The sequence below is a fragment of the Ranitomeya imitator genome, chromosome 10 (assembly GCF_032444005.1).
Source record: "Ranitomeya imitator isolate aRanImi1 chromosome 10, aRanImi1.pri, whole genome shotgun sequence".
NCBI lineage: Eukaryota > Metazoa > Chordata > Amphibia > Anura > Dendrobatidae > Ranitomeya > Ranitomeya imitator.
Genome location: NC_091291.1, coordinates 82,885,534 through 83,029,712, shown reverse-complemented (window position 1 = coordinate 83,029,712; position 144,179 = coordinate 82,885,534).

Below are 144,179 nucleotides of genomic sequence, written 5' to 3'. Positions count from 1 at the left end.
GTCCCGAAACAACAGAGCAGGAGTGCACGGAGACATCTGCTCCTGGAGTTGTGCAGGGGTGCACAACCCTTCCACCTTTCATTGAAAAATCCCAATTAAACCACCCGGAGCTTCTCTTGCTGCGCTCTTTCATGTTTATTGTCTTAAAAACATTCCCACGGCATGATGCTGCCACCACCATGTTTCAGTGTGGGGATGGTGTTCTTGGGGAGATTAGCTGTGTTGATTTGGCACTGGACAGAGCTTTTACAAATACTCTAGTTTCTGTTTGGAAATTCTGCAGTTCCTTCAGGGTTACTTTTGATCTATGTGCTGCCTCTCTGATTAATGCCCTCCTTGCCTGAGCTGAGAGTTTTGATGGGTTATTTCCATTTGATGATACTGGATTTGATGGTGATCCGGGGGATCATCAGAGATTGAGAATTTTTTGTATAACCCAATCCTGGCTTGTACTTCTCAACAACTTTGCTTCTGACTGTTTTGAGATTTCCTTGGTCTTCATGGTGTTGGGTTAGTGGTGCCTCATTCTTAATGATGTTGCTGGCACTGACAGACCATGTGACACTTGCATTGCACACAGGTGGACTTCCTTTCTCTAAGCATGTGACTTATGAAGGTAATTGCTTGCACTAGAAATGTTTAGGGGATTAATTGCAGAAGGTTGAATGCATATGCACATGCCTAATTTTAGTAGCATAGAAAACTGGGGAGCAAACACAAGCGCAAGAGGGTTTTAACTGGTAAAATCAGTGAGAAACCAATGAAGTGCTAATGGACCTGATAGGGTTGCAAAATAGCAACATGGACAACAACTTAAATAAGCTGCAGCAGAACATGGGTCCGTGAACCAAGGAAGAGCTTCAACCAGTTCACGAAAATACGTGTCAAACCTGCACTGCCAAAAGATCCAGGATGTTGGCTTTATTCTTTAAAACTTTTATTCTAAACAGGTTTTGCAGTCAACGCGTTTCAAGGTCACACAGGACCCCTTCTTCAGGACAAAGGTTAAGGTTTTTGTTCTGAAGAAAAGGTCCTGTGTGACCTTGAAACGCATTGACTGTTAAACCTTTTCAGAATAAACAATTTTAAAGAATAAAGCCGACATCCAGGATCTTTCAGCAGCGCCGGTTTCACATGTATTTTCCTCCACTGGTTGAATCTCATGACTTTTTTAGATATTTTATCCCATAAATCTAATTTATGCCTTTATGTTTCTCACTTTACTTCACCATCTTAGACTATTTAGTGATCATGCTTCACAAACAAATCGTAATACAAAAATACACAGGTTGTAATGTAACAAAATAGGTAAAAAGCCAAGGGGGTGATTACTTTCACAAGCTACTGTTTGTACTGTATAAAGGCTGAGCCTGACCATGCAGGAACGTGGTCTGATCATACCATAGCTCCTGGCCGGGGGGGAGAAAATTCTCACAGTGCTCACTGTGATCTCATTGAGGTAACTGCAGTTCATTGTCCCAGCTCAAAGTGAAGTGCCAGTGGCAACGCAGCCTCAGTGATCTACAGTAACCTCGATAACTTCACCACTAGTCACTGAAGCTGCTTTTGAGCACATCATTCTCCCACGGTTTTAAGCCTGAACGGTCGCATCATGCCACCATTCAGATTGTAAAAAACATGTTGCAAATAAGGATTACGCTTACATTGTGTGGGACAGTATTGCTACACTTCACTTAGGACAAGTGAGGAATATGGGTGTTTATTATTTTTCCTTTTTTACAGGGGACAAGGGCTTCAATGGAATGGGCATAAGGTGAGTATCATAGCTGTTTATTGTTTTCTGTTTTTTAAAGGGGACAAGGGCTTCAATTGAATTGGCTTGAGTATAATTGTGTTTTTTTATTTTTACTTCAAATAAAGGAGATAGTGTTCTTCTGACTGTGTCTAATTTTACAATCTAACTATGGGGTTAGTAATGGATATGTATCTTATAGACGCCTCTCCATTATTAACCTGTAGGCTTGATGTCAGTGGTCAAAAATCGTCTGACATCAACCTCACAAATATTACCCCACTTGCACCACACCAGGAAAAGTGGGTGGGGACAGAAAAGCGCCAGAATTACATCTAATAGAGGTGCCTTTTCTGGGGCAGCTGCGAGCTGATATTTTTAGGCTGGGTACCAATACCCAATATCCATTTGTTAGGGCTAGTGTTCCACACCGAGTGTTCCGCACCGAGTAAATATAGATGTTTTATTGTTATTGGTGCATTTTCAGCCCGGGGTCCACCGCACAGGAGAACCTACTGCTAGCAAACGGCGGAACTATATGGTGGTATGAACTAGCTCTGTTATTTCACAGAGTAGCCGTGAAAGCAAAGCACTGCGCACTTTTAGACTTCACAGAGGCACAGGCTAACTACCCAACTGAGAGCAGTCAGTGGTCATGCATGCACACAAAACTCCTCGCCGGAGGTACAAGCATTCTAGGGGCTTATTTCAGCCAGGTCCCTGAATACACACAAACACAATCTCCTCGCCGGAGGTGCCAGCATTCTAGGGGCTTATTTCAGCCGGGTCCCTGAACACACTCTTACATGACCACACTGGTGCAAAGGATATAACATAGAAAGATACTAGCGCATGGCCGTGCGGCCATGCAAGCCTTAAATAGTTGCAGCACGTACAGGACCTTCCTAGCAGGACCAATGAGAGGCTGCCACAGAGCCTGAGCACCTACAGGACCTTTCTGAAGGACCAATGGCTTTAGCTGCAGTATCTGAACATGTGACCCTCGATCTCCACTGAGAGATCTTACTCTGGGCATGCTCAGAATGAGAAAAGCAGGACTTAGTCCCAGAAGCATCTACTCACCGCTGTCCAGCACTGACTTCAATGGCAGAAGCAGGAAAAGCAGTAGTAACTCTTTGTACAGAGTCAGACTGAGCGAGACGCTGGGACTGACTTCTCCGCTGAGCAGGCTCTACTGCGGCAGGAGAAGAATGGGAGACCGCAGCGGAGATGGCCTGAGATTCCCCCTTTGCAGATGCTGGAACTCGACCCCTAACATTACCCCCCCTCCTAGGGCCCCCTTCCTTGGGTCTCGCTACGTTCGAAGGCAGCAATGAGCTGTGGAGCCTGAATGTACTCAGCAGGCACCCAAGACTTATCCTCAGGACCGTAACCCTTCCAGTCCACCAATTAAAATTTGTTGGCACGTACCTCCTTGCACCCCAAAATAGCGTTCACCTCGTAATCGTCCGTAGACGAACCCGATGACCCTGAAGATGACTCAGAAAACCGGGACATTTATATGGGCTTAAGGAGGGACACATGAAAGGTGTCGGTGATACCTACGCGTAAAGGAAGGGCTAGATGGTAGACCACAGGATTAACCTGTTCGAGGACCTTGAAGGGACCCAAGTAGCGAGGTGCAAACTTAGTGGACTCAAAACGCAGTTGAGAGCCACACTATGTCACCAGGAGCAAAGGTCGGGGCAGGGCGCCAATGTGCATCAGAGGAGTAACTCATTCTCTCCTTGGAGGCCCGGATGGCATCCTGAGTGCGGTCCCAAATGTCCAGTGCCTCCACTGCCCAGTCTGCCACCCTGGAGTCAGCAGAGGACACGGGCATAGGCACAGGAACCTGCAGATGCTGGCTGTAATTAAGAAGGAAATGAGTCTGACCGGTGGAGTCGGCTACAGCATTGTTAAGGGCAAACTCTGCCCACGGTAACAAGGATGCCCAGTCATCCTGCCTGGCAGAAACAAAATGTCGTAAATATGTGACGAGAGTCTGGCCCTCTCAACCAACCCATTCGTCTCGGGATGATAAGCCGAGGAAAGATTCAACTCAATACTGAGTAGATGACAAAGCTCTCTCCAGAATCGAGAGGCAAACTGGGGACCCCGGTCACTGACAATCTTGTCCGGCATACCATGTAAGTGAAAGATATGCTTGATGAACAATGCTGCCAAAGCCCGTGCAGAAGGTAGCCGTGGAAGAGGCAACAAATGAACCATTTTGTAAAAATGGTCAGTGATCACCCAGATAATGGTGCAGCTATGAGACTTGGGTAAGCCCACCACAAAGTCCATCCCGACCATCTCCCAGGGACTGTCCACCACCGGCAAGGGGTAAAGCAACCCAGCTGGCCGTTGCTGAGGAGACTTGTTCTTGGCACAAGATACACACGCCCGAACATAGTCTGCGACATCACGAGCCATATGCGGCCACCAGTATGTCCTGGCCAGTAACGCAGATGTCCTTTTGGAACCAAAATGTCCACCCACCCTGGATGAGTGAGCCCAAGAGAGAACCTCCAGTCACAAACTGGATGGTACAAAAGTCCTTTGCCCGGAGGCACAGACTCAAGCAAAACCGGGGCCACAGCTCTCAGGCTCTTGGTGGGGACAATAAGCCGAGGCTCCTCTTCCTCCTCCACAGATGATACAACGGAGTGAGAGAGAACGTCGGCATGAATGTTCTTTTCCCCTGAAAGAAAATGGAGGGTAAAATGAAAGCGGGAGAAGAACAAGGACCATCTGGCCTGGTGAGAATTTAACCGCTGGGCTGTCTGCAGGTATACCAAATTCTTGTGATCTGTGAAGACTTGGAAGGGAAAACGAGCTCCCTCCAAGAGATGTCTCCACTCCGAGAAAGCCAAATTCATAGCTAGCAACTCCCTGTCCCCGATGGAATAATTCCTCTCTGCTGGTGTGAAGGTCTTGGAGAAGAAGAAGCAAGGATGCTTCCGACCTTGAGCATCCTTTTGGAAAAGGACTGCTCCAGCACCAACAGATGAGGCATCCACCTCCATAATAAATGGCTTATCTACATCGGGGCGATGTAGGATGGGAGCTCTAGCAAAATGTGACTTAATGGAATTAAAGGCCTTGGAGACCTCCTCAGACCACAATTTGGGATTTGCTCCCTTCTTGGTGAGGGCAACCAAGGGAGCTACCAAAGTTGAGAAGTGTGGAATGAACTGGCGATAGTAGTTAATGAGCCCCATAAAGCGCTGCACCAATTTAAGAGAATGGGGTTCCTGCCAGTCCATCACAGCCTGTAGTTTGGCAGGATCCATAGCCAATCCCTGGGCGGAGATGATATAGCCCAGAAAAGGTAAGGTCTCCTGCTCGAACACACACTTTTCCAACTTGGCATAGAGGGAGTTTGCCCGTAGGAGGTCAAAGACTTTGCAAACATCTCTCCGGTGGGAGTCAATATCTGGAGAATAGATGAAAATGTCATCCAGATAGACTACGACCGAGGTGGAGAGCATATCCCAGAAGATGTCATTCACAAAGTCTTGGAAAACAGCTGGGGCATTACAGAGCCTGAAGGGCATCGCCAGAAATTCATAGCGCCCATCCCTGGTGTTAAAAGCCGTCTTCCATTCGTCCCCCTCATGGATGTGAATCAGGTTGTAAGTGTGACGCCCAGGAGACCGGGATACCCAGCACCGGACCAATGGAGTCTGTCTCTTGAGGGGGATGTCACGGGTGGCTTGACCCGGTGCCGTGGCCTCAGGCAATGCACAGTGTAAGGGGTATCATGAGGGGACAGGCACTTACTTGATCAGCAGCAGGTGACGATCCCGATCCTGGATAGATGGCTATTGTCCAAATGAAAGACTGAGGCACTGAAACGTTTAACCAGTTTACTTTAACATAAAAGGATTTACAACCAGTCCTGTCACCGAAGTCTGTATGGGAACTCTGAGTTACTTTGACCCTGCCGGGGTCTTCGCCTCTTATTGTGCGCAATTTCTGTGTGGCCCTGCTGCTGTATGTGAACTGGCTGCCGGCCCAATCTGTCCCCTCCGGGTCCTGGTTCGACGGGCAACCCGAGTCCTTTTATCGGTTTACCCACTCTGGGAGTACCGCTGAACTCTGTGTCTGTTGCTGCGTCCGGCCCTAGTGAAGCTGATATCACCTCACGTTTTTCCGGTTGCTGTATTATATATAATGAATACAGCCACGGATCCGGTATCCGTCTTTGCGCCTGTTCTGGGTAGTGATTAATGCTACCCGGTTCTCACAATGTCCTTTTTCTCTATCCCTCTTCTCCTCAGGCCGGTGATTTAGGCCTGGTAACAGTCACAGGGCTGTTAGAGATTCAACTGTATGACCTCTCACTTTCAGCTCCTTAGCCCAACTGCCATTTCTTCTCTCAGACCAGAATGGATCAAGGGGAGTCTCTGGAGCTCCCCCTTCTGGCAGGAGGTGGTAGTGCAGTCTTGCTATTTTAGTATTTGTACTTACTGTCAGTAACTATTTTTGTGGCAAATACCCCTAGGGGTGCCACATTCCCCCTTAGTTAAGAACAGTACTCCGGGACTGTGGGACAATAACATTTTGAAATAACAATATGTACAGAGTCTTAAAAATGAAAAGTTACAAAAACCACTCAAGGAAACAAAAATAGAGTTCTGTAAAAAGTCACTTCAAATAGCGTCCATTAATACAGTTCTATCCTTGAAGGTATTAGGAAAGGCACTGTACTTAGTGTCCAGGAATTTAGTTCCATTTTTCCAACGGAGTTATCAATATAAAGTCTAAAGAAAGTTCAAAAAGAGCAAAAAGCAAAGTTCAAAAAGCAGTCTTTCCGGAGCTTTGATTTAGTGCCTCCGGGCTGATAAAAAGTTCAAGAATATGCAATAAGTTCATACAGACAAGTCTCTGTAGGCACTGGGCTTAAACGTTGCAGACTGATAACAATGACTATACTACATTTTCTGTTTAACTATATATGGCATAACATACAGTATATACAATTCACATTATGAGCTTTATAGTTGGTAATCTGCATACCTGGCCGGTAATTGGCCCTGGGTACTACGCTGTGATCTACGTAATAGCGGTATCTCTTCATGTGGTGTACTACTGTCTACTGCGGATGTAGTATCTGCCCGCTCTGCTAAAGATAATTCCATGACTATGGAGTTGGCAAGTCCACCGTGAATGAGATTACTCTGATCAGGAATCTGTTCTTCCTGGCCTGGAACCTCCTGTAGTACGGGGTCAGCCTCTTCCTGTCTTGGGACTTCTGGTATTGGGTTCGGTGTTGGGTAAAAGGCCACCATGGGAACCACTACTGCACCATGGTATGTTAGTAGGGTTTTGGGAAAGTCTCCTATACAGGTGTGATACATTTCCTCTTCTTTTTCCTTTACTGGTTGAACCTGTATGGGTTGAATAACTTCTGGTTCTGGCTGGACAACTTCTGGCTCTTTCAATGCTTCCGGACACAATTTAAGATTGTCTCTTGACACTAGTACAGATGTTAAGCCTCCGTTTTTGCTAATGAGACACATTTTAGGATTATCCATTCTTGTTGGTAAAACTGTGTAGGGTACGGCTTCCCACTGATTGTCTAGTTTATTGGTTCGACGATTTCTCTTGAGCACTTGGTCACCCGGTCTTAATGGGGTCGCTAGAGCATTCTGGTTGAAAGTTCGCTCTTGTCTTTCTCTAGTTTGCTGAAGGCTTCTTTCCACACTCTCTTGCACTTGGCGATACTGCTTTTGCCGTATGATATCCCAATTGGAGTCTTGAACTTCTGCATCTGGTTTCAGAATTCCCATTTCTAGATCGATTGGTAATTGGCCGGGTCTTGCACGCATAAGGTAAGCTGGGGTGCAGTTGGTGGAGCTCACCGGGACATGATTATACAGATCCACCAAGTCAGGCAATTTCTCTGGCCATTGATTCCTATCTGTCTCAGGTAAAGTCTTTAGTAGGTCTATTACAATATGGTTCATCTTCTCGCATAAGCCGTTTGTTTGTGGATGATAGGCCGTCGTCCGGATCTTTTTGCAACCATACATATTACAGAATTCTCTGAAGATCTCTGATTCAAAGGCTGTACCTTGGTCGGTGAGAACCTGTTCCGGATATCCATGGGGTCTACAAAAGTACGTTTGGAACGCTTTGGCTGCTGTTTTTGCTGTCAGATCTTTTACGGGTACTACTACCAAGAAACGTGAATAATGGTCCACGATGGTCAAGGCATAGACATAGCCGGACCGGCTTGGTGTCAACTTCACGTGGTCCATGGCTACAAGTTCAAGTGGTTGTTTGGTGATTATGGGCTGCAGTGGTGCTCTTTGGTTCTTTTGATTGTTTCTTCTGAGGTTGCACGGGCCACAATTTCTGCACCACTGTTCGATTGATTTTCTCATCCCGACCCAATAAAATCTTTCTCTTAGAAGTACTTCTAACTTTTTCCAACCGAAGTGACCAGCACCATTATGGTAAGCTTCGAGGACCATCTTCACATCTTGTTTAGGCACAATAATCTGCCAAACCAATTCATGTGTTTTCGGATTGGTGTATCTTCTACAGAGCTTCCCTTGATACAGGAACATTTTGCCTCTCTCTTTCCAGAGTTGATGCGTCTCTTCTGGGGCATCCTCATCGGGATATGCACTTTGCTCAGTCAACAGTTCCTTCACCAACTTCACAGCCGGATTGCTGTCTTGGGTGTCAGCCCATCTATGGTGTGCTAACGGATTAAAATTCACCTCTTGTTGTTTCTGATAGGTACTTGACTGATGATGTTTTCCCTTGGGACGATGGAAGGCTGGTAGTTCAATTTCTTCAAGCTCCCCCGTTTCCTCTTCTACATCTCTCAAGTGTGGCATCCGGGATAGGGCATCGGCATTTCCATTCTTGCGACCTGCTCGATACTTGATTATGAAGTTGTAATTAGATAACCGGGCTATCCATCGCTGTTCTAACGCACCTAATTTGGCTGTGTCCAGGTGGGTCAACGGATTGTTGTCAGTATAGACAATAAATTCTGCAGCGGCCAGATAGTGCTTGAAACGCTCCGTCACAGCCCAAACTACTGCCAGTAGTTCCAATTTGAAGGAGCTGTAATTTTCTGAATTTCTTTCAGTAGGCCGGAGCTTTCTACTTGCAAAGGCGATGACTTTCTCCCGACCTTCTTGCTTTTGTGACAGCACCGCTCCTAGCCCCACATTACTGGCATCGGTGTAGAGGATGAAAGGTTGATGGTAATCTCGGTATGCCAGAACCTCTTCTCCGGTTAGTGCCTTCTTTAGTTGTTCAAAGGAGTCTTCCCTTTCGTCGTTCCACTGAAAAGGAGGGTTTCGGTTTGAAGGTTTCTTCGTCTGCCCTACCAAGGTGTCTTGCAAGGGTGCTGCCAACTTGGTAAATCCTTTTATAAATCTGCGATAGTAACCCACCAATCCCAGGAATTGTCTCACTTCTTTTGCGCTGGTAGGTCTTGGCCAATCCCTTATGGCGCTTATTTTCTCGGGATCTGGTGCTACTCCCTCCGAACTCACGATGTGTCCCAGGTACTGTACCTTTGGCTTGAGAAGGTGACATTTGGATGGCTTGACTTTCATGCCATACCTGGATAAGGCTTCGAACACTTCTGCCAGGTCTATTAAGTGTTGTTCGTAAGTCTTCGAGTAGACGATCACATCATCTAGGTACAGGAGGACGGTCTCGAAGTTCTTGTGTCCGAGGCAGCATTCCATCAGCCGCTGGAAGGTACCGGATGCGTTGCAGAGTCCGAACGGCATGCGATTAAATTCACATAGACCCATTGGTGTGGTGAATGCCGTCTTTACCTTATCTCTCTCAGCCACAGGGACTTGCCAATACCCGCTTGTTAAGTCTAAGGTGGAAAAATAATTAGCAGATTTCAAAGCAGTTAAATACTCTTCTATCCTAGGCAAGGGGTAGGCGTCTTTATGGGTGATGTTATTAATCTTCCGGTAGTCTACGCACATTCTCATGGTTCCGTCCTTTTTTTTGACAATCACTAGAGGGGCCGCCCAGGGGCTACAGCTGTCTCTTATTACCCCAGCCTGTTTCATTTCCCTCAGCATATCTTTTGCACATTGATAGTGAGCGGGCGGTATGGGTCTATATCTTTCTTTTATTGGGGGATGGTCACCTGTGGGGATTGTGTGTTCTACCCCTTCTATCCGTCCGAAGTCCAATGGGTGTTTACTGAAGACTTGTTCATATTCCGTCGCTAGCCTATACACCCCTTGTTTTTGATGGGTAGGTGTTGAATTTATGCCCACGTGTAGCTGTTGGCACCAATCCTCCATTTCTCCATCTGAGCCATTGCCTTCCACCTGACAGGTTGGTTCTAAGGGCTCAATGGTTGTGATGGCATTGTTGTCAACAGTATATAGCTTTGCCATTGTAGCATACCTTGGCAAAGTGACCTCTTCCTCTCCACAGTTCAAAAGTCGTACCGGCACTCGTCCCCGGTGTACCTCGACTATCCCTCGTGCTGTGAGTATAGTGGGCCTGCTGTCGGTGTACACTGGTTCTATTAAGGCTTGATAATCTCGTCCCTTAGTACCAATGGCTGCTCTACACCATACCAGCATTTCTGTTTTTGGTGGGATTACAATAGACGTTGGATCACTTACCCTCACACTGCCGATTTCTCCACCTGCAACTTCTACCTGTTGCCTTAACATCAATACTTTTATTTCCCTCCGGAGAACTCTCTGCTGGCAGGATTGGGCAGTTTCAGCAATTTGCTGTAAGACAGAAATGACTTCGGAAAAGCAGTTCTCTAACACATTCATTCCTATCAATACAGTTGGTTCACAGTTCCGCCGGTCAACATCAACAACAATTATACCCTGTTTCTTCAGTTCTACTTTACCAATCTTTATGGTCATCTCCCTGAATCCTAGTTTCGGTACCAACTTACCATTACTGGCCCATATATCTAGTTCAACATCAGAGGGCCCTTTATCAATATCTGCATCAGCCCAGTACCTCTTATAAAGGATATACGGTATAGATGAAATCTGGGAACCTGTGTCCAGCAAAGCGTTGAGGGGAATTCCGTCCAGCACGATAGGGATAATGGGTCGTCCTCCGATGTACCTGTCGTGCCAGGGTGTTGGGCCTTGAAAGTTCATTCCTGCGAAGCGGCCCGCATTCCCAGGGGATTCCCGTTTAAATCACAATCTCGTGCAAAGTGGCCCGGCTGCTGGCAACGGCGGCAAATGGGCTGTCCATCCGGTTGGTAGCGGTCGCGGGGTCGTCCTCTCCATGTCGGGTATCTCCGGGGTCTCATCCATGGAACATCCTCTCTACAGTTTGCCAACTCCATCTTGTGTCCTCTCATCTCCTGCATGGTTTTAGCCATTGAAGCAACAACATCAGCTAAAGAGTCAAGCTTTTGTTGAAGAGCCTCATTAGTACTGGGCCCCAGGGGCTTAGCAATGGCCCCAGACATAGCTGATGTCACTGGCACTCCCTGTTGTTGAGGTGCCTCTGCCATGGGTTGCGCAGGATCCTGATCCCGAGGTGCCTCTGCCAGCTGGAGACGTATAGCACTCTCCTTTAATTGGGCAAATGTCAATTCAGGGTTCTTAAAAACAAGCATGCTCACATGCCCCCGGTGAGAAGGGGTTTAGAGTCCCTCAATAAATTGATCTCTTAGTAGTTTATCCGCTCCGGTGTTAAAAATGGGTTCAGCCAGTGTAAGTGATTTAAGGGCTTCCTGCAGGTTTAAGGCAAAGTCTCTCACGCCCTCATTAGCTTTTTGTTTGCAATTAAAGAATCGTATTTTAGCTTTGCTGCTGGCCGTGGTTTCAAATGTAGCTTTTAATCCAGCAAATATGCGTTCAACAGTGCCTTTTAGATCAGCTGCCCATGCTGTGACTTCTCGCTTAGCATGGCCACTTAACTGCATCATCAGGAGACTAACACGCTGAACTTCACCCACAGGGAACATGTCAAAATGGGCCAGCATCTTTTCTCTGAAATCGTCAAGGGTATTAGGCTCACCTTCATACATTGGAAGCCATGGGCCACCCGGGGTATATGGCATCAGCACCGGCATGATGGGCGCCACTCCTTGCACCGCTGTGCTATCGGACTCTCTATTGACACTCTGTCTTTCAGCTGCATTAGCGTTGCCGGATGCTGCGGCGTCTCCGTGCTGCGACATACTGTGCCCCCTTAGTTAATCCGGACCCTTCCGGTCCTCCGTTTCCGTCGGGATAGTGTAGATTCGTTCCGCTGTGCAGCAGGATCGATTTTCCCCTTGCTCTGATGTCAGAGCGCTCAGCTTGGTGCTGCCCACAATGACACGCCCCCTGCTGCTCCCGCCCGCCGCGCGCTCAGTAATGGCGGATTCTGAAGTTTTTCATTTAGACTGGGGCTCAGGTAATGGCGTAGCTCAATTAACAGTCTCGTGCCTAACGGTTATGAAGTGATTACCTCAGGGGATGGCGGCCATCTTTACTCCATTATAATCAATGGGGAAAAGTCACTTTCAATAGTTTTCAATGGGGAATGGATTTTTCTTTAATAAAGTCAATTTTCAAGATTTTTCATCCCAGTTTTCACAGTTTTGGGCTCCAATCACGGCACACAATACCCGGTATACGGGCTGGCTAGATCCTGTTCGTGACGCCAATTGTGACGCCCAGGAGACCGGGATACCCAGCACCGGACCAAATGGAGTCTGTCTCTTGAGGGGGATGTCACGGGTGGCTTGACCCGGTGCCGTGGCCTCAGGCAATGCACAGTGTAAGGGGTATCATGAGGGGACAGGCACTTACTTGATCAGCAGCAGGTGACGATCCCGATCCTGGATAGATGGCTATTGTCCAAATGAAAGACTGAGGCACTGAAACGTTTAACCAGTTTACTTTAGCATAAAAGGATTTACAACCAGTCCTGTCACCGGAGTCTGTATGGGAACTCTGAGTTACTTTGACCCTGCCGGGGTCTTCGCCTCTTATTGTGCACAATTTCTGTGTGGCCCTGCTGCTGTATGTGAACTGGCTGCCGGCCCAATCTGTCCCCTCCGGGTCCTGGTTCGACGGGCAACCCGAGTCCTTTTATCGGTTTACCCACTCTGGGAGTACCGCTGAACTCTGTGTCTGTTGCTGCGTCCGGCCCTAGTGAAGCTGATATCACCTCACGTTTTTCCGGTTGCTGTATTATATATAATGAATACAGCCACGGATCCGGTATCCATCTTTGCGCCTGTTCTGGGTAGTGATTAATGCTACCCGGTTCTCACAATGTCATTTTTCTCTATCCCTCTTCTCCTCAGGCCGGTGATTTAGGCCTGGTAACAGTCACAGGGCTGTTAGAGATTCAACTGTATGACCTCTCACTTTCAGCTCCTTAGCCCAACTGCCATTTCTTCTCTCAGACCAGAATGGATCAAGGGGAGTCTCTGGAGCTCCCCCTTCTGGCCGGAGGTGGTAGTGCAGTCTTGCTATTTTAGTATTTGTACTTACTGTCAGTAACTATTTTTGTGGCAAATACCCCTAGGGGTGCCACATTAGCACCCTGCAGATCTAGTTTAGTAAATACCCTTGCTCCCCGAAGCCTATCGAAGAGCTCAGATATCAAGGGCAAAGGATACTTATTTTTAACGGTGATGGCGTTAAGACCCCTATAATCTTTGCATGGATGTAGTTCCCCATTCTTCTTCTGCACGAAAAAGAACCCTGCCCCAGCAGGTGACACTGACTTCCTGATGAACCCTCTTGCCAGATTCTCTTGAATGTACTGAGACATTGCCTCCGTCTCCGGGAGAGATAATGGATAGACTTGACCCCGGGGAGGCTTAGCACCAGGCAAGAGATCAATAGAACAGTCATAGGGGCGATGGGGCGTAAGGGTCTCCGCCGCTTTTTTGGAGAACATGTCCGCATAGGACCAATATAGCTTGGGGAGAGAAGATAGATCTGCGGGTACCTCTGTAGTAGCAACCTGAACGCACTCCCTCTGACACCTACCCTCACAAGATTCACCCCATCCCAGAATTCTGCCTGAGGACCACTCGATATGAGGAGAGTGGTACCGTAGCCAAGGTATCCCCAACAGGACCTCATCAATTCCCTCAGGAATGACGAGCAGAGATATAATCTCCTGATGGGATAGCGACATGGACAGAGTAAAAGGGATGGTCTGGTGTGTTATCTGTGAGGGCAGTGTCGACCCATTCACCACTCGTACCGTTACTGGTTGAGCTAGCATAACCAGGGGTATTGCGTGACGTTGGGCGAAGGCAGAAGACATAAATTTGCCCTCCGCCCCAGAATCCACGCAGAGCTCTACCGAGTGGGAGGATGAGCCTATAGTAATTGTCCACGTAAATGACAATTTGGAGGCAAACATCGCCATGTCTAGTGCACCTCGACTTACTACCACTAGACGCTGATGTTTCCTCGACCGCTGGGGACATCTGGTGGCAAGATGTCCTGACTGCTGGCAAACATGACAGACCTTGAGTGCACAAGTGGTCCAGGACTTAGATCCCGCTCGTGACACTTCCATGGCCTCATGTGTTTCAGGGAACAGGACCGGAGATTCCAGAGGTTTGGCGAAGGTGGGAGCCAGCCGAAACCTCTGCCTACACTGGGCTCGCTCTAACCTCCGCTCGTTAAAACGGAGGTCAATACGAGTGGAGACAGCTATTAACTCCTCCAGTGTGGCAGGAATCTCCCTAGTGGCCAGAGCATCCTTCACGTGATCAGCCTGCTGTTGTGAATTCTGTGGTCAAGCTCCCTCCTGTGGTCATGAGTGGTACTTCGGCTGGTTCTGTCTATGAGCTTCCTCTGGTGGATGTGAGTGGGGCTGCGGCTTCTGAGTTTCCTTCCTCAGGTGTCGAGGTTAAGTCGTTAGGTGCTGCTCTATTTAACTCCACCTAGTTCTTTGTTCCTGGCCTCCAGTCAATGTTTCAGTATTGGTCTTGCTTTCTCCTGGATCGTTCTTATGGCCTGTCTGCCCTGCATAAGCTAAGTTTTGCTTGTGTTACTTTTGTTTGCTATATTTTCTGTCCAGCTTGCTATATTGGTTTTTCTTGCTTGCTGGAAGCTCTGAGACGCAGAGGGAGCACCTCCGTACCGTTAGTCGGTGCGGAGGGTCTTTTTGCCCCTCTGCGTGGTTGTTTGTAGGTTTTTGTGTTGACCGCAAAGCTATCTTTCCTATCCTCGGTCTATTCAGTAAGTCGGGCCTCGCTTTGCTAAAGTCTATTTCATCTCTGTGTTTGTATTTTCATCTTAACTCACAGTCATTATATGTGGGGGGCTGCCTTTTCCTTTGGGGAATTTCTCTGAGGCAAGGTAGGCTTATTTTTCTATCTTCAGGGCTAGCTAGTTTCTCAGGCTGTGCCGAGTTGCATAGGGAGCTTTAGGCGCAATCCACGGCTACCTCTAGTGTGGTATGATAGGATTAGGGATTGCGGTCAGCAGAGTTCCCTTGTCTCAGAGCTCGTCCTATGTTAGTAACTATCAGGTCACTTTGTGTGCTCTTAACCACTAGGTCCATTGTGGTTCTGAATCACCTGTTCATAACAGTACTGGAGGCCCAAAGTACTAATGCTTCTCAATAATGGGAAAAGAGAAGTTCTGAGACCATTTTTTTTTCTTTGCACTGTGTTTTGTCTCTCTTTTCCCCTAGACATTTGGGTGGTTCAGGACACAGGTGTAGTGATGGACATTAAAGATCTGCCTTCTTGTGTGGATCATCTCACTGCAAGAGTACAAAATATTCAAGACTTTGTGGTTCATAATTCTATGTTAGAGCCAAGAATTCCTATGAAAGTTTCCTCTCCTAAGTTTAAGCCTCGTTTTATTGGTCCGTATAGGATTTCTGAGGTTCTTAATCCTGTGTCTTTTCGTTTGACTCTTCCAGCTTCTTTTTCCATCCATAACGTATTCCATAGGTCATTGTTGCGGAGATACGTGGCACCTGTGGTTCCATCCGTTGATCCCTATGCCCCGGTTTTGGTTGAGGGGGAGTTGGAGTATATAGTGGAGAAGATTTTGGATTCTCGTATTTCGAGACGGAAACTCCAGTACCTGGTTAAGTGGAAGGGTTATGGTCAGGAAGATAATTCCTGGGTCTTTGCCTCTGATGTTCATGCTGCCGATCTGGTTCGTGCCTTTCATTTGGCTCATCCTGGTCGTCCTGGGGGCTCTGGTGAGGGTTCGGTGACCCCTCCTCAAGGGGGAGTACTGTTGTGAATTCTGTGGTCAAGCTCCCTCCTGTGGTCATGAGTGGTACTTCGGCTGGTTCTGTCTATGAGCTTCCTCTGGTGGATGTGAGTGGGGCTGCGGCTTCTGCGTTTCCTTCCTCAGGTGACGAGGTTAAGTCGTTAGGTGCTGCTCTATTTAACTCCACCTAGTTCTTTGTTCCTGGCCTCCAGTCAGTGTTCCAGTATTGGTCTTGCTTTCTCCTGGATCGTTCTTATGGCCTGTCTGCCCTGCATAAGCAAAGTTTTGCTTGTGTTACTTTTGTTTGCTATATTTTCTGTCCAGCTTGCTATATTGGTTTTTCTTGCTTGCTGGAAGCTCTGAGACGCAGAGGGAGCACCTCCGTACCGTTAGTCGGTGCGGAGGGTCTTTTTGCCCCTCTGTGTGGTTGTTTGTAGGTTTTAAGCTATCTTTCCTATCCTCGGTCTATTCAGTAAATCGGGCCTCGCTTTGCTAAAGTCTATTTCATCTCTGTGTTTGTATTTTCATCTTAACTCACAGTCATTATATGTGGGGGGCTGCCTTTTCCTTTGGGGAATTTCTCTGAGGCAAGGTAGGCTTATTTTTCTATCTTCAGGGCTAGCTAGTTTCTCAGGCTGTGCCGAGTTGCATAGGGAGCGTTAGGCGCAATCCACGGCTACCTCTAGTGTGGTATGATAGGATTAGGGATTGCGGTCAGCAGAGTTCCCACGTCTCAGAGCTCGTCCTATGTTAGTAACTATCAGGTCACTTTGTGTGCTCTTAACCACTAGGTCCATTGTGGTTCTGAATCACCTGTTCATAACAGCCAGCCTCCTCCAAAATATGGGGATAAGAGCTTTATCCGACCATTACAGCTCAGATGCTAAGGTATGGAAGTGGACGGCAAAATGGCTGACCAAGGACAAACCCTGAGTTAATGTCAGCAGTTGGAGCGCCGTATCATGGGAGACTCGAGGTCCTAAAAAGACCTGTTTCAGAGTGCTCAGGAACAGCGGAGCACTCTGCACCACATAATCGCCACGCTCCCACAGCGGCGTAGCCCATTCCAGTGCCCTGTCCGACAAGAGAGACACAATAAATCCCACCTTTGCCCGCTCTGTGGGAAAACGTGCAGCCAGGAGCTCGAGGTGAATAGAGCACTGACTCATGAATCCCCTACAAGATTTACTATCTTCAGAAAATTTTTCTGGCAGAGAGAGGCGAGATAATGTCGGAACAAGGGTGGCAGTAGACAAGGTTGCTGCAGCCACGCTAGCAGCCTGTACAGCAACTGCGGTAACATCCACAGCTGAGGTTGTGCTCTCGAGAGCCGCCAACCTACCCTCCAGCTGCTGGATATACCGCAAGAATTGCTGAATGTCCACCATTTACTAGCCAGACCCTGGCACTAGTGTTCTTTTACGGCTAGCGGAAATTTAGATGTTTTATTGTTATTGGTGCGTTCGCAGCCTGGGGTCCACCGTGCAGGAGTACCTGCTGCTAGCAAACAGCGGAATTATATGGCGGTATGAACTAGCTCTGTTATTTCACAGAGTAGCCGTGAAAGCAAAGCACTGCACCCTGTTAGACTTCACAGAGGCACAGGCTAACTACCCGACGTAGATCTGCGGATTTATTATGATGGAATATAGGCTGAACTGGATGGACAAATGTCTTTTTTCAGCCTCACTAACTATGTTACTATGTTACTATGTTACCCAACTGAGAGCAGTCAGTGGTCATGCATGCACACAAAACTCCTCAGCATTCTAGGGGCTTATTTCAGCTAGGTCCCTGAATACACTCTTACATGACCACACTGGCACAAAGCATATAACATAGAAAGATACTAGTGCATGGCCATGTGGTCATGTGAACCTTAAATAGTTGCAGCATGTACAGGACCTTCCTAGCAGGACCAATGAGAGGCTGCCACAGAGCCTGAGCACTTACAGGACAGTCCTGAAGGACCAATGGCTTTAGCTGCCATATCTGAACATATGACCCTCGATCTCCACTGAGGGATCTTACTCTGGGCCTACTCAGAATGAGAAAAGCAGGACTTAGTCCCAGAAGCGTCTGCTCGCCGCTGCCCAGCACTGACTTCAATGGCAGAAGCAGGAAAAGCAGCAGTAACTCTTTGTACAGAGTCAGACTGAGCGGGACGCTGGGATTGACGTCTCCGCTGAGCAGGCTCTACTGCGGCAGGAAAGGAATGGGAGACCGCAGTGGAGATGGCCTGAGATTCCCCCTTTGCAGAGGCGGGAACTCGACCCCTAACACCATTGCCTTTTACCAGCCTGAGAATACCAGCGCCCAGCTGTCTGCTTTAGCTTGGCTGGTTGTCAAAAATGTGGGGGACCCCACACTATGTACTCTTGATAATCAGCCAGATAAAGTTGACAGCTGAGGGTTGCAGCACTGGTTATCAAAAATAGAAGAGACACCATATCTTTTTTTACTTATTTATTTATTTATAACACAGGCACCAGATGATAAATAATCCCATCAGTGGCGACTGCTCTTGCTGTTATCAGAGACAGTGGGCATAGGCTGATGGGAGTAGTTCTCTCTTATCAGCTGATGCCTGTGACAAGTGGTAACCTTTTTACTGCCAGTCACAGCAGCTGGCACACACTGTGATCTGACAGCATGTGAATGGCAGCTCTCTGACTGGCTGTAATACTCTTACCACCAATCAGAACTACTGGAGTTTCTTGTGCTGTGAAACAACCAATGTTTGGGGTGTCGAACCTGTACAATAACACAGACTTCCTGGAGAAGTCAGTGTTTGGGTCCAAAATTTACTGTTCAGGTTCACTCATTTATAGCACTGAAGAAAAAATAATTACAATTTTACCATCAATATTTGTTTTTCTCCAGAATTTACATTTTCACACTGGAAAATGGGTAAAAATGGCACCAACGTTTGTACCAATTTTTTTTGCTGAATGTAGAAATATCCTATACAGTTAGGTCCAGAAATATAGGAGGCTTCCACATTACTAGTAGTACAAAGGGTCTGGAAAAGCTAAATGGCTCCTCACCCCAAAATATTATCAACAAATTCTGACCTCCCAAATCCTAATACCCACCTCACTTCTGAGCTGTAGTGTGTCTAAACCACTGGTCTAAACTGGTAACAACAACGTACTGGGCACTACAATGGCAATTTGCAATTTTCACTCAGCAACATCCACATACAGTTAGGTCCATATATATTTGGACAGAGACAACATTTTTCTAATTTTGGTTATAGACATTCCCACAATGAATTTTAAACAAAACAATTCAGATTCAGTTGAAGTTCAGACTTTCAGCTTTCATTTGATGGTATCCACATTAAAATTGGATGAAGGGTTTAGGAGTTTCAGCTCCTTAACATGTGCCTCCCTGTTTTTAAAGGGACCAAAAGTAATTGGACAATTGAATCCAAGGCTATTTCATGGACAGGTGTGGGCAATCCCTTCGTTCTGTCATTCTCAATTAAGCAGATAAAAGGCCTGGAGTTGATTTGAGGTGTGGTGCTTGCATTTGGAAGGTTTTGCTGTGAAGTAAACATGCGGTCAAAGGAGCTCTCCATGCTGGTGAAACAAGCCATCCTTAAGCTGCGAAAACAGAAAAAACCCATCCGAGAAAGTGCTACAATATTAGGACTGGTAAAATCTACAGTTTGGTACATCCTGAAACAGAAAGAAAGCACTGGTGAACTCATCAATGCAAAAAGACCTGGGCGCCCACGGAAGACAACAGTGGTGGATGATCGCAGGATAATCTCCATGGTGAAGAGAAACCCCTTCACAACAGCCAACCAAGCGGACAACACTCTCCACGAGGTCAGCGTATCAATATCCAAATCTACCATAAAGAAAAGACTGCATGAAAGTAAATACAGAGGGTTCACTGCACGGTGCAAGCCACTCATAAGCATCAAGAATAGAAAGGCTAGACTGGACTTTGCTAAAAAAAAACATCTAAAAAAACCAGCACAGTTCTGGAAGAACATTCTTTGAACAGATGAAACCAAGATCAACCTCTACCATGGCACAGCTCATGATCCAAAGCACTCCACATCATCTGTAAAACACGGCGGAGGCAGTGTGATGGCTTGGGCATGCATGGCTGCCAGTGGCACTGGGTCACTAGTGTTTATTGATGATGTGACACAGGACAGAAGCAGCCGAATGAATTCTGAGGTATTCAGAGACATACTGTGTGCTCAGATCCAGCCAAATGCAGCAAAACTGATTGGTCGCCGTTTCATACTACAGATGGACAATGACCCAAAACATAAAGCCAAAGCCACCCAGGAGTTTATTAAAGCAAAGAAGTGGAATATTCTTGAATGACCAAGTCAGTCACCTGATCTCAACCCAATTGAGCATGCATTATACTTGTTAAAGACTAAACTTCAGACAGAAAGTCCCACAAACAAACATTAACTGAAAACCACCGCAGTGAAGGCCTGGCAGAGCATAAAAAAGGAGGAAACACAGCGTCTGGTGATGTCCATGAGTTCAAGACTTCCAACAAAGGGTTTTCAACCAAGTACTAAAAATGAACATTTTATTTATTTAAAATTATTGAATCTGTCCAATTACTTTTGGTACCTTTAAAAACAAGGTGGCACATGTTAAGGAGCTGAAACTCCTAAACCCTTCATCCAATTTTAATGTGGATACCCTCAAATGAAAGCTGAAAGTCTGAACTTCAACTGCATCTGAACTGTTTTGTTTAAAATTGATTGTGGCAATATCTATAACCAAATTTAGAAAAATATTGTCTCTGTCCAAATATATATGGACCTAACTGTATGTGGATGTTGCTGAGTGAAAATTGCAAATTGCCATTGTAGTGCCCAGTACGTTGTTGTTACCAGTTTAGACCAGTGGTTTAGACACACTACAGCTCAGAAGTGAGGTGGGTATTAGGATTTGGGAGGTCAGAATTTGTTGATAATATTTTGGGGTGAGGAGCCATTTAGCTTTTCCAGACCCTTTGTACTACTAGTAATGTGGAAGCCTCCTATATTTCTGTTGACAGATGATGTACCTGAGAGGGGATGTGCTTCTTTTGTGGATTGAGCTGAAGCTTTTATTGGGAGCATTTTACACACCGTTTGGTATCACATTTATCCAGTGCTCTATTCTGAGCACTTACTTTGGTGTTTTCATCGAAATCTCCAAGTGACGTGATTCAGATGAAACCCCCAAGGAATCCATTCACAATAATGAGGCAAAAAAGTTACTCTGGCCTCTGTTCTGCATTTTCCTTCTTTTAAGAGGTGCACAAAATTGGGCAACCGTGCTTTTATGCACACCTAAAAAGACGGACACAGACGGATCACAGGCCAGATGGCGTGCAGTGTCATCTTCTGCCTCATTATAGGAAATATTCCTACTGGGGTTCCTCCTGATTCCCATATTTCATGCATTTATGTGGAAACCCTGGTGTAAGCGCTCAGCGTAGAGTGAAGGATAAATGTAAGCTGAATCTTACTGCAATCTTTGGGAGACAGAATGAAAAAAATAGTAATCAGTCAAGAATTGGTTTTATTTATGTTTTGTGCAATTCCGTTGTGGTATAAGTGATAAGATGACTTTATTCTTCCGGTTGGTGTGATTACAGCAATGCCAGATATATAACTTTTTTTTATATTTGTCTGCTGATTGAGCTGCATGGTGGCTTGTTTTTTGCTGGACAGGATGACGTTTTCAGCTAAATCATTGTAATTTACATTTGTCTTTTGATCGTGTTTCATTCCACTTCTTGTTCAGCCCTAGGGCTCATACTCACTTGCGTGAGACTCGGATGAGTCTCGGACGGCAATACCCGGCACTGCACCAGGCACAGAGGAGCGGAGCGTGTGGCTCCATGTATTCCTATGTGGCCGCACGCTCTGATCTGAGTGTCGGCAGCAGCGCCGGGTATTAACAAGCGAGACTCATTCGAGTCTCGCGCAAGTGAGTAAGGAGCCCTTATAGTGATCATTTTTTTTTTAATCATGTTTTATTTTTTGATGGCGTTCACTGAAGTGGTTAACTAGTGCTACAGTTTTATAGGTCAAGTCTTTCTGGACCTAGCGATACCAAATATGTGTACTTTTTTTTCATAAAACTTTTTTTTTATGGGTGCAATGTATTTTTATTATTATTTTGTGAATTTTTTTCATATTTTTCTATTTTTTTTTTTACTTTTTAACTTAGTCCCAATATGGTGCTTTCACTTTGACAGCTCTAACCTCTTATAAAGCATAGCAATGCACGAGCATTGCTATGCTTTAGGCCTCTTTCACACATCAGAGTGTCCAGTATGTGTGTTGACAGTTTTCACATGTACCGAAGACACTTACACACATAGACCCATTCACTTGACAACACGTAAAGAATAAGGACAGTGCCTCAGAGATTAGTGAATATAAATCACATATATTCCGCCTTCTGTTAAGAAGTTTTGATCCCAAGCACAGTACACATTGCAATAACACCACTTAAATAGTGTATAACCACCTCTTCATTAACAACCACCAATCAAAAACATGCAAAAACAAATGTATACAGTAACTAAACCACAATAAATGCATTTAAAAGCACCCTAACTGAGTATGAGTGAAAACAGTACCTTGGTACCATCATAATTGTCCCCTCCGATAATTCATCCACCCATTCCACATGAAGATTAATGTTCGAAAGTCCACAGTAAACTAGAATCAAAAACAAAGTTCTAGCCAATCATGGTGTACTGTAGCATTTTCGTTTTCTTGGTTATCCTTAATCTCAGTTTTCATGAGGTGCTGTGTTCTATCAATAATTTGATTCCATTCACTTGACATGTATGTGCATATGTCAGCATGTTTCCACAGACTGTGTGTCCATGGGCAAAGTAGGCTGGCATGTTCGTACAGCAACACAGGTTGCAACATGTCCTGCACATGGATAACATCCATATGTCGTCAGTGTGACACGTACCTGCGTCTGGTAAGCAGCAGTACAGTTAGCGCTGTTCCCTGGTGTCGGGTGCTGAAGACCACTCTCATCATTCTCCCTTGCTCTGCCGACAATCGGCTCGAGCAGGGGAGAATGATAAGAGTTATATTCAACTGTTAAAAGTGAGAGGAGGCGTCGACTGATGGGACTCCAGCTCCATCAGCCTATACCTGCTACTGCTAATAAGAGTGAGAGCAGGCGGCCGCTGATATGCATAATCTTGTGAAAAAAAAAAGCCAGCACATGTAAACTAGTGTGAACAGGCTCTAACCAAAAAAGCACATAAGCAACAAATAGTAAGGTTGCACCATAATATACAAAGAAGGATTACTTTAGGACAGGGGTCCCCAACTCCAGTCCTCAAGGCCCACCAACATGTCATGTTTTCAGGATTTCCTTAGTCTTGCCCAGGTGATAATTGCATCACCTGTGCAATGCAAAGGAAATCCTGAAAACATGACCTGTTGGTGGGCCTTGAGGACTGGAGTTGGGGACCTCTGCTTTAGAACATTGAAACTGTATTGCTGCCACAGGAGATAGAAAAAAATGGAAAAAAGCACTATATATTGTACACATTAAATATTTATCTGCAAAAATTGCTATGAAAAAAAGGAAGGTACTTAGCGCATAGATTGGCCAATATATGTGAGCCCAATTGCCACGTCAAGGCATCCTTTGTAATTAGGTCCCTGTCCTGATATGTCACCTCTCCTGGGTAAAAAAGCCTACAATTTATGGGGCAGGAATGAACCAGATAATCTGCTTAAAATCACCTGTGGCTAATGGGAGTGGGATTGCACATGTCCAAAAGGCTATGATTCAATAGGCAAAAAAAGACCAGCACATCTAAACTAGTGTGAACAGGCGCTAACCAAAAAAGCACATAAGCAACAAATAGTAAGGTTACACCATAATATACAAAGAAGCATTACTCTAGAACATTGAAACTGCATTGCTTCCATAGGAAATAGGAAAAAAAGGAAAAAAGCGCTATATAATGTACACATGAAATATTTATCTGCAAAAATTGCTATGAAAAAAGGAAGGTACTTCCGCATAGATTGGCCAATGTATGTAAGCCTAATTGCCACGTCAAGGCGTCCTTATTATATTGGGTCCCTGTCCTGATATGTCACTTCTCTTGGGCATAAAAGCCTACAATTTATTGGCCAGGAGTGGACCAGCTAACTACTTAAAATCACCTGTGGCTAATTGAAGTAAGAATGAACATGTCCAAAAGGCTATGATTCAATAGGAAAGAAAGCACCAGCACTAGGGTTGAGCGACCTTGACCTTTTTAGAGTCGAGCCGTGTTTCGCGAAACCCGACTATCTTAGAAGTCGAGTCGAGTGGAATCGGCCGATTATCGCGAAAAGTCGGGTATCGCCCGAAACACGAAACCCAATGCAAGTCAATGGGGGAGCATAGTCGGCAGTGAGTGGAGGCCAGGAAAACACTTACACTGCCCCTATTAATGGCAAAAACATCCATTCTTGTTAAAGAAGCTTGTCAATCGTAATTTACCTTATAATAATTGGAAGGCATTTGAAATTGGGGGTCATTTGGCTAAAGTTGTGGGGGGGTAGGGCTGGTTCAAGTAATTAGTGGGCCCAGTAAATCTGGACCACGTCACGGCAGTGGAGCAGGGAGAGGTAAGTATTTCAACTTTGCAAGTGCTGTGATCCTGAGCAAGCAGGGGGGGCCCACTCGTTGGCATTGGCACTGGCACAGGGCCCCTCAAAGTACAGCGGTGTGTTTGCACGGCGGGGGCGCCTCCCACCGGCAGCAACACTTTTGCGTACTATGAGAGGCCCTGTGCCAGTGACGTCGCCAACTAGTATTCCTCCCCCCACCTGATGAAGGAACCTGCACTTTCATCTGCACCTTCCTCTTTGTCCCCGTGTAAGGTGGTATGGTATGCGGGAAGAGGAACCTGACTTTCAGCAGGGTCACAATCTTGCTGTGTAGCGTGCACGGGGAATTTTGCGTTATGGGTCAATGTACCAGCAGACTCATCTATCACTGGCTGGGCAATGGGCAGGATGAGGAGGAAACACAGATATAGGCCCAAAGAATAAAGTGGGCTAAATGCAGTTCAAAATTGGTAACACAGGACTAACCAGGGGGCATTGCAGTGGAGGACAACTGGAATGAGAGGCTGACACAGAGAGTAGGCCCAAATCAGTAAGTAGTCGACATGCAGTTCAAAATTGGCAACCGTAGTAAACAGGCGGCCCAGCTTTGTTCAGTTGAGGAGAACAGCAAGGAGTGGCAGACACCGATAGTAGGTCCCAACCCAACTAGTAGGCCAAATGCAGTCTAACATTAACAACTGCTTAACAAGAGCCTGAAAATGGAATTTCAGGACAGGAAACCAGGAGAACAGCAAGGAGTGGCAGACACCGATAGTAGGCCCCAAACCAACTAGTACGCCAAATGCAGTTGTTCCATTTAACTACAATTTAATGAGAGCCTGAAGATAGAAGTTCAGGAAAGGCAACCTGGAGAACACCTTGGAGTGTAACACACCATCTCTCTACACCCCATACCCAATTTGTAGGCCTAATGCAGTGTAGTTTTCAACAACTACTAAACGAGAGCATGAAGATCGAAGCAATGGAGAGGAAACCTGGGGAACACCTTGGAGTGGAACACACCATCTCTCTACACCCCATACCCAATTTGTAGGCCTAATGCAGCGTAGTTTCCAACAACTACTAAACGAGAGCATGAAGATTGAAGCTCAGGAAAGGCAACCTGGAGAACACCTTGGAGTGGAACACACCATCTCTCTACACCCCATACCCAATTTGTAGGCCTAATGCAGTGTAGTTTTCAACAACTACTAAACGAGAGTCGGAAGATCGAAGCAATGTGGACGAAACCTGGGGAACACCTTGGAGTGTAACACACCATCTCTCTACACCCCATACCCAATTTGTAGGCCTAATGCAGTATAGTTTTCTACAACTACTAAACGAGAGCATGAAGATCGAAGCAATGGAGAGGAAACCTGGGGAACACCTTGGAGTGGAACACACCATCTCTCTACACCCCATACCCAATTTGTAGGCCTAATGCAGCGTAGTTTCCAACAACTACTAAACGAGAGCATGAAGATTGAAGCTCAGGAAAGGCAACCTGGAGAACACCTTGGAGTGGAACACACCATCTCTCTACACCCCATACCCAATTTGTAGGCCTAATGCAGTGTAGTTTTCAACAACTACTAAACGAGAGTCGGAAGATCGAAGCAATGTGGACGAAACCTGGGGAACACCTTGGAGTGTAACACACCATCTCTCTACACCCCATACCCAATTTGTAGGCCTAATGCAGTGTAGTTTATACAACTACTAAACGAGAGCATGAAGATCGAAGCAATGGAGAGGAAACCTGGGGAACACCTTGGAGTGGAACACACCATCTCTCTACACCCCATACCAAATTTGTAGGCCTAATGCAGCATAGTTTCCAACAACTACTAAACGAGAGCATGAAGATTGAAGCTCAGGAAAGGCAACCTGGAGAACACCTTGGAGTGGAACACACCATCTCTCTACACCCCATACCCAATTTGTAGGCCTAATGCAGCGTAGTTTCCAACAACTACTAAACGAGAGCATGAAGATTGAAGCTCAGGAAAGGCAACCTGGAGAACACCTTGGAGTGGAACACACCATCTCTCTACACCCCATACCCAATTTGTAGGCCTAATGCAGTGTAGTTTTCAACAACTACTAAACGAGAGTCGGAAGATCAAAGCAATGTGGACGAAACCTGGGGAACACCTTGGAGTGTAACACACCGTCTCTCTACACCCCATGCCCAATTTGTAGGCCTAATGCAGTGTAGTTTTCTACAACTACTAAACGAGAGTCGGAAGACCGAAGCAATGTGGACGAAACCTGGGGAACACCTTGGAGTGGAACACACCATCTCTCTACACCCTATACCCAATTTGTAGGCCTAATGCAGTGTAGTTTTCTACAACTACTAAACGAGAGTCGGAAGACCGAAGCAATGTGGACGAAACCTGGGGAACACCTTGGAGTGGAACACACCATCTCTCTACACCCCATACCAAATTTGTAGGCCTAATGCAGCGTAGTTTCCAACAACTACTAAACGAGAGCATGAAGATTGAAGCTCAGGAAAGGCAACCTGGAGAACACCTTGGAGTGGAACACACCATCTCTCTACACCCCATACCCAATTTGTAGGCCTAATGCAGCGTAGTTTCCAACAACTACTAACCGAGAGCATGAAGATTGAAGCTCAGGAAAGGCAACCTGGAGAACACCTTGGAGTGGAACACACCATCTCTCTACACCCCATACCCAATTTGTAGGCCTAATGCAGCGTAGTTTCCAACAACTATTAAACGAGAGCATGAAGATTGAAGCTCAGGAAAGGCAACCTGGAGAACACCTTGGAGTGGAACACACCATCTCTCTACACCCCATACCCAATTTGTAGGCCTGATGCAGCGTAGTTTCCAACAACTACTAAACGAGAGCATGAAGATTGAAGCTCAGGAAAGGCAACCTGGAGAACACCTTGGAGTGGAACACACCATCTCTCTACACCCCATACCCAATTTGTAGGCCAAATGCAGCGTAGTTTCCAACAACTACTAAACGAGAGCATGAAGATTGAAGCTCAGGAAAGGCAACCTGGAGAACACCTTGGAGTGGAACACACCATCTCTCTACACCCCATACCCAATTTGTAGGCCTAATGCAGCGTAGTTTCCAACAACTACTAAACGAGAGCATGAAGATTGAAGCTCAGGAAAGGCAACCTGGAGAACACCTTGGAGTGGAACACACCATCTCTCTACACCCCATACCCAATTTGTAGGCCTAATGCAGCGTAGTTTCCAACAACTACTAAACGAGAGTATGAAGATTGAAGCTCAGGAAAGGCAACCTGGAGAACACCATGGAGTGGAACACACCATCTCTCTACACCCCATACCCAATTTGTAGGCCTAATGCAGCGTAGTTTCCAACAACTACTAAACGAGAGCATGAAGATTGAAGCTCAGGAAAGGCAACCTGGAGAACATCTTGGAGTGGAACACACCATCTCTCTACACCCCATACCCAATTTGTAGGCCTAATGCAGTGTAGTTTTCAACAACTACTAAACGAGAGTCGGAAGATCAAAGCAATGTGGACGAAACCTGGGGAACACCTTGGAGTGTAACACACCGTCTCTCTACACCCCATACCCAATTTGTAGGCCTAATGCAGTGTAGTTTTCTACAACTACTAAACGAGAGTCGGAAGACCGAAGCAATGTGGACGAAACCTGGGGAACACCTTGGAGTGGAACACACCATCTCTCTACACCCTATACCCAATTTGTAGGCCTAATGCAGTGTAGTTTTCTACAACTACTAAACGAGAGTCGGAAGACCGAAGCAATGTGGACGAAACCTGGGGAACACCTTGGAGTGGAACACACCATCTCTCTACACCCCATACCCAATTTGTAGGCCTAATGCAGTGTAGTTTTAAACAACTACTAAACGAGAGTATGAAGATCGAAGCAATGGAGAGGAAACCTGGGGAACACCTTGGAGTGGAACACACCATCTCTCTACACCCCATACCCAATTTGTAGGCCTAATGCAGCGTAGTTTCCAACAACTACTAAACGAGAGCATGAAGATTGAAGCTCAGGAAAGGCAACCTGGAGAACACCTTGGAGTGGAACACACCATCTCTCTACACCCCATACCCAATTTGTAGGCCTAATGCAGCGTAGTTTACAACAACTACTAAACAAGAGCATGAAGATTGAAGCTCAGGAAAGGCAACCTGGAGAACACCTTGGAGTGGAACACACCATCTCTCTACACCCCATACCCAATTTGTAGGCCTAATGCAGCGTAGTTTCCAACAACTACTAAACGAGAGCATGAAGATTGAAGCAATGGAGAGGAAACCTGGGGAACACCTTGGGGAGGCAGACACCGTTAGTAGGCCCTACCAAAGTTGTACACCCAATGCAGTTTTAAAATTCCTAGAGGCTGAAAACAAGCCTATTGACGCTCAGCTTTTTTCAAAGGAACACAGCTGAATGAGTGGCGCAGACAGACACAGGTAGTAGGACTCAAACCAAAAATGTGGCTCACTGCAGCAGAAAAAAGTTACAGGGGTACACAAGCTGCAGTGTTCTGGGCAGTGGAGGACAATTTCAATAGTGAACCGCAGACAGACTTTGTACGCCTACTATTAAAAAAAGGATGCTCTATGCAATTATAAATAGGATCCAGGGGTACACGGGCAGCAGTGGTGTGGTCAGTGGAGGCCTAGTGGAAGGAGTGACCGCAGACAGGCATCGAAGGCCTAAAATAATAACACATGGCTGTAGGCAATTTTAAATTGGTTCCAGGGGTACACGGGCAGCAGTGGTGTGGTCAGTGGAGGCCTAGTGGAAGGAGTGACCGCAGACAGGCATCGAAGGCCTAAAATAATAACACATGGCTGTAGGCAATTTTAAATTGGTTCCAGGGGTACACGGGCAGCAGTGGTGTGGTCAGTGGAGGCCTAGTGGAAGGAGTGACCGCAGACAGGCATCGAAGGCCTAAAATATTAACACATGGCTGTAGGCAATTTTAAATTGGTTCCAGGGGTACACGGGCAGCAGTGGTGTGGTCAGTGGAGGCCTAGTGGAAGGAGTGACCGCAGACAGGCATCGAAGGCCTAAAATAATAACACATGGCTGTAGGCAATTTTAAATTGGTTCCAGGGGTACACGGGCAGCAGTGGTGTGGTCAGTGGAGGCCTAGTGGAAGGAGTGACCGCAGACAGGCATCGAAGGCCTAAAATAATAACACATGGCTGTAGGCAATTTTAAATTGGTTCCAGGGGTACACGGGCAGCAGTGGTGTGGTCAGTGGAGGCCTAGTGGAAGGAGTGACCGCAGACAGGCATCGAAGGCCTAAAATAATAACACATGGCTGTAGGCAATTTTAAATTGGTTCCAGGGGTACACGGGCAGCAGTGGTGTGGTCAGTGGAGGCCTAGTGGAAGGAGTGACCGCAGACAGGCATCGAAGGCCTAAAATAATAACACATGGCTGTGGGCAATTTTAAATTGGTTCCAGGGGTACATGGGCAGCAGTGGTGTGGTCAGTGGAGGCATAGTGGAAGGAGTGACCGCAGACAGGCTTCGAAGGCCTAACATAACAAAAATGTCATTACAATGGTATTGTCAGTGGCAGGCATTGAAGGATGTCAGCGCATACACTAAACATTGGTGGAGCTGTGAGATAATTTTGCAAGTGGTAGAGCACTGTTTGAGCTGGGGGGGGGAACTGTCTTGTGGCCGGCGGTACAGGCCCAGGGCCCCTCATATTACAACGGTGTGTCTGACGTTGGGTGCGCACCACCACCGCCAGAGACACTTTATTGTACTAGGAGGGACCCAGTGGCAATGCCGTCGACCAAAAGCGGGCACACCCACCTCTTCAGACAAACAGCACTCTCACGGGTGCTGTCGCCAAGTGTCGATACCACGGCCCCGTGTGGGGAGTTTGGCCATTTAGTGAGGTGTAAACATGTCGTATGCTGGACAATCAGGTGCAGAAAATTACGAGATTGGAAAAGGCATTCAGAATAGTCCACAGGCAAGACCTTTTCATAGGAAAGCTAGGTGTCAGCCGGGCAAGGTGGGGCAAAAGATTTCGAAATCCAGTTGTGGTTCATTTTAATGAAGGTTAGATCATCTACATTTTGGGTAGCCAGACGAGTCCTTTTTTCTGTTAGTATTGAACCTGCAGCACTGAATACTCTTTCTGATAGGACACTAGCTGCCGGGCAAGCAAGCTCCTGCAATGCATATTCTGCCAATTCTGGCCAGGTGTCTAATTTTGATGCCTAGTAATCAAATGGGAATGACGGTTGAGGGAGAACATCGATAAGGGATGAAAAATAGTTTGTAACCATACTGGACAAATGTTGTCTCCTGTCACTTTGAATTGATGCTGCAGTACCTGTCCTGTCTGCGGTCATAGCAAAATCACTCCACAACCTGGTCAGAAAACCCCTCTGGCCAACGCCACTTCTGATTTCTGCCCCTCTAACTCCTCTGGTCTGCTGGCCCCTGCAGCTCGTGTGAGAACGATCACAGGCGCTGTGTGCAGGGAATGCCAGAAGCAAACGGTCAACAAGAGTTGATTGTTTGGTAGCTTATATTAGTTCCAAGTTCTCATGTGGCATTATATTTTGCAATTTGCCTTTATAGCGAGGATCAAGGAGGCAGTCCAACCAGTAATCGTCATCGTTCATCATTTTAGTTATGCGTGTGTCCCTTTTGAGGATACGTAAGGCATAATCCGCCATGTGGGCCAAAGTTCCAGTTCTCAAATCTGCGGTTGTGCTTGGTTGAGGGGCAGTTTCAGGCAAATCCACGTCACTTGTGTCCCTCCAAAAACCAGAACCCGGCCTTGCCGTGCCACCAATTTCCAGTGGCCCCGGAAAAGCTTCCTCATTAAAAATATAATCATCCCCATCATCCTCCTCGTCCTCCTCCTCCTCTTCGCCAGCTAACTCATCCTGTACACTGCCCTGGCCAGACAATGGCTGACTGTCATCAAGGCTTTCCTCTTCCTCAGCTGCAGACGCCTGATCCTTTATGTGCGTCAAACTTTGCATCAGCAGACGCATTAGGGGGATGCTCATGCTTATTATGGAGTTGTCTGCAATAACAAGCCGTGTGCATTCCTCAAAACACTGAAGGACTTGACACATGTCTTGAATCTTCGACCACTGCACACCTGACAACTCCATGTCTGCCATCCTACTGCCTGCCCGTGTATGTGTATCCTCCCACAAAAACATAACAGCCCGCCTCTGTTCGCGCAGTCTCTGAAGCATGTGCAGTGTTGAGTTCCACCTTGCTCACTACCTTGCCTGCCTCAAGATCTACAGTGCCCAGCCACGACTGCGTTTCTTTCTGCAAGAACTCGGACAGAACTTCCGCGGTGTGTCTGTTGTCGCCCAAACACTTCATAGCCAATACAGCCTGCTGACGTTTGCCAGTAGCTGCCCCATAATGGGAGACCTGGTGTGCAACAGTGGCAGCTGCGGATGGAGTGGTTGTGCGACTGCGGTCTGTGGACGAGCTCTCTCTTCTGCAGGAGGACAAAGAGGAGGAGGAGGAGGGGGTGCGAACGGCTACAGCCAACTGTTTCCTAGACCGTGGGCTAGGCAGAACTGTCCCAAACTTGCTGTCCCCTGTGGACCCTGCATCCACAACATTCACCCAGTGTGCCGTGATGGACACGTAACGTCCCTGGCCATGCCTACTGGTCCATGCATCTGTTGTCAGGTGCACCTTTGTGCTCACAGATTGCCTGAGTGCATGGACGATGCGCTCTTTAACATGCTGGTGGAGGGCTGGGATGGCTTTTCTGGAAAAAAAGTGTCGACTGGGTAGCTCGTAGCGTGGTACAGCGTAGTCCATCAGGGCTTTGAAAGCTTCGCTTTTAACTAACCGGTAGGGCATCATCTCTAACGAGATTAGTCTAGCTATGTGGGCGTTCAAACCCTGTGTACGTGGATGCAAGGCTAAGTACTTCCTTTTTCTAACCATAGTCTCATGTAGGGTGAGCTGGACTGGAGAGCTGGAGATCGTGGAACTAGCGGGGGTGCCGGTGGACATGGCAGACTGAGAGACGGTGGGAGATGGTATTGTTGCCGCCGGTGCCCTAGATGCAGTGTTTCCTACTACGAAACTGGTGATTCCCTGACCCTGACTGCTTTGGCCTGGCAAAGAAACCTGCACAGATACTGCAGGTGGTGCGGAAAATGGTGGCCCTACACTGCCGGAAGGGATGTTGCGTTGCTGACTAGCTTCATTGGCCGAGGGTGCTACAACCTTAAGGGACGTTTGGTAGTTAGTCCAGGCTTGCAAATGCATGGTGGTTAAATGTCTATGCATGCAACTTGTATTGAGACTTTTCAGATTCTGTCCTCTGCTTAAGGTAGTTGAACATTTTTGACAGATGACTTTGCGCTGATCAATTGGATGTTGTTTAAAAAAATGCCAGACTGCACTCTTTCTAGCATCGGATACCTTTTCAGGCATTGCAGACTGAGCTTTAACTGGATGGCCACGCTGTCCTCCAACAGGTTTTGGCTTTGCCACGCGTTTTGGGCAAGATACGGGCCCGGCAGATGGAACCTGTTGCGATGTTGATGCCTGCTGCGGCCCCTCCTCCTCCACTTCAGAACTGCTGCCGCCTGCACCCTGTTCCCCCAATGGCTGCCAATCGGGGTCAAGAACTGGGTCATCTATTACCTCTTCTTGTAGCTCGTGTGCAACTTCGTCAGTGTCACCGTGTCGGTCGGTGGTATAGCGTTCGTGATGGGGCAACATAGTCTCATCAGGGTCTGATTCTTGATCATTACCCTGCGAGGGCAATGTTGTGGTCTGAGTCAAAGGACCAGCATAGTAGTCTGGCTGTGGCTGTGCATCAGTGCACTCCATGTCAGATTCAACTTGTAATGGGCATGGACTGTTAACTGCTTCACTTTGTAAGCCAGGGACGGTATGTGTAAAGAGCTCCATGGAGTAACCCGTTGTGTCGCCTGCTGCATTCTTCTCTGTTGTTGTTTTTGCTGAAGAGCACAAGGAAGCGACTTGTCCCTGACCGTGAACATCCACTAACGACGCGCTGCTTTGACATTTACCAGTTTCACGAGAGGAGGCAAAAGAGCTAGAGGCTGAGTCAGCAAGATAAGCCAAAACTTGCTCTTGCTGCTCCGGCTTTAAAAGCGGTTTTCCTACTCCCAGAAAAGGGAGCGTTCGAGGCCTTGTGTAGCCAGACGACGAACCTGGCTCCACAGCTCCAGACTTAGGTGCAATATTTTTTTTCCCACGACCAGCTGATGCTCCACCACTACCACTACCCTCATTACCAGCTGACAATGAACGCCCCCGGCCACGACCTCTTCCACCAGACTTCCTCATTGTTTTAAAAACGTAAACAAACTAACGGTATTTGTTGCTGTCACACAACTTACACGGTGAGCTATAACTTCAGTATGATTTAGCTACCCCTTTACAGGTGAGTGAGACCACAACGAAAATCAAGCACAATGTTACACACTCTGTTGTTGGTGGCAACAAATGAGAGAGATGCCACACACGCAGGACTGTCACTGAAGCACAAATGTAAATATTAATCTCCCACTGATTTGATTTTTTTTTTTTTTTCAGGGAGACTTTAGGAAAAAAAAATAATAGAATAAAATGATTTTTTTCAGGAAGAATTTAGAAACCAAATAAAATAAAATGATTGTTTCAGGGAGAATTTAGGAAAAAAAAAAAAAAAAAAGGCTTTGTAGGGCCCACTGAGTGAGAGAGGACGCACACAGGAGTCAGGAGTGGCACACAAGCCCAGAGGCCAATATTAATCTCCCACCGATTGATTTAGTGATTTTTTTTGGTAGATTTTGGAACCCAAATCAAGCAAAAAAATTAATAGGCTCTCTATGGCCCACAATTGGGGAGAGAGAGAGAGATGGCACACCCAGGAGTCAAGACTGGCACACAAGCAGAAGGGGCAATATGAATCTCCCACAGTTTTTTTATTTATTTATTTTTTTCAGGGAGACTTGAGAGAAAAAAAAATACAAAAAAAATGATTTTTTTCAGGAATAATTTAGAAACCAAAGAAAATAAAATGATTGTTTCAGGGAGAATTTAGAAAACAAATAAAACAAAAAATAGGCTTTCTAGGGCCCACTGAGTGACAGATGATGCACACAGGAGTCAGGAGTGGCACACAAGCCCAGAGGCCAATATTGTTCTCCCAATGATTGATGTAGTGATTTTTTCAGGTAGATTTTGGAACCCAAATCAAGCTAAAAAAATAATAGGCTTTCTATGGCCCACAATTGGAGAGAGAGAGAGAGAGATGGCACACCCAGGAGTCAAGACTGGCACACAAGCAGAAAGGGCAATATTAATCTCCCACTGATTTGTTTTTTTGTTTTTTTTCAGGGAGACTTTAGGAAAAAAAATAATAGAATAAAATGATTTTTTCAGGAAGAATTTAGAAACCAAATAAAATAAAATGATTTTTTCAGGGAGAATTTAGAAAACAAATAAAAGAAAAAATAGGCTTTCTATGGCCCACGGAGTGAGAGATGACGCACACAGGAGTCAGGAGTGGCACACAAGCCCAGAGGCCAATATTGTTCTCCCTTTTTTTTTTCAGGGAGAATTTATAAAACCAAAAATAAATAAATAAATATGCTTTCTATGGCCCACTATTTGTGAGAGAGATGGCACGCTCAGGACTGGCACACAAGCCCAGAGGCCAATATTAATCTCCCACTTTTTTTTTTTTGTTCCAGGGAAAATTTATAAACCCAATAAAAAAAATAATAAATAGGCTTTCTATGGCCCACTATCTGAGAGAGAGAGATGGCACGCTTAGGACTGGCACACAAGCCCAAAGGCCAATATTAATCTCCCACTGATTGATTTATTGATTTTTTCAGGTAGAATTTAGAACCCAAATAAAGCAACAAAAAAATTAATAGGCTTTCTATGGCCCACTGAGTGAGTGATGATGCACACAGGAGTCAGGAGTGGCACACAAGCCCTGAGGCCAATATTTTTCTCCCACTGATTGATGTAGTGATTTTTTCAGGTAGATTTTAGAACCCAAATCAAGCAAAAAAATAAATAGGCTTTCTATGGCCCACTGAGTGAGAGATGGCACACACAGGGATGGCACTCTAGCAGAAATGTCAATCTTAATCTCCCACAAAAAAAAAAAAAAAAAAAAAAAACAGGGAGTGTCCTTCAATTACTATCTCCCTGCAGTAATCTCAGCCAGGTATGGCAGGCAGCAATAAGGATTGGACTGATGCACAAATTAAATAAAAAGTGTGGACAAACAAAAAAGAGAGCTGTGCAGAAAGGAAGGAACAAGAGGATTTGTGCTTTGAAAAAAGCAGTTGGTTTGCACAGCGGCGTACACACAGCAATGCAGCTATCAGGGAGCCTTCTAGGGCAGCCCAATGAGCTACAGCGCTGAGGGGAAAAAAAAAAAATGTAGCTTCCACTGTCCCTGCACACCGAAGGTGGTGTTGGGCAGTGGAAATCGCTACAGCACAAGCGGTTTGGTGGTTAATGGACCCTGCCTAACGCTATCCCTGCTTCTGACGAAGTGGCAGCAACCTCTCCCTAAGCTCAGATCAGCAGCAGTAACATGGCGGTCGGCGGGAACGCCCCTTTATAGCCCCTGTGACGCCGCAGACAGCAAGCCAATCACTGTAATGCCCTTCTCTAAGATGGTGGGGACCAGGACCTATGTCATCACGCTGCCCACACTCTGCGTTTACCTTCATTGGCTGAGAAATGGCGCTTTTCGCGTCATTGAAACGCGACTTTGGCGCGAAAGTCGCGTACCGCATGGCCGACCCCGCACAGGGGTCGGATCGGGTTTCATGAAACCCGACTTTGCCAAAAGTCGGCGACTTTTGAAAATGAACGACCCGTTTCGCTCAACCCTAACCAGCACAACTAAACTAGTGTGAACAGGCTCCAGCCCAAAATATCCTGTACGCAACAAATTGTAAGGTTGCACCATAATATACAAATAAGAATAACTCTAGAACATTGAAAATGCATTGCTGACATAGGAAATAGGAAAAAATGGAAAAAAGCGCTATATAACAGGGGTGTCAAACTGCATTCCTCGAGGGCTGCAAACAGGTCATGTTTTCAGGATTTCCTTGTACTGCACAGGTGATAATTAATCACCAACTCATTATTTGTGTAGGTGATTAAATTATCACCTGTGCAGTACAAGGAAATCCTGAAAACATGACCTGTTTGCAGCCCTCGAGGAATGCAGTTTGACACCCCTGCTGTATAATGTACACAATAAATATTTATCTGCAAAAATTAATATGAAAAAAGGAAGATACTTTGCGCATAAATTGGCCAAACAAAACGTAGTACCGCTGAAAACGTCATCTTGTTCCTCAAAAAACAAGCTGCCATACACAGTAGCTCCATCACCAGAAAAATAAAAAAGTTATAGCTCTTAGAATAAAGGGATGCAAAAATAATTATTTTTCATATAAAATAGTTTTTATTATACAAAAGCGCCAAAACATAAAAAGATATAAATGAGGTATTACTGTAATCGTACTAACCCGAATAATTAAACTCCTTTATCAATATTATCAAAACGGTGTAAACGCCCCCCCAAAAGAAATTCATGAATTGCTGTTTTTGTTCATTATACCTCCCAAAAATCAGAATAAAAAGCGATCAAAAAATGTAATGTGCCCGAAAATGGTACCAATAAAAACAACAGCTTGTCCCGCATAAAACAAAACCTCACCTCACATGACTCTGTGGCCAAAAATACGGAAACATTAAAATTCTCAAAATCTTTTTATTAGCCAGTCTCAGATATGCCTTTTTCTTTGCCACTCTGCCCTGAAGGCCATCATCCCTGAGTTGCCTCTTCACTGTAGACGTTGAGACTTGCGTTTTGCGTGTACTATTTAATGATACTGCCAGGTGAGGACCTGTGAGGCGTCGATTTCTCAAACTACCGACTCTAATGTACTTGTCTTGTTGCTCAGTTGTGCAGCAGGGCCTCTCACTTCTTTTTCTACTCTAGTTAGAGCCTGTTTGTGCTTTCCTCTGAAGGGAGTAGTACACACCGTTGTAGGAAATCTTCAGTCCCTTGGCAATTTCTCGTATGGAATAGCCTTCATTTTAAAGAACAAGAATAGTCTGTCAAGTTTCATATGAAAGTTCTTTTTTTTCTGGCCATTTTGAGAGTTTAACGGAACCAACAAATGTAATGCTCCAGATTCTCAACTAACTCAAAGTAAGGTCAGGTTTATAGGTTCTCTAATCAGCCAAACTGTTTTCAACTATGCTAACATACTTGCACAAGGATTTTCATGGGTAGTCTAACCATCCATTAGCCTTTTTACATAGTGAGCAAACACAAAGTACCATAAGAACACTGGAGTGATGGTTGTTGGAAATGGGCCTCTAAACATCTATAAAGATATTGTATTACAAGCCAGACGTTTGCAGCTAGAACAGTCATTAACCCCATTAACAATGTATAGAGTGTATTTCTGAATCATTTATTGTTAGTTTCATTGGAAAAAACTGTGTTTTTCTTTCAAAAATAAGGAAATTTCTAAGTGACCATAAACCTTTGAACAGTAGGGTATCTGTGTGATTTAAGGGCATGAAAATTCAAAGTTGGAAAATTGCTAAATTTTCAAAATTTTCTCCAAATTTCCATTTTTTTCACATATAAACGCAAGTCATATCAAAGAAATTTTACTACTATCATGAAGTACAATATGTCAGGAGAAAAGATTGTCAGAATCACCGGGATCCGTTGAAGCGTTCCACAGTTATAACATCATAAAGGGACAGTGGTCAGAATTGCAAAAATTGGCCCGGTCATTAACGTGCAAACTACCCTTGGGGTAAAGGGGCTAAAGGGGTATGAATAGTTTCCATACCCACTGTATATACACAGCAAATGTCAGTAAGGGGTTAGTATAAGTTAGATTTTATGCTTACTGTCCTCCTAAATCAGTGGGATTTATAATCTGTGAATTCTGTAGGTCCTCAATCAGTGATTTTTTTTACTCAAAAAGAAACCTCTTTTCTTAATTGAAAAAGCAAATCAATCAAATGATCACTGTACGTTTGACATGAGAAACTTTTGGTGATTTGGTGATCTGCTGCTATTGCCTTTGAAGCTTTGAAACAGTGCCATGAAATAAAATGTAACAGTTTCTCAAATGTTCTTTGAAATTCAGGTAATTGATAGTATGCTACTTTCAAATGTGAACATTAATGTCTTATTCCCAAAATACATTAGTAGTCTTCTAATTATGTTTATTCAACTTTATTGGGTTAATACAATCAATTTCTAATTCTTCACTGTTTAAAGATATCTCCTCCCTTATTAATGCTTAATCCTCCCCAAAGTTCTATGTAAAGGGATCCTGTCACCTTAAAAAAATACTATTTACCTGCGGATACAGGGCTATCTTGCATGTATATAGCATTATAATGCTGTCTGTCTGCCTTAGTGAAAATGTGGCTAATGGGAAAAAATTAACTTATTTCCTCCTTGGAGCCTCTGGTTTTCAGTCATAGGGGCGTGCACAAAGCAGCTATGTAAGCATGCCTCAGCACTTTGATTGAAGGCTGTCTGCAGCATGTATATGCAGAGTGGGCAGCTGTAAATCAAAATCCCTATGACTGAACGGAAATGAGATAATTTCCTCTCTGCAGCCTTACTTTTAGTAAGGCAGCCAAGCAGCTATGGAACTTTATTGATCTAAAGAAGAGCCCTATATCTGCATGTTAATAGTATTTTCCGAGGTTAAAGGTTAACTTTAACTTCCGATGCCATTGGGTCTGTCCTCCTGTAGTTCCAATGACCTTGGTTGAGCATGCACAGTGTTGTCTGTTGTGAATTCTGTGGCTGAATTCACTCCTGTGGTCACAAGTGGTACTGCAGCTTCTGGGCTTCCTCCCTCAGGTGTTCTGGTGAGCTTGTTGGCTGCCTTGTTATTTAACTCCACCTGATTCTGTCTTCCTTGCTCCTTGTCAATGTTCCAGTGTTGGATCTAGCTTCTGGATCTTTCCTGTGGCCTGCTGCTCTGCTTAGATAAGTGCTTCTTTGCTTTTGTTGCTGTTTTTTCTGTCCAGCTTGTCTATTTGTTTTTGCTGGAAGCTCTGAGACGCAAAGGGTGTACCGCCGTGCCGTTAGTTCGGCACGGTGGGTCTTTTTGCCCCCTTTGCGTGGTTTTTTGCTTTAGGGTTTTTTGTAGACTGCAAAGTTCTCTTTGCTATCCTCGCTCTATCTAGAATATCGGGCCTCACTTTGCTGAATCTATTTCATCCCTACGTTTTGTCTTTTCATCTTGATAACAGTCATTATATGTGGGGGGCTGCCTTTTCCTTTGGGGTATTTCTCTGAGGCAAGTCAGGCTTGTATTTCTATCTTCAGGCTAGTCAGTTCCTCAGGCTGTGCCGAGTTGCATAGGTAGTGTTAGGCGCAATCCACAGCTGCCTTTAGTTGTGTTTAGGATAGGTTCAGGTATTGCGGTCTACAGAGATTCCACGTCTCAGAGCTCGTTCTATTGTTTTTGGGTTATTGTCAGATCACTGTATGTGCTCTGATTCCTGGCACACTGTGTTACTGGATTGCCTTCATAACAGTTGTCATTCCATTTTCAATAGGCTGCAGCTATCTCACTATTTGGATAAACTGTGCATGTTCAGTTTTATATTTTCAATTGTTTTCCAGATTTTAGTTCAATTCTGCTATTTCCGCACAATGTGTATTTGGGACATGATGACGCTACTACTTGAAAATATTTCATACTAAATCTCTACACTTTGTAATTGCTGTTATACCACACTGCAACCTTATTTTGTCTTCAGACACATGCATTTATTGGCCTCCATATTACTAGCCTTCCAGCACAGTTCAGCTCTGCTGTGCATCTGCAATGGATATTTCATGATTCATTGTGGAGCAATTTTGTGCTGGAATCATGGTGACAAGAATTATGTAAAACAGTATATATATCACCTTGTCAATACTAATAGCTGTGGCGAAAATGGGTGTCAGATTTTAGTGTAAAAATCATTATAGGGTACATAAGACATGATTTACTCAAGTATTAGCTTCATATTTACCTAAATTCCTTTCTGGAATCACAGAAAAAACAACAACAAATATAGTATACTAGCTGAAGAGCCCGGCATTGCCTGGTCATAGTAACTAACTGTGGTTATAACAAATTATACACAGCCTCATACTGCAGCAGCACCTCACTTCTCTTAGTTTCCCATCACGCCTCTCATTTTCCCCCTCACATCTGTAATTTTCCCTCTCACATCTCTCATTTTCCCCCTCACACTTCTCATTTTGACCTCACACCTGTCATTTTCCAATCACTCCACTATTTTCCCCTCACTCCTCTCATTCTCCACTCACACGTCTTCACTTTCACCTCACACCTCTCATTTTCACCTCACACCTCTCATTTTTCCCCTCACTCCACTATTTTCCCATCATTCCAGTATTTTCCCCTCACTCCTCTCATTTTCCCCTCCCCTCATTTTCCCCTCACACCTCTTTTCCCCTTACACCTGCACAGCAACTTCCTGTTATGAGCACAGTGGTGTAATCCATGAGGCTCCTCCCTTTGCCTTGACATCATGCCTCACAGGAGCAACTCCATTTTAGACATGATGGAGCTAGATGTGGCCTGTTTATGCCGCGCACTGATACTCTGAAGGCGGCGGCTGGAACATTGCAGTTGGTGAGTTTTGCAGGGTGGCTTTCGAGGTGAATGTGTCTCCAACCCTTGTGCGCTAACAATGTGGGCCGCGTGTGGAGTGAGTGTGGCTATGTGGAGTGGGTGGGGCTATGTGGATTGGGTGGGGCTTGATACACACATGTATACATACACTCAGCTTTATATATATACAAGCTTTGTTATACTGAGAATGTCCTTTGTTGCCTATATTAACCAATCAGAGCTCAGATTAATTAAGTGTAGCAAAATAGAAGCTGAGCTGTGATTGGTTGCTTTTGGCAGCCTGATAAATCCCCAGCCAACAGGAAGCCCTCCCCCCTGGCAGTATATATTAGCTCACACATACACATAATAGACAGGTCATGTGACTGACAGCTGCCGTATTTCCTATATGGTACATTTGTTGCTCTTGTAGTTTGTCTGCTTATTAATCAGATTTTAATTTTTGAAGGATAATACCAGACTTGTGTGTGTTTTAGGGCGAGTTTCATGTGTCAAGTTGTGTGTGTGTTGAGTTGCGTGTGGCGACATGCATGTAGTGACTTTTGTGAGATGGGTTTTGTGTGGCGACATGTGTGTAGCAACTTTTTGTGTCGAGTTGCATGTGACAGGTTAGTGTAGCAAGTAGGATTGAGCGACTTTTTTTTTTTAGGATCGGGTCGGGTTTCACGAAACCCGACTTTCTCAAAAGTCGGGTCGAGTGAAATCGGCCGATCCTATAGAAAAGTCGGGGTCGGGGTCGGCCGAAACACGAAACCCAATGCAGTGCAATGGGATACTAATGGTTCCCAGGGTCTGAAGGAGAGGAAACTCTCCTTCAGGCCCTGGGATCCATATTAATGTGTAAAATAAAGAATAAAAATAAAAAATAGGGATATATTCACCCTCGGACGCGCCCTGGTTCTAACCGGCAGCCTGCATTCCTAAAAATGAGCAAGTGAAGGACCTTCGATGACGTCGCGGCTTGTGATTGGTCGCGTGAGCGGTCACATGGGCGGTCACGCGACCAATCACAAGCCGCGACGTCATCGAAGGTCCTTCACTTGCTCATTCTTAGGAAGGAAGGCTGCCGGTTAGAACCAGGGCGCGTCCGAGGGTGAGTATATCCCTAATAGGTGAGTGAGTATATGGGTGAGTATATGGGTGAGTATATCAATATTTTTTTTTTTTATTCTTTATTTTACACTTAAATATGGATTCCGATACTGATTCCCGATATCGCAAACATATCGGAACTCGGTATCGGAATTCCGATACCAGATCAGAAGATCGCCGACCTCATGGCCGACCCCACACAGGGGTCGGGTCGGGTTTCATGAAACCCGACTTTGCCAAAAGTCGGCGGCTTCTGAAAATGGCCGACCCGTTTCGCTCAACCCTAGTAGCAAGTTGTGTGCAGCAAGTTTTTTGCATGGCAAGTTTTGCGCTTGGCGAGTTTTATGTGTGGTGCATTTTGAGTATGTGCAAGTTTTGTGTGAGGCAACTTTTGCATGTGTTGCAACTTTTGTGCATGTGGCAATTTTTCCACGTGTGCAAGTTTTGCGTGTGACGAGTTTTCCATGAGGTGAGTTTTGCATGTGTGGCAAGTTTTGCGTGAGCCTAGTTTTGCATGTGGCGAGTTTTGCATGTGGCGAATTTTGTGCATGGCGAGTTTTGAGTGGCGACTTTTGTGTTTCGACTTTTATGTGGCGAGGTTGGTGTATGTGTGGTGAAATGTGTGCAGAGGGTGGTATCAGAGGGTGGTATATGTGGTAAAGCACGTGGTAGTGTGTGGCACATTTTGTGTGTGTGTTCATATCCCCGTGTGTGGTGAGTATCCCATGTCGGGGCCCCACCTTAGCAACTGTACGGTATATACTCTTTGGCCCCATCGCTCTCATTCTTTAAGTCCCCCTTTCTCACATCTGGCAGCTGTCAATTTGCCTCCAACACTTTTCCTTTCACTTTTTCCCCATTATGTAGATAGGGGCAAAATTGTTTCATGAATTGGAATGCTCGGGGTTAAAATTTTGCCTCACAACATAGCCTATGACGTTCTCGGGGTCTAGACGTGTGACTGTGCAAAATTTTGTGGCTGTAGCTGCGACGATGCAGATGCCAATCCTGGACATACGCACATACATACATACATACATACATACATATGGAGCGCCCCCAGACACAGGGCCATGAGTTCTCGGTACCGGGCCTCTCTGGTTCGGTTCTGAGGCTGTCACGGTGGCTAGACCCGGTCCGCGACCCTGCTAAGGGGCGTCCAATAAAGGTGGTACAGTCTGTCAGGGGTTCGTGACGCTACCTGTGGTGTTCGGTCAGGGTGACCGACGCTGCTGTGGGGTCCGCTGGGGTGATGGAATGGCAGCTGGATGGTATACCTTCCCACAGGTGAAGTATGTCCCCAGGGCTTCCCAGTAAAGTAGATGGTAATGGTGTAGGGTGCAGTCAATAACGAGGACACAGGGTTGCAGTCTCTTTACCTCTTTACTGAAGGCTTCAGGATCCACAATCCAGAGCACATTTAACAGGGCTATCTGAGACCGGCCAGTCCGATGGGCACATCCAAAGTTTCCTGCGCAGATGGAAATCGTTGCCAACCACTAGCACCTGTGTGTTGTAGTCCTACCCTGCTGAGCATTCGGAATAGTCCTCACAACTGCTGTTCTTGTTCGTTCTCTACAGCTCTCTCTTTCTTTATTTCCAGATGTTACTAGTTCAACGTCCCCCAGATATGTTATGGCTAGGACGCACCCGTATGATGGGAAAGCCTGGAGTTCTTCCGGGACCCTAGAGACGCCACTCTTCCACTGTTGCCCAGGCTCCCAGGCTTTCTAGGTAAGTTCCCACGATCTATGAACAGCCAGCAGAGGGCGCCTCACCGCAAATGAAGCTAAATATAGAGCATTGATCTATATTTAGCCTCATTCCCCGGGGTTTTGCAGCAAGGAGCAGCCTGCATTAGCGGAACTCCTTGCTGCAAAATGTTTTAACCCCTTCAGAAGGATTTACATCGTTGGACTTTACAGATCTGCGGAGGGTAAGGATTTTGTTGGTTTATTATGTTTTTTTACTTACAGAATGAGGGTCTTCAGTGACTGGATTGGGCATAGAATAAAATACTCCAACAACCATTGTTTTTATTTCATTAAAATAATTTATAATAATGTGTTTGTCTTTTATTTAACCCTTTCATTCAATTGGATTAATAATGGATAGGTGTCATAATTGACGCCTCTCCATTATTAATTAGGCTTAATGTCACCTTACAATAGCAAGGTGGCATTAACCCTTCATTACCCCATATCCCACCGCTACACGGGAATGGGAAGAGAGTGGCCAAGTGCCAGAATAGGCGCATCTTCCAGATGTGCCTTTTCTGGGGTGGCTGGGGCAGATGTTTTTAGCCAGGGGGGGGGGGGGCAATAACCGTGGACCCTCTCCAGGCTATTAATAGCTGCCCTCAGTCACTGGCTTTACTACTCTGGCGGAGAAAATTGTGCGGGAGCCCACGCCAATTTTTTCCGCCATTTAACCCCTTAATTTAATAGCTAGAACGGCCAAATTTTGCATAGACACACTACTGACATTAGTAGTGTGGAATATGCAAAAAAAATGGGGAGAAGACATGGTTTACTGTATGTAAACCAGGTCTCAAATCATGTCGGGTTTTAGGAAGGAGAAAGCAGAAGCCGGCAATTGAATTACCGGCTTTCTGCTATATCGCGCTGGATGAAATATTAATATATATACATATATGTGTCTACTGACATATATATATATATATATATATATATAGACAGTATATATGTTTGTTTGTTTTTTGACACATGGATCCCTTGTATTGGCGTATGTTGGTTTTGCAAGCCTGCGATAAAAACACGCAGTACGGATGCCATACGGATGTCACACGGATCATTTGATGCAAGAAAATCGCATCCTCGCACTGCACTCGGATCACTGTTTTGTAAAAATTTTTGTGATTCTCCTCCGTCAAAAACGGACCGTTTTTTTATACGTTGTGTGTGTCCCCGGCCTTAGTGGCAGAGCGTCATACTGCAACGTCCAGGTCTCTGGGGCGCTGCACTCCCCCCTGGTTAAATCCAGTACTCCTGGACTGGGAAGAAGAACAACAATACATTGAAGTAAACAACATACAAAATTTTGAAATGCTTAAAACAAGTAAATAGAACAATGCTTCCCTTTATGGGAGGTGAGGACACTTGAACGTTACAAACAAAAACAAGATTAAATATTTTTGAATAACATTCTGACTATAAATAACTCTCAGTACCCAGCCAGGTATTCTACTAAGTGCAAACTCTGATTTAACTTTTCCTTTAAGGGCGTATAAGCTGAACCCACTAAAGACCTACCATACAATACTATAACAACAATTCAACTTTCTTTCCGTTCCAACTTCACCAATGCAGGACCGCCTAGCTCCTTGGCTGGGCCTACTGTCATTGTGCCGACCATCTTTCTACAATTCTCAGGAGGACTCTCTCTCTCTCAAACCCCTACGGGTTCACTTCAAGCTTTCCTGTCCTCAGTCTCTATCAACATTATCAACCTTTCTAAATTTCAACATTATTAACGTTTCAACTTTTATAAAAACAATCATGTAAACATTCCCTTTAACCCCTTTACCCCCAAGGGTGGTTTGCACGTTAATGACCAGGCCAATTTTTACAATTCTGACCACTGTCCCTTTATGAGGTTATAACTCCGAAACGCTTCAACGGATCCTGGTGATTCTGACAATGTTTTCTCGTGACATATTGTACTTCATGATAGTGGTAAAATTTCTTTGATAGTACCTGCGTTTATTTGTGAAAAAAACGGAAATTTGGCGAAAATTTTGAAAATTTCGCAATTTTCAAACTTTGAATTTTTATGCAATTAAATCACAGAGATATGTCACACAAAATACTTAATAAGTAACATTTCCCACATGTCTCCTTTACATCAGCATAATTTTGGAACCAATTTTTTTTTTTGTTAGGGAGTTATAAGGGTTAAAAGTTGACCAGCAATTTCTCATTTTTACAACACCATTTTTTTTTAGGGACCACGTCTCATTTGAAGTAATTTTGAGGGGTCTATATGATAGAAAATGCCCAAGTGTGACACCATTCTAAAAACTGCACCCCTCAAGGTGCTCAAAACCACATTCAAGAAGTTTATTAACCCTTCAGGTGTTTAATAGGAATTTTTGGAATGTTTAAATAAAAATGAACATTTAACTTTTTTACACAAAAAATTTACTTCAGCTCCAATTTGTTTTATTTTACCAAGGGTAACAGGAGAAATTGGACCCAAAAAGTTGTTGTCCAATTTGTCCTGAGTACGCTGATACCCCATATGTGGCAGTAAACCACTGTTTGGGCGCATGGGAGAGCTCGGAAGGGAAGGAGCGCTATTTGACTTTTCAATGCAAATTTGACAGGAATTGAGATGGGACGCCATGTTGCGTTTGGAGAGCCACTGATGTGCCTAAACATTGAAACCCCCCACAAGTGACACCATTTTGGAAAGTAGACCCCCTAAGGAACTTATCTAGAGGTGTGGTGAGCACTTTGACCCACCAAGTGCTTCACAGAAGTTTATAATGCAGAACCGTAAAAATAAAAAATCATATTTTTTCACAAAAATTATATTTTTGCCCCCAATTTTTTATTTTTCCAAGGGTAAGAGAAGAAATTGGACCTCAAAAGTTGTTGTCCAATTTGTCCTGAGTACGCTGATACCCCATATGTGGCAGTAAACCACTGTTTGGGCGCATGGGAGAGCTCGGAAGGGAAGGAGCGCAGTTTGACTTTTCAATGCAAAATTGACAGAAATTGAGATGGGACGCCATGTTGCGTTTGGAGAGCCACTGATGTGCCTAAACATTGAAACCCCCCACAAGTAACACCATTTTGGAAAGTAGACCCCCTAAGGAACTTATCTAGAGGTGTGGTGAGCACTTTGACCCACCAAGTGCTTCACAGAAGTTTATAATGCAGAACCGTAAAAATAAAAAATCATATTTTTTCACAAAAATTATATTTTTGCCCCCAATTTTTTATTTTTCCAAGGGTAAGAGAAGAAATTGGACCTCAAAAGTTGTTGTCCAATTTGTCCCGAGTACGCTGATACCCCATATGTGGCAGTAAACCACTGTTTGGGCGCATGGGAGAGCTCGGAAGGGAAGGAGCGCCGTTTGACTTTTCAATGCAAAATTGACAGGAATTGAGATGGGACGCCATGTTGCGTTTGGAGAGCCACTGATGTGCCTAAACATTGAAACCCCCCACAAGTGACACCATTTTGGAAAGTAGACCCCCTAAGGAACTTATCTGGATGTGTGGTGAGCACTTTGACCCACCAAGGGCTTCACAGAAGTTTATAATGCAGAGCCATAAAAATAAAACAAAATTTTTTTCCCACAAAAATTATTTTTTAGCCCCCAGTTTTGTATTTTCCCTAGGGTAACAGGAGAAATTGGACCCCAAAAGTTGTTGTCCAATTTGTCCTGAGTACGCTGATACCCCATATGTGGGGGGAACCACCGTTTGGGCGCATGGGAGGGTTCGGAAGGGAAGGAGCGCCATTTGGAATGCAGACTTAGATGGAATGGTCTGCAGGCGTCACATTGCGTTTGCAGAGCCCCTAATGTACCTAAACAGTAGAAACCCCCCACAAGTGACACCATTTTGGAAAGTAGACCCCCTAAGGAACTCATCTTGATGTGTTGTGAGAGCTTTGAACCCCCAAGTATTTCACTACAGTTTATAACGCAGAGCCATGCAAATAAAAAATATTTTTTTTTCCACAAAAATTATATTTTAGCCCCCAGTTTTGTATTTTTCCAAGGTTAGCAGGAGAAATTGGACCCTAAATGTTGTTGTCCAATTTGTCCTGAGTACGCTGATACCCGATATGTGGGGGGGAACCACCGTTTGGGCGCATGGGAGGGCTCGGAAGGGAAGGAGCATCATTTGGAATGCAGACTTAGATGGATTGGTCTGCTGGCGTCACATTGCGTTTGCAGAGCCCCTAATGTACCTAAACAGTAGAAACCCCCCACAAGTGACCCCATATTGGAAACTAGACCCCTCAATGAACTTATCTAGATGTGTTGTGAGAACTTTGAACCCCCAAGTGTTTCACTACAGTTTATAACGCAGAGCCGTGAAAATAAAAAATCTTTTTGTTTTCCCACAAAAATTATTTTTTAGCCCCCAGTTTTGTATTTTCCCAAGGGTAACAGGAGAAATTGGTCCACAAAAGTTGTTGTCCAATTTGTCCTGAGTACGCTGATACCCCATATGTTGGGGTAAACCCCTGTTTGGGCACACAGGAGAGCTCGGAAGGGAAGGAGCACTGTTTTACTTTTTCAACGCAGAATTGGCTGGAATTGAGATCGGACGCCATGTCGTGTTTGGAGAGCCCCTGATGTGCCGAAACAGTGGAAACCCCCCAATTATAACTGAAACCCTAATCTAAACACACCCCTAACCCTAATTCCAACGGTAACCCTAACCACACCTCTAACCCTGACACACCCCTAACCCTAATCCCAACCCTATTCCCAACTGTAAATGTAATCTAAACCCTAACCCTAACTTTAGCCCCAACCCTAACTGTAGCCCCAACCCTAACCCTAGCCCTAACCCTAGCCCTAACCCTAGCCCTAACCCTAACCCTAGCCCTAACCCTAGCCCTAACCCTAGCCCTAACCCTAACCCTAACCCTAGCCCTAACCCTAGCCCTAACCCTAGCCCTAACCCTAACCCTAGCCCTAGCCCTAACCCTAGCCCTAACCCTAGCCCTAGCCCTAACCCTAGCCCTAACCCTAGCCCTAACCCTAGCCCTAACCCTAGCCCTAATGGGAAAATGGAAATAAATACATTTTTTTTTATTTTTCCCTAACTAAGGGGGTGATGAAGGGGGGTTTGATTTACTTTTATAGCGAGTTTTTTAGCGGATTTTTATGATTGGCAGCCGTCACACACTGAAAGACCCTTTTTATTGCAAAAAATATTTTTTGCAATACCACATTTTGAGAGCTATAATTTTTCCATATTTTGGTCCACAGAGTCATGTGAGGTCTTGTTTTTTGCGAGACGAGTTGACTTTTTTATTGAAAACATTTTTGGGCATGTGACATTTTTTTATCGCTTTTTATTCCGATTTTTGTGAGGAAGAATGACCAAAAGCCAGCTATTCATGAATTTCTATTGGGGGAGGCGTTTATACCGTTCCGCGTTTGGTAAAATTGATAAATCAGTTTTATTCTTCGGGTCAGTACGATTACAGCGATACCTCATTTATATCATTTTTTTATGGTTTGGTGCTTTTATACGATAAAAACTATTTTACAGAAAAAATAATTATTTTTGCATCGCTTTATTCTCAGGACTATAACTTTTTTATTTTTTTGCTGATGATGCTGTATGGCGGCTCTTTTTTTGCGGGACAATATGACGCTTTCAGCGGTACCATGGTTATTTATATCTGTCCTTTTGATCGCGTGTTATTCCACTTTTTGTTCGGCGGTATGATAATAAAGCGTTGTTTTTTGCCTCGTTTTTTTTTTTTTTTTCTTACGGTGTTTACTGAAGGGGTTAACTAGTGGGACAGTTTTATAGGTCGGGTCGTTACGGACGCGGCGATACTAAATATGTGTACTTTTATTGTTTTTTTTTTTATTTAGATGAAGAAATGTATTTATGGGAATATTTTTTTTTTTTTTTTCATTATTTTGGAATATTTTTTTTATTTTTTTTACACATTTGGAAAATTTTTTTTTTACTTTTTTACTTTGTCCCAGGGGGGGACATCACAGATCAGTGATCTGACAGTTTGCACAGCACTCTGTCAGATCACTGATCTGACATGCAGCGCTGCAGCCTTCACAGTGCCTGCTCTAAGCAGGCTCTGTGAAGCCACCTCCCTCCCTGCAGGACCCGGATCCGCGGCCATCTTGGATCCGGGGCTCGAGCAGGGAGGGAGGTGAGGAGACCCTCGCAGCAACGCGATCACATCGCGTTGCTGCGGGGGGCTCAGGGAAGCCCGCAGGGAGCCCCCTCCCTGCGCGGTGCTTCCCTGCACCGCCGGCACATCGCGATCATCTTTGATCGCGGTGTGCCAGGGGTTAATGTGCCGGGGGCGGTCCGTGACCGCTCCTGGCACATAGTGCCGGATGTCAGCTGCGATAAGCAGCTGACACCCGGCCGCGATCGGCCGCGCTCCCCCCGTGAGCGCGGCCGATCGGCTATGACGTACTATCCCGTCCAGGGTCAGATAAGCCCAGGGCACCTCGACGGGATAGTACGTCTAAGGTCACAGAGGGGTTAAGAGGGACCCAAGTCTCTAGGAGGTAGTGCAGATTCTCTCTCTGTCTGCAAGTCCACAGAAAGCAAGACCTTCTGCGTCATGTCCAGAAGCACTATCTTCGCAAAGTCTTCTTTCGCTTGTAAAACCAGTAGGGAGCACCTTTAAGAAGGTGCAAACTATATACAAAACAGTTTTGAATCATTCACCGTCCATGATTCGGCAGTCTTTGGAACAATGATAACTCTGTGCAAAAGTAGAAAAAGAAACAATAGGGATCCCGGGTAAACAAAGGGACCCCTTTAAGAGATAACCGTGGATGGGTCCAAAGCAGCAAGAACAGGAACAGTTAACTATTTACATTTTCGGGTCTTCGAGGTTTAGTTCTATAATAGGTTGCAAGGCATCCATCGGTAACGAACACTTCCCAGCCATGGAAGCCCTGGTTCCGTGTTCTCGCCTGATGCGGTGTCAGTATCATGGGTTCATCTCTCAGGTGCGGCCAGGTCACCCGGTGTCTGGATCCGAATGTCCGCTTTGGTTGCAAGTTCAGTAGCGGCGATAATGCACACTGTGGTGACAGGGGTGGAGTTCATCAAATCAGGGTTAGTCATAGTCAGGGCAGCAGGTGGCACCATTACCAGCTCGCATCGGTAGACGTTTCGAGCGCACCACCCTTGCGCACTCCGATGGCGGGTGTACGTCACCTGGTCCCCTCTGTGTAGCAGCTGCCCGTCACCTCTATCACGGTGCGGGGCCTTCACATTGTAGCTAGTAAAGAAGATTTCCGTCGGTAGCCCCAGTTCCTGTATAGAGCCCCAGCCCCGCTTCGGATGAAAGGCTAGCACAGTTCCCCGCTTTACCGGACTCCCTTTACTACGTTCTGTCTTTAGTCCTTGTACTTTCGGTGGGTCACTTTGTTCTGTCTCTTTTCGGTCTTTCCCGTGTAAAATTAGACATTGTTTATATTGTTCCCAAGTAAGCGCAGCGATGCTGAGGCCCTCCTGTCTAGTCCCGTCTGGCCCCATCCTTGGGGTGTCCCATTGGAAGATCACCCCCTCTGAGCTTACATCCAGCGGTATCCCCATAGTCGTCGGTAGCGGAGACACCAGCTTCTCCATGGTGCCAGGGGCTATAACCACCAGCTCAGGAGCAGGGAGTCGGTCGCTGTCAGGATGGGGAGCAGTCACGGGAGCCGGATCGATCAGAAGGGCAGGGGCGTTTTCCATACCTACGTCTGATGTGGTTCCACCGAGGCTGATCGGTTCCATTGATGGGGACGCTGGAGTCAGCTGCAGCTCGGACGGCTGTTCTCCCGGTGCGGCCCTCAGTGACAGCTCTGATCTCCATTGCTTCACATCGGCTGGCTCCACGCTCGGGATAGGCTGACTCGGCTCCTCCGCCCGCGGCTCCAAGAAATCCAAGCTCTCCAGCCGCTGCAGATTCGAGTTCCGGTCTACCTCCGGCTGACGGGGACAGGACAGGATCGCTCCTTCGTCGTTCGGGCACCCGCTGGTCGTCATCCCCTCTCCGGGGTCTGCGATGGCACCCACACGCTGCTGCTCTATTTCCTTGGGTGTGGCTTCTTCTTGTCTCGGTTCCCGCCGCTGCAAGTCAGGGGGCGGTTCTCCTCTGCTTTGGGGCAGATCATCCCCTGCAACAATAATCGGAGGGGGCGGTCAGCACTTCTGGCACCACTTTGATAGTCTCCTCCCATGGCACTCCCTCCTTCTTCCCCTGCGCTCCTCGTGGCGCGGCAATGGCAGCAATTTTGGCGGGAATCTTGCGGCAGATGGCAATACACAGTCCTTGCAATAAATTACAGCCCAACATGTTTCAATCACAGTTCCAAGGCATACATGACCTGCTTCTCAGGCTTAAGTACGATCCTGTTCGTGATGCCAAGTTGGAGCGCCCCCAGACACAGGGCCACAAGTTCTCGGTACCCGGCCTCTCTGGTTCGGTTCTGAGGCTGTCACGGTGGCTAGACCCGGTCCGTGACCCTGCTAAGGGGCATCCAATAAAGGTGGTACAGTCTGTCAGGGGTTCGTGACACCACCTGTGGTGTTCGGTCAGGGTGACCGACGCTGCTGTGGGGTCCGCTGGGGTGATGGAATGGCAGCTGGATGGTATACCTTCCCACAGGTGAAGTATGTCCCCAGGGCTTCCCAGTAAAGTAGATGGTAATGGTGTAGGGTGCAGTCAATAACGAGGACACAGGGTTGCAGTCTCTTTACCTCTTTACTGAAGGCTTCAGGATCCACAATCCAGAGCACGTTTAACAGGGCTATCTGAGACCGGCCGGTCCGATGGGCACATCCAGAGTTTCCTTCGCAGATGGAAATCGTTGCCTACCACTAGCGCCTGTGTGTTGTAGTCCTACCCTGCTGAGCATTCGGAATAGTCCTCACAACTGCTGTTCTCGTTCGTTCGTTCTCTACAGCTCTCTCTTTCTTTATTTCCAGATGCTACTAGTTCAACGTCCCCCAGATATGTTATGGCTAGGACACACCCGTATGATGGGATGGCCTGGAGTTCTTCCGGGACCCTAGAGACGCCCCTCTCCCACAGTTGCCCCCTATGTCTTCGTAGGTGTTTAGGTGAGACAGCCAACCTATAATTAACTGTCCTGCAGAGTTCGGAGTAAGGCCTAGAGTCAGTTACTCCCGCGGTGTTCCGGCCACCGGCTACGCGCCTCAGTAGGATTTTGCCTAGGTCTCACGGCACGACTCCTACTGGTACTCCTTTGTGCTTGATCTCATTTACACTGTTCCACAATATCCTTCCCTTCGTGTCTCTCTCTTGGATACCGCCGCGGGGTGTGCAGGCGCGGTTCCGTTACGTTCTGTTCTGTTTGCTAGGTACCTGCCAGGTTCCCACACCTGACAGGGACCCCCCTGTGTCTTCTCCCTGCAACACCCCCTGCCACGGGATGTTGCCTGAATCCAACCCAGTCAGCTTCTGACTAACTTCCTCCCCGACCCCTAGTTTTACCAGTGTGAGGAGTGGCCCAATAAATAAAGCCCTTTGCTCCCCCTAGTGGCCGGAGTGTGAAGTGTAATGTGTTCTGGTGATACCTGGTCAGGAGAACTCCTTTAGTGCCATCAGACGTACCATCACTCCACTTAGTGGCAGAGCGTCATACTGCAATGACCAGGTCTCTGGGGCGCTGCACATACATACATACATACATACATACATACACACACTGTTATGACCTGGTGGTTAGGAGCACCCGGAATGACCTGATAGTTAAACCTCATACAGGACGAGCTCTGGGATGTGGGAACTCTGCTGACCGCAAGCCCTAATCCTATCACACACACTAGAAATAGCCGTGGAGCGCTCCTGACCAGACCCTTGGTGCCTCGTCACAGCCTAAGAACTATCTAGCCCTAGAGATGGAAAATAAAGCCTACCTTGCCTCAGAGAAATTCCCCAAACGTAAGGGAAGCCCCCCACATATATTGACTGTAAGTAAAGATGAAAGTCACAAACTCAGAAATGAGACAGGTTCAGCAAAGGGAGGCCAGACTTACTAAATAGACAGAGGATAGGAAAGGTAACTTTGCGATCAGCACAAAAACCCACTAAAGACCACGCAGAGTGTGCAAAAAAGACCTCCGCACCGACTCACGGTGCGGCGGGGCCACTCTGCATCCCAGAGCTTCCAGCTTGCAAGACAAAATCATGATAACCAGCTGGACAAGAAACAATGAGCAAAAATAATAATCAGAAACTTATCTTCTGCAGGAGAAGACAGGACACCAGACAGATCCATGAGCGAACAGAACCAATGCTAAAACATTGACAGCTGGCATGGAGAAACGATCTGAGAGGAGTTAAATAGAGCAGCCAACCAAAGAACAAACCACGTCACCTGTGTAAGGAACCTCAGAAGCCACAGCTTCACTCATAGCCACCAGAGGGAGCCCATAGACAGAACTCGCCGAAGTACCATTCACGACCACAGGAGGGAGCTCGACAACAGAATTCACAACAGTACCCCCCCCTTGAGGAGGGGTCACCGAACCCTCACCAGAGCCCCCAGGCCGATCAGGATGAGCCAGATGAAAGGCACGAACAAGATCGGCAGCATGAACATCAGAGGCAAAAACCCAGAAATTATCTTCCTGACCATAACCCTTCCACTTGACCAGGTACTGAAGTTTCCATCTCGAAACACGAGAATCCAAAATCTTCTCCACCACATACTCCAACTCCCCCTCAACCAACACCGGGGCAGGGGGACCAACGGAGGGAACCATAGGCGCCACGTATGTCTGCAACAACGACCTATGGAACACATTATGGATGGCAAAAGAAGCTGGAAGGTCCAAACGAAATGACACAGGATTAAGAACTTCAGAAATCTTATAAGGCCCAATGAAACGAGGCTTAAACTTAGGAGAGGAAACCTTCATAGGAACGTGACGAGATGACAACCAAACCAAATCCCCAACATGAAGTCGGGGACCAACACAACGCCGGCGGTTAGCGAAACGTTGAGCCTTCTCCTGGGACAATGTCAAATTGTCCACCACATGAGTCCAAATCTGCTGCAACCTGTCCACCACCGCATCCACACCAGGACAGTCCGAAGGCTCAACCTGCCCTGAAGAGAAACGAGGATGGAAACAAGAATTACAGAAAAAAGGAGAAACTAAAGTAGCCAAGCTGGCCCGATTATTGAGGGTGAACTCAGCCAAAGGCAAGAAGGACACCCAATCATCCTGATCAGCAGAAACAAAGCATCTCAGATATGTCTCCAAAGTCTGATTAGTTCGTTCGGTTTGGCCATTAGTCTGAGGATGGAAAGCCGAAGAAAAAGACAAATCAATGCCCATCTTAGTGCAAAAGGACCGCCAAAACCTCGAAACAAACTGGGAACCTCTGTCCGAAACGATGTTCTCTGGAATGCCATGCAAACGAACCACATGCTGGAAAAATAATGGCACCAAATCAGAGGAGGAAGGCAATTTAGATAAGGGTACCAAATAGACCATCTTAGAGAAGTGATCACAAACCACCCAAATGACCGACATCCTTTGAGAAAAAGGGAGATCTGAAATAAAATCCATAGAAATATGTGTCCAGGGCCTCTTCGGGATCGGCAAGGGCAAAAGCAACCCACTGGCACGAGAACAGCAGGGCTTAGCCCGAGCACAAGTCCCACAGGACTGCACAAAAGAACGCACATCCCGTGACAAAAAAGGCCACCAAAAGGATCTAGCCACCAAATCTCTGGTACCAAAGATTCCAGGATGACCAGCCAACACTGAACAATGAATCTCAGAGATAACTCTACTAGTCCATCTATCAGGGACAAACAGTTTCTCCGTAGGACAACGGTCAGGTCTATCAGCCTGAAACTTTTGCAGCACACGCCGCAAATCAGGGGAAATGGCAGACAAAATTACCCCTTCTTTAAGAATACCCGCCGGCTCTGGAACACCCGGAGAGTCAGGCACAAAACTCCTTGACAGGGCGTCAGCCTTCACATTCTTAGATCCCGGAAGGTATGAAACCACAAAATCAAAACGGGAGAAAAAGAGCGACCACCGAGCCTGTCTCGGATTCAACCATTTGGCAGACTCGAGATAAGTCAAATTCTTGTGATCCGTCAAGACCACCACGCGATGTTTAGCTCCTTCAAGCCAATGTCGCCACTCCTCGAATGCCCACTTCATGGCCAACAACTCCCGATTGCCCACATCATAATTGCGCTCAGCAGGCGAGAATTTTCTAGAAAAGAAGGCACAGGGTTTCATCACTGAGCCATCAGAACTTCTTTGTGACAAAACAGCCCCTGCTCCAATTTCAGAAGCATCAACCTCAACCTGAAAAGGGAGCGAAACATCTGGCTGGCACAACACAGGGGCAGAAGCAAAACGTCGCTTCAACTCCTGAAAAGCCTCTACAGCCACAGAGGACCAATTGACCACATCAGCACCTTTCTTGGTCAAATCAGTCAACGGTTTAGCAATACTGGAAAAATTAGCGATGAAGCGACGATAAAAATTAGCAAAGCCCAGGAACTTCTGCAAGCTCTTCACAGATGTCGGCTGAGTCCAATCGTAAATGGCCTGAACTTTAACAGGGTCCATCTCGATAGTAGAAGGGGAAAAAATGAAACCCAAAAATGAAACCTTCTGAACTCCAAAGAGACACTTTGACCCCTTCACAAACAAGGAATTCGCACGAATGACCTGGAACACCATTCTGACCTGCTTCACATGAGACTCCCAATCATCCGAAAAGACCAAAATGTCATCCAAATATACAATCATGAATCTATCCAGGTACTCTCGGAAGATGTCATGCATAAAGGACTGAAACACAGGAGGAGCATTAGATAGCCCGAATGGCATAACCAGGTACTCAAAATGGCCCTCGGGCGTATTAAATGCCGTTTTCCATTCAGCGCCCTGTTTAATTCGCACCAGATTATACGCCCCTCGAAGATCTATCTTGGTGAACCAACTAGCCCCCTTAATCCGAGCAAACAGATCAGTCATCAGCGGCAAAGGATACTAAAATTTGACTGTGATGTTATTAAGAAGGCGGTAATCAATACAAGGTCTTAAAGAGCCATCCTTCTTGGCCACAAAAAAGAACCCTGCTCCCAATGGTGACGACGACGGGCGAATATGACCCTTCTCCAAGGATTCCTTTATATAACTCCGCATAGCAGCGTGCTCTGGCACAGATAAATTAAACAGACGGCCCTTAGGAAACTTACTACCGGGAATCAAATTAATAGCACAATCGCAGTCCCTATGAGGAGGTAGGGCAACGGATTTGGGCTCCTCAAATACATCCCGGTAATCTGATAAGAACTCAGGGACTTCAGAAGGAGTGGAAGGCGAAATTGACAACAATGGAACATCACCATGTACCCCTTGACAACCGCAGCCGGACACAGACATAGATTTCCAATCCAACACTGGATTATGAACCTGTAGCCATGGCAACCTCAAAATGACCACATCATGCAGATTATGCAACACCAAAAAGCGAATATCCTCCTGATGTGCAGGAGCCATGTGTTGTGAATTCTGTGGCAGAGCTCCCTCCTGTGGTCACAAGTGGTACTTCGGCTGATTCTCTCTGTGAGCTTCCGTTGGTGGAGGAAAGTGGTACTGCGGCTTCTGAGTTTCCTTTCTCAGGTGATGTGGTGAAGTCGTTAGGTGCTGCTCTATTTAACTCCACCTTGTGCTTTGATCCTGGCCTCCAGTCAATGTTCTAGTATTGGACCTGTTTCCTCCTGGATCGTTCCTGTGGCCTGCTGCTCTGCATAGCTAAGTTCCGCTTTGCTATTTTGTTTGCTGTTTTTTTCTGTCCAGCTTGTCTATTTGTTTTTTCCTGCTTGCTGGGAGCTCTGGGACGCAGAGGGTGTACCTCCGTGCCGTTAGTTCGGTACGGAGGGTCTTTTTGCCCCCTTTGCGTGGTTTTTGCAGGGTTTTGTGTTAACCGCAAAGTTACCTTTCCTATCCTCGCTCTGTTCAGAAAGTCGGGCCTCACTTTGCTAAATATATTTCATCTCTACGTTTGTCTATTCATCTTTACTCACAGTCATTATATGTGGGGGCTGCCTTTTCCTTTGGGGTATTTCTCTGAGGCAAGGTAGGCTTATTTTCTATCTTCAGGCTAGCTAGTTTCTCAGGCTGTGCCGAGTTGCATAGGGAGCGTTAGGCGCAATCCACGGCTGCCTTTAGTGTGTTGGAGAGGATTAGGGATTGCGGTCAGCAGAGTTTCCACGTCTCAGAGCTCGTTCTATGTTTTTGGGCACTGTATGTGCTCTGACCTCAATGTCCATTGTGGTACTGAATTACCTTATCATGACAGTACTGGAGGCCTAAAGTACTAATGATTCTCAATAGAGGGAAAAAAGAAGTTCTGAGACCATTTTTTTTTCTCTGCACTGTGTTTTGCCTTTTTTTTCCCCTAGACATTTGGGTGTTTCGGGACACAGGTGTAGCGATGGACATTTTAGGGTCTGTCTTCATTTGTGGATCAGCTCACGGCAAGAGTACAAAATATTCAAGACTTTGTGGTTCAGAATTCTATGTTAGAACCAAGAATTCCTATTCCTGATTTGTTTTTTGGAGATAGAACTAAATTTCTGAGTTTCAAAAATAATTGTAAACTATTTCTGGCTTTGAAACCTCGCTCCTCTGGTGACCCAGTTCAACAAGTTAGGATCATTATTTCTTTTTTACGTGGCGACCCTCAGGACTGGGCATTTTCTCTTGCGTCAGGAGATCCTGCATTAAGTAATATCGATGCATTTTTCCTGGCGCTCGGATTGCTGTATGATGAACCTAATTCAGTGGATCAGGCAGAGAAAAGTTTGCTGGCTCTGTGTCAGGGTCAGGATGAGATAGAGGTATATTGTCAGAAATTTAGAAAGTGGTCCGTGCTCACTCAATGGAATGAAGGTGCGCTCGCAGCTATTTTCAGAAAGGGTCTCTCTGAAGCCATTAAGGATGTCATGGTGGGATTTCCTATGCCTGCTGGTCTGAATGAGTCTATGTCTTTGGCCATTCAGATCGGTCGACGCTTGCGTGAGCGTAAATCTGTGCACCATTTGGCGGTATTACCTGAACTTAAATCTGAGCCTATGCAGTGCGATAGGACTTTGACCAGAGTTGAACGGCAAGAACACAGACGTCTGAATGGGCTGTGTTTCTACTGTGGTGATTCCACTCATGCTATCTCTGATTGTCCTAAGCGCACTAAGCGGTTCGCTAGGTCTGCCACCATTGGTACGGTACAGTCAAAATTTCTTCTGTCCATTACTTTGATCTGCTCTTTGTCATCGTATTCTGTCATGGCATTTGTGGATTCAGGCGCTGCCCTGAATTTGATGGACTTGGAGTATGCTAGGCGTTGTGGGTTTTTCTTGGAGCCCTTGCAGTGTCCTATTCCATTGAGAGGAATTGATGCTACGCCTTTGGCCAAGAATAAGCCTCAGTACTGGACCCAGCTGACCATGTGCATGGCTCCTGCACATCAGGAGGTTATTCGCTTTCTGGTGTTGCATAATCTACATGATGTGGTCGTGTTGGGGTTGCCATGGCTACAAGTCCATAATCCAGTATTAGATTGGAAATCCATGTCTGTGTCCAGCTGGGGTTGTCAGGGGTTACATGGTGATGTCCCATTTCTGACTATTTCGTCATCCACCCTTTCTGAGGTTCCAGAGTTCTTGTCTGATTACCGGGATGTATTTGATGAGCCCAAGTCCGATACCCTACCTCCGCATAGGGATTGTGATTGTGCTATCGATTTGATTCCTGGTAGTAAATTCCCAAAAGGTCGACTGTTTAATTTATCTGTGCCTGAGCACGCCGCTATGCGGAGTTATGTGAAGGAGTCCTTGGAGAAGGGGCATATTCGCCCGTCATCGTCGCCATTAGGAGCAGGGTTCTTTTTTGTGGCCAAGAAGGATGGTTCACTGAGACCTTGTATAGATTACCGCCTTCTAAATAAGATCACGGTTAAATTTCAGTACCCTTTGCCGTTGTTATCTGATTTGTTTGCTTGGATTAAGGGGGCTAGTTGGTTCACCAAGATAGATCTTCGTGGTGCGTATAATCTTGTGCGTATTAAGCGAGGCGATGAATGGAAAACTGCATTTAATACGCCCAAGGGCCATTTTGAGTATCTAGTAATGCAATTCGGACTTGCCAATGCTCCATCAGTGTTTCAGTCCTTTATGCATGACATCTTCCGAGAGTACCTGGATAAATTCCTGATTGTGTACTTGGATGACATTTTGATCTTCACGGATGATTGGGAGTCTCATGTGAAGCAGGTCAGAACGGTGTTTCAGGTCCTGCGTGCTAATTCTTTGTTTGTGAAGGGATCAAAGTGTCTCTTTGGTGCTCAGAAGGTTTCATTTTTGGGGTTCACCTTTTCCCCTTCTACTATCGAGATGGACCCTGTTAAGGTCCAAGCCATCCATGATTGGACTCAGCCGACATCTCTGAAAAGTCTGCAAAAGTTCCTGGGCTTTGCTAATTTTTATCGTCGCTTCATCTGCAATTTTTCTAGTATTGCTAAACCATTGACCGATTTGACCAAGAAGGGTGCTGATGTGGTCAATTGGTCTTCTACTGCTGTGGAAGCTTTTCAAGAGTTGAAGCGTCGTTTTTCTTCTGCCCCTGTGTTGTGTCAACCAGATATTTCGCTTCCGTTCCAGGTCGAGGTTGATGCTTCTGAGATTGGAGCAGGGGCTGTTTTGTCGCAAAGAAGTTCTGATTGCTCTGTGATGAAACAATGCGCCTTCTTTTCCAGGAAGTTTTCGCCTGCTGAGCGAAATTATGATGTGGGCAATCGAGAGTTGCTGGCCATGAAGTGGGCATTCGAGGAGTGGCGTCATTGGCTTGAAGGAGCTAAGCATCGCGTGGTGGTCTTGACTGATCATAAGAACTTGATTTATCTCGAGTCTGCCAAGCGGTTGAATCCTAGACAGGCTCGTTGGTCGCTGTTTTTTGCCCGTTTTGACTTTGTGATTTCGTACCTTCCGGGCTCTAAAAATGTGAAGGCGGATGCTCTGTCTAGGAGTTTTGCGCCCGACTCTCCGGGTTTATCTGAGCCGGCGGGTATCCTCAAAGAGGGAGTAATTGTGTCTGCCATCTCCCCTGATTTGCGGCGGGTGCTGCAAAAATTTCAGGCTAATAAACCTGATCGTTGCCCAGCGGAGAAACTGTTTGTCCCTGATAGGTGGACGAATAAAGTTATCTCTGAGGTTCATTGTTCGGTGTTGGCTGGTCATCCTGGAATCTTTGGTACCAGAGAGTTAGTGGCTAGATCCTTTTGGTGGCCATCTCTGTCGCGGGATGTGCGTACTTTTGTGCAGTCCTGTGGGATTTGTGCTCGGGCTAAGCCCTGCTGTTCTCGTGCCAGTGGGTTGCTTTTGCCCTTGCCGATCCCGAAGAGGCCTTGGACACATATCTCTACGGATTTTATTTCAGATCTTCCCGTCTCTCAAAAGATGTCAGTCATTTGGGTGGTCTGTGATCGCTTCTCTAAGATGGTCCATTTGGTACCCTTGTCTAAATTACCTTCCTCCTCTGATTTGGTGCCATTGTTCTTCCAGCATGTGGTTCGTTTACATGGCATTCCAGAGAATATCGTTTCTGACAGAGGTTCCCAATTTGTTTCGAGGTTTTGGCGAGCCTTTTGTGGTAGGATGGGCATTGACTTGTCTTTTTCCTCGGCTTTCCATCCTCGTTTCTCTTCAGGGCAGGTTGAGTCTTCGGAATGTCCTGGTGTGGATACTGTGGTGGACAGGTTGCAGCAGATTTGGACTCATGTAGTGGACAATTTGACCTTGTCCCAGGAGAAGGCTCAACGTTTCGCTAATCGCAGACGCTGTGTGGGTCCCCGACTTCTTGTTGGGGATTTGGTTTGGTTATCTTCTCGTCATAATCCTATGAAGGTTTCCTCTCCTAAGTTTAAACCTTGTTTCATTGGTCCGTATAGGATTTCTGAGGTTCTTAATCCTGTGTCTTTTCGTCTGACCCTTCCAGATTCTTTTTCCATACATAACGTATTCCACAGGTCATTGTTGCGGAGATACGTGGCACCTATGGTTCCATCTGTTGATCCTCCTGCCCCGGTTTTGGTGGAGGGGGTGTTGGAGTATATTGTGGAGAAGATTTTGGATTCTCGTGTTTCAAGACGGAAACTCCAGTATCTGGTTAAGTGGAAAGGTTATGCTCAGGAAGATAATTCCTGGGTCTTTGCCTCTGATGTCCATGCTCCCGATCTTGTTCGTGCCTTTCATATGGCTCATCCTGGTCGTCCTGGGGGCTCTGGTGAGGGTTCGGTGACCCCTCCTCAAGGGGGGGTACTGTTGTGAATTCTGTGGCAGAGCTCCCTCCTGTGGTCACAAGTGGTACTTCGGCTGATTCTCTTTGTGAGCTTCCGTTGGTGGAGGAAAGTGGTACTGCGGCTTCTGAGTTTCCTTTCTCAGGTGATGTGGTGAAGTCGTTAGGTGCTGCTCTATTTAACTCCACCTTGTGCTTTGATCCTGGCCTCCAGTCAATGTTCTAGTATTGGACCTGTTTCCTCCTGGATCGTTCCTGTGGCCTGCTGCTCTGCATAGCTAAGTTCCGCTTTGCTATTTTGTTTGCTGTTTTTTTCTGTCCAGCTTGTCTATTTGTTTTTTCCTGCTTGCTGGGAGCTCTGGGACGCAGAGGGTGTACCTCAGTGCCGTTAGTTCGGTACGGAGGGTCTTTTTGCCCCCTTTGCGTGGTTTTTGCAGGGTTTTGTGTTGACCGCAACGTTACCTTTCCTATCCTCGCTCTGTTCAGAAAGTCGGGCCTCACTTTGCTAAATCTATTTCATCTCTACGTTTGTCTTTTCATCTTTACTCACAGTCATTATATGTGGGGGCTGCCTTTTCCTTTGGGGTATTTCTCTGAGGCAAGGTAGGCTTATCTTCTATCTTCAGGCTAGCTAGTTTCTCAGGCTGTGCCGAGTTGCATAGGGAGCGTTAGGCGCAATCCACGGCTGCCTTTAGTGTGTTGGAGAGGATTAGGGATTGCGGTCAGCAGAGTTTCCACGTCTCAGAGCTAGTTCTATGTTTTTGGGTTATTGTCAGGTCACTGTATGTGCTCTGACCTCAATGTCCATTGTGGTACTGAATTACCTTATCATGACAGCCATGCACATGGTCAATTGCTTCCAGTATTGAGGTTTATTCTTGGCCAAAGGCGTAGCATCAATTCCTCTCAATGGAATAGGATGCTGCAAGGGCTCCAAGGAAAAACCACAGCGCCTGGCAAACTCCTAGTCCATCAAATTCAGGGCAGCGCCTGAATCCACAAATGCCATAATAGAATATGACGACAGAGAGCAAATCAGAGTAACGGACAAAAGAAATTTTGACTGTACCGTACCAATGGTGACATACCTAGCGAACCGCTTAGTGCGCTTAGGACAATCGGAGATAGCATGAGTGGAATCACCACAGTAAAAACACAGTCCATTCCGACGTCTGTATTCTTGCCGTTCAGCTCTGGTCAAAGTTCTATCACACTGCATAGGCTCAGGCCTATTCTCAGAGAACACCGCCAAATGGTGCACAGCTTTGCGCTCACGCAAGCACCGATCGATCTGAATGGCCAATGACATAGACTCATTCAGACCAGCAGGCGTGGGAAATCCCACCATGACATCCTTAAGGGCTTCAGAAAGACCCTTTCTGAAAATTGCCGCCAGGGCACATTCATTCCACTGAGTAAGCACAGACCACTTTCTAAACTTCTGACAGTACACCTCCGCCTCATCCTGACCCTGACACAAAGCCAGCAATATTTTCTCTGCCTGATCCACGGAATTTGGTTCATCATAAAGCAATCCTAGCGCCAGAAAAAATGCATCAACATCACGCAATGCAGGATCTCCTGGCGCAAGGGAAAATGCCCAGTCTTGAGGGTCACCACGCAATAAAGAAATAATGATTTTTACTTGTTGAGCGGGGTCACCAGAGGAGCGGGGTTTCAAAGCTAGAAACAGTTTACAATTATTTTTGAAATTCAGAAACTTAGATCTGTTTCCAGAAAATAAATCAGGAGTAGGAATTCTAGGCTCTAACATCGGATTCTGAACCACAAAATCTTGAATGTTTTGTACCCTTGCAGTGAGATGATCCACACAAGAGGACAGACCTTGAATGTCCATCTCTACACCTGTGTCCTGAACCACCCAAAGGTTTAGGGGAAAAGAAAGACAAAACACAGTGCAAAGAAAAAAAAATGGTCTCAGAACTTCTCTTATCCCTCTATTGAGATGCATTAATACTTTGGGCCAGCTGTACTGTTATGACCTGGTGGTTAGGAGCACCCGGAATGACCTGATAGTTAAACCTCATACAGGACGAGCTCTGGGATGTGGGAACTCTGCTGACCGCAAGCCCTAATCCTATCACACACACTAGAAATAGCCGTGGAGCGCTCCTGACCAGACCCTAGGCGCCTCGTCACAGCCTACGAACTATCTAGCCCTAGAGATGGAAAATAAAGCCTACCTTGCCTCAGAGAAATTCCCCAAAGGTAAAGGAAGCCCCCCACATATATTGACTGTGAGTAAAGATGAAAGTCACAAACTCAGAAATGAGACAGGTTCAGCAAAGGGAGGCCAGATTTACTAAATAGACAGAGGATATGAAAGGTAACTTTGCGATCAGCACAAAAACCCACTAAAGACCACGCAGAGTGTGCAAAAAAGACCTCCGCACCGACTCACAGTGCAGTGGGGCCACTCTGCATCCCAGAGCTTCCAGCTAGCAAGACAAAATCATGATAACCAGCTGGACAAGAAAAAATGAGCAAAAATAATAATCAGGAACTTAGCTTCTGCAGGAGAAGACAGGATACCAGACAGATCCAGGAGCGAACTGAACCAATGCTAAAACATTGACAGCTGGCATGGAGAAACGATCTGAGAGGAGTTAAATAGAGCAGCCAACCAAAGGATAAACCACGTCACCTGTGTAAGGAACCTCAGAAGCCGCAGCTTCACTCATAGCCACCAGAGTGAGCCCAAAGACAGAACTCGCCTAAGTACCATTCACGACCACAGGAGGGAGCTCGACAACAGAATTCACAACAACACACACACACACACACACACACACACATTCAGCTTTATATATTAGATGAACAAGCCCTGTTCAGTGGTCTAGATCTTAACATCATACACTTTTTGAATGGAATTGTCACGATTAATTTTTGGATTCGTGACAGCTCTGGCTCAGCTTTATTTAAATTTTTTTTTTTTTTGCTTTTGTGCCAGCAAGGGTTAATGTCAGTTTCTCGCTGGCAGCTTGCTGGCAGCTGCTGTGTTGCTGGTCAGCTGATGTGGATGGTGACCACTACCACCATTCTTCATGTAGCCATATGATGCATCATCTAACTGTTGGTAATACAGTTTTCTATGCTTACCAGCCTTGGAGTGTGCAGCTCTCTGGTGTCAGTGGTGTATCTTCTACTTCTGTGGAGTTCGGGGTCCTGTCTCCATATTGTCTGCGCTGTGGAGCTTGGCAACGGAGCCTGGAGCTAAGTTGCTTTTTTATTTGACTTGTCTGTCTTGCGCTTGTCACTATATCCTGTGTTTGTACCATTGGCAGCGGTGAGGCTAGCTTCCTTGCTGACCAGTGCACTAGCCAGGGTTTAGTGAGGTGACAGCTAGGGACCAGGCACATGATGGTGGCAGGGAAAGGATTCGCATAGGGCATTCGGGGAGCTTAGTGATAGGCACAGGCTGTGTTAGGAGGTGTCCCATCCCCGTTCCCTACAACTACCGTTGCTGGTGTTTGTTGTGCCATCCGCTGGACCGACCCTTGTGGATCGAGACAGGAATATCATTTTTATATTCAGTAACTTATTATTAAGGCAACAGACAAGATGCACAAAATGCAGTTTTTAATTGAAGGACTTTATTATTAAAGAAAAAAGAAATCCAATGCCTGTTTGAAAGAGTGATTGCCAGCGCCCCATAAAACATGTATTAAAGGGAACCTGTCACCCCGTTTTTTCAATATAAGCTAAAAATGGTGTTAAATAGGGCCTGAGCTGTGCTTTACAATAGTGTCTTTATTGTGCCCTGATTCCCCACCTTTGCTGCCAAAATACCTTAGTAAGGTCGCCGTTTTCACCTGTCAATCATGCTGGTTCTTGCGCATGCGCATGCGCAGTATGTATTGGCCAACTGTTGGCAAAGCATACAATACATCATTGCGTATGCGCAGTTCTCCACAGTAACCTCTGTGCCCCCGGAAGTCATCATATGCAAATTGTGTTGTTCTGGACTTCCAGGGCACACAGGTTACAGTGAAAAGCTGCGCATGCGCAGTGATGTGCTGTATGCTCTGCCCACAGTTGGGCAAAGCATAATGCGCAGGCGCGAGATTAGACTTTACTGCGCAAGCGCGAAACACTACGCCAACGCCGGGAAGAAATTTCTTAGGGAAAAACAAGACATGGGGGAGAAACAGCGATTTCACAACACCCATTTGACTGGACCAGCGTGATTGACAGGTGAAAACGGTGACTTTACTAAGGTATTTTGGCAACAAAGTTGGGGAATCAGGGGACAATAAAGGCACTGTTGTAAAGCACAGCTCAGGCCCTATTTAATGCTATTTTTAGCTCATATTGAAAAAACGGGGTGACAGGTTCTCTTTAACTGTGGGTTATTTCATCTTTAGGAAGCTAAGTTCAAATTCCCTAACCACACCCAAGCCTGATTACTACCACACCTGTTCTCAATCAAAAAATCACTTAAATAGGACTTGAAGTAGAACAAATGATTTTCAAAATCTAGACATCATGCTGCAATCCAAATAAATTCTGGAACAAATGACAAAAAAGTCTGGAAAAGGTTATAAAGCCATTTCAAAAGCTTTGGGACTCCTGCAAACCACATTAAGAGCTATTATCTACAAATGGCGGAAACGTGGAACAGTGGTGAGCTTACCCAGGAGTGGCTGGCCAACCAAAATGAACTCAAGAGGGCAGCGACGACTCATCCAAGAGGTCACAAAAGACCCCACGACAACATCCAAAGACCTGCAGGTCTCACTTGCCTCAGTTAAGCTCCGTGTTTATGATGCCACCATAATAAAGAGACTGGGTAAAAATGGCCTGCGTGTCAAAGTTCCAAGATGAAAACCACTGTTGAGCAATAACAACATAAAACCTTGTCTCAGTTTGCCATAAAACATCCTAATGATCTCCAACACTTTTGAGAAAATACTCTGCGGACTGATAAGATGAAACATTACCTTTTTGAAAGGTGTATGTCCCATTACATCTGGCATAGAAATATCATAGCGTTTCATTTAAGGAGAATCAAACCAACAGTAAAATATGGTGGAGGTAGTGTCATAGTCTGGGGCTGTTTTGCTGCTTCAGGACCTCTAAGACTTGCTGTGGTAAATGGAACCTTGAATTCTGCTGTATATCAAAAATCTTGAAGGAGAATGTATGGCCATCTGTTCGTGACCTCAGGCTGAAGTGCACTTGGGTTATGCAGCAGGACAATGATCCAAAACACATCAGCAAGTCCATCTCTGAATGGCTTAAGAAAAGCAAAATTTAGAGTTTGAAGTAGCTTATTCAAAGTCCTGACCATAATCTGATTAAGATGCTGTGTCATGCTCATAAACCCTCTAAAGTGGCTGAATTACAACAATTCTGCAAAGATGAGAGGGCCAAACTTCCTCCAGAGCATTGTGAAATACTCATTTTCAGTTATTGCAAATGCTTAATTGCAGTTGTTGCTACTAGAGTTGAGCGACCTTGACCTTTTTAGAGTCGAGCCGGGTTTCGCGAAACCCGACTATCTCAAAAGTCGGGTCGAGTGAAATCGGCCGATTATGACGTAAAGTCGGGATCGACCGAAACACGAAACCCAATGCAAGTCAATGGGGCAGCATAGTCGGCAGTGAGTGGGGGCCAGGAAAACACCTAGAGTGCCCATTTTAATGTCAAAACCATCCATTCTTCTTAATGAAGCTTGTCAAGCGTAATTTACCTTATAATAATTGGAAGGCATTTGAAATTGGGGGTCATTTGGCTAAAGTTGTGTGGGGTAGGGCTGGTTCAAGTAATTAGTGGGCCCAGGAAATCTGGACCACGTCACGGCAGTGGAGCAGGGAGAGGTAAGTATTTCAACTTTGCAAGTGCTGTGATCCTGAGCAAGCAGGGGGGGCCCACTTGTTGGCATTGGCACTGGCACAGGGCCCCTCAAAGTACAGCGGTGTGTTTGCACGGCGGGGGCGCCTCCCACCGGCAGCAACACTTTTGCGTACTATGAGAGGCCCTGTGCCAGTGACGTCGCCAACTAGTATTCCTCCCCCCACCTGATCAAGGAACCTGCACTTTCATCTGCACCTTCCTCTTTGTCCCCGTGTAAGGTGGTATGGTATGCGGGAAGAGCAACCTGACTTTCAGCAGGGTCACAATGTTGTTGTGTAGCATGCACGGGGAATGTTGCGTTATGGGTCAATGTACCAGCAGACTCATCTATCACTGGCTGGGCAATGGGCACGATGAAGTGGAAACACAGATATAGGCCCAAAGAATAAAGTGGGCTAAATGCAGTTCAAAATTGGTAACGCAGGAATAACCAGGGGGCATTGCAGTGGAGGACAACTGGAATGAGAGGCTGACACAGAGAGTAGGGCCAAATCAGTAAGTAGTCGAAATGCAGTTCAAAATTGGCAACCGTAGTAAACAGGCGGCACAGCTTTGTTCAGTGGAGGAGAACAGCAAGGAGTGGCAGACACCGATAGTAGGCCCCAACCCAACTAGTAGGCCAAATGCAGTCTAACATTAACAACTACTTAACGAGAGCCTGAAAATGGAATTTCAGGACAGGAAACCAGGAGAACAGCAAGGAGTGGCAGACACCGATAGTAGGCCCCAAACCAACTAGTACGCCAAATGCAGTTGTTCCATTTAACCACAATTTAATGAGAGCCTGAAGATAGAAGCTCAGGAAAGGCAACCTGGGGAACACCTTGGAGTGTAACACACCATCTCTCTCCACCCCATACCCATTTTGTAGGCCTAATGCAGTGTACTTTTCTACAACTACTAAACGAGAGTCGGAAGACCGAAGCAATGGCAAGGAAACCTGGGGAACACCTTGGAGTGTAACACACCATCTCTCTCCACCCCATACCCAATTTGTAGGCCTAATGCAGTGTAGTTTCCAAGAACTACTAAACGAGAGCCGGAAGATCGAAGCTCAGGAAAGGCAACCTGGGGAACACCTTGGAGTGTAACACACCCTCTCTCTACACCCCATACCCATTTTGAAGGCCTAATGCAGTGTAGTTTCCAAGAACTACTAAACGAGAGCCGGAAGATCGAAGCTCAGGAAAGGCAACCTGGGGAACACCTTGGAGTGGAACACACCATCTCTCTACACCCCATACCCAATTTGAAGGCCTAATGCAGCGTAGTATCCAACAACTACTAAACGAGAGCCGGAAGATCGAAGCTCAGGAAAGGCAACCTGGGGAACACCTTGGAGTGTAACACAACGTCTCTCTACACCACGGAAGGGCTGATTCTTAGGAAGGAAGGCTGTTGGAAATAAGCATTGCGCGTCCGAGGGTGATTATATTCTTATTAGGTATATACTCACCCTCGGACGCGCCCTGCTTCTTTATTTGGAATGAATGTTTATTTGCAATGTGGTGTTGACTTTCTCTATTATTTTGGTAATTAATGATTTTATTATTTTCATTGTTTTGCATCTTCTCGGCAATAATATAAAGAAGACGCGACAGGACAACACTCGGTGGATGCCATATCTGTGTTTTCAATTTAAAAAACCTTTCAGTTAACTACTTGCAGGAGAAAGTAATTGTAGCTGGTGGCCATTTTTAGTACTGTACCAGATTTTAGTTGTGTGTTTGTTTTTAATGTTAAAATGTCTGCATTTGATATCTCTCCAGTATTTTCTTTTTTATAAGCAAAATACTTATTTTTATATTTTCTGATGTTGGTTCCAGGGGTACACGGGCAGCAGTGGTGTGGTCAGTGGAGGCCTAGTGGAAGGAGTGACCGCAGACAGGCATCGAAGGCCTAAAATAATAACACATGGCTGTAGGCAATTTTAAATTGGTTCCAGGGGTACACGGGCAGCAGTGGTGTGGTCAGTGGAGGCCTAGTGGAAGGAGTGACCACAGACAGGCATCGAAGGCCTAAAATAATAACACATGGCTGTAGGCAATTTTAAATTGGTTCCAGGGGTACACGGGCAGCAGTGCCCTGGTCAGTGTATTAGTAGTTGAAAGAATGGACCGCAGACAGGCATCGAAGGCCTAAAATAAAAAAATTGGGCTGGCTGTAGGCAATTTTAAATTGGTTCCAGGGGTACACGGGCAGCAGTGGTGTGGTCAGTAGAGGCCTAGTGGAAGGAGTGACCGCAGACAGGCATCGAAGGCCTAAAATAATAACACATGGCTGTAGGCAATTTTAAATTGGTTCCAGGGGTACACGGGCAGCAGTGGTGTGGTCAGTGGAGGCCTAGTGGAAGGAGTGACCGCAGACAGGCATCGAAGGCCTAAAATAATAACACATGGGTGTAGGCAATTTTAAATTGGTTCCAGGGGTACACGGGCAGCAGTGGTGTGGTCAGTGGAGGCCTAGTGGAAGGAGTGACCGCAGACAGGCATCGAAGGCCTAAAATAATAACACATGGCTGTAGGCAATTTTAAATTGGTTCCAGGGGTACACGGGCAGCAGTGCCCTGGTCAGTGTAGTAGTAGTTGAAAGAATGGACCGCAGACAGGCATCGAAGGCCTAAAATAAAAAAATTGGGCTGGCTGTAGGCAATTTTAAATTGGTTCCAGGGGTATACGGGCAGCAGTGGTGTGGTCAGTGGAGGTCTAGTGGAAGGAGTGACCGCAGACAGGCATCGAAGGCCTAAAATAATAACACATGGCTGTAGGCAATTTTAAATTGGTTCCAGGGGTACACGGGCAGCAGTGCCCTGGTCAGTGTAGTAGTAGTTGAAAGAATGGACCGCAGACAGGCATCGAAGGCCTAAAATAAAAAAATTGGGCTGGCTGTAGGCAATTTTAAATTGGTTCCAGGGGTACACGGGCAGCAGTGGTGTGGTCAGTGGAGGCCTAGTGGAAGGAGTGACCACAGACAGGCATCGAATGCCTAAAATAATAACACATGGCTGTAGGCAATTTTAAATTGGTTCCAGGGGTACACGGGCAGCAGTGCCCTGGTCAGTGTAGTAGTAGTTGAAAGAATGGACCGCAGACAGGCATCGAAGGCCTAAAATAAAAAAATTGGGCTGGCTGTAGGCAATTTTAAATTGGTTCCAGGGGTATACGGGCAGCAGTGGTGTGGTCAGTGGAGGTCTAGTGGAAGGAGTGACCGCAGACAGGCATCGAAGGCCTAAAATAATAACACATGGCTGTAGGCAATTTTAAATTGGTTCCAGGGGTACACGGGCAGCAGTGCCCTGGTCAGTGTAGTAGTAGTTGAAAGAATGGACCGCAGACAGGCATCGAAGGCCTAAAATAAAAAAATTGGGCTGGCTGTAGGCAATTTTAAATTGGTTCCAGGGGTACACGGGCAGCAGTGGTGTGGTCAGTGGAGGCCTAGTGGAAGGAGTGACCACAGACAGGCATCGAAGGCCTAAAATAATAACACATGGCTGTAGGCAATTTTAAATTGGTTCCAGGGGTACACGGGCAGCAGTGCCCTGGTCAGTGTAGTAGTAGTTGAAAGAATGGACCGCAGACAGGCATCGAAGGCCTAAAATAAAAAAATTGGGCTGGCTGTAGGCAATTTTAAATTGGTTCCAGGGGTATATGGGCAGCAGTGGTGTGGTCAGTGGAGGTCTAGTGGAAGGAGTGACCGCAGACAGGCATCGAAGGCCTAAAATAATAACACATGGCTGTAGGCAATTTTAAATTGGTTCCAGGGGTACACGGGCAGCAGTGCCCTGGTCAGTGTAGTAGTAGTTGAAAGAATGGACCGCAGACAGGCATCGAAGGCCTAAAATAAAAAAATTGGGCTGGCTGTAGGCAATTTTAAATTGGTTCCAGGGGTACACGGGCAGCAGTGGTGTGGTCAGTGGAGGCCTAGTGGAAGGAGTGACCACAGACAGGCATCGAAGGCCTAAAATAATAACACATGGCTGTAGGCAATTTTAAATTGGTTCCAGGGGTACACGGGCAGCAGTGCCCTGGTCAGTGTAGTAGTAGTTGAAAGAATGGACCGCAGACAGGCATCGAAGGCCTAAAATAAAAAAATTGGGCTGGCTGTAGGCAATTTTAAATTGGTTCCAGGGGTACACGGGCAGCAGTGGTGTGGTCAGTGGAGGCCTAGTGGAAGGAGTGACCACAGACAGGCATCGAAGGCCTAAAATAATAACACATGGCTGTAGGCAATTTTAAATTGGTTCCAGGGGTACACGGGCAGCAGTGCCCTGGTCAGTGTAGTAGTAGTTGAAAGAATGGACCGCAGACAGGCATCGAAGGCCTAAAATAAAAAAATTGGGCTGGCTGTAGGCAATTTTAAATTGGTTCCAGGGGTACACGGGCAGCAGTGGTGTGGTCAGTGGAGGTCTAGTGGAAGGAGTGACCGCAGACAGGCATCGAAGGCCTAAAATAATAACACATGGCTGTAGGCAATTTTAAATTGGTTCCAGGGGTACACGGGCAGCAGTGCCCTGGTCAGTGTAGTAGTAGTTGAAAGAATGGACCGCAGACAGGCATCGAAGGCCTAAAATAAAAAAATTGTGCTGGCTGTAGGCAATTTTAAATTGGTTCCAGGGGTACACGGGCAGCAGTGGTGTGGTCAGTGGAGGCCTAGTGGAAGGAGTGACCACAGACAGGCATCGAAGGCCTAAAATAATAACACATGGCTGTAGGCAATTTTAAATTGGTTCCAGGGGTACACGGGCAGCAGTGCCCTGGTCAGTGTAGTAGTAGTTGAAAGAATGGACCGCAGACAGGCATCGAAGGCCTAAAATAAAAAAATTGGGCTGGCTGTAGGCAATTTTAAATTGGTTCCAGGGGTATACGGGCAGCAGTGGTGTGGTCAGTGGAGGTCTAGTGGAAGGAGTGACCGCAGACAGGCATCGAAGGCCTAAAATAATAACACATGGCTGTAGGCAATTTTAAATTGGTTCCAGGGGTACACGGGCAGCAGTGCCCTGGTCAGTGTAGTAGTAGTTGAAAGAATGGACCGCAGACAGGCATCGAAGGCCTAAAATAAAAAAATTGGGCTGGCTGTAGGCAATTTTAAATTGGTTCCAGGGGTACACGGGCAGCAGTGGTGTGGTCAGTGGAGGCCTAGTGGAAGGAGTGACCACAGACAGGCATCGAAGGCCTAAAATAATAACACATGGCTGTAGGCAATTTTAAATTGGTTCCAGGGGTACACGGGCAGCAGTGCCCTGGTCAGTGTAGTAGTAGTTGAAAGAATGGACCGCAGACAGGCATCGAAGGCCTAAAATAAAAAAATTGGGCTGGCTGTAGGCAATTTTAAATTGGTTCCAGGGGTACACGGGCAGCAGTGGTGTGGTCAGTAGAGGCCTAGTGGAAGGAGTGACCGCAGACAGGCATCGAAGGCCTAAAATAATAACACATGGCTGTAGGCAATTTTAAATTGGTTCCAGGGGTACACGGGCAGCAGTGGTGTGGTCAGTGGAGGCCTAGTGGAAGGAGTGACCGCAGACAGGCATCGAAGGCCTAAAATAATAACACATGGCTGTAGGCAATTTTAAATTGGTTCCAGGGGTACACGGGCAGCAGTGCCCTGGTCAGTGTAGTAGTAGTTGAAAGAATGGACCGCAGACAGGCATCGAAGGCCTAAAATAAAAAAATTGGGCTGGCTGTAGGCAATTTTAAATTGGTTCCAGGGGTACACGGGCAGCAGTGGTGTGGTCAGTAGAGGCCTAGTGGAAGGAGTGACCGCAGACAGGCATCGAAGGCCTAAAATAATAACACATGGCTGTAGGCAATTTTAAATTGGTTCCAGGGGTACACGGGCAGCAGTGGTGTGGTCAGTGGAGGCCTAGTGGAAGGAGTGACCGCAGACAGGCATCGAAGGCCTAAAATAATAACACATGGCTGTAGGCAATTTTAAATTGGTTCCAGGGGTACACGGGCAGCAGTGCCCTGGTCAGTGTAATAGTAGTTGAAAGAATGGACCGCAGACAGGCATCGAAGGCCTAAAATAATAACACATGGCTGTAGGCAATTTTAAATTGGTTCCAGGGGTACACGGGCAGCAGTGGTGTGGTCAGTGGAGGCCTAGTGGAAGGAGTGACCGCAGACAGGCATCGAAGGCCTAAAATAATAACACATGGCTGTAGGCAATTTTAAATTGGTTCCAGGGGTACACGGGCAGCAGTGGTGTGGTCAGTGGAGGCCTAGTGGAAGGAGTGACCACAGACAGGCATCGAAGGCCTAACATAACAAAAATGTCAATACAATGGTATTGTCAGTGGCAGGCATTGAAGGATGTCAGCGCATAGACTAAACATTGGTGGAGCTGTGAGATAATTTTGCAAGTGGTAGAGCACTGTTTGAGCTGGGGTGGGGGGAAACTGTCTTGTGGCCGGCGGTACAGGCCCAGGGCCCCTCATATTACAACGGTGTGTCTGACGTTGGGTGCGCACCACCACCGCCAGAGACACTTTATTGTACTAGGAGGGACCCAGTGGCAGTGCCGTCGACCAAAAGCGGGCTCACCCACCTCTTCAGACAAACTGCACTCTCACGGGTGCTGTCGCCAAGTGTCGATACCACGGCCCTGTGTGGGGAGTTTGGCCATTTTGTGAGGTGTAAACATGTCGTATGCTGGACAATCAGGTGCTGAAAATTACAAGATTGGAAAAGGCATTCAGAATAGTCCACAGGCAAGACCTTTTCATAGGAAAGCTAGGTGTCAGCCGGGCAAGGTGGGGCAAAAGATTTCGAAATCCAGTTGTGGTTCATTTTAATGAAGGTTAGATCATCTACATTTTGGGTAGCCAGACGAGTCCTTTTTTCTGTTAGTATTGAACCTGCAGCACTGAATACTCTTTCTGATAGGACACTAGCTGCCGGGCAAGCAAGCTCCTGCAATGCATATTCTGCCAATTCTGGCCAGGTGTCTAATTTTGATGCCCAGTAATCTAATGGGAATGACGGTTGAGGGAGAACATCGATAAGGGATGAAAAATAGTTTGTAACCATACTGGACAAATGTTGTCTCCTGTCACTTTGAATTGATGCTGCAGTACCTGTCCTGTCTGCGGTCATAGCAAAATCACTCCACAACCTGGTCAGAAAACCCCTCTGGCCAACGCCACTTCTGATTTCTGCCCCTCTAACTCCTCTGGTCTGCTGGCCCCTGCAGCTCGTGTGAGAACGATCACGGGCGCTGTGTGCAGGGAATGCCAGAAGCAAACGGTCAACAAGAGTTGATTGTTTGGTTGCTAATATTAGTTCCAAGTTCTCATGTGGCATTATATTTTGCAATTTGCCTTTATAGCGAGGATCAAGGAGGCAGGCCAACCAGTAATCGTCATCATTCATCATTTTAGTTATGCGTGTGTCCCTTTTGAGGATACGTAAGGCATAATCCGCCATGTGGGCCATAGTTCCAGTTCTCAAATCTGCGGTTGTGCTTGGTTGAGGGGCAGTTTCAGGCAAATCCACGTCACTTCTGTCCCTCAAAAAACCAGAACCCGGCCTTGCCACGCCACCAATTTCCAGTGGCCCCGGAAAAGCTTCCTCATTAAAAATATAATCATCCCCATCATCCTCCTCGTCCTCCTCTTCGCCCGCTACCTCGTCCTGTACACTGCCCTGGCCAGACAATGGCTGACTGTCATCAAGGCTTTCCTCTTCCTCAGCTGCAGACGCCTGATCCTTTATGTGCGTCAAACTTTGCATCAGCAGACGCATTAGGGGGATGCTCATGCTTATTATGGCGTTGTCTGCACTAACCAGCCGTGTGCATTCCTCAAAACACTGAAGGACTTGACACATGTCTTGAATCTTCGACCACTGCACACCTGACAACTCCATGTCTGCCATCCTACTGCCTGCCCGTGTATGTGTATCCTCCCACAAAAACATAACAGCCCGCCTCTGTTCACACAGTCTCTGAAGCATGTGCAGTGTTGAGTTCCACCTTGTTGCAACGTCTATGATTAGGCGATGCTGGGGAAGGTTCAAAGAACGCTGATAGGTCTGCATACGGCTGGAGTGTACGGGCGAACGGCGGATATGTGAGCAAAGTCCACGCACTTTGAGGAGCAGGTCGGATAACCCCGGATAACTTTTCAGGAAGCACTGCACCACCAGGTTTAAGGTGTGAGCCAGGCAAGGAATGTGTTTCAGTTGCGAAAGGGAAATGGCAGCCATGAAATTCCTTCCGTTATCACTCACTACCTTGCCTGCCTCAAGATCTACAGTGCCCAGCCACGACTGCGTTTCTTTCTGCAAGAACTCGGACAGAACTTCCGCGGTGTGTCTGTTGTCGCCCAAACACTTCATAGCCAATACAGCCTGCTGACGTTTGCCAGTAGCTGCCCCATAATGGGAGACCTGGTGTGCAACAGTGGCAGCTGCGGATGGAGTGGTTGTGCGACTGCGGTCTGTGGACGAGCTCTCGCTTCTGCAGGAGGACGAAGAGGAGGAGGAGGGGGTGCGAACGGCTACAGCCAATTGTTTCCTAGACCGTGGGCTAGGCAGAACTGTCCCAAACTTGCTGTCCCCTGTGGACCCTGCATCCACCACATTTACCCAGTGTGCCGTGATGGACACGTAACGTCCCTGGCCATGCCTACTGGTCCATGCATCTGTTGTCAGGTGCACCTTTGTGCTCACAGATTGCCTGAGTGCATGGACGATGCGCTCTTTAACATGCTGGTGGAGGGCTGGGATGGCTTTTCTGGAAAAAAAGTGTCGACTGGGTAGCTCGTAGCGTGGTACAGCGTAGTCCATCAGGGCTTTGAAAGCTTCGCTTTCAACTAACCGGTAGGGCATCATCTCTAACGAGATTAGTCTAGCTATGTGTGCGTTCAAACCCTGTGTACGCGGATGCGAGGCTAAGTACTTCCTTTTTCTAACCATAGTCTCATGTAGGGTGAGCTGGACTGGAGAGCTGGAGATCGTGGAACTAGCGGGGGTGCCGGTGGACATGGCAGACTGAGAGACGGTGGGAGATGGTATTGTTGCCACCGGTGCCCTAGATGCAGTGTTTCCTACTACGAAACTGGTGATTCCCTGACCCTGACTGCATTGGCCTGGCAAAGAAACCTGCACAGATACTGCAGGTGGTGCGGAAAATGGTGGCCCTACACTGCCGGAAGGGATGTTGCGTTGCTGACTAGCTTCATTGGCCGAGGGTGCTACAACCTTAAGGGACGTTTGGTAGTTAGTCCAGGCTTGCAAATGCATGGTGGTTAAATGTCTATGCATGCAACTTGTATTGAGACTTTTCAGATTCTGTCCTCTGCTTAAGGTAGTTGAACATTTTTGACAGATGACTTTGCGCTGATCAATTGGATGTTGTTTAAAAAAATGCCAGACTGCACTCTTTCTAGCATCGGATACCTTTTCAGGCATTGCAGACTGAGCTTTAACCGGATGGCCACGCTGTCCTCCAACAGGTTTTAGCTTTGCCACGCGTTTTGGGCAAGATACGGGCCCGGCAGATGGAACCTGTTGCGATGTTGATGCCTGCTGCGGCCCCTCCTCCTCCGCTTCAGAACTGCTGCCGCCTGCACCCTGTTCCCCCAATGGCTGCCAATCGGGGTCAAGAACTGGGTCATCTATTACCTCTTCTTGTAGCTCGTGTGCAACTTCGTCTGTGTCACCGTGTCGGTCGGTGGTATAGCGTTCGTGATGGGGCAACATAGTCTCATCAGGGTCTGATTCTTGATCAGCACCCTGCGAGGGCAATGTTGTGGTCTGAGTCAAAGGACCAGGATAGTAGTCTGGCTGTGGCTGTGCATCAGTGCACTCCATGTCAGATTCAACTTGTAATGGGCATGGACTGTTAACTGCTTCACTTTCTAAGCCAGGGACGGTATGTGTAAAGAGCTCCATGGAGTAACCCGTTGTGTCGCCTGCTGCATTCTTCTCTGTTGTTGTTTTTGCTGAAGAGGACAAGGAAGCGACTTGTCCCTGACCGTGAACATCCACTAACGACGCGCTGCTTTGACATTTACCAGTTTCACGAGAGGAGGCAAAAGAGCTAGAGGCTGAGTCAGCAAGATAAGCCAAAACTTGCTCTTGCTGCTCCGGCTTTAAAAGCGGTTTTCCTACTCCCAGAAAAGGGAGCGTTCGAGGCCTTGTGTAGCCAGACGACGAACCTGGCTCCACAGCTCCAGACTTAGGTGCAATATTTTTTTTCCCACGACCAGCTGATGCTCCACCACTACCACTACCCTCATTACCAGCTGACAATGAACGCCCCCGGCCACGACCTCTTCCACCAGACTTCCTCATTGTTTTAAAAACGTTACCAAACGAACGGTATTTGTTGCTGTCACACAACTTACACGGTGAGCTATAACTTCAGTAAGATTTAGCTACCCCTTTACAGGTGGGTGAGACCACAACGAAAATCAGCCACAATGTTACACACTCTGTTGTTGTTGGCAACAAATGAGATGGCACACACGCAGGACTGTCACTGAAGCGCAAATGTAAATATTTATCTCCCACTGATTTGTGTTTGTTTTTTTTAAAAGGGAGACTTCAGAAAAAAAAAAAAAATAAATAAATTATTTTTTACAGAAGAATTTATAAAACAAATAAAATGAAATGATTGTTTCAGGGAGAATTTAGAAAACAAATAAAACAAAAAATAGGCTTTCTAGGGCCCACTGAGTGACAGATGATGCACACAGGAGTCAGGAGTGGCACACAAGCCCAGAGGCCAATATTAATCTCCCACTGATTGATTTAGTGAATTTTTTTGGTAGATTTTGGAACCCAAATCAAGCAAAAAAATTAATAGGCTTTCTATGGCCCACAATTGGGGAGAGAGAGAGAGATGGCACACCCAGGAGTCAAGACTGGCACACAAGCAGAAGGGGCAATATGAATCTCCCACAGATTTTTTTTTTTTTTTTCAGGGAGACTTGAGAGAAAAAAAAATACAAAAAAAATGATTTTTTTCAGGAATAATTTAGAAACCAAAGAAAATAAAATGATTGTTTCAGGGAGAATTTAGAAAACAAATAAAACAAAAAATAGGCTTTCTAGGGCCCACTGAGTGACAGATGACGCACACAGGAGTCAGGAGTGGCACACAAGCCCAGAGGACAATATTAATCTCCCACTGATTGATTTAATGATTTTTTCAGGTAGAATTTAGAACCCAAATCAAGCAAAAAAATTAATAGGCTTTCTATGGCCCACTGAGTGAGAGATGGCACACACAGGAGTAAGGAGTGGCACACAAGCCCTGAGGCCAATATTTTTCTCCCACTGATTGATTGATTGATTTTTTCAGGTAGAATTAGGAACCCAAATCAACCAAAAAAATAAATAGGCTTTCTATTGTCCACTATTTGTGAGAGAGATGGCACGCTCAGGACTGGCACACAAGCCCAGAGGCCAATATTAATCTCCCATTTTTTTTTTTCCAGGGAAAATTTATAAACCCAATAAAAAAAATAATAATAAATAGGCTTTCTATGGCCCACTATCTGAGAGAGAGAGATGGCACGCTTAGGACTGGCACACAAGCCCAAAGGCCAATATTAATCTCCCACTGATTGATTGATTGATTTTTTCAGGTAGAATTATGAACCCAAATCAACCAAAAAAATAAATAGGCTTTCTATGGCCCACTATTTGTGAGAGAGATGGCACGCTCAGGACTGGCACACAAGCCCAGAGGCCAATATTAATCTCCCACTTTTTTTTTTTTTCCAGGGAAAATTTATAAACCCAATAAAATAATAAAAAAATAGGCTTTCTATGGCCCACTATCTGAGAGAGAGAGAGATGGCACGCTTAGGACTGGCACACAAGCCCAAAGGCCAATATTAATCTCCCACTGATTGATTTATTGATTTTTTCAGGTAGAATTTAGAACCCAAATCAAGCAAAAAAATTAATAGGCTTTCTATGGCCCACTGAGTGAGAAATGGCACACACAGGAGTAAGGAGTGGCACACAAGCCCTGAGGCCAATATTTTTCTCCCACTGATTGATGTTGTGATTTTTTCTGGTAGATTTTGGAACCCAAATCAAGCAAAAAAATAAATAGGCTTTCTATGGCCCACTGAGTGAGATATGACACAGACAGAGATGGCACTCTAGCAGAAATGTCAATCTTAATCTCCCACAAAAAAAAAAAAAAAAAAAAAAAGGAACTGTCCTTCAATTACTATCTCCCTGCATAGTGGATGCTTTCCTGAAACGGAAAGTACTTGCAAGCAGCATAATACAAAGAATAGCAGGTTTACCCAGAATCCTTTGCAGTAGGCGGAGCTATGAGTAGAGGGCTTTTCGGTCTCTTTCGTCCCGCTACATTTAGCCCAACTTGGGTCTCTCCCTAAGGTGGCTAGCATGTGTGTATATCTCCCTGCAGTAATCTCAGCCAGGTATGGCAGGCAGCAATAAGGAGTGGACTGATGCACAAATTAAATAAAAAGTGTGGACAAACAAACAAGATAGCTGTGCAGAAAGGAAGGAACAAGAGGATTTGTGCTTTGAAAAAAGCAGTTGGTTTGCACAGCGGCGTACACACAGCAATGCAGCTATCAGGGAGCCTTCTAGGGCAGCCCAATGAGCTACAGCGCTGAGGGGAAAAAAAAAAAAAAGGAGCTTCCACTGTCCCTGCACACCGAAGGTGGTGTTGGGCAGTGGAAATCGCTACAGCACAAGCGGTTTTGTGGTTAATGGACCCTGCCTAACGCTATCCCTGCTTCTGATGAAGCGGCAGCAACCTCTCCCTAAGCTCAGATCAGCAGCAGTAACATGGCGGTCGGCGGGAACTCCCCTTTATAGCCCCTGTGACGCCGCAGACAGCAAGCCAATCACTGCAATGCCCTTCTCTAAGATGGTGGGGACCAGGACCTATGTCATCACGCTGCCCACACTCTGCGTTTACCTTCATTGGCTGAGAATTGGCGCTTTTCGCGTCATTGAAACGCGACTTTGGCGCGAAAGTCGCGTACCGCATGGCCGACCACGCACAGGGGTCGGATCGGGTTTCATGAAACTCGACTTCGCCAAAAGTCGACGACTTTTGAAAATGTTCGACCTGTTTCGCTCAACCCTAGTTGCTACTAAGTGTTGCTCAAGTAGTTTATAGGTTTAGGAGGCAATCACTTTTTCACACAGGGACCTGTAGGTTTGGATTTCTTTTTCCCTTAATAATAAAGACTTTCATTTGAAAACTGCATTTTGTGTTAACTTGTGTTATCTTTGTCTAATATTTAAATGTGTTTGGTGATCTGAAACATTTAAGTGTGCCAAACGTGCAAAAGAATAGGAAATCAGGAAGGTGGCAAACACTTTTTCACATAACTGTAAATATATGAACACGTTTGCATTTATTGTCCTTAGCCTTTTATGAAAGGTATTGATATAGTCTGTACGATGACTTTGTCTGCTACTTTGGTTGACCGGACAGAAGATCACTGTATCTCACTGCCACATTCCAACGAATGCAAGTCAATTATGCTGCATTGTAATCTGCAAGGAAATGGAGCCACAATAATCAAGTTTCAAAAGTTTAGGAACAAGTTTTTTTTTACAACTTGAATTTAAGATGATCTTGAGTGTCAATACTTCTGGCTAATATAAATAAATGTGTGCCATTTCCAAGCTCACAATGTTACAGGACATATAATACCTTTGATGACACTCATTGTAATGACATACACACAGTTTATAATATTTATGACAAGCATTTTCAGAATTCAATTTAAAAAAAGAAGAAACACTCATATAGAAGATCAGTTGCACTTCCTAAGCACAAAAGCCTGATGTCAGGAATCAGGATACAACACATTTGGCCAACGTGATAACCAATAGTACCATGTAGATATAATAAATATCTGAAATATATGTAACTAGACATTAGCCCTAAACTGATATCAAACAGTACTCAATAATGAAAAAGGTGCAATGTGAATATGCATATAATAATGAAGAAATAATTCAGTATCAAAGAAATATGAAATAAATAAAAAGTGATACTGTGCGAAAAAGTGTCACATGCCTAGTCACCCGAGAGAATTGGTTCATAGACAAAGCAGACCCCACTTGTATCACCTAGCCATTAAACCTTACCCCGGAGGAAACCACCTCCTCCAGCAAACGCTTCTATTGCTCAGGGTTGGTCAGCAAATGTACAATTGCTATTGGACAATGCTGAATTCATATATGTCTGCATCTGACCTCCTCTGGATCATCCATATGGTCATTGGTGAACTTCAAACGGGCTGGTCATGTGCTGGCATAATGAGGGGGACTTTGCGAGCCCTGCAGAATTTTAATCCATGATGGCGTAGCATGTTACTAATGGTAATCTTTGAGACTGTTGTTCCAGCTCTCTTCAGGTCATTGACCAGGTTCTCCCATGTTGTTCTGTGTTGATCCCTGACCTTTCTCAGAATCATCCTTACCCTATGCGGCGAGATCTTACCTGGAGCCCCAGACCAAGGAAGATTGACACTCAACTTGTGCTTCTTCCATTTTCTAATAATTATGCCAACAGTTGTTGCCTTCTCACCAAGCTGCTTGCCTATTGTCCAGCAGCATGAAGTCCAGCAACCACAGCAATAATATCTTGCTGACTGATGTGTGTAAACAGGTGCTTGGGATGCAACTGTGCAGCAGAAGATGAGGACGCAGCGATAGCTTAGTCAAAGTTTGTTTATTATTCTAACACAGTAATTTAAATTATTAGAATCCAAAATTAAACAAAACTAGAGGATTACCAAGGGCCAATTAAATGTTTTTCAAATTAAATGCTAAGTTACTTCTTGGGTAAAAGCAACATTCACAGGTATAACAATTGAACCTTATTATACAAAGTGCTAAATATTTTACAATAGATGTGACACTCAGTTCTATGGTGTGTAACGGTCAGATCTTTATCTGCCACGATCGTACCCGGTCACACTGGTGGTAGTGACACACACTGCTCTGACCCGGGATTGTATGCTAATAGACTGTTAGGCAGCAAGTCCCTTTTTGCTCCCTCCTAGCATGGGTTACGCTGACGACCTCCATTTTCTGAAGCACATCCCCAGGCACCTGTGTACCGTACTTCAGCCCCTTATGTTGCAGATCTAACGAATGTGTAATGCAGATTCCACCAGGGGGTGTTGGTGAGAGAAGAGAGGTTGCACCTGCCACACAGCAGCACAGTGCAGGCTGCACCACACCTCCAGGTGGTGATAGAGAGGGGTCCAAACGAGCCAAGTCAGTAACGGTCAGTAAGTATAATGTTTAAAGGGGAAAACAGAACTCGTGGTCAAATACAAGGCGAGGGTCAAAACCAGACTAGAGCAGAGGTACTAGAGACGTGAGACAGAGAACAAAATCAGAGTTAGGCCAGTAGGTCAGTGCCGTTTGAGCGTGTGGTAACAAAAACGAGAGACAAGAGTCAAAGTCAGAGTTCAAGCCAAGCCATCCACAGAGGGGAATACACACCAGAGTAACACTAAGTCAGGTACAGGGGACAGGTCAGTCACAGGTATAGGAAGTCAGAGGCAAAAGGAACACTGGGGTATATTGGATCAGCAGCTCAAGCCAAAGCCCAAAACTATCACTGACACAAGCTGCCAGCAAGAGCACCAAGAAATAGCCACCCCTAAATCAAAGAGAGGCAGAAATATGTTAAGCCCGCCATGAATAGGCCAGAGGAGAAAAAGCAGAAAGCAAACTCCAACCCGGATCATGACAGAATGTCCTGGTAACATGATCTGCCCTTTTCCCTTGGCTCTTATATGGGTCATTCAGTTCTGGCCCCATCATTTAGCTCTGTTCCCGGTCTCTCAATCCTTGGCTTGGCTTTGGTCACTCAATACTTTACTCAGGTCTTGTCACTCAATTCTTTATTCAGGTTTGGTCACTCGTAATGACTATAATTAGTGTAATGGCTATAAGTATTGATAGGCGAACCTCTGGATATTCAAGTCTGGCTGGTTCAGATTAACAGTTACAAAAAGTTTGGTTTGGGTACCAGAACAGTACCCGTACTCGAACCCAGACCCCATTCACATAAATGGAGGGGCCCGAACATCCATTGATTTCCATGTTGTCATCTGCATGACAGCTCGGCAAACACTGGTTCTGATTGGTGGTAATATTATTATCGCCGGTCAGAGAGATGCATTTCCCATGCTGTCAGATGACAGTGTAAGCCATCAGCTGTGTCCAGAGGTAAAAAAATTACCTCCGGTCACGGGCGTCAGCTGTGTGACATAAAATCCCTGATCTCACTGCAGAGCAATTATAAGTTGCCTGAGCACAATAGACATAATTATGATTACTTATTGGGTCAGGTGATGTGGGGGGAGGGGCAATACAGCAGAGTCGACAGTGCTATGAGACGAAGAGAGCTGATATAAAAGTTAATAATGTGAAACAACTGAACTAAGCTATGCTGCCCCACCCCAGCTACTATTAGAGTCTGTGTTCAGTTCAAAATGAAAAAAAAAAATGTTTAAATTGCTTAATTAAGAGCCTCAAAAGAAATGTTCTTCTTTTGATTATCAGATTTATAACAAATAGCCATAATAATTTGTCCATGGAGAATAACTGCACTAGGCTTGTTTTTTGCAGGATGAGTTGTATTTTTCAGTGGTACTAAAGAACTAAACAGGACCCCTGTAAGTAATGTAATAGTTATGTATATAAGCATTGAAGAATACAAATAATGCAAATAATGTATAGGTGCCCTAATGTTTGTTTTACCATTGAATGCTTTATTATATTCTTTGCTTTGTTTCTGAGTTTGTGAAAAAAAAAACTCTGCTTCTCTATAAACATCACCATATGGACAAGATATCTTTAACACTTTAGTATTGTACAAACCAGCCAGGAGTAGAGCAGGTTTTGCTACAATGCTTTGGCTATTCTGTACTTTACAAGGGACCTTCTCAGCAGTTTTTACATTTGTTTTTAAACAGATGGTGCATTCCTTAAATTTAATATAAAAAAAGCTATTTCAGCTAAAATAATAACTTTTTCATCTATTTCACACTGCAAACAATTAAATACAGGAGACTTCACAACATAAGTATTAATTCATAGCAAACTTTAAATGGATTGTATAAATGCAACAGGCCTAAAAATGCATGTATCTCTATGTAGCCACATGCTCCGGTCTGAATGCTGGCGGCAGTGCCTGGTATTGATACGAGAGACTCGTGCAAGTTTCTCGCATCCCACCGGCCACACACTCCGCCTAGCCATGCATTGCCTCGCTCAGTACAACTGAATACTTCTAACGAGTAGGTGACCGCATGTACTGTATGTAAATCGCATATTTTCGGTCACATGACCCACCCACTCTCGCAACTGGCACCGAAGAATCCTGAGAGCATGCAATGAGTCTTCAGAAGTCTGCAGTCACATAATCAAGACCAGGACAATCCATTTAACCCTTTCCTGACATGACAATTTTCCTTCTTTTTTTCCTTCATTTCCCCTAAAGGCCATAACTAGGGTTGAGCGAAACGGATCAGTCAATTTCATAAGTCGCCGACTTTCAGCAAAGTCGGGTTTCGTGAAACTCGAGCCGATCCCAGTGTGGGATCGGCCACGCGGTCAGCGATCTTCGCGCCAAAGTCGCATTTCATATGACGCGTTAAGCGCCATTTCTCAGCCGATGAAGGTGGACGTAGAGTGTGGGCAGCGTGATGACATAGGTCTCAGTCCCCACCATCTTAGAGAAGGGCATTACAATGATTGGCTTGCTTTCTGCGGCATCACAGGGGCTATAAAGGGGCGTGTACGCCGACCGCCATCTTACTTCTGCCGATCTGAGCATAGGGAGAGGTTGCTGTAGCTTCGTCTGAAGCAGGGATATTGTTAGGAAGGGAATATTAACCCCCAAACCGCTTGTGCTGTAGCGATTTCCACTGTCCAACACCACCTTCTCTTTGCAGGGACAGTGGAGGTTTTTTTGGATACATCAGCTCTGTAGCTTATTAGGCTGCATTCTAAGGCTCGCTGATAGCTGCATTGCTGTGTGTACGCCGCTGTGCAAACCAACTGCTTTTTTCAAAGCAAAAATCCTGTTGCTCCTTCTTTTCTGCACAGTTCTCTTGTTTCTTTGTCCACACTTTTGTGTGCAGCAGTCCTTTTTATTGCTGTTATACTTGTCCTTTGATCATTGTAGGGAGATTGAAATTCGACTACAGCCCTTGTATTTTTTTATATATCTGTCATCCACTTTCTGCCACTCAAACTGTTGTGTAATACAGTGGGCCTGATTTTTTCCTGCTGTCTCCCACACATAAAAAAGGGAGATTTGTATTGCCACTGAGTGCATCTGCGTCAGTCCTGTTTGTGGCATCTGTCATCCACTTTCTGCCACTCAAACTGTAGTGTAATACAGTGGCCTGATTTTTAGCTGCTGTCTCCCACACATAAAAAAGGGAGATTTGTATTGCCACTTAGTGCATCTGCGTCAGTCCTGTTTGTGACATCTCTCATCCTCTTTCTGCCACTCAAACTGTTGTGTAATACAGTGGCCTGATTTTTTCCTGCTGTCTCCCACACATAAAAAAGGGAGATTTTTATTGCCACTGAGTGCATCTGAGTCAGTTTTGTTTGTGGCATCTGTCATCCACTTTCTGCCACTCAAACTGTTTTGTAATACAGTGGGCCTGAATTTTTGCTGCTGTCTCCCACACATAAAAAAGGGAGATTTGTATTGCCACTGAGTGCATCTGCGTCAGTCCTGTTTGTGGCATCTGTCATCCACTTTCTGCCACTCAAACTGTTGTGTAATACAGTGGGCCTGATTTTTGCTGCTGTCTCCCACACATAAAAAAGGGAGATTTGTATTGCCACTTAGTGCATCTGCGTCAGTCCTGTTTGTGGCATCTGTCATCCACTTTCTGCCACTCAAACTGTTGTGTAATACAGTGGGCCTGATTTTTTGCTGCTGTCTCCCCCACATAGAAAAGGGAGATTTGTATTGCCACTGAGTGCATCTGCGTCAGTCCTCTTTGTGGCATCTGTCATCCACGTTCTGCCACTCAAACTGTAGTGTAATGCAGCGGGCCTGATTTTTTTTTGCTGTCTCACACACCTATAAATGGAGATTTAAACTCACAACAAGTTTACGTTCACTTTCTAACTGGTTTTACAGTACCATATAACGTTTGTTAGTTTAGTTTGGTTACACTTTTCCAAGAATGAGGAAGTCTGGTGGAAGAGGTCGTGGCCGTGGTCGCTCATTGCCAGCTGGTAATGATGGTAGTGGTGGTGGAGCATCAGGTGGTCGTGGGAATGCAATATAGCACCTAAGTCTCGAGTTGTTGAGCCAGCGTCATCGTCTGGCTACACATGGCCTCGAACGCTCCCTTTTCTGGGAGTTGGAAAACCGCTTTTAAAGCCGGAGCAGCAGGAACAAGTTTTGGCTTTCCTTGCTGACTCTGCCTCTAGCTCTTTCGCCTCCTCTTCGGAAAGTGCAAAATTTAAAAGCAGTGGGTCGTCAGTGGATGCTCCCGGTCAGGAACAAGTCGCTTCCTTGTGTCGTTCACCCAGAACAACAGAGAAGGATGCGTCAGGCGACACAACAGGTTACTCCATGGAGCTCTTTTACACATACCGTGCCTAGGTTAGAAAGGGAAATTGTTAACAGGCCATGCCCATTACAAGATGAATCGGACATGGAGTGCACAGATGCACAGCCACAGCTCGATTTCTATGCTATTCCTTTGACTCAGATCACAACATTGCCCTCGCAGTGTACTGAGCCAGAATCTGACCCTGATGAGACTATGGTGCCTCGTCCCGAACGCTATAGCATCGGCTTACACGGTGACACAGAGGAAGGTGCACATGACATAGAAGAGGAGGTGATAGATGACCCAGTGGTTGACCCTGATTGGCAGCCATCGGGGGAACAGGGTGCTACCAGCAGTAGCTCTGAAGCGGAGGAGGAGGAGCCGCAGCAGGCATCAACATTGCAACAGCTTTCATCTGGCAGGCCCGTATGTGGCCAAAAACGTGTGTCAAAACCAAAAACAGTTGTAGGACAGCGTGGCCATCTGGTTAAAGTAGCTCAGTGTGCAATGCCTGAAAAGGTATTCGATAGTAGGAAGAGTGCAGTCTGGCACGTCCGAGGGTGAGTATATTCCTATTAGGTATATACTCACCCTCGGACGCGCCCTGCTTCTTTCTGGCAGCCTTCCTTCCTAAGACTCAGCGCTTGAAGGACCTTCGGTGACGTCGCGGCTCGTGATTGGTCACGCGAGCGGTCACATAGGCGGTCGCGCTACCAATCACAAGCTGCGACGTCATCTAAGGCCCTTCACGCGCTGATTCTAAGGAAGGAAGGCTGCCGCTTAGTACCAGGGCGCGTCAGAGGGTGAGTATAGCGATATTTTTTATTTTAATTCTTTATTTTACACTTAAATATGGATCCCAGGGCCTGAAGGAGAGTTTCCTCTCCTTCAGACCCTGGGAACCATTGGAAACCCAATGCACTGCATTGGGTTTCGTGTTTCGGCCGACCCCGACCCCGACTTTTTTATAGGATCGGCCGATTTCACTCGATCCGACTTTTGAAAAAGTCGGGTTTCATGAAACCCGACCCGATCCTATAAAAGTAAAAGTCGCTCAACCCTACTCGAGGACATTTAGCAGAGGTCAGAATGTGAAAAATCTAAATACAACTTGCATGCGTAGACATTTAACCACCATGCACTTGCAAGCCTGGACTAACTACCAAATGTCCCGTAACGTTGTTGCACCCGCTCACAATGAAGCTAGTCAGCAACGCTACATTCCTTCCCTCACTGTAAGCACACCGTTTACCACACCACCTGCAGCAAATGTGGAGGTATCGTCGCAAGGCCAAAGCAGTCAGGGAATCACCAGGTTCTTGGTAGGAAATACTGTATGTAGGCCAACAGCAAGAATACCATCACCAACCCTCTCTGTCTGCCATGCCTATGGTCTAGGAAACAGTTGGCTGTAGGCGTTCGCCCCCCCTCCTCCTCCTCCTCGTCCTCCAGCAGAAGCGAGAGCTCGTCCACAGTCCGCAGTTGCACGAACGCTCCATCCGCAGCTGCCACTGTTGCACACGAGGTGTCCCATTATGGAACAGCTAGTGGCTGTGTTGGGAATGAAGTGGTTGGGCGACAACAGACACACCGCGGAAGTTCTGTCCGAGTTCTTGCAGCAAGAAACTCAGTCATGGCTGGGCAGTGTACATCTTGAGGCAGGCAAGGTAGTCAGTGATAACGGAAGGAATTTTATGGCTGCCATAGCCCTTTCACAACTGAAACACATTCCTTGCCTGGCTCACACCTTGAACCTAGTGGTGCAGTGCTTCCTGAAAAGATATCCGGGGTTACCCAACCTGCTCCTGAAGGTGCGCAGACTTTGCTCGCACATCCGCCGTTCGCCCGTACACTCCAGCCTTATGCAGAACCATCAGCGATCTTTGAAGCTTCCCCAGCACCGCCTAATAATCGACGTTGCAACAAGGTGGAACTCCACACTGCACATGCTTCAGAGGCTGTGCGAACAGAGGCGTGCTGTTATGTATTTGTGGGAGGATACACATACACGGGCAGGCAGTTGGGTGGCAGACATGCAGTTGTCAGGTGTGCAGTGGTCGAAGCTACAAGACCTGTGTCAAGTCCTTCAATGTTTTGAGGAATGCACATGCCTGGTTAGTGCAGATGACGCCATAATAAGCATGAGCATCCCCCTAATGCATCTGCTGATGCAAAGTTTGACGCACATAAAGGAGAAGGCGTCTGCAGCCGAGGACGAGGGAAGCCTTGATGACAGTCAGCCATTGTCTGGTCAGGGAAGTCTACTGAACGAGGTGGCGGCGAAGAGGAGGAGGACGAGGACGATGATGGGGATGAATATTTTTTGGATGAAGAAGCTTCTCAGGGGGCAATAGAAACTGGTGGCGTTGCAAGGTCAGGTTCAGGGTTTTTGAGGGAGACAAGTGACGTTAATTTGCCAGAAAGTGCTCCTCAACCCAGCACAAGCAGTGAATTGACACCTGGAACATTGGCCCACATGGCTGAGTATGCCTTGCATATCCTAAAAAGGGACCCCCGCATTATAAAAATGATGACCGATGACGATTACTGGTTGGCCTGCCTCCTGGATCCACGCTACAAAGGCAAATTGCAAAATATCATGCCACATGAGAACATTGAGCAAATATTGGCTACCAAACAAGCAACTCTTGTAGACAGTTTGTTTCAGGCATTCCCAGCACACAGCGGCACTGATGGTTCTCACACGAGCTGCAGGGTGCAACATGACAGAGGTGTTAGAGGTGCACAAATCAGAAGTGGCGTTGGACAGAGGGGTTTTCTGACCAGGTTGTGGAGTGATTTTGCAATGACCGCAGACAGTACAGGTACTGCAGCACCAATTCAAAGTGACAGGAGACATTTGTCCTGTATGGTTACTAACTATTTTTCCTCCCTTATCGATGTTCTCCCTCACCCGTCATTCCCATTTCATTACTGGGCATCCAAAATAGACACCTGGCCTGAATTGGCAGAATATGCATTGCAGGAGCTTGCTTGCCCAGCAGCTAGTGTGCTATCAGAAAGAGTATTCAGTGCTGCTGGTTCAATACTGACCGAAACAAGGAGTCATCTGGCTACCCAAAATGTTGATGATCTAACTTTCATTAAAATGAACCAATCATGGATTTCTAATTATTGTGCCCCACCTTTCCCGGCTGAAACCTAGCTTTCCTGTAAAAAGGTCTTGCTTTTGGACTGGTCTTACTGAGTGTTCCAATTTCTCCATTTGCAGCTGCTGTATGTCCAGCAAAAGACATTTTTACACCTCCCTAAATGGGCTGATTCCCCCCACGGGTCGGTGGTCACCACTTGGCGAAAGCACCCGTGAGAGTGTCGTTTGGCTGAAGAGGTGGGTGTGCCCACTTTTGGGCGACGGTACTGGCACAGGGTCCCTCATAGTACAATGAAGTGTCTCTGGCGGTGGTGGTGCGCACCCAACGTCAGACACAACGTTGTAACATGAGGGGCCCTGGGCCAGTACCATCGGCCACGAGAGAATGTCCCCCCCAAGCTCAAACAGTGCTCTACCACTTGCAAAATTATCTCTCACTGCTCCACCACTGTTTAGTCTATGCGGTTAAATCCTTCAATGGCACTGCCAATACCAATTTCTTGACATATATGATGCTAGCAAAAATATTCATGGGCCCTGTCCTACATTTACACAAGTTAATACTTTGCGCCAAATACCACTGTCTGCAAGTAAGCAGAGGAGCCCACCCCTGTACCTAGGTATGCCATCTGTTTATTTGTTAATTTGTTTTTTTGCCAGACATTAACATCTATTTATTATTTTGGACTACTACCTGTGTCAGTCCCTCCTGCCAATTGTCCTCCACTGACCACACCAATGCTGCCTGTGTACCCCTGGAACCTATTTAGATCTGCATCGAGCCTACTTTTTATTTTAGGCCTAGTAAGTCTGTGTGCGGTCCCTCCTGCCAATTGTCCTCCACTGACCACACCAATGCTGCCTGTGTACCCCTGGAACCTATTTAGATCTGCATCAAGCCTACTTCTTTATTTTAGGCCTAGTAAGTCTGTCTGCGGTCCCTCCTGCCAATTGTCCTCCACTGACCACGCCAATGCTGCCTGTGTACCCCTGGAACCTATTTAGATCTGCATCGAGCCTACTTTTTTATTTTAGGCCTAGTAAGTCTGTCTGCGGTCCCTCCTGCCAATTGTCCTCCACTGACCACGCCAATGCTGCCTATGTCCCCCTGGAACCTATTTAGATCTGCATCGAGCCTACTTCTTTATTTTAGGCCTAGTAAGTCTGTCTGTGGTCCCTTCTGCCAATTGTCCTCCACTGACCACACCAATGCTGCCCGTGTACCCCTGTAACCTTTTTTAAACTGCATTGAGCCAACTTTGTGGTGTAAGGCCTACTACCAGTGTCTGTGCCACTCAATACAGCTGTCCTCCTCTTAAAAAAGCTGAGCTGCAATTGTCAGGTTTTCAGCATATTGGAATTTGAAAACTGCATTGGGGCTTCAAGTTTGGTTGGGTTCTACAAATGGTGTCTGCCGCTCCAAGGTGTTCTCCAGGTTTACTGTCCTGAGCTTCAATCTTCAGGCTCTCATTAAGAAGCTTTTAATATAATACTGTATTTGGCCTACTAGTTTGGTTGGGGCCTACTAACGGTGTGTGTCACTCCAAGGTTTTCTCCTGGTTTCCTTTCCTGAGCTTCTATCTTCAGGCTCTCATTAAGTAGTTTTTAACATAACACTGCATTTGGCCTACTAGTTTGGTTGGGGCCTACTAACGGTGTCTGCCTCTCCAAGGTGTTCTCCAGGTTTACTGTCCTGAGCTTCAATCTTCAGGCTCTCATTAAGTAGTTTTTAATATAACACTGCATTTGGCCTACTAGTTTGGTTGGGGCCTACTAACGGTGTCTGCAGCTCCAAGGTGTTCTCCAGGTTTCCTGTCCTGAGCTTCAATCTTCAGGCTCTCATTAAGTAGTTTTTAATATAAAAATGCATTTGGCCTACTAGTTTGGTTGGGGCCTACTAACAGTGTCGGCCGCTCCAAGGTGTTCTCCAGGTTTACTGTCCTGAGCTTCAATCTTCAGGCTCTCATTAAGTAGTTTCTAATATAACATTGCATTTGGCCTACTAGTTTGGTTGGGGCCTACTAACGGTGTCTGCCGCTCCAAGGTGTTCTCCTGGTTTACTGTCCTGAGCTTCAATCTTCAGGCTCTCATTAAGTAGTTTTTAATATAACACTGCATTTGGCCTACTAGTTTGGTTGGGGCCTACTAACGGTGTCTGCCGCTCCAAGGTTTTCTCCTGGTTTCCTTTCCTGAGCTTCAATCTTCAGGCTCTCATTAAGTAGTTTTTAATATAACACTGTATTTGGCCTACTAGTTTGGTTGGGGCCTACTAACGGTGTCTGCCGCTCCAAGGTTTTCTCCTGGTTTCCTTTCCTGAGCTTCTATCTTCAGGCTCTCATTAAGTAGTTTTTAATATAACACTGCATTTGCCGCTCCTTGCTGTTCTCCACTGAACAAAGCAGTGCCGCCTGTTTACTACTGTTACCAATTTTGATCTGCATTTAGACTACTTACTAATTTGGGCCTACTCACTGTGTCAACCTCTCATTACAGTTGTCCTCCACTGAACAAAGCAATGCCGCCTGGTTAGTCCTGTTACCAATTTTGAAATGCATTTAGCCCACTTTATTATTTGGGCCAATATCTGTGTTTCCTCCTCATCCTGCCCATTGCCCAGCCAGTGCTAGATGACTCTGCTGGTACATTGACCCAAACCGCTACATTCCCCCTGCACGGTACACAGCCAGAATCTGACCCTGCTGAAAGTGGTTACCCTAAAGTATGAATATGGGATGGAGTGGCCTGCTGATTTTTTTTTTGATAAATGAGACATTGGTGTTATTCTTACCCATTTGGCTGTGATATATTCTATTATCCCTTTTCAAGGACTTTATTGCCTGGTGGAAAATAGTAAATTTTTGTTTTTTTGCTATGTTTATTTTTTTGATTTTTTTCTATTCTTATTTGTGTATTTTTTTGATTTTTTATATTTTTTTCATTTGTGGTAGTGATATCTGGTACGTCTCTTCTATGGAATATAGGGTTTATTTAGGGTTACTAGGGGGAGTCGTCGAGGAGCGGGGGCGCCTACCGCAGAAACTTAGGGTGCCAACCTCCGCTGTCAGGTAGGGACCAGGAATAGGGCACCTGACAGGGCAAGGTAGTTCGGATTCGGCTTTTATGAGCTGCATTTTTAAATACCTATGTTTCATAAATTGAACAAACAGTTTTTAGCTTGAATTATTAAAAGTTATATTTTAAGGATCCTTGTTGTGTTTGGTTTTTTGGTTGTTTCTAGGATCCTGAAATTATTTGTTTTGAGTGCTTCCTTTTTTGAAAGTGAGGTTCCCCTTCCCGCATACTATGCCAACTTACACGGGGACAAACACACCGCCGTACTTTGAGGAGCCCTGTGCCAGTGCCAATGCGAACGAGTGGGCGCCCTGCTTGCTCAGGATCACAGCACTTGCAAAGTTGAAATACTTACCTCTCCCCGCTCCACTGCTGTGACGTGGTCCACGTTTCCTGGGCCCACTAAATACTTGAACCAGCCATACCCCCCACAACTTTAGCCAAATGACCCCCAATGTCCAATGCCTAACTATTATTATAAGGTAAATTAAGATTGACAAGCTTCTGTAACAAGAATGGATGTTTTTGCCATTTAAATGGGCACTGTAGGTGTTTTCCTGGCCTCCACTCACTGCCGACCATGCTTCCCCATTGACTTGCATTGGGTTTCGTGTGTCGGTCGATCCCCGACTTTTCGCGATAATCGGACGATTTCACTCGACTCGACTTTTGAGATAGTCGGGTTTCGCGAAAACCCGACTCGATCCTAAAAAAGTAAAAGTCGCTCAACCCTAGCCATAACATTTACAATTTTCAGCCAATATTGCCACATGAAAGATTGTTTTTGTGGAATGAATTATGTTTTTGAATGGCTTAAATGCAAATGTTTGCAATGAGGCTTATGTGATATATCTGAACTTTGCTATGGCGTTTAATACTTTACTACACAACAGTCTTATATGCCAACCTATTTATGGCAGAGCTGGAGAAAACGTTTTTCAAGAACTTTCCATCATATTGTCTGGTCTGGCTGTGGTACACAGACAATATTTTTGTTATCTGGACTGGTGACATTAATTCTTTGCATTCCTTTTTTCAATACTTTAATGAATAACAGCCTACGCTAAAATTACCATATTTTCTGGTGTATAAGACAACTGGGCGTGTAAGATGACCCCCAACTTTTCCATATAAAATATGGAATTTGGGATATGCCCGCCGTATAACACGGGGGTCATCTTATATGCCCAGCCATCTTATACGGCATGTGGTTCCCAGGGTCTGGAGGAGAGGAGACTCTCCTTCAGGCTCTGGGATCCATATTCATTTAAAAAATAAAGAATAAAAATAAAAAATATGGATATACTCACCCCTCCGACGAACCCTGGCTCTCAGCGCTGCAAGCGTCTGCCTCCATTCCTAAGAATGCAGTGAGTGAAGGACCTTCGATGACGTCGCGGTCACGTGACCGCTCTTGTGACCACGACGTCATTGAAGGTCCTTCACTCACTGCATTCTTAGGAATGGAGGCAGACGCTTGCAGCGCTGAGAGCCAGGGTTCGTCGGAGGGGTGAGTATATCCATATTTTTATTTCTATTCTTTATTTTTACATGAATATGGATCCCAGGGCCTGAAGGAGAGTCTCCTTTCCTTCAGATCCTGGGAACCATCCAGGATCGCTCCATGCTCCCGTACCCGGCGTATAAGACGACCCCCGACTTTTGGGACAATTTTTAGGGGTTAAAAAGTTGTCTTATATGCCGGAAAATATGGTAAGTAGGGTTGAGCGAAACGGGTCGAACATTTTCAAAAGTCGCCGACTTTTGGCTAAGTCGGGGTTTCATGAAACCCGATCCGACCCCTGTGCGGGGTCGGCCATGCGGTACGCGACTTTCGCGCCAAAGTCGCGTTTCAATGACGCGAAAAGCGCCATTTCTCAGCCAATGAAGGTAAACGCAGAGTGTGGGCAGCGTGATGACATAGGTCCTGGTCCCCACCATCTTAGAGAAGGGCATTGCAGTGATTGGCTTGCTGTCTGCGACGTCACAGGGGCTATAAAGAGGCGTTCCCGCCGACCGCCATCTTACTGCTGCTGATCTGAGCTTAGGGAGAGGTTGCTGCCGCTTTGTCAGAAGCAGGGATAGCGTTAGGCAGGGTCCATTAACCACAAAACCGCTTGTGCTGCAGCGATTTGCACTGTCCAACACCACCCTCGGTGTGCAGGGACAGTGGAAGTTTTTTTTTTTTTTTTTTTCCCCTCAGCGCTGTAGCTCATTGGGCTGCCCTAGAAGGCTCCCTGATAGCTGCATTGCTGTGTGTACGCCGCTGTGCAAACCAACTGCTTTTTTCAAAGCACAAATCCTCTTGTTCCTTCCTTTCTGCACAGCTATCTTTTTTGTTTGTCCACACTTTTTATTTCATTCGTGCATCAGTCCACTCCTTATTGCTGCCTGCCATACCTGGCTGAGATTACTGCAGGCAGGGAGATAGTAGCTGCCTGCCATACCTGGCTGAGATTACTGCAGGCAGGGAGATAGTAATTGTAGGACATTCCCTGTTTTTTTTTTTTTTTTTTTTTTGGTGGGAGATTAAGATTGGCAATTTGGCATTTCTGCTAGAGTGCCATCCCTGTGTGTGCCATCTCTCTCACATAGTGGGCCATAGAAAGCCTTTTCATTTTTCTGTATTTTTTTTTGTGGGGTGTATAAATTCTCCCTGATAAAAATACAGTGGGAGATTAATATTGGCCTTTGGGCTTGTGTGCCAGTCCTGAGTGTGCCATCTCTCTAACAAATAGTGGGCCATAGAAAGCCTATTTTATTTTTTTTGGGGTTTTATAAATTCTCCCTGAAAAAAAGGGAGATTAATATTGGCCTCTGGGCTTGTGTGCCAGTCCTGAGCGTGCCATCTGTGCCAGCCCTGAGCGTGCCATCTCTCTCACAAATAGTGGGCCATAGAAAGCCTATTTTTTTTTTTTTTTGGTTTTATAAATTCTCCCTGAAAAAAAGGGAGATTAATATTGGCCTCTGGGCTTGTGTGCCAGTCCTGAGCGTGCCATCTGTGCCAGCCCTGAGCGTGCCATCTCTCTCACAAATAGTGGGCCATAGAAAGCCTATTTAATTTTTTTTTTTGTTTTATAAATTTTCCCTGAAAAAAGGGAGATTAATATTGGCCTCTGGGCTTGTGTGCCAGTTGTGAGCGTGCCATCTGTGCCAGTCCTGAGCGTGCCATCTCTCTCACAAATAGTGGGCCATAGAAAGCCTATTTAAATTTTTTTTTGGTTTTATAAATTCTCCCAGAAAAAAAGGGAGATTAATATTGGCCTCTGGGCTTCTGTGCCAGTCCTGAGCGTGCCATCTGTGCCAGTCCTGAGCGTCCCATCTCTCTCACAAATAGTGGGCCATAGAAAGCCTATTTTATTTTTTTGGGGGGTTTTATAAATTCTCCCTGAAAAAAAGGGAGATTAATATTGGCCTCTGGGCTTGTGTGCCAGTCCTGAGCGTGCAATCTGTGCCAGCCCTGAGCGTGCCATCTCTCTCACAAATAGTGGGCCATAGAAAGCCTATTTATTTTTTTTTTTGTTTTATAAATTTTCCCTGAAAAAAGGGAGATTAATATTGGCCTCTGGGCTTGTGTGCCAGTTGTGAGCGTGCCATCTGTGCCAGTCCTGAGCGTGCCATCTCTCTCACAAATAGTGGGCCATAGAAAGCCTATTTAAATATTTTTTTGGTTTTATAAATTCTCCCAGAAAAAAGGGGAGATTAATATTGGCCTCTGGGCTTCTGTGCCAGTCCTGAGCGTGCCATCTGTGCCAGTCCTGAGCGTCCCATCTCTCTCACAAATAGTGGGCCATAGAAAGCCTATTTTATTTTTTTTTTGGGTTTTAGAAATTCTCCCTGGAAAAAAAAAGGGAGATTAATATTGCCCTTTGGGCTTGTGTGCCAGTACTAAGCGTTCCATCTCTCTCTCTCTCTCTCTCTCTCAGTCAGTGAGCCATAGAACGCCTATTTTTGGTTTTATTTGTTTTATAAATTCTCCCTGAAAAAATCATTTTATTTTATTTGGTTTCTAAATTCTTCCTGATAAAATCTTTTTTTTTTTTATTATTTTTTTTTCTAAAGTCTCCCTGAAAAAAAAAAAAAAAACAGTGGGAGATTAATATTGGCCTTTCTGCTTGTGTGCCAGTCTTGACTCCTGGGTGTGCCATCTCTCTCTCTCTCTCTCTCTCTCTCTCTCTCCAATTGTGGTCCATAGAAAGCCTATATTTTTTTTCCTTGATTTGGGTTCTAAAATCTACCAGAGAAAATAACTACATCAATCATTGGTAGAAAAATATTGGCCTCTGGGTTTGTGTGCCACTCCTGACTCCTGTGTGCGTCATCTCTCAGTCAGTGGGCCATAGAACGCCTATTTTTGTTTTTATTTGTTTTATAAATTCTCCCTGAAAAAATCATTTTATTTTATTTGGTTTCTAAATTCTTCCTGATAAAATCATATTTTTTTTATTATTTTTTTTTCTAAAGTCTCCCTGAAAAAAAAAAAAAAAAACAGTGGGAGATTAATATTGGCCTTTCTGCTTGTGTGCCAGTCTTGACTCCTGGGTGCGTCATCTCTCAGTCAGTGGGCCATAGAACGCCTATTTTTGGTTTTATTTGTTTTCTAAATTCTCCCTGAAAAAATCATTTTATTTTATTTGGTTTCTAAATTCTTCCTGATAAAATCACATTTTTTTTATTATTTTTTTTTCTAAAGTCTCCCTGAAAAAAAAAAAAAAAAACAGTGGGAGATTAATATTGGCCTTTCTGCTTGTGTGCCAGTCTTGACTCCTGGGTGCGTCATCTCTCAGTCAGTGGGCCATAGAACGCCTATTTTTGGTTTTATTTGTTTTATAAATTCTCCCTGAAAAAATCATTTTATTTTATTTGGTTTCTAAATTCTTCCTGATAAAATCATATTTTTTTTATTATTTTTTTTTCTAAAGTCTCCCTGAAAAAAAAAACAAAAAAAAAAAAACAAAAAAAACAGTGGGAGATTAATATTGGCCTTTCTGCTTGTGTGCCAGTCTTGACTCCTGGGTGTGCCATCTCTCTCTCTCTCTCTCTCTCTCTCCAATTGTGGTCCATAGAAAGCCTACATTTTTTTTCCTTGATTTGGGTTCCAAAATCTACCAGAGAAAATAACTCCATCAATCATTGGTAGAAAAATATTGGCCTCTGGGCTTGTGTGCCACTCCTGATTCCTGTGTGCGTCATCTCTCACTCAGTGGCCCATAGAAAGCATATAGTTTGTGACATTTGTTTTCTAAATTCTCCCTGCAAAAATCTTTTTTTTTTTTTTGGGGGGGTTTCTAAAGTGTTCCTGAAAAAAATAAAAATAAAAAAAAAATAATAGTGTGACATTAATATTAACATTTGTGCTTCAGTGACAGTCCTGCGTGTGGGGCATCTCTCTAATTTGCAGCCACCAAAAAAAGAGTGTGTAACATTGGGCCTGATTTTCGCTGTGGTCTCACCAACCTGTAAAGGGGTAGCTAAATCATACTGAAGTTATAGCTCACCGTGTAAGTTGTGTGACTGCAACAAATAACGTTAGTTTGGTTACGTTTTTAAAACAATGAGGAAGTCTAGTGGAAGAGGTCGTGGCCGGGGGCGTTCATTGTCAGCTGGTAATGAGGGTAGTGGTAGTGGTGGAGCATCAGGTGGTCGTGGGGGAAAAAATATTGCACCTAAGTCTGGAGCTGTGGAGCCAGGTTCGTCGTCCGGCTACACAAGGCCTCGAACGCTCCCTTTTCTGGGATTAGGAAAACCGCTTTTAAAGCCGGAGCAGCAAGAGCAAGTTTTGGCTTATCTTGCTGACTCAGCCTCTAGCTCTTTTGCCTCATCTCGTGAAACTGGTAAAAGTAAAAGCAGCGCGTCGTTAGTGGATGTTCACGGTCAGGGACAAGTCACTTCCTTGTCCTCTTCAGCAAAAACAACAACAGAGAAGAATGCAGCAGGCGACACAACGGGTTACTCCATGGAGCTCTTTACACATACCGTCCCTGGCTTAGAAAGTGAAGCAGTTAACAGTCCATGCCCATTACAAATTGAATCTGACATGGAGTGCACTGACGCACAGCCACAGCCAGACTACTATGCTGGTCCTTTGACTCAGACCACAACATTGCCCTCGCAGGGTGCTGATCAAGAATCAGACCCTGATGAGACTATGTTGCCCCATCACGAACGCTATACCACCGAACGACACGGTGACACAGACGAAGTTGCGCAGGAGGTACAAGAAGAGTTATTAGATGACCCAGTTCTTGACCCCGATTGGCAGCCATTGGGGGAACAGGGTGCAGGCGGCAGCAGTTCTGAAGCAGAGGAGGAGGAGGGGCCGCAGCAGGCATCAACATCGCCACAGGTTCCATCTGCCGGGCCCGTATCTTGCCCAAAACGCGTGGCAAAGCCAAAACCTGGTGGAGGACAGCGTGGCCATCCGGTTAAAGCTCAGTCTGCAATGCCTGAAAAGGTATCCGATGCTAGAAAGAGTGCAGTCTGGCATTTTTTTAAACAACATCCAATTGATCAGCGCAAAGTCATCTGTCAAAAATGTTCTACTTCCTTAAGCAGAGGTCAGAATCTGAAAAGTCTCAATACTAGTTGCATGCATAGACATTTAACCACCATGCATTTGAAAGCTTGGACTAACTACCAAACGTCCCTTAAGGTTGTTGCACCCTCGGCCAATGAAGCTAGTCATCAACGCAACATCCCTTCCGGCAGTGTAGGACCACCATTTAGCGCACCACCTGCTGTATCTGTGCAGGTATCTTTGCCAGGCCAAAGCAGTCAGGGTCAGGGAATCACCAGTTTCGTAGTAGGAAACACTGCATCTAGGGCACCGGCGGCAACAATACCATCTCCCACCGTCTCTCAGTCTGCCATGTCCACCGGCACCCCCGCTAGTTCCACGATCTCCAGCTCTCCAGTCCAGCTCACCCTACATGAGACTATGGTTAGAAAAAGGAAATACTTAGCCTCGCATCCGCGTACACAGGGTTTGAACGCCCACATAGCTAGACTAATCTCGTTAGAGATGATGCCCTACCGGTTAGTTGAAAGCGAAGCTTTCAAAGACCTGATGGACTACGCTGTACCACGCTACGAGCTACCCAGTCGACACTTTTTTTCCAGAAAAGCCATCCCAGCCCTCCACCAGCATGTTAAAGAGCGCATCGTCCATGCACTCAGGCAATCTGTGAGCACAAAGGTGCACCTGACAACAGATGCATGGACCAGTAGGCATGGCCAGGGACGTTACGTGTCCATCACGGCACACTGGGTAAATGTGGTGGATTCAGGGTCCACAGGGGACAGCAAGTTTGGGACAGTTCTGCCTAGCCCACGGTCTAGTAAACAGTTGTCTGTAGCCGTTCGCACCCCCTCCTCCTCCTCCTCCTCCTCCTCGTCCTCCTGCAGAAGCAAGAGCTCGTCCACAGACCGCAGTCGCACAAACACTCCATCCGCACCTGCCACTGTTGCACACCAGGTCTCCCATTATGGGGCAGCTACTGGCATACGTCAGCAGGCTGTATTGGCTATGAAGTGTTTGGGCGACAATAGACACACCGCGGAAGTTCTGTCCGAGTTCTTGCAGCAAGAAACGCAGTCGTGGCTGGGCACTGTAGATCTTGAGGCAGGCAAGGTAGTGAGTGATAACGGAAGGAATTTCATGGCTGCCATCTCCCTTTCCCAACTGAAACACATTCCTTGCCTGGCTCACACCTTAAACCTGGTGGTGCAGTGCTTCCTGAAAAGTTATCCGGGGTTATCCGACCTGCTCCTCAAAGTGCGTGGACTTTGCGCACATATCCGCCGTTCGCCTGTACACTCCAGCCGTATGCAGACCTATCAGCGTTCTTTGAACCTTCCCCAGCATCGCCTAATCATAGACGTTGCAACAAGGTGGAACTCAACACTGCACATGCTTCAGAGACTGTGCGAACAGAGGCGGGCTGTTATGTTTTTGTGGGAGGATACACATACACGGGCAGGCAGTAGGATGGCAGACATGGAGTTGTCAGGTGTGCAGTGGTCGAAGATTCAAGACATGTGTCAAGTCCTTCAGTGTTTTGAGGAATGCACACGGCTGGTTAGTGCAGACAACGCCATAATAAGCATGAGCATCCCCCTAATGCGTCTGCTGATGCAAAGTTTGACGCACATAAAGGATCAGGCGTCTGCACCAGAGGAAGAGGAAAGCCTTGATGACAGTCAGCGATTGTCTGGTCAGGGCAGTGTACATGACGAGGTACCGGGCGAAGAGGAGGTGGAGGATGAGGAGGATGATGGGGATGAGTATATTTTTAATGAGGAAGCTTTCCCGGGGGCACGGGAAATTGGTGGCGTGGCAAGGCCGGGTTCTGGTTTTTTGAGGGACACAAGTGACGTAGATTTGCCTGCAACTGCCCCTCAACCAAGCACAACCGCAGATTTGACAACGGGAACTTTGGCCCACATGGCGGATTATGCCTTGCGTATCCTCAAAAGGGACACACGCATTACAAAAATGATGAACGATGACGATTACTGGTTGGCCTGCCTCCTTGATCCTCGCTATAAAGGCAAATTGCAAAATATTATGCCACATGAGAACTTGGAACTAATATTAGCAACAAAACAATCAACTCTTGTTGACCGTTTGCTTCTGGCATTCCCTGCACACAGCGCCCGTGATCGTTCTCACACGAGCTCCAGGGGCCAGCAGACCAGAGGTGTTAGAGGGGCAGAAATCAGAAGTGGCGTTGGCCAGAGGGGTTTTCTGACCAGGTTGTGGAGTGATTTTTCTATGACCGCAGACAGGACAGGTACTGCAGCATCAATTCAAAGTGACAGGAGACAACATTTGTCCAGTATGGTTACAAACTATTTTTCATCCCTTATCGACGTTCTCCCTCAACCGTCATTCCCATTTGATTACTGGGCATCCAAATTAGACACCTGGCCAGAATTGGCAGAATATGCATTGCAGGAGCTTGCTTGCCCGGCAGCTAGTGTCCTATCAGAAAGAGTATTCAGTGCTGCAGGTTCAATACTAACAGAAAAAAGGACTCGTCTGGCTACCCAAAATGTAGATGATCTAACCTTCATTAAAATGAACCACAACTGGATTTCAAAATCTTTTGCCCCACCCTGCCCGGCTGACACCTAGCTTTCCTATGAAAAGGTCTTGCCTGTGGACTATTCTGAATGACTTTTCCAATCTCGTAATTTTCTTCACCTGATTGTCCAGCATACGACATGTTTCCACCTCACGAAATGGCCAAACTCCCCACACGGGGCCGTGCTATCGCCACTTTGCGCTTGGACCCTTGAGAGTGCTGTTTGTCTGAAGAGGTGGGTGTGGCCGCTTTTGGTCGACGGCACTGCCACTGGGTCCCTCATAGTACAATAAAGTGTCTCTGGCGGTGGTGGTGCGCACCCAACGTCAGACACACCGTTGTAATATGAGGGGCCCTGTGCCTGTAACGCCGGCCACAAGACAGTTCCCCCCCCCAGCTCAAACAGTGCTCTACCACTAGCAAAATTATCTCTCACAGCTTCACCAATGTGTAGTCTAGGCGCTGACATCCTTCAATGCCTGGCACTGACAATACCATTGTTTTGACATTTTTGTTATGTTAGGCCTTCGAAGCCTGTCTGCGGTCCCTTCTTTCTACAACTACTACACTGACCAGGCCACTGCTGGCCGTGTTACCCTGGAACCAATTTAAAAGTGCCTACAGTCAGCCCAATTTTGTTATGTTAGGCCTTCGAAGACTGTCTGCCGTCACTCCTTCCACTAGACTTCCACTGACCATACACTGCTGCCCATGTACCCCTGGAACCAATTTAAAGTGCCTACAGCCAGCCCAATTTTGTTATGTTAGGCCTTCGAAGCCTGTCTGCGGTCACTCCTTCCACTAGACTTCCACTGACCAGACCACTGCTGCCCGTGTACCCCTGGAACCAATTTAAAAGTGCCTACAGCCAGCCCAAGTTTGTTATGTTAGGCCTTGGAAGCCTGTCTGCGGTCACTCCTTCCACTAGACTTCCACTGACCAGACCACTGCTGCCCGTGTACCCCTGGAACCAATTTAAAAGTGCCTACAGCCAGCCCAAGTTTGTTATGTTAGGCCTTGGAAGCCTGTCTGCGGTCACTCCTTCCACTAGACTTCCACTGACCAGACCACTGCTGCCCGTGTACCCCTGGAACCAATTTAAAAGTGCCTACAGCCAGCCCAAGTTTGTTATGTTAGGCCTTCGAAGCCTGTCTGCGGTCCATTCTTTCAACTACTACTACACTGACCAGGTCACTGCTGCCCGTGTACCCCTGGAACCAATTTAAAAGTGCCTACAGCCAGCCCAAGTTTGTTATGTTAGGCCTTGGAAGCCTGTCTGCGGTCACTCCTTCCACTAGACTTCCACTGACCAGACCACTGCTGCCCGTGTACCCCTGGAACCAATTTAAAAGTGCCTACAGCCAGCCCAAGTTTGTTATGTTAGGCCTTGGAAGCCTGTCTGCGGTCACTCCTTCCACTAGGCCTCCACTGACCACACCACTGCTGTCCGTGTACCCATGGAACCAATTTAAAATTGCCTACAGCCATGTGTTATTATTTTAGGCCTTCGATGCCTGTCTGCGGTCACTCCTTCCACTAGGCCTCCACTGACCACACCACTGCTGTCCGTGTACCCCTGGAACCAATTTAAAATTGCCTACAGCCAGCCCAATTTTTTTATTTTAGGCCTTCGATGCCTGTCTGCGGTCCATTCTTTCAACTACTACTACACTGACCAGGTCACTGCTGCCCGTGTACCCCTGGAACCAATTTAAAATTGCCTACAGCCATGTGTTATTATTTTAGGCCTTCGATGCCTGTCTGCGGTCACTCCTTCCACTAGGCCTCCACTGACCACACCACTGCTGCCCGTGTACCCCTGGAACCAATTTAAAATTGCCTACAGCCAGCCCAATTTTTTTATTTTAGGCCTTCGATGCCTGTCTGCGGTCCATTCTTTCAACTACAACTACACTGACCAGGTCACTGCTGCCCGTGTACCCCTGGAACCAATTTAAAAGTGCCTACAGCCAGCCCAAGTTTGTTATGTTAGGCCTTGGAAGCCTGTCTGCGGTCACTCCTTCCACTAGACTTCCACTGACCAGACCACTGCTGCCCGTGTACCCCTGGAACCAATTTAAAATTGCCTACAGCCAGCCCAATTTTTTTATTTTAGGCCTTCGATGCCTGTCTGCGGTCCATTCTTTCAACTACTACTACACTGACCAGGTCACTGCTGCCCGTGTACCCCTGGAACCAATTTAAAATTGCCTACAGCCATGTGTTATTATTTTAGGCCTTCGATGCCTGTCTGCGGTCACTCCTTCCACTAGGCCTCCACTGACCACACCACTGCTGTCCGTGTACCCCTGGAACCAATTTAAAATTGCCTACAGCCATGTGTTTTTATTTTAGGCCTTCGATGCCTGTCTGCGGTCCATTCTTTCAACTACTACTACACTGACCAGGGCACTGCTGGCCGTGTACCCCTGGAACCAACATCAGAAAATATAAAAATAAGTATTTTGCTTATAAAAAAGAAAATACTGGTGAGATATCAAATGCAGACATTTTAACATTAAAAACAAACACACAACTAAAATCTGGTACAGTACTAAAAATGGCCACCAGCTACAATTACTTTCTCCTGCAAGTAGTTAACTGAAAGTTTTTTTAAATTGAAAACACACATATGGCATCCACCGAGTGTTGTCCTGTCGCGTCTTCTTTATATTATTGCCGAGAAGATGCAAAATAATGAAAATAATAAAATCATTAATTACCAAAATAATAGAGAAAGTCAACACCACATTGCAAATAAACATTCATTCCAAATAAAGAAGCAGGGCGCGTCCGAGGGTGAGTATATACCTAATAAGAATCTAATCACCCTCGGACGCGCAATGCTTATTTCCAACAGCCTTCCTTCCTAAGAATCATCCCTTCCGTGGTGTAGAGAGACGTTGTGTTACACTCCAAGGTGTTCCCCAGGTTGCCTTTCCTGAGCTTCGATCTACCGGCTCTCGTTTAGTAGTTGTTGGAAACTACGCTGCATTAGGCCTTCAAATTGGGTATGGGGTGTAGAGAGATGGTGTGTTCCACTCCAAGGTGTTCCCCAGGTTGCCTTTCCTGAGCTTCGATCTTCCGGCTCTCGTTTAGTAGTTCTTGGAAACTACACTGCATTAGGCCTTCAAATTGGGTATGGGGTGTAGAGAGAGGGTGTGTTACACTCCAAGGTGTTCCCCAGGTTGCCTTTCCTGAGCTTCGATATTCCGGCTCTCGTTTAGTAGTTGTCGGAAACTACGCTGCATTAGGCCTACAAATTGGGTATGGGGTGTAGAGAGAGGGTGTGTTACACTCCAAGGTGTTCCCCAGGTTGCCTTTCCTGAGCTTCGATCTTCATGCTCTCGTTTAATAGTTGTCGGAAACTACGCTGCATTAGGCCTACAAATTGGGTATGGGGTGTAGAGAGAGGGTTTGTTACACTCCAAGGTGTTCCCCAGGTTGCCTTTCCTGAGCTTCGATCTTCCGGCTCTCGTTTAGTAGTTGTTGGAAACTACGCTGCATTAGGCCTTCAAATTGGGTATGGGGTGTAGCGAGAGGGTGTGTTACACTCCAAGGTGTTCCCCAGGTTGCCTTTCCTGAGCTTCGATCTTCCGGCTCTCGTTTAGTAGTTCTTGGAAACTACACTGCATTAGACCTTCAAATTGGGTATGGGGTGTAGAGAGAGGGTGTGTTACACTCTAAGGTGTTCCCCAGGTTTCCTTGCCATTGCTTCGGTCTTCCGACTCTCGTTTAGTAGTTGTAGAAAAGTACACTGCATTAGGCCATACAAAATGGGTATGGGGTGGAGAGAGATGGTGTGTTACACTCCAAGGTGTTCCCCAGGTTGCCTTTCCTGAGCTTCTATCTTCAGGCTCTCATTAAATTGTGGTTAAATGGAACAACTGCATTTGGCGTACTAGTTGGTTTGGGGCCTACTATCGGTGTCTGCCACTCCTTGCTGTTCTCCTCCACTGAACAAAGCTGTGCCGCCTGTTTACTACGGTTGCCAATTTTGAACTGCATTTCGACTACTTACTGATTTGGCCCTACTTTCTGTGTCAGCCTCTCATTCCAGTTGTCCTCCACTGCAATGCCCCCTGGTTATTCCTGTGTTACCAATTTTGAACTGCATTTAGCCCACTTTCTTCTTTGGGCCTATATCTGTGTTTCCACTTCATCGTGCCCATTGCCCAGCCAGTGATAGATGAGTCTGCTGGTACATTGACCCATAACGCAACATTCCCCGTGCACGCTACACAACAACATTGTGACCCTGCTGAAAGTCAGGTTGCTCTTCCCGCATACCATACCACCTTACACGGGGACAAAGAGGAAGGTGCAGATGAAAGTGCAGGTTCCTTCATCAGGTGGGGGGAGGAATACTAGTTGGCGACGTCACTGGCACAGGGCCTCTCATAGTACGCAAAAGTGTTGCTGCCGGTGGGAGGCGCCCCCGCCGTGCAAACACACCGCTGTACTTTGAGGGGCCCTGTGCCAGTGCCAATGCCAACGAGTGGGCCCCCCCTGCTTGCTCAGGTTCACAGCACTTGCAAAGTTGAAATACTTACCTCTCCCTGCTCCACTGCCGTGACGTGGTCCAGATTTCCTGGGCCCACTAATTACTTGAACCAGCCCTACCCCCCACAACTTTAGCCAAATGACCCCCAATTTCAAATGCCTTCCAATTATTATAAGGTAAATTACGCTTGACAAGCTTCATTAAGAAGAATGGATGGTTTTGACATTAAAATGGGCACTCTAGGTGTTTTCCTGGCCCCCACTCACTGCCGACTATGCTGCCCCATTGACTTGCATTGGGTTTCGTGTTTCGGTCGATCCCGACTTTACGTCATAATCGGCCGATTTCACTCGACCCGACTTTGGACATAGTCGGGTTTCGCAAAACCCGGCTCGACTCTAAAAAGGTCAAGGTCGCTCAACTCTAATGGTAAGTATGGTCTTTAGCAACAAGAAGCTTCTTGCCACTTTAGTCTATAGGAGAGAGGGGGCAGGCTATGTACAAACCTGTTTGCAAAATCTACTGATACAAAATCATTACTACATTATGACAGATTTCACCCCAATTCGACAGTATTTTTGTCACGCCGTTCTGTCAGTATCTGGTTTTCGGCGTGACAATGCATATGTTTGCTTTAACCCTTTTCTCCTTTTCCCCTAATTTGAGCTGGGATACTGGTGGATGTTTCCTGTATGTAGCCTTCTCAGTTCCCTGCTTTGCTGCGTAGCTGTACATGGGTGGTAAGGTCTTTGCTTTGCTGCTTGACCATCCACTTGTGCGGTCCCTGGTTGCCGCTATGGAAGCTGTCCGCGGGTTGGGAGGTCATTTGCAGGTGGTGCATGACTTTTCTTACGTGTGTCAGGGCGTGCAGTCACAGCCAGGTGCCCTGAGCCTCAGTTCCTGCACTGATTGTGCTGCAATGGTTTCTGTTTGTGCTTAGGGTGTGCGCGGCCACACCTCCACTGCTTTTATCAGGGTTAGTGTGTGTACTTGAAATGCTGTCCCCAGCCAATTGCTGAGGGGCAGCTCCTATATAATGTTCTCCTGCTCTATGGGTGGGGCCTGAGCTACTCACAAAGCTCCTGGACTTTGCTATATTTGTTTGTGTTGCTGCACCTCTCCTCTCTATGTTTTGGTACCAAAGTCCTTGCCTTGATTCCTGTTTTGTCCTGTTTTGGCGCTTGTCCTGGAGGCAGTATATCCAGGCCTGAATCCTTAATCCTGTACCTGTCCTGTACCTGACCCTGTCTGAACTGGGTCTGCTGTGATTATGTTCCTGGAATCCCCCTGCTTCTGGAGCCTCGCACCCAGTGACTTTGAGTCTCTTGTAACCGGTGTTTCTGCTGAGCATCTACTCTGTGCTCTGGATACCATGCGGTGGTAGCTCCTGGCAGGCCCAGCAATCCTGCGGATCTAGCACTATCCCGCTTGAGTTCCTTCTTAGGTCCGATGCACGGAGCCTGATGACCGCAGTCTGGAACCTGATGACCCCTGTCTGGAGCTTGGAGCCTGATGACTGTGGTGGTGCCTGTAGGTCATATCAGATGTCTGAAACCGAACAACCCCTGTCTGATGTCTGCCGGTGACCCTGGGTCCAGATGTCCTGATGTCTTGTTTGCACCCTTATGTCCTGCCTGCATCCTGAAGACCTTGTGTTCCCTGATGTTCTTCCTGTGTCAGATGTCCTGATGTAACTTATGCCCTGGGCTGCCACGCCAGTGTCCCAGCTGATGACCTGGGCTGCCACGCCAGTGTCCCAGATGTCTATCCGGTATTCCTGATGTCCTGTTGCCCTGCCTGTGCCCTGATGTCCTGATGTCCTTCCTGTGTCTGATGTCATGATGTAACTGATGCCCTGGGCTGCCACGCCAGTTTCCCAGCCGACAACCTGGGCTGCCACGTCAGTGTCTCAGGTGTCTTTCCGGTATTCCTGATGTCCTGATGCCCTGCCTGTGTCCTGATGTCCTGTCTGTACCTTGATGTCTTGCCTGCGTCCTGATAACCTCATGTACCCTGATGTCCTGCCTGTGTCCTGGTGTCCCGCCTATGTGTGCTTCGTGATCCATTGGTGCCTTGGAGTCCACTGGGTACCCTTCTGGGAGGTGTGGAATCGGGAGCCTGGCATAGTCATGTTTTGTTTATGTACTGTGTGACTTTGCTTTAGTAAACTTTACTTTTTCTATACCTGAAGTTGTGCGGTGTAATTAAGTCCTACGTGTCTCTTTCCTTGTCCACTTGCTCAGCTGCCACAGAACCCCGGTCTCTGCCCTCCCCCAGTCCGGGTAGGCCCGGGTCCCCCTCTGTGGTATAAAAGGTCTGTATTGTATCCCCGGGGGACACGCGCCCAATGCCTTCTGAGGTCAGTCAGCTTGGGGGCGTTTATGGGCTGGGCCGCATTTGCGACCGCAGCTGATCGTGACAATTTTGGTGTGCTTGCAAACTGTGCAGTCCATTTGTCTTCTCGTGCATGATCCGGTCCGTGTTCTCGTTCTGTGCATTGCTTTGTGATTCTGTGCTTACTGCCTGTTTCTGGCTCTGACCTTCGGCTTGGTACACTTACTAATCTCCTTTCTGCCCCGTTTGTACTGCACCACTATCTCTGGCTACCTGACCTTTTGCTACGTCCTGACCACTCTCAGTGTTTCACCCTTTAGTACTTAATTGACCTCCTGGCTTGACTTTGGCATGTTCAGACTACTCTCTGGTTTTGTCGGTCACCGCCGCTATTCGGCGTCTGGCTCCACCCCGGCCCCTCCCCCAGTGGTCACATGTTTCAGGTCCTGCACTCCTGCAGGTAAGCTCAACGCAGCGCTCCCCTCTCTCCCCCCTGTCCATCTGTATCTCGTGCACAGACTCCTGCTGTAAGTCTGCAGCAGGGTCCTTGATATTTCTGCTACAGATGGATCTGGATAAGTTGGAAACTTGGGCCAAAAGGTGGCAGATGCAATTTAACAATGATAAATGTAAGGCTATATATATGGGAAGACGGAATCAATATCATCATTACACACTGAATGGGAAGCTGTGGCCCCCCAGGAGTTCAGGTACCACAGTGATATTGCCTTCCTCTTGGGGAGGGTAATGCCATGCCTGGAGACAGGAGGAATCCCTTTGGCAGGTACCCTTACATGCAACACATTCTGACTCCAGGCCAGAAGGGGGAGCTCTAAACCCAGTTTAAGGGGAACTTCCCTACTTACATCCTGGTCTGGAGGAGGAGTCAGTTAGTCTGGTGCAGACAAGCAGACAGTTGACAGTTGGTAGCAGACAGTGAAGGAGCACAGAAAGACTTAGGAGCTGGAGGAGGCCTGCGACTAGGCCTCTTTAAGCTGAGCGCAGAAACTAGGCACTGGGAGCCCAAAGTCGTGAGGAACTATAGGTTCCACGCCAGAACTGGAGGGCAGGAAACTAAAAGGGACTTGCCCAGATAATACAGCAGCAATACAGGTACAGCAGCAATCAGAGCCCGGAGTCACCTTGGACAGAGATCCCAAAGAGATGGCTCAAGTTGCCTACCGTGCAGGTAATGTTCCTGGACAGGAGAAAAAGAGGACCTTGTTAGGTAGCTACAGGCAGCAAGGGACTACAGACCAACGCATAGTGGAGGGCTCCAAAACTGACCTGTCAAAGGGATTTCCACTTGTCTTCAGGCTGCCTGGACTCCATCTACACCTGTTGCCGGTCCCCTGGACTGAGGCTGCTTAACACCAGTAAACCATGTAAAGATTGCAACCCTGTGTCATCCATATATTTGCCGGAATTCACCATCCTTGCCAAACATCCCGGGAGCCCTGGGGACCACGCCTCACCTGTGGGAAGCAACACCATCTTTGCTGCAGCACCATCGCCCTCAGAGGACCCCTTTAAGCAGCATTGGTCACCTCTGACCGAAAACCACAGGTGGTGTCACGAACTTTCATTATTTCCACAAACCCTTTGATAGACGATCCCTTTTCTTTGGGCACCCAGGGCCGTGGACCGGGTCGCTGCTACCGTAACCACCCCTTTAATTGCGACTGGTCCCAGTACAGAGTATCCCTAATGCCCTGATGGGGGACTCAAAACCACTGGGTAAATCTGTAGATCCTAGGTAATGATAAACTTACTTGGAGCAGCCAGTGCCAGGCAGCAGCTGCCAAGGCAAACAGGATCATGGGGTGCATTAAAAGAAGTCTGAATACACATGATGAGAACATTACACTGTCTCTGTACAAATTCCTGGTTAGATCTCACATGGAGTACTGCGTACAGATTTGGGCACCAGTGCTCAGGAAGGATATAATGGAACTAAAGCAAGTACAAAGGACGGCAACAATATTAATAAAGGGATTGGGGGAACTACAATACCCTTAGAGACAAGCAAAATTAGGATTATTTAGTCTAGAAAAAAGACAACTGAGGGGCGATCTAATAACCATGTATAAGTATATAAGGGGACAATACAAATTTCTCTCCGAGGATCTGTTTATACCAAGGAATGTAACAAAGGGGCATTCTCTGCATCTGGAGGAGAGAAGGTTTTTCCACCAACATAGAAGAGGATTCTTTACTGTTAGGGCAGTGAGAATCTGGAATTCCTTGCCTGGGGAGGTGGTGATGGCGAACTCAATCGAAGGGTTCAAGAGAGTCCTGCATGTCTTCCAGTGGCGTAACAATATTGTATCTTACAGTTATTAGGTTCTTTAGAAGGACGTAGAACTGGGTGTTTATTCTGACAGAATATAGGCTGACCTGGATAGACAAATGTCTTTTTTCAGCCTTGCTAAATATGTAACTATGTTACCCAATCTGGGACTGGGGTGCAAACATCATCGGAGAACCATGATTTGTTCATTTTGATGAAAGTAAGGTGGTCTACACTTATGGCATTGATATTGAGCTCCAGATACTCCTGCACCATCCACTCAGGTCATTCACAATGTGTCAGACTCTGTTTTGCTAGTGCACAGGCTGGTCTACAAAGGCTGGTCATGTGTTAAACGACTCACAAAAATTGCTTATGCCATTTACCCCTTGAAATTCTCGGGGTTGGACGTCTACAACTGGGATGCACACTGTGTGACTCACTGATGTCTTGTGAAAGAACACCCTTAAGATTGTCTACAAGCGTATTTCAATACTCCAGCATTCGAATATCCTTTTCGTGGGGGGGGGGCATCTGGCTAAATTTACTCTTGGGCCATTGATCTAATAGAGTGGCAACCCCGTAGTCAGCGCTATTTCTAACCCTAAGAATATGGGCACAGTGTGGAAGATAGTGCAGCAAGAAGGCACTCATGTGTTGGGCGCTTCCATGAGTTGCAAGTCCATGCGTTGTTGGTGGCTGGGTAAGGATGGGGTCACATTTGCGAGTGCAATGCTAGAGACTCGCACGAGTGTCTCGCATCAGTACCCTGCAATGCCACAGGCACTCGGGACCGGAGTGTGCGGCTGCATGTATTACTTTGAAGCTGAACGCTCCATTCCCGAGAGCTGGCAAATGTGCCGGGTATTGATGCGAGAAACACGTGCGAGTTTCTCGCATTGCACTCGCAAGTTTGACCTCATCCTAACACTCAATGTTGCTTTGTCCGTCCCCTCGTACCAACTAGGGTTGAGCGACTTTTGTTTTTATAGGATCGGGTCGGATTTCACAAAACCCAACTTTTTCAAAAGTCGGGTCGAGTGAAATCGGCCGATCCTATAGAAAAGTTGGGGTCGGGGTCGGCCGAAACACGAAACCCAATGCAGTGCATTGGGTTTCTAATGGTTCCCAGGGTCTGAAGGAGAGGAAACTCTCCTTCAGGCCCTGCGATCCATATTAATGTGTAAAATAAAGAATAAAAATAAAAAATATTGCTATACTCACCCTCAGACGCGCCCTGGTTGTAACCGGGAGCCTTCCTTCCTAAGAATCAGCGCTTGAAGGACCTTTCGATGACGTCGCGGCTTGTGATTGGTCGCGTGAGCGGTCACATGGGCGTCACGCGACCAATCACAAGCCGTGACGTCATCGAAAGGTCCTTCAAGCGCTGATTCTTAGGAAGGAAGGCTGCGGGTTAGAACCAGGGCGTGTCCGAGGGTGAGTATATACCTATTACTATATATACTTTGCCAAAAGTCGGCGACTTCTGAATCTGGCCGACCCGTTTCGCTCAACCCTAGTGCCAACCATGGACAACAGAGAGCACATCATTTTCCTGTTCATCTCCTGACTGTTTCGCGTCCATCACCTTGTCCTCCTCAATTTGTTCCTCGGCTCCTGCATCTTCACTGACAGTTTTTTCTGGTACCATGAGTGTTGTGAGTTCTGTTTTTGGGCTCCCTCTGGTGGTTACTGATGGTACTGGGTGACTTGTCTTTCCTGGGTTTCTGGGTTCCACCTGTTCCATCAGCATATGGGAGTTTCCTATTTAACCTGGCTTTGCTGGCATTTCCTCGCCGGTTATCAATGTATCCAGTGTGTCTTGTTACCTCTGCTCCCTGCTCCTAGAACCTTCTGGACAAGCTAAGTTTGGATTTTCCTGTTTTGTGTTTTGCTTAATTTGGTTTTTAGTCCAGCCTGCAGATATGTGATTCTCTGCTGCTGGTTGCTCTAGTGGGCTGAAATTGCTTTTCATGTACCATGAGTTGGCACATGAGTTCAAGTAATTTCAGGATGGTTTTTTGAAGGGTTTTTCGCTGACCGCGCAGTTCACTTTTGTATCCTCTGCTATCTAGCTTTAGCGGGCCTCATTTTGCTGAAACTGTTTTCATACTACGTATGTGCTTTCCTCTCATTTCACCGTCATTATATGTGGGGGGCTGCTATTTGCTGTGGGGTATTTCTCTGGAGGCAAGAGAGGTCTGTGTTTCTTCTGATAGGGGAAGTTAGATCTTCGGCTGGAGCGAGACGTCTAGGATCATCGTAGGCACGTTCCCCGGCTACTTTTATTTGTGTGTTAGGTTTAGGGTCGCGGTCAGCTCAGGTTCCATCGCCCTAGAGCTTGTTTGTATCTGTGCTTGTCATTTTTGTGATCCCCTGCCATTGGGATCATGACAGTATAACCGGCCCACAAAGTGTTAATTGTATTGGCTGAAGTAGGAGGATAAGTAGTCTGAGGAAGTTTTTTTTTTTTTTTTTTTTTTCCCCTTTCCCTCAGAGTTTGCTGCCTAGCCTTATTGCAGCCTGGCTACTTCCTCCTCCTCTTAATCTTTGAATGGCTCTGATCTCAGCTGTTTATCATGGACGTCCAGAGTTTGGCTTCCAGCCTGAATAATCTTGCCGCTAAGGTTCAAGATATACAGGATTTTGTTGTACATGCTCCTATGTCTGAACCTAGAATTCCTGTCCCAGAGTTTTTTTCTGGAGATAGATCTCGTTTTCTGAATTTTAGGAACAATTGCAAGTTGTTTCTTTCTTTGAAATCTCGCTCCTCTGGAGACCCTGCTCAGCAAGTCAAGATAATTATATCTTTCCTGCGGGGTGACCCTCAGGATTGGGCATTTGCATTGGCACCAGGGGACCCTGCGTTGCTTAATGCGGATGCGTTTTTTCTGGCATTGGGTTTGCTCTATGAGGAACCTAACCAAGAGATTCAGGCTGAAAAAGCTTTGTTGGCCCTCTCTCAGGGGCAAGATGAAGCAGAAATTTATTGTCAAAAATTTCGGAAGTGGTCGGTACTTACTCAGTGGAATGAGTGCGCTCTGGCTGCAAAGTTTAGAGATGGCCTTTCTGAGGCCATTAAAGATGTTATGGTGGGGTTCCCTGCGCCTGCTGGTCTGAATGAGTCTATGACTATGGCTGTTCAGATTGATCGGCGTTTACGGGAGCGCAAACCTGTGCATCATTTGGCGGTGTCGTCTGAACCGTCACCTGAGATAATGCAATGTGATAGAATTCAGTCCAGAAGTGAACGGCAAAAGTATAGGCGGAAAAAAGGGTTGTGCTTTTATTGTGGTGATTCAGCTCATGTTATATCAGCATGCTCTAAACGCACAAAAAAGGTTGATAAGTCTGTTGCCATTAGTACTTTACAGTCTAAGTTCATTCTGTCTGTGACTCTGATTTGTTCATTATCATCCATTTCCGTCGATGCCTATGTGGATTCAGGCGCTGCCCTGAGTCTTATGGATTGGTCATTTGCCAATCGCTGTGGGTTTAGTCTGGAGCCTCTGGAAGTCCCTATTCCTTTGAAGGGAATTGACTCTACACCTTTGGCTATGAATAAACCTCAGTACTGGACACAAGTGACCATGCGTATGACTCCCGTTCATCAGGAGGTGATTCGCTTCCTGGTACTGTATAATTTGCATGATGTTCTAGTACTTGGTCTGCCATGGTTACAAACTCATAATCCAGTCCTTGACTGGAAATCAATGTCTGTGTTAAGCTGGGGTTGTCAGGGGGTTCATGATGATGCACCTCCGATTTCTATCGCTTCATCTACTCCTTCTGAGATTCCTGTGTTTTTGTCTGACTATCGGGATGTTTTTGAGGAGCCTAAGCTCAGTTCGCTTCCTCCTCACAGGGATTGCGATTGTGCTATAAATTTAATTCCAGGCAGTAAATTTCCTAAAGGTCGTTTGTTCAATCTGTCAGTGCCAGAGCATACTGCTATGCGGGATTATGTTAAGGAGTCCTTGGAAAAGGGACATATCCGTCCATCTTTGTCCCCTTTGGGAGCAGGTTTTTTTTTCGTGGCCAAAAAAGATGGTTCCTTGAGGCCTTGTATAGATTATCGTCTTTTGAATAAGATTACCGTAAAATATCAGTATCCTTTGCCATTGTTGACTGATTTGTTTGCTCGCATTAAGGGGGCTAAATGGTTCACTAAGATTGATCTTCGGGGTGCGTATAATCTTATACGAATAAAGCAAGGTGATGAGTGGAAAACCGCATTTAATATGCCTGAGGGCCATTTTGAGTATTTGGTAATGCCTTTTGGACTTTCTAATGCTCATTCAGTCTTCCAGTCCTTTATGCACGATATTTTCCGTGAATATCTGGATAAATTTATGATTGTGTATTTGGATGATATTTTGGTTTTTTCTGATGACTGGGAGTCTCATGTTCAGCAGGTCAGGAAGGTGTTTCAGGTCCTGCGGGCCAATTCCTTGTTTGTAAAAGGCTCAAAGTGTCTCTTTGGAGTCCAGAAGATTTCTTTCTTGGGGTATATTTTTTCCCCTTCTACTATTGAGATTGATCCCGTCAAGGTTCAGGCTATTTGTGACTGGACGCAGCCTACATCTCTTAAGAGTCTACAGAAGTTCTTGGGCTTTGCTAATTTCTATCGTCGTTTTATAACTAATTTTTCTAGTGTTGTTAAGCCTTTGACGGATTTGACTAAGAAGGGTGCTGATGTTGCTAATTGGTCTCCTGCGGCTGTGGAGGCCTTTCAGGAACTTAAGCGCCGGTTTTCTTCTGCTCCTGTGTTGCGTCAGCCAGATGTTTCGCTCCCTTTTCAGGTTGAGGTTGATGCTTCCGAGATTGGAGCGGGGGCGGTTTTGTCACAGAGAAGCTCCGATGGCTCAGTGATGAAGCCATGCGCGTTTTTTTCTAGAAAGTTTTCGCCGGCTGAGCGGAATTATGATGTTGGTAATCGGGAACTTTTGGCCATGAAGTGGGCATTTGAGGAGTGGCGTCATTGGCTAGAGGGTGCTAGACATCGTGTGGTGGTCTTGACTGATCACAAAAATTTGATTTACCTTGAGTCTGCCAGGCGTCTGAATCCTAGACAGGCTCGTTGGTCACTGTTTTTCTCTCGTTTCAATTTTGTGGTTTCATACCTGCCAGGTTCAAAGAATGTGAAGGCGGATGCTCTTTCTAGGAGTTTTGTGCCTGACTCCCTTGGAAATTCTGAGCCCTCTGGTATCCTTAGGGATGGGGTGATTTTGTCTGCTGTCTCCCCAGACTTGCGACGTGCTTTGCAGGAGTTTCAGGCGGGTAAACCTGATCGTTGTCCGCCTGAGAGACTGTTTGTTCCGGATAATTGGACCAGTAGAGTCATCTCCGAGGTCCATTCTTCTGCGTTGGCAGGTCATCCTGGAATATTTGGTACTAGAGACTTGGTGGCCAGGTCTTTTTGGTGGCCTTCCTTGTCGAGGGATGTGCGTTCTTTTGTGCAGTCTTGTGAGGTTTGCGCTCGGGCTAAGCCTTGCTGTTCTCGGGCCAGTGGATTGTGGTCACCTTTGCCTATCCCGAAGAGGCCTTGGACGCACATTTCCATGGACTTTATTTCGGATCTCCATGTCTCTCAAAAAATGTCCGTCATCTGGGTTGTGTGTGATCGCTTTTCTAAAATGGTTCATCTGGTACCGTTGCCTAAGTTGCCTTCCTCCTCTGAGTTGGTCCCTCTGTTTTTTCAGAATGTGGTTCGTTTGCATGGGATTCCTGAGAACATCGTTTCTGACAGGGGATCCCAGTTTGTGTCTAGATTTTGGCGGACGTTCTGTGCTAAGATGGGCATTGATTTGTCCTTTTCGTCTGCATTCCATCCTCAGACGAATGGCCAGACTGAACGAACTAATCAGACCTTGGAAACTTATTTAAGGTGTTTTGTTTCTGCTGATCAGGATGACTGGGTTACCTTTTTGCCGCTGGCCGAGTTTGCCCTTAATAATCGGGCTAGTTCTGCTACCTTGGTTTCTCCTTTCTTTTGTAATTCGGGGTTTCATCCTCGTTTTTCCTCTGGTCAGGTGGAACCTTCTGATTGTCCTGGAGTGGACATGGTGGTGGATAGGTTGCATCGGATTTGGAGTCATGTGGTGGACAATTTGAAGTTGTCCCAGGAGAAGGCTCAGCAGTTTGCTAATCGCCGTCGCCGCGTGGGTCCTCGACTTCTTGTTGGTGACTTGGTGTGGTTGTCTTCTCGTTTTGTTCCTATGAAGGTCTCTTCTCCTAAGTTCAAGCCTCGGTTCATCGGTCCCTATAGGATCTTGGAAATTCTTAACCCTGTGTCGTTTCGTTTGGATCTCCCGGCATCGTTTGCTATTCATAATGTGTTCCATCGGTCGTTGTTGCGGAAGTATGAGGTACCTGTTGTTCCTTCGCTTGAGCCTCCTGCTCCAGTGCTGGTGGAGGGAGAATTGGAGTATGTTGTGGAGAAGATCTTGGATTCTCGTGTTTCCAGACGGAAACTCCAGTATTTGGTCAAGTGGAAGGGTTATGGTCAGGAGGATAATTCTTGGGTGGTTGCCTCGGATGTTCATGCTGATGATTTGGTTCGCGCTTTTCATAGGGCTCATCCTGGTCGCCCTGGTGGTTCTCGTGAGGGTTCGGTGACCCCTCCTCAAGGGGGGGGTACTGTTGTGAGTTCTGTTTTTGGGCTCCCTCTGGTGGTTACTGATGGTACTGGGTGACTTGTCTTTCCTGGGTTTCTGGGTTCCACCTGTTCCATCAGCATATGGGAGTTTCCTATTTAACCTGGCTTTGCTGGCATTTCCTCGCCGGTTATCAATGTATCCAGTGTGTCTTGTTACCTCTGCTCCCTGCTCCTAGAACCTTCTGGACAAGCTAAGTTTGGATTTTCCTGTTTTGTGTTTTGCTTAATTTGGTTTTTAGTCCAGCCTGCAGATATGTGATTCTCTGCTGCTGGTTGCTCTAGTGGGCTGAAATTGCTTTTCATGTACCATGAGTTGGCACATGAGTTCAAGTAATTTCAGGATGGTTTTTTGAAGGGTTTTTCGCTGACCGCGCAGTTCACTTTTGTATCCTCTGCTATCTAGCTTTAGCGGGCCTCATTTTGCTGAAACTGTTTTCATACTACGTATGTGCTTTCCTCTCATTTCACCGTCATTATATGTTGGGGGCTGCTATTTGCTGTGGGGTATTTCTCTGGAGGCAAGAGAGGTCTGTGTTTCTTCTGATAGGGGAAGTTAGATCTTCGGCTGGAGCGAGACGTCTAGGATCATCGTAGGCACGTTCCCCGGCTACTTTTATTTGTGTGTTAGGTTTAGGGTCGCGGTCAGCTCAGGTTCCATCGCCCTAGAGCTTGTTTGTATCTGTGCTTGCCATTTTTGTGATCCCCTGCCATTGGGATCATGACACATGAGCTCCCCTTGATCACTGTAAGCCACCCTCCCATGGCACCAGACTGTGGAACGGTAGTTTGGAAATTTAAGGTATTGTTATTGTTATCCGTTCCGCATCCTCCTCTGCTTCCAACTCCAACTCTTCCTCTGGGATCATCACCTCTTTCTATTCAATGTGTGATCCAGCAATGTAAATGACTGGAATAGCGATGCTGATCACGGCATTATCAGCGCTAACCATCTTCCCCAACAGATCCCATTTCTGATCCTCCAGTACAGTTCCCCTCGTTTCACAGCCTTAGGCTCACACCTTTCAGTAACCCATCACTAAATGAACAATCAATATTTATTTTCTTAGACAGTGTGCCTCAACAACACTCTTTTGCCAAACAATTTTTAAGAGGAAATGTGTCCTCCTGATTCCTGACTGCAACACAGTTTTATCTCAAATTATTTGGATTAGCGCATAAGACGTCCTGGCTGAACCTCAATATTAGGCCAAATGCTTTTTAAAAGGAAATGTTTCCTGATTCCTGACTGCAACACAGTATTATCCTAAGCGATTTGCATCCGCAAATAGGGACTCCTGGCTGAACCCCAATTTTAGGCCTTATGATTTTTAGGAGGAAATGTGGCCTCCTGATTCCTCACTGCAACACAGTTTTATCTCAAATGATTTGGAATAGCATAGAGAGCCTCCTAGTTGAACCCCTATAGTAGGCCTAACAATTTTTATAAGCAAATGGGGTCTCCAGATTCCTTGCTGAAACATAGTTTTTGACCAAACAATTTTGAGTAGTAAATACGGACTCCTGAGAATGCAGCATAGTTTTAGCACAATCTAGTTTTAATCTGGAAGATCGATTTCACACAAGACTCCCACCTTTCATAAAACTCATCCTCCTATTCATCTTACAGCACCACTATCCTCGACAAAGTAAAAACAAAAGCATTAGCGTAAGCTCAATCATATACCAATCTGTGACGGATTTTACCGACTTGGAGGAAAAATGCTCAGAAAACACGAATCTGAATGTGCTATGTCCGTGCAAAATTTGAGATTGGCCAACATTTTCTGAACAAGTTTGTTCATCTCTACTCTTAATACTATATGAATATACAACAATATAAAAGCTAGGCAGTGAAACAGAATAATAAAAACAAAAACTTACCACCATTCTGCCAAGCAAGTAAGTCACTGGTCCATCTTGAATCAATGTATTCTGAAAGTAGCAACCAAGTTGTATTAATCATTCACAAATAGTGTTGAGCGATACCGTCCGATACTTGAAAGTATCGGTATCGGATAGTATCGGCCGATACCCGAAAAATATCGGATATCGCCGATACCGATATCCGATACCAATACAAGTCAATGGGACATCAAGTATCGGAATGTATCCTCATGGATCCCAGGGTCTGAAGGAGAGGAAACTCTCCTTCAGGCCCTGGGATCCATATTAAAGTGTAAAATAAAGAATTAAAATAAAAAATATTGTTATATTCACCTCTCCGGCGGCCCCTGGACATCAGCGGGAGGATCCGGCGTCCGGCACGGCTTCTTTCTTCAAAATGCGCGCCTTTAGGACCTGTGGAATGACGTCCCGGCTTCTGATTGGTCGCGTGCCGCCCATGTGACCGCCACGCGACCAATCAGAAGCCGCGACGTCGTTCCTCAGGTCCTAAAAGGCGCTCATTCTAGGACTTTAGCTGAGGAATGACGTCGCGGCTTCTGATTGGTCGCGTGCCGCCCATGTGACCGCCACGCGACCAATCAGAAGCCGCGACATCATTCCTCAGGTCCTAAAAGGCGCTCATTCTAGGACTTTAGCTGAGGAATGACGTCGCGGCTTCTGATTGGTCGCGTGGCGGTCACATGGGCGGCACGCGACCAATCAGAAGCCGGGACGTCATACCACAGGTCCTAAAGGCGCGCATTTTGAAGAAAGAAGCCGTGCCGGACGCCGGTTCCTCGCGCAGATGTCCAGGGGCCGCCGGAGAGGTGAATATAACAATATTTTTTATTTTAATTCTTTATTTTACACTTCCGATACCGATACCCGATATCACAAAAATATCGGATCTCGGTATCGGAATTCCGATACCGCAAGTATCGGCCGATACCCGATACTTGCGGTATCGGAATGCTCAACACTATTCACAAACACTGAACAATTCTATACAGTGACCTTAGAAGTGTGCGAGAATATGAGAATCCACCACTCCTCTTTTACCGTAATCCACAAAGATAAGCTTATCAAAGCAAAGCTTGGTTCCCAGAAAATTAAGACTCAAATGTACCTGCTGCCAGGAGATTATTTGCCACTAGATCCTGGATAGCCTGTGCTTAGGGCAATGGTTTTTGTTAAACTGCACCAACTTATAAGAAAAAAAAAATAGATTTCTTGTTATCTTCTTCCCTGGACCAAACGGTGAAACCATCGTATGTGAAGAAGAAGGTGTATAATCCCAGTATTCATGTGTATTTGCGCATGTCAATTGTGAGCGCTCAGGCACCTCGGGGGTAGAAGAGCACCAGCCAGATCCCCACCTCAAATATCATCATCAATATCACGTTACTGATGTTGCTTAACTGTGATGAAGTTACCTCATTCCATTACAGATGTTGACACAGTACTGCAGAGGAGAAGAAGGAGCAGCAGTAGCAGCTGGTAGAAGGTCAGAGCTTAGTAGAGTTTAAAATAGAAGTGGATGGAGGGAGAGGGGGAGACACAACGTTAAAGATTGTGTGAGGATACAGTATGAAAAGTGAGGTGCTTGGGGGTTAAAATATGTAGAAGTGAAAGTATCACCATCCACCTCTCGTGTCTCCCCTTTTCCTCATAGTCTGTAAGCTTGCGAGCAGGGCCCTCATTCCTCCTGGTATCTGTTTTGACCTGTGATTTCTGTTATGCTGTAATGTCTATTGTCTGTACAAATCCCCTCTATAATTTGTAAAGCGCTGCGGAATATGTTGGTGCTATATAAATAAAAATTATTATTATTATTATTATTAAGTATGGGCACAGTGTGAGTCGGGGTTCCAGTACAGTAAGAAGCAGCAGCATGGAGAGGGACAGTGTGAAGAAGGGATTGGGTATAGATATGGGGCAAGATTAGAGTTGATAGAGTGAAGAGGTGTACAAGTATGTGGAGGGGTCCAGTGTGGGTTGTGGATAGTGTGAAGAGGAGGCACAGTATGAAAAGAGGGCTCAATGTGGAAAGAAGACAGAAAAAGGGGGGATAGTGTGAAGAGAGGGCTTCTCCCAGAAGTATTTCGCTTTGTTCCGGGACATAGTGCGCTGGTGCATGTGCAGTAATGCTTTTCGGCTTTGCAGTTGGGCAAAGCATACCGCGCGTGAGAGAGCGGAGATTGCATTGCGCACGCGTGAACTATGGAGGACAAGTACTCTAATTCTCGAACATATTGTGGACAACAGGGACAGATGGGGTGGAGAAATGAAGATGAAACGCCACCCATCAGACTGGAAAAAAAGCATTTACATATCCCGCCAATTTGATGTGACAGGTTCCCTTTAACTTGGATCCCAACTGTCAAAGCAAAGTAGAATATGTCATGCACACTTTCTGTATCAAAGTCCATAGCCTATTGGGAAGACCCTGGGAAAAAGGGTCAAGAGTCTTAACATTACTCATTTGGCAATGTTAGCATGCAAGGATGTTTTTTAAATTCTGTTTAGTAGTAGGTGCTTAAATCACACCAACATTCTTGGCTTGCCATTTGATCAAAGCAGTTATTTACTATTGAAACAGAGTCACTGGTAATGTAATAGAGGGGAGATATGTTTCACTATGCCTAATGGCATCAGTGATATAAAATCCAGAGTATTATTTCGTCCAGCACAGTAAGTGTTGCAAGGGTTAAGTTAATGTATGTTTTGTCCTGGTTTTAAGGGGACATTCATAGAGCGGGTGGGAGAGTTTCCCCCATATCTCCACCTACAGAGCCAGCACCACAGTGTGCTGTAAGGACCTTGGTGATATCACAATTATGTCATCAGTCACATGGTTGAGGAGTCACATGGTCTGGGATTAAATGGCTGAAGGAAAGAGCTTTCAGTGTTCAGTATGTGCGTCTGGAGAAGGAGCACTCCAGGAAAGTATTGCATGGACTTGTGAACCTGAACAGTGTGTGTTCTGCCAGCCATGAGTGGGAGGAATGTCGCTCACAGAAGGAATGTGTTTGTTCTTCCACCATTTTGTTTTGTTTTCCTGTTTTGCCCAGAGGGCTGTATTTTCTTTACCACACCTTGGTTTATGCTGCCTACAATAAACCAAAAGAAGTTCTTAAAGCAGCAGTGAACCCGTGTCTACCTTCGTGTGCAGATGAGTGAGCCGATCTACCACACTATAAGCAAGAGTTAATATAATCAATGAGATATTATATCAATGCAGTTTCATCACTGTTTTAAGGCAAATTGTGAACACCAAATAAATAAAAATTTTGTTGTAGAATTGCAAAGCTTTAAATCATATTACTGTTAACATGAAAAATATTAAAAACATATCAACTCTTTATTCCAATCAACTCTGTCTACAGGAAGATAGTAAAAAAATATTTAACAAAAAAATTTTGATCCCATTATATGACACTACTCTGATATGGCCTCTTCTCAATGTCCATCTGCTACCAATAATCTGAAAATGTTAAGTGCCACTAATTCAGCTGGAATGCATGCTCACAGATGGCAAATCCTTCATCTCTTGCACTTCATATTGATACTATTATTATTTGGTGTGAGGGATTTTGCCAAGTGAAAATTATGTTCAATGCCATGACGTTTCTTAATTTTAGCATTTTTAGAAAAGTATAACGCGCATAAATCCACACTGATATATAAACAAACATAAAAAGAATTATTATCTGTCTTTGTTTCAAGGTTTTGCTCACATAGCACAGTTTTGATGCATATATCGGTAGCTTGATATATTTATGCTTTAAACTTTTTTATATTTATGTTTTGATACAAGAACCAGAAACACATGGGCTACTTGCACAATGAAGAAGTCTGTAGGAACCTGTTCACACACCACCAAGAAACTTGAAGACACAAAAGAGCACAGTGAGGTCAAAAATACTCTGTTGTAAAAAAATCACAGTAATAAGCAAGTGCTAGTCAAAAGATGGAAAAAACAGGGTATTTAGTTAATACGTTTTTTTTGCAAAAAAAGTATACTATGTTCTTTGTCCGCTGGAACATGGCCTGTCAACGGCCGTGTACTCCCTGAAGGGAAGGGGAGCGGAGCACAATGCCGACTGACTGTGCGCTATAGCCTATAGCGTCTATATGTTTTATAAATACAGCTCTGGCAAAAATTAAGAGACCACCATATCAAAACCCTGTCATGGGCAGCCCAATCTCCAGACCTGAACCCCATTGAAAACCTCTGGAATGTAATCAAGAGGGTGATGGATAGTAACAAGCCATCAAACAAAGAAGAACTGCTTACATTTTTGCGCCAGGAGTGTGAAAGACTAGTGGAAATCATGCCAAGATGCATGAAAGCTGTGATTAAAAATCATGTTTATTCCACAAAATATTGATTTCTGAACTCTTCCTGAGTAGTGATGAGCGTACACTAAAATGCTCGGGTGCTCATTGCTAGGGTCGAGCAAATTGGAATACTTGGGTATTCGGCCAGAACAACGAGCCCAATGTAAGACTATGGGAGACCCGAGTATTTTTACCACGATCTGCCCAGGGGTCCTTTTAAGGTCTAAAAACACCTGAAAATGAATGAAACACTGCTCAAATGACACAGGAACATCATGGGGATCGCCCCTGGAAGCATTCCTGACTCCTAGTTCACAGCTTTAAACAATTTTTTCTGAGATTCATGCCATTTTTCCCGATGCCACAAAAAAACACTAAAAATAAACCAAGACGGATTTTGCTGGGAAATATATTACGGTACATCCTTTGCAGGTTAATGACTTGCCTGTAAGGCCAAATAATTAACCCCAGACTGAAAATTTTCTCCTCCACTTCGGCTTAGTTCAGATGCAGCATTTTTGAAGCGTTTTTCAACTTTAACATTGCTTTCAACCACTACAAATGCATTCACTGGGAAATGTCATGGTAACATGTAACAACCCTAGCTGACCATGTGGTGTGTGACACATAAGCAGACCCATCTTGTTTCATTAATGAAGGAGGGACTCTTAATGTCACAGAACCTATTTTTACTGGTGCATCAGGTGGCATTAATCTTCCTAAAGGGCAATTAATAAACAGTGGGTCTCCTAAACTGTTGTAGCCTATGCTGTGAGTGGATGGACTGCCAAGAAGTATGACGCACCACAATACCCTTTTCATAAGATGTCCAGGGGGCACTCCTGAAAAAGTGTTGCATTGAATTCAAGGCCTGCCCTACTACGAATTCATATGCAGTAGAAAACAGCAAAACCACAACCACAATTTTTATAAAAGCCAAGGGTACCCAAAAATATGAATGTAAATAGCACAATAAAGGGACCTAAAACATAACATTTAATATACTAGTTAAAAATGACATAACCCAACACACACAGACAAACATGTATAATACCAAAAGTTGGCCAAACAGTTATCCAAGGAAATCACAGAGAAACGGTACTTAAAGCAGAAAAATACTCAAATTTACAACTGCTTCTCCTGCTAGCATATCCTTACCCAAAGCTCCAAAAAAACGGCTGAAGGAGGGTATATAATAATGCTGCTATTTGTACCTATGTGCTTTTGCTCAGAAATGTGACATCAAACCAGGATCATCAATTCTCACTGCATCTGCAAAAGTCACTAACACAAAAAATGCACCATAAAGTATGGAACAATCTCACCCGTTCCTGAAGAAGCCATACAAAGAATGCACTCCACCACTCAGTCATTTAGGAGATTCAGAAATTCGGTATAACACTCCATAGACCATTTCTTATTCAGGACCACCTCCCTATGCGTTACATTCCGGGAAAAGGAACTCATCAGGGGATACGAAGGTCAGGTAGCAGTCTTGTATGATCATATCCCCTGATGAGTTCCTTTTCCCGGAATGTAACGCGTAGGGAGGTGGTCCTGAATAAGAAATGGTCTATGGAGTGTTATACCGAATTTTTGAATCTCTTAAATGACTGAGTGGTGGAGTGCATCCTTTGTATGGCTTCTTCAGGAACGGGTGAGATTGTTCCATACTTTATGGTGCATTTTTTGTGTTAGTGACTTTTGCAGATGCAGTGAGAATTGATGATACTGGTTTGATGTCACATTTCTGAGCAAAAGCACATAGGTACAAATAGCAGCATTATTATATACTCTCCTTCAGCTGTTTTTTTTGGACCTTTGGGTAAGGAAATGCTAGCAGGAGAAGCAGTTGTAAATTGAGTATTTTTCTGCTTTAAGTACCGTTTCTCTGTGATTTCCTTGGATAACTGTTTGTCCAACTGTTGGTATTATACATGTTTGTCTGTGTGTGTTGGGTTATGTCATTTTTAACTAGTATATGAAATGTTATGTTTTAGGTCCCTCTATTGTACAATTCATATGCACCCCAATAAGCCTTTGAACCCACATACTGGATGAGCCCCTGAAAATCCACTTCACAATATGCATTTTGTACTCCCGTACTCCTTTGTTTTACACAATGGCAGCAAGGCCAACCCTGCTGCATAGTCAGTCATATGCACCCCATTACGCCTTGGAACCCACATACTGGATGGGCCCATGAAAATCCACTAGTATTTTTTAATGGTATGATGGTTCCCTCTTTGTAGAATTATTTACAGGAGAATTTGGCAGTTTTATTTGCCATGTTTTTAACACTAAGCTTCAGAAATGGCTTTAACCCCTTAGCGACCGCCGATACGCCTTTTAACGGCGGCCGCTAAGGGTACTTAAACCACAGCGCCGTTAATTAACGGCGCTGTGGAAAAAGTCCATAGCGCCCCCCAGAGGCCGATTTTCTCCGGGGTCTCGGCTGCCGAGGGTAGCCGAAAACCCAGAGAACATGATTCGGGGGGTTTAATTAACCGTTTACCGGCGATCGCAAAAAAAAAAAAAAAAAAAAGCGATCTCTTTTTAATTTTTCTGTCCTCCGATGTGATCGCACATCGGAGGACAGAGAAAAGGGGTCCCAGGTGGCCCCCCAATACTCACCTAGCTCCCCCGATGCTCCTCGTGTCTCCCGGTGGGCGCCGCCATCTTCAAAATGGCGGGCGCATGCGCAGTGCGCCCGCCGGCCGGCACCGGGAGAATCTTTGGGGTCTCGGCTGCCGGGGGTAGCCGAGACCCCAAAGAGCACGATCGGGGTCGGTATTACCGACCCCTGTTTTGCGATCGCCGGTAATTAACTGTTTACCGGCGACCGCAAAAAAAAAAAAAAAAAAGTAAAGTGTAATTCTCTGTCCTCTGATGTGATCGCACATCAGAGGACAGAGAAATAGGGGGATTCGGGGACCCTAGCATACTCACCTAGGTCCCTGGATCCTCTTGCTGCTCCTCCTGGCCGCCGGCAGCAGAACATGGCGGACGCATGCCCAGTGCGCCCGCCATCTGTCTCCATCTGCCGGCCGGCAGGAGAACAGCAGTTGGGGCTAAAATTAGGGGTAGGGTTAGGGGTAGGGTTAGGGTTAGGGTTAGGGTTAGGGGTAGGGTTAGGTTAGGGGTAGGGTTAGGGTTAGGTTAGGGTTAGGGGTAGGGTTAGGGGTAGGGTTAGGGGTAGGGGTAGGGTTAGGTTAGGGGTAGGGGTAGGGTTAGGGGTAGGGTTAGGGTTAGGTTAGGGGTAGGGTTAGGGGTAGGGTTAGGTTAGGGGTAGGGTTAGGTTAGGGGTAGGGTTAGGGGTAGGGTTAGGTTAGGGTTAGGGGTAGGGTTAGGTTAGGGGTTAGGTTAGGGGTAGGGCTAGGGTTGGGGCTAAATTTAGGGTTAGGGTTGGGGCTAAATTTAGGGTTAGGGTTGGGGCTAAACTTAGGGTTAGGCTTCTTTCACACTTACGTCGGTACGGGGCCGTCGCAATGCGTCGGCCCGACATACCGACGCACGTTGTGAAAATTGTGCACAACGTGGGCAACAGCTGTAGTTTTTCAACACATCCGCTGCCCAATCTATGTCCTGGGGAGGAGGGGGCGGAGTTACGGCCACGCATGCGCGGTCAGAAATGGCGGATGCGACGTACAAAAAAACGTTTCATTGAACGTTTTTTGTGCCGACGCTCCGCCAAAACACAACTGATCCAGTGCACGACGGACGCGACGTGTGGCCATCCGTCACGATCCGTCGGCAATACAAGTCTATGGGCAAAAAACGCATCCTGCGGGCACATTTGCAGGATCCGTTTCTTGTCCAAAACGACGGATTGCGACGGAATGCCAAACGACGCAAGTGTGAAAGTAGCCCTAGGGCTAGGGTTAGGGTTGGGGCTAAAGTTAGGGCTAGGGTTGGGGCTAAAGTTAGGGTTAGAGCTGGGATTAGGGTTAGGGTTTGGATTAGGGTTCGTATTAGGGTTAGGGTTGGCATTAGGGTTACGCTTGGGATTAGGGTTAGGTTTGGGATTAGGGTTAAGGTTAGGGTTGTGATTAGGGGTGTATTGGGATTAGGGTTAGGTTTGAGGTTAGGGTTGAGATTAGGATTAGGGGTGTGTTGGATTTAGGGTTTTGATTAGGGTTATGGTTAGGGTTGACTTGGGGTAAGGGTTGTGATTATGGTTAGGGTTAGTGATTAGGATTATGGATGAGGTTGGGATTAGGGTTAGGGGTGTGTTGGGGTTAGGGTTGGAGCTAGAATTGGGGGGTTTCCACTGTTTAGGTACATCAGGGGGTCTCCAAACACGACAGCCAATTTTGCGCTCAAAAAGTCAAATGGTGCTCCCTCCCTTCTGAGCTCTGCCGTGCGCCCAAACAGTGGGTTACCCCCACATATGGGGCATCAGCGTACTCGGGATAAATTGGACAACAACTTCTGGGGTCCAATTTCTCTTGTTATTCTTGTGAAAATAAAAACTTGGGGGCTACAAAATCTTTTTTGTGAAAAAAAAATATTTTTTATTTTCACGGCTCTGCATTATAAACTTCTGTGAAGCACTTGGGCATTCAAGGTTCTCACCACACATCTAGATAAGTTCCATGGGGGGTCTAGTTTCCAAAATGGGGTCACTTGTGGGGGATTTCTACTGTTTAGGCACATCAGGGGCTCTCCAAACGCGACATGGCGTCCGATCTCAATTCCAGCCAATTCTACATTGAAAAAGTAAAACGGCACTCTTTCTCTTCCAAGCTCTGCGGTGCGCCCAAACAGTGGTTTACCCCCACATATTGGGTATCGACGTACTCAGGAGAAATTGCACAACAACTTTTGTGGTCTAATTTCTCCTGTTACCCTTGTAAAAATAAAAATTTGTGGGCAAAAAGATCATTTTTGTAGAAAAAATGCAATTTTTTTTTTCACGGCTCTACGTTATAAACTTCTGTGAAGCACATGGGGGTTCAAAGTGCTCGCCACAAATCTAGATAAGTTCCTTAAGGGGTCTAGTTTCCAAAATGGTGTCACTTGTGGGGGGTTTCCACTGTTTAGGCACATCAGGGGCTCTCTAAACGTGACATGGCGTCCGATCTCAATTCCAGCCAATTCTACATTGAAAAAGTAAAACGGCGCTCCTTCACTTCTAAGTTCTGCGGTGCGCCCTAACAGTGGTTTACCCCCACATGTGGGGTATTGGCGTATTCAGGAGAAATTGCATAACAAAATTTATGGTTACATTTCTGTTTTTACACTTGTGAAAATAAAAAAAATGGTTCTGAATTAAGATGTTTGCAAAAAAAAGTTAAATGTTCATTTTTTCCTTCCACATTGTTTCAGTTCCTGTGAAGCACGTAAAGGGTTAATAAACTTCTTGAATGTGGTTTTGAGAACCTTGATGGGTGTAGTTTTTAGAATGGTGTCACACTTCATTATTTTCTATCATATAGACCCCTCAAAATGACTTCAAATGTGATGTGGTCCCTAAAAAAAAATGGTGTTGTAAAAATGAGAAATTGCTGGTCAACTTTTAACCCTTATAACTCCCTAACAAAAAAAAAATTTGTTTCCAAAATTGTGCTGATGTAAAGTAGACATGTGGGAAATGCTATTTATTAACTATTTTTTATGACATATCTCTCTGATTTAAGGGCATAAAAATACAAAGTTTGAAAACTGCAAAATTTTAAAAATTTTCGTCATATTTCCATTTTTTTCATAAATAATCGCAAGTAATATCGATGAAATGTTACCACTAACATGAAGTACAATATGTCACGAAAAAACAATCTCAGAATCAGCGGGATCCGTTGAAGCGTTCCAGAGTTATAACCTCATAAAGTGACAGTGGTCAGAATTGCAAAAATTGGCCTGGTCATTAAGTACCAAATTGGCTCTGTCACTAAGGGGTTAAATAAGGCTAATACTTGCAATACAATGCAATTTTATTGCAAACTACAAAATTCAAGGAATAGTATGATTGAATAGTGTGAGTACGTATATTTTTGTATATGTTAGCATACAAAGGTTAATAAGTACGTATAAGGATTAAATACATATACTGATTACGTATATATATGAAGATTAACTACATACAGTATACTTACATCATCCACAAGAGGCTTTTAAGCATCATCTGTCTGGAATATCAGAGAAGCAACACCAAGACAGAGAACTCCTGCGAGATTACCTACACTGCATGGACGTCCCAAATTATGCTGGTATCAGCACACTGTACATATACAGGTAATCCAGTTTTAGCATCTGTTTTAGTCATGTTTCTTTGGTCTTATATAGTGATTTACACTATGTAGTAACTCTAGTTTCACCCAGACCTTCAAGTGGCCAGCTTTCAAGGTTGTATGAAACTGAGATATCATGGAGTCATCAGACGAGGGGCCATAAACCCATAGAATATAAAAATATAAAAGCCACAAGGATTTAGATCAAACCACCACAGGCAGAGTTACAGTAAACCTTAAATGGGTTGTCCACTACTTTCAATTAACCCCCCAATGTATCCCCCCGGGGCCCCTAATGAATTGGGCAATTACCTTGCGTTGCCGTTTTCGCCTGTGAGCGGCGCTATTCAGGCTGCTGAGTCCGGGTCACGTGACCCACAGACTGCAGCCGCCGCTCATTTCCGCCGACGTCACGTCAATTTCCAGACTCTAGAAATTGACGTGACGTCAGCAGCAGGCGTGACCCAGCCTCACAGTCAGCAGTCACTCATCAAGAGTGACTGGACTGTGGGAGGTGCTGGGGGCTGCAGGGCTGTGCTGGGGGCGGGCAGGGCTCTGTGTGCTCACTGCTGCTGGGATCATGATGTGCGGGCGGGGCTGTGCTGCGGTCGCCGGGGATCTGCCCGCCGGCGTCGGTGTTTTTGTGGACCGGCGCCGGTGTCTGCCCGCCGGCGTGTGCGGGTGTCTGCCCGCCGGCGATGTGCGGGGCTCTGCCTGCCGGCGATGTGCGGGGCTCTGCCCGCCGGCTTGTGCGGGGCTCTGCCCGCCGGCGATGTGCGGGGCTCTGCCCGCCGGCGATGTGTATGTGTGTGTGTGTGCCGGCGATGTGTGTGTGTGTGTGCCGACGCTGTGTGTGTGTGCGCGTGCGTGCCGGCGATGTGTGTGTGTGTGCACATGCGTGCCGGCGATGTGTGTGTGTGCGTGGTGGCGATGTGTGTGTGTGTGTGCCGGCGCTGTGTGTGTGTGCGGGCGATGTGCGTGTATGTGCGTGGCGGCGATATGCGTGTGTGTGTGTGTGCGTGCCGGCGATGTGTGTGTGTGCCGGCGCTGTGTGTGTGTGTGCGCGCCGGCGATGTGTGTGTGTGCCGGCGCTGTGTGTGTGTGCGTGTGCGTGCCGGCGATGTGTGTGTGCCGGCGATGTGTGTGTGTGTGCCGGCGATGTGTGTGTGTTTGTGTGTGTGCCGGCGCTGTGTGTGTGTGTGCAGGCATCGTCCGATGGGACTACAAGTCCCATCGGGCTCTGCCTGCTACACTGACAGTGATTGACACATTAGCCAATGATGGGACAGTAGTAGTCCCATCATCCGGCTAATGTGTTGAATGTAAAAAAAAACCAAACATACACAGTACATACATACAACACACCATGCGACGACATGCACCATGCGACGACATGCATGCACCATGCGACGACATGCACCATGCGGCGACATGCACCATGCGGCGACATGCACCATGCACCATGCGACAACATGCGACGACATGCTGCATGCACCATGTGACATGCACTATGCGACGACATGCTGCATGCGACGACATGCACCATGCGACGACATGCGACATGTACCATGTGACATGCACCATGCGGCGACATGCACCATGCGACGACATGCGACATGCACCATGTGACATGCACCATGCGGCGACATGCTGCATGCACCATGCGACGACATGCACCATGCGACGACATGCACCATGCGACGACATGCACCATGCGACGACATGCACCATGCGGTGACATGCACCATGCAACGACATGCTACATGCACCATGCGACGACATGCTACATGCACCATGCGACGACATGCACCATGCGACGACATGCAACATGCACCATGCGACGACATGCACCATGCGACGACATGCACCATGTGACATGCACCATGCGGCGACATGCCGCATGCACCATGCGACAACATGCGACATGCACCATAATAATAATATAATAATATTTTTTATTATTATTATTATATTATTATTATGGTGCATGTCGCATGTTGTCGCATGGTGCATGCAGCATGTCGCCGCATGGTGCATGTCACATGGTGCACCATGCGACGACATGCACCATGCGACGACATGCGACATGCACCATGTGACGACATGCGACGACATGCACCATGCAACGACATGCACCATGCAACGACATGCACCATGCAACGACATGCGACATACAGTACATACATACATACTACAGACATACAGTACATATAACATAGAGTACATACTCACCATCACTTGTCACTTTGTTCCCCGAAGCCAGTGTCACCTGTAAAAAATATTAAAATAATAAACAAACAATATACTCCCTGTCCGCAGAAATCCAATTAAAACGAGTGTCCCACGACGATCTCCCAGTGGAGAGCAGGAGCATCAGTTGATGCGACCACTCTCCAGGGGCCCCAGGAACACAATGATGGAAGGTATCCTTCCATCATGTATTCCTCACAAGGTATTCCTACGCCCCTGTGAGAAAATAGTCCCTAGTCTCACTATTGGCATTGCTGGGTGAGACATTTTCCCACACAGCAGTTGCCATAAAGTGAGACCAGTGAACTATAGGGTCCTATAGAGCAGTGACATCACCCGATGTCACTGTTCTATAGCGGAGATCGTCGTGGGAGACTCGTTATTAATTGGACTACGGCGGAAAGGTAGTATACGGTTTATTATTTTACTTTTTTTTGCAGGCGCTGAAGTATGGTAAGTATGGTTAAATGAAGAATATTAAAATACTTTTTTCCGATTGTGTGTGTGTTTTATTAACCCTTTCTTACTATTGGATTAGTAATGGATAGGCGTCTTATTGACGCCTCTCCGTTATTAACCCGGCTTAATGTCACCTTACAATAGCAAGGTGACATTAACCTCTTATTACCCCATATCCCACCGCTACACGGGAGTGGGAAGAGAGGGGCTAAGTGCCGGAATTGGCGCATCTTACAGATGCACCATTTCTGGGCCGGCTGCGGACTGGTATTTGTAGCCGGGGGGGGGAAGGGGGAGCAATATCCATGGCCCCTCTCTAGGCTATGAATATCAGCCTGCAGCTGTCTGCGTAGCCTTTCTGGCTATAAAATATAGGGGGACCCCATTGTCATTTTTTTTTGGGGGGGGTCCCCCTCTTTTAATAGCCAGTAAAAGCTACGCAGACAGCTGCGGGCTGATATTCATAGCAGGATACAGATATTGGCCCCGGCCGTCGGCTTTCCCCCTCTGGCGCAGAAAATTGCGCGGGAGCCCACGCCGTTTTTTTTCCGCTTTTTTTTCTTTTCTTTTTAAATTCATCGCTCATTAAGGCCTCTTTCACTCTAGCGTCAGTACGGGTCCATCGCTATGCGTCGGGCCGACGTACCGACGCACGTTGTGAAATTTGTGCACGACGTGGGCAGCGGATGCAGTTTTTCAACGCATCCGCTGCCCATTCTAAAGTGCGGGGAGGAGGGGGCGGAGTTTCTGCCGCAAATGCGCGGTAGAAAATGGCGGGCGAGCCGGCCAAAAAAAATTTTCAATTGAACGTTTTTTTGTGCCGACAGTCCGCCAAAACACGACGGATCCGTAGCACGACGGAGGCGATGTCTGGCCATCCGTCACGATCCGTCGCTAATACAAGTCTATGGGTAAAACGCATCCTGCGAGCACATTTGCAGGATCCGTTTATTTGCACCGGATCGTTTTTTTCCGCCAGATCCGTTTTTTTCAACCGGATCCGTTTTTTTCCGCCGGATCCATTTTATTCCACCGGATGTTTTTTTCTCCGCCAGATCTGTTTTTTCTCATAGAGTTGTATTAGCGCCGGATTGCGCCTGGTGGCCACACGTTTAATCCGTTTTTGCAGGATCCGTCAAAAAAGCTGTTTCCACCGGACGGAAAACACATACAGAGGAACGGTTTTTCGGTACGTTGAAAAAATGCACAGCGACAGATCTAGCAAAAAACGGATGAAACATGTGGCCATCAGACGCACTCCGGCGCTAATACAACTCTATGAGAAAAAAACGGATCTGGCAGAAAAAAACGATCAGGTGGTAAAAAACGGATACGGCGGAAAAAAAAAATCCGGTAGAAAAAAAAAGATCCGGCGAAAAAAAACGGATCCTGCAAATGTGCTCGCAGGATGCGTTTTGTACCCATAGACTTGTATTAGCAACGTATCCGTCATGTTTTGGCGGACACAACGCACATAAAAAAGTTCAATGTAACTTTTTTTGTGCGACGTGTCTGCCATTTCCGACCGTGCATGCGTGGCTGGAACTCCACCCCCTCCTCCACGCTCATCACAATGGGCAGCGGATGCGTTGTAAAACTGCATCCGCTGCCCACGTTGTGCTAAAGTTAGCATAACGTCCGTCGGTACGTCTGGCCGAAGGTTTGCGACGGCCCCGTACCGACGCAAGTGTGAAAGTAGCCTTACATCTGAATTTGCTGAGAATAATGCAGCCACCCCAGAGTATAATGTAGCCCCCATAGAATATAATGCAGCCCCCCATAGTATATCAGACAGCCTCCCCCATAGAATATAATATACCCCCCATAGTATATAAGACAGCCTCCCCCATAGAATAGAATATACCCCTGCAATAGTATATAACACAGCCACATACTATATAACACGGCCTCCCCCATAGAATATAATATACCTCCCATAGTATATATCAAAGCCCGCATATAATATAGCACAACTTGCATAGTATATAGCACAGCCCACATAATATAGCACAGCCCGCGTAGTAGTATACAGCACAGCCAGCGTAGTAGTATACAGCACAGCCCGCGTAGTAGTATACAGCACAGCCCGCGTAGTAGTATACAGCACAGCCCGCGTAGTAGTATACAGCACAGCCCGGGTCGTAGTATATACAGCACAACACGCGTAGTAGTATATACAGCACAGCCCGCGGAGTAGTATACACAGCACAGCCCACACAGTGGTATATACACAGCACAGCCCACACAGTGGTATATACACAGCACAGCCCACACAGTGGTACATACACAGCACAGCCCACACAGTGGTACATACACAGCACAGCCCACACAGTGGTACATACACAGCACAGCCCACACAGTGGTATATACACAGCACAGCCCACACAGTGGTACATACACAGCACAGCCCACACAGTGGTATATACACAGCACAGCCCACACAGTGGTATATACACAGCACAGCCCACACAGTGGTATATACACAGCACAGCCCACACAGTGGTACATACACAGCACAGCCCACACAGTGGTATATACACAGCACAGCCCACACAGTGGTATATACACAGCACAGCCCACACAGTGGTATATACACAGCACAGCCCACACAGTGGTATATACACAGCACAGCCCACACAGTGGTATATACACAGCACAGCCCACACAGTGGTATATACACAGCACAGCCCACACAGTGGTATATACACAGCACAGCCCACACAGTGGTACATACACAGCACAGCCCACACAGTGGTATATACACAGCACAGCCCACACAGTGGTACATACACAGCACAGCCCACACAGTGGTATATACACAGCACAGCCCACACAGTGGTATATACACAGCACAGCCCACACAGTGGTATATACAGCACAACCCACATCTCATCCCCCCGATAATGGCTCCACACTCTCCTCACCTTTCCTCTTGCCTGCGCTGCTCCTGTCTCGGCGTCTGCAGTCTGCCCGGGACACAGCAGGTGTGCGATGATATGACGTCATCGCTCACCCGCAGTGTCAGAGGCAGAGTGGGGAATGATGGGAGAGGGAGCGTCAGCGGACGCTCTCTCCTCCATCATTGCATTGAACTATACTGGCGTCATAGACGCTGGTATAGTTGAATGCGGCGGCGGCACTGGCGGGAGTAGGGGGGAAAGAGTGCAGCGGCCCACTACTGGCACCGGCCCTTCTAGCATTTGGCAGAAGTGTCCGATGGCCAGTCCGGCCCTGGTCACTGCCCACACACTTCCCTCCTCCTGAACTGCAGCGTTTCTCGGACCCACATCCGCAGCAAAACTGCAGATATTTTTTACATCCCAATGAAAGTCTAAGGCCGGAGTCACACTACAGCGAGATACGGCCGAGTCTCGCAGGTTAAAACCAAGCTCTGGCACCGGCACTCCGGAGCGGAGCGTGCAGCTCCATGTATTGCTATGCGGCCGCACGCTCCGCTCCAGAGTGCCGGTGCCAGAGCTTGGTTTTAACCCGCGAGACTCGGTCGTATCTCACTGTAGTGTGACTCCGGCCTAAGGGTGCAGAAACGCTGCAGTTTGGCACAAAAGAAGTGACATGCTGTGGAGAAAAAAAAAAGCTGCGTTTCGGTGCGGCCTTTTCCGCAGCATGTGCACAACAAGTCTGCGGCTCCCATAGACTTACATTGGTTGTGCACAACACTGTGGATTTAATGCAATTCCGTACGGCAAAAAACGCTGTGGATCTGCACTCAAATCCACAACGTGTGCACACAGTCTTAGCATTTAGTGAACCTAGCAAAAAGGCAAGCAAAAAACAAGTGTGGGATTGCACTTTTTTTGCAATTTCATCATACTTTGAATTTTTTTCACATTTTCTACTACACGATATGGTAAAACCAATGGTGTCGTTCAAAAGTAGAACTTGTCCCGCAAAAGATAAGCCCCCACATGGCCATATTGACGGAAACATTATGGCTCTGGAAAGAAGGGGAGCGATAAACGAAAAAAGCTCCAGGGGTGAAGGGGTTTGGAAACATGGAAATGGACATATCTATGGCAATAGATATATATATATTATATATATATATATTATATATATTATATATATATATATATATATATATATATATATATATATATATATATATATATATATATATATATATATATATATATATATATATATATATATATATATACATACAGGGCCGTATTTAGAGTTTCTGCTGCCCTAGGCACTTTTCGTGCTGCCTCACACATTGGTGAGTATGACACTATCGGCAGTGACTTAGGCTACTTTAACATCAGCGATTTTTGACATTTGCGGCAGTTTTTCCGCATCTGTAACGGATCACTTACGGCAACAGTGCGTTCGGCCTCATTCACTCCCTATGGGACTTGGACATGTGCGGGGTGGCACTTGCGGTTTTGCCGCGATCCGGCAAATGCGGTACTTGCAGCAACAGGGAAAAAAATGCTGCTAGCCGTGTTTTTTTGTCTCGCCTCAAGTGCAAAACCTCAAGTGCCGCACATGTCCGCAATTCCCATACGGAATGAATGAATGAAGCCGAACGCAGAGTTGCCGGCCCGTAACTGATACGTTACGCGGCAGATGCGGAAAAACTGCAGTATCTGCCGCGAACGGAGAAAATTGCTGATGTGAAAGTAGCCTTAGCAAACCTTTCCAGTTGTCATGTGAGAATCTGGTGAATCTCATACACATTACATGGCCAGTTGATTCTGCCATGGTTGCAAGGTTTGACAGATTTCTAAAGGGAACCCCCTCTTCAGCCTCACCCTGTTGGATGCAGGACGCAGACTTCCCTCAGCAGCATCTCCTCACTCCCGTAAGCAGCCTCCACCTGCCAGATGCAGCCTCCACCTGACGAATGCAGCCACCTCAGCAGCCTCTCATCTCACCAGCCTCTCATCTCCTCACCAGCCTCCCATCACCAGCCTCACCTCTCCTCAGCAGCCTCCCCTCACCAGCCGCTCATCTCCTCTCCAGCCTCTCATCTCCTCTCCTCACCAGCCTCTCATCTCCTCAGCAGCCTCTCATCTCCTCAGCAGCCTCCCATCTCCTCACCAGCCTCCCATCTCCTCCCATCACCAGCATCTCCTCTCCTCACCAGCCTCTCTTCCCCTCACCAGCCTCCCTTCTCTCCTCACCAGCCTTCCCTCTCACCAGCCTCTCCTCTCACCAGCCTCTCCTCTCCTCACCAGCAGCCTCTCCTCTCCTCAACAGCCTCTCTTCAGCAGCCTCTCATCTCCTCACCAGCCTTCCCTCTCACCAGCCTCTCCTCACCAGCCTCCCCTCTCCTCACCAGCAGCCTCTCCTCTCCTCACCATCAGCCTCTCCTCTCCTCACCAGCAGCCTCTCCTCTCCAGCCTCCCCTCTCTTCACCAGCCTCCCCTCTCCTCACCAGCCTCTCATCTCCTCAGCAGCAGCCTTCCCCTCATCTCTTCACCAGCCTCTCATATCCTCCCCTTAGCAGCATCCCCTCACCAGCCTCTCCTCTCCCCTTAGCAGCCTCCCCTCTCATCTCCTCTCCAGCCTCTCATATCCTCCCCTTAGCAGCCTCCCCTCACCAGCCTCTCCTCTCCCCTTAGCAGCCTCCCCTCTCATATCCTCTCCAGCCTCTCATATCCTCCCCTTAGCAGCCTCCTCTCTCCCCTTAGCAGCCTCCCTCCTCAGCAGCCCCCCTCCTCAGCAGCCCCCCTCATCTCCTCACCAGCCTCCCCTCTCCTCAACCTCCCCTCTCCTCACCAGCCTCTCATCTCCTCAGCAGCAGCCTCCCCTCTCATCTCCTCACCAGCCTCTCATATCCTCCCCTTAGCAGCCTCCCCTCACCAGCCTCTCCTCTCCCCTTAGCAGCCTCCCCTCTCCAGCCTCTCATATCCTCCCCTTAGCAGCCTCCCCTCTCATCTCCAGCCTCTCATATCCTCCCCTTAGCAGCCTCCCCTCACCAGCCTCTCCTCTCCCCTTAGCAGCCTCCCCTCTCCCCTTAGCAGCCTCCCCTCTCATCTCCTCATATCCTCCCCTTAGCAGCCTCCCCTCACCAGCCTCTCCTCTCCCCTTAGCAGCCTCCCCTCTCATCTCCTCTCCAGCCTCTCATATTCCCCCTTAGCAGCCTCCCCTCACCAGCCTCTCCTCTCAACAGCCTCTCCTCTCCCCTTAGCAGCCTCCCCTCTCATCTCCTCATATCCTCCCCTTAGCAGCCTCCCCTCACCAGCCTCTCCTCTCCCCTTAGCATCCTCCCCTCTCATCTCCTCTCCAGCCTCTCATATTCTCCCCTTAGCAGCCTCCCCTCTCATCTCCAGCCTCTCATATCCTCCCCTTAGCAGCCTCCCCTCACCAGCCTCTCCTCTCCCCTTAGCAGCCTCCCCTCACCAGCCTCTCCTCTCCCCTTAGCAGCCTCCCCTCTCCAGCCTCTCATCTCCTCTCCTCAGCAGCCACTCATATCCTCCCCTTAGCAGCCTCCCCTCACCAGCCTCTCCTCTCCCCTTAGCAGCCTCCCCTCTCATCTCCTCTCCAGCCTCTCATATCCCCCCCTTAGCAGCCTCCCCTCTCCAGCCTCCCCTCTCCCCTTAGCAGCCTCCCCTCTCCAGCCTCCCCTCTCCCCTTAGCAGCCTCCCCTCTCATCTCCTCCCCTCACCAGCCTCTCCTCTCCCCTTAGCAGCCTCCCCTCTCATCTCCTCTCCAGCCTCTCATATCTCCCCTTAGCAGCCTCCCCTGTCCAGCCTCTCTGCTCCCCTTTGCAGCCTCTCATCTCCTCTCCTTTGCAGCCTCTCCTCACTCACATCAGCAGACTCCCGTCTCCTCTCTCACCTCACTCCTCTCTGCAGCTTCCTCTCACACTGCCCGCCTCCTCTCCCTGCTCCCCGCCGACTTCAGTATCTTCTCCCACAAACATGGCATGCTGCTCAGCTCTGCAGTCTGCTCCAGTGCTCCTACATTAAGAAGAGCGTGCAGCATGTCACATGACCGGCATCAGGACCATGATGCACTTGGGCCTGCCTGCTGCTTAAAGGTACAGCACCCATTTCTGGACGCCAGATGCACCCTAACAAGTAATGCCCGGATAGCGGGCGGCCCTGCACCCGAGACCCCCTCCCCCCGCAGCAGCCGTGGCTGAGGTAGGTGGGTGGGCGGGGTGACCCCCGAACCTTAAAAAAAAAAAAAAAATTTTTTTTTTTTTAAACTTGCTCAGGTACCGCCCCCTCAAATTGCCCCGCCCTAGGCACGTGCCCTCAAGTGCCTAGTGGCAAATACGGCCCTGTATATATATATCTGTATCTATCTATCTATCTATCTATCTATCCCATATCTATCTAATTCTATCTATCTGTCTGTCTATCTATCTATCTATCTAATATCTATCTATTATCTATCTATCTATCTATCTATCTATCTATCTATCTATCTATCTATCTATCTATCTAATATTTATCTATCTATCTATTTATCTATCTAATATCTATCTAATATCTATCTATTTATCTATCTATTATCTATCTATCTATCTATCTATTATCTATCTATCTATCTATCTATCTATCTAATATCTATCTACCTATCTATCTGTGTGTAATGGAGTGTGGGTTGGACAAATGTAAAAGAGGAGTTGGACAGAAATGACATCACAAATCTTTTTGAAGAGAGAGGAGGGAGAGGAGGGAGGGGTTTGGGTGTGTTTTTGGAGGGGGTGTGGTAGGTCCGGACTTAGTGGCAGTGCAAAGCATCATGGAACTTGTAGTATTAGGGCACAATAAGGAAGTTGTCGATTAACCTCATGAGAGCTGAATCCAGCACTGAAGATGTGCTGCTACAGCATGATAACAGGTAATATTGCTAAAATAAACACAGTAGATGTTTTCAGTGGCACATAATGGCAAGATTTATGAAAAAAAAAAAAAAAACTTTATAGTAGTGGACAACTTCTTTAATGCTTTACATTGAGAAACAGCAAACATATAGAGGCTTAGAACTGTTTGTGAAGTGAATAAAGAAATATTTCTCAAGATTGTGTCACTCTGATCATTGTCTATCACATCTGTAAATGCAGCTATGTGTTTGTCTGAATGCATTCAGTATACAGTATTTTAATCTTGATTCCAAATCGCCATTTGTATATTCGCCATTTGTACATTTGAGGCAGCCAAAGTTATGGCTCTCAAGGAGAGAAACTAATATAGTCGATAAAGAAATATTTGTAATGAACTACTGAGCCAAACTAACAGCATTGCATTATCAAATTTAATTTATATGAAGTGTATTGTGTCCAATGTGAGCAACCAGGCAACACAAAAAGGAGCTTTTTAAGTGACCTCTTTAAGGTAAACAAATGTTTTGAAGTCTTTGCCAACAAGGATGTGGTTTAAGCAATGGGTGGTACCTTTTTAAAAAATATAGTATTGCCATCACAGCCCCCCTTGCTCAACATTCTGGGGCCTATAAAAGTACAGAACACGTTCACCCAGGTCATGTCATCGGAGAAAAGGAAGAGACATTGCAGGAAACAGAGTTAAGAATTAGGCCCAATGTAATGTCATGCCCAATTCCCCAATGTGGGGTCCTTTTTTACAAAATAAAATAGTGCCATCACAGCCCCCTTGCCCAAATTGCAGCGTTCAGAGCATGTTCACCCTGGTGATTTAGTGGCATTTAAAGGACACATTGCAGGAGACGGGATTAAGAAGTAGGCCCAATGTAATGTGATGCCCAATTCCCCAATGTGGGGTCCTTTTTTTGCAAAATAAAATAGTGCCATCACAGGCACTTGCCCAAAATGCACCGGCGTATAACAGTATAGATCACGCTCACCCTGGTCATCTAGTGGTTCTGGATGATGAGGATGAGGATAAGTAGGACGATAACAACAAACTGACCAAATCTGGAAGCGTACACCCATGTGTGGTTGTGAGGAGGTGCATGAGAATACACCTCCCCAAAGAAGAGAATGTATTTGAGGTTATGTTTCACTGTTTTCAATTGGTGGTGTACAGAAGTCTTTCCCAATCCAGCCCTTGTTCATTTTTATAAGAGTCAGCCTGTCAGCATTTTCAGTTGACAGGCGGATGCGCTTATCTGTGATAATTCCACCAGCGGCACTATAAATCCGCTCTGACAGAACACTACCAGCATGGGAGGCCAGGACCTCCAAAGCATAGAGAGCCAATTCATGCCACGTGTCCAGCTTGGATGTCCAATAATTAAAAGGCACAGAGGAATCACAGAGGACATTTGTACAATCTGCAAGGTACTCCATCATCATCTTCCCAAACATTGCACTTCTTGTGACAGCACCCCTTGCCTCTGTGCCGCCACAATGGAAGGGTCTGCAAAAACTGTCCAAGAACTTGGCCATTGTTCCCCTGCCTGAGCTGGATTGTACTTCTGTCTCTCTTGCTTGGACTCCTTGGTTGTACAACAAACTCTGACGTCTGCTGCCAGTGTTCTCACATGGAAATTTTCTAAGTAATTCCGCGATATGGGCCCTGTGGTACTGCAACATTTTAGTACACATCTCTGCCTCTGGTAGAAGAGATTGAAAGATCTCCTTGTAGCGTGGGTCTAGACGTGTCACAAACCAGTAATGAGTGTCACCCAATAATGCGAGGGTCACGTGAAACGCAGCACAACATAAAGTCAGCCATGTGTGCCAGACTCCTAACAGGCAAGACTTCCGTGTCCTCACCAACAGGATGACTGACCATGCTGTCCTCTTCCTCCTCATCCTCATCCTCCTTGTCCTCAGGCCCTCCCCACTGAACAGATGGTATGATAGCTGTGTTTGTAGTACCTTCTACAGCGCATGAAAGTAGCTCCTGTTCCTCCTCCTCCTCATTGACTACCAATCCACGTTGAGAAGATATGAGGCTGGGCTGAGTGTAATCCCCTGTATGGTTCCTTTCTCCATGTCCTCGTGCTCTGCCTGCAATGCATCATCTTTAAAAGTTTTGGAGAATGGTGCATATGTCGGACATCAATTTCCACTCCTGAGGTCTTATGTGTGGAGACTGAACTGAATATCGACGGCTTTGTTGATGTTGATAGTCAACAACTGCCCTCTTCTGCTCCGAAATCCTTTCCAAC